The following is a 144,179-nucleotide window of genomic DNA, read 5'->3' as shown; positions in this document are numbered from 1 at the left end:
CATCCAGAAGTCTTCCAGCTGATTGTGAACCGTTGGGAACGGCCACAGGTGGACATGATGGCGTCCCGCCTCACCAAAAAGCTAATAAAAGATATTGCGCCAGGTCAAGGGACCCTCAGGCGATAGCTGTGGACGCTCTAGTGACACCGTGGGTGTACCAGTCAGTTTATGTGTTCCCTCCTCTTCCTCTCGTACCCAAGGTACTGAGAATAATAAGAAGGAGAGGAGTAAGAACTATACTCATTGTTCCGGATTGGCCAAGAAGAGCTTGGTACCCAGAACTTCAAGAAATGATCTCAGAGGACCCTTGGCCTCTGCCGGTTAGACAGGACCTGCTACTGCAAGGGCCCTGTCTGTTCCAAGACTTACCGCGGCTGCGTTTGACGGCATGGCGGTTGAACACCGGATCCTAAAGGAAAAGGGCAGTCCGGAGGAAGTAATTCCTACGCTGATTAAAGCTAGGAAGGATGTGACCGCAAAACATTATCACCGCATATGGTGGAAATATGTTGCTTGGTGTGAGGCCTGGAAGGCCCCAACGGAGGAATTTCAGCTGGGTCGATTTGTGCACTTCCTACAGTCAGGGGTGACTATGGGCCTAAAATTGGGTTCCATTAAGGTCCAGATTTTGGCTCTGTCGATTTTCTTCCAAAAAGAACTGGCTTCACTGCCTGAAGTTCGGACTTTTGTTAAAAGGAGTGCTGCATATTCAGCCCCCTTTTGTGCCTCCAGTGGCACCTTGGGATCTCAGCGTGGTGTTGGATTTCCTAAAGTCGCATTGGTTGAGCCACTTAAAACCGTGGAGCAAAAATATCTCACGCGGAAAGTGGTCATGCTGTTGGCCTTGGCTTCGGCCAGGCGTGTATCGGAATTGGAGGCTTTCTCATGTAAAAGCCCTTATCTGATTTTTCATATGGATAGGGCGGAATTGAGGACTCGTTCCCAATTTCTTCCTAAGGTGGTATCAGCGTTTCATTTGAACCACCCTATTGTGGTGCCTGCTGCTACTCGGGACTTGGAGGATTCCAAGTTGCTGGACGTAGTCAGGGCCCTGAAAATCTATGTTTCCAGGATGGCTAGAGTCAGGAAAACTGACTCGCTATTTATCCTGTATGCACCCAACAAGCTGGGTGCTCCTGCTTCAAAGCAGACTATTGCTCGCTGGATCTATGGAACGATTCAACTTGCACATTCTGCGGCTGGACTGCTGCATCCTAAATCAGTAAAAGCCCATTCCACGAGCAAAGTGGGCTCTTCTTGGGCGGCTGCCCGAGGGGTCTCGGCTTTACAGCTTTGCCGAGCTGCTACTTGGTCGGGTTCAAACACATTTGCAAAATTCTACAAGTTTGATACCCTGGCTGAGGAGGACCTTGAGTTTGCTCATTCGGTGCTGCAGAGTCATCCGCACTCTCCCACCCGTTTGGGAGCTTTGGTATAATCCCCATGGTCCTTACGGAGTTCCCAGCATCCACTAGGATGTCAGAGAAAATAAGAATTTACTCACCGGTAATTCTATTTCTCGTAGTCCGTAGTGGATGCTTGGCGCCCATCCCAAGTGCGGATTGTCTGCAATACTTGTATATAGTTATTGCCTAACTAAAGGGTTATTGTTATGAGCCATCTTTTCGTGAGGCTCAGTTGTTATTCATACTGTTAACTGGGTATAGTATCACGAGTTGTACGGTGTGATTAGTGTGGCTGGTATGAGTCTTACCCGGGATTCCAAATCCTTTCCTTATTGTGTCAGCTCTTCCGGGCACAGTTTCCCTAACTGAGGTCTGGAGGAGGGGCATAGAGGGAGGAGCCAGTGCACACCAGATAGTACCTAATCTTTCTTTTAGAGTGCCCAGTCTCCTGCGGAGCCCGCTATTCCACATGGTCCTTACGGAGTTCCCAGCATCCACTACGGACTACGAGAAATAGAATTACCGGTGAGTAAATTCTTATTATAATCGCTCACTTAGCACAACACCTAGTTTTTTTTTTCTGTATAAACCTTTAACGACCGAGCCAGACTTGCATGTTGTGCTTTATATTTACTTCCTTAAACACTTATTTCAGTTTTAACTATATAGCAACAAAGGTATCCGGTTTCACACAGATCTATAATGACTGCAATAATCTATAATTTAAATTATATGATTCAGATTGGATAGCTATCTTGCAGAACATACACTGATATAAATATACACATAATTATAATAATATTATTATATATATGTATCATTCACTAGCCTTCTTTGTGACTCATTCACCCATTCAGTGCTTCTAATTTGCATATCAAAGCTATTTGCTTTTCACTGCTAAGAAAAAGCAGTTACACAGGTTAATTTGCATTTCAATGGCTATTCTATAGCAAACAGAGAGTTAACTAAATCCTGGAAAAGAAGAAGAAGAAAAAAAGTATTTTTTTATTTTCTTTTTTTTTGTGTGCAATTTCTTACACCAAGCCAAGCATTTATCTCACCATTTACTCTCACTAGGCCCAATGGAAACTATTTGTAATTGACTATGGCATGGGCTAAATAAATGCATTGGTAACTCATAAATGGTGCTTGATGTGACCAAGGAAACTGATTGTTCTGAGCAGACTGAAAATCAGCTATTTAGAAAATGACCTTCCTAAAATGGCCACTGCTCCTCCCCCTTCCACATCCATGAGGTTTACACAAGATGGTGGACAGGCCATGTGGTTAGTCCAAAATGGAGGACAGACCATGCGGCTTCCTTTGTCACAAAGAAATCACACATTATACAAGCACCAGAAGTTATTTTAGGCCTGAGTTAAAAAACTATATCAAGGCTATGCAGCAACTTTTAAATGTACTTTTAAACCTACTTAACAGATAAAAAATCCAATCTGAATCAAACACAATATGACTTATTTGAACTTTGTTTTGCAACAAAAATACATTTTAGCATTTTAAATATTATGAGAAACGCATTGTCCCTTGAAATTTCATATCATTGGCTTACTGATATCACAACAATACACACGGATATGATTTTCTCAGCTTTACGATGCGTCCACCACAAGCTGATTGACCACAGCGTCGCATTTATAATGTACAGTGCATCATTAAGACCATGATATCCCGTAAGAGCCCTCATCTGTAAATGCAAAATTGTTTCCTTAAAAATATTTAAAATGCCCGCTCTAATATATATTGTAAACGCCTGCACCTCTTATTACCATGTGCCATGAATGTGCGCTATACATAGCAAAACACTGCATCCCATAAGAGAAAACAATACACCCACACATTATCTGAGTTCCAAAGCTCATTGATGTATATATTTGTTATTAAAAGGATATGGATTCAATATATTACAATGTACAGTATACACATAATTACATGATTACAATTTATACAGTAAGCAGTTAATACATACAGTTACAGGCCAGCATACAATACCATTATCTTTCTCATATAAATTCGTCTCTCCATATCACTCTCTCTCTGTAAAATCATGCAGGCACTCCATCATCGTCTCGGACAAAAACAGCAACTGCCTCCTGTGTGATCAGCAATGTGTTATCTAGTTTTTTGGGGAGGGGACTTTCTCATTCATGATGAGTCACTAGACTATTTGTTTATGCTCCACAGGTTCAGCCTTGAAGACATCCAAAGGGGCTGGCCTGAGCTTCCTGTCCACTACCTGTTTGGAATATCTATTGTTCTAATAAAAGTGATTTTACCTTTCATACATTTAATCATAACTATTTGTTGCAATGTCCTACAACTTAATAACAAGTATCAAATGAATCTACACATTAATCTGGTTGCTTAAATACCAAATATGACAGGTGTATCTGGCTTCGTTCAAATAATACACATACATGACATTACTTCATTATATAATTTTAAATCATCATGATGTCTGGCGCTTGATATTATTATAATTATGTACTGTATGAAATAAGTGTCGAATCCATCTCTGTGGCATGTCCGTGTAAATGCGTGTGTTACCATATTTTGCTGTGCTCGCTGCGCATATTTGCAAGTATAGCGACTTATATGTGTGTAGAGTTTGTATGTTCTTTCTATGTAATATTTTTGACTTCGACAACTGTGACCCCCTGCTTGCGCAGGAGCACCATTATTTCCGCCATTACCTTGGTGAAAATTCTCGGGGCCGTGGAAAGCCCAAACGGCAACGTCTGAAACTGGTAATGACAATCCTGTACAGCGAATCTCAGGTACGCCTGATGAGGAGGATATATGGGGACATGAAGGTATGCATCCTTTATGTCTAGTGACACCATAAAATCCCCCCCTTCCAGGCTGGAGATCATTGCCCGGAGAGATTCCATCTTGAATCTGAACCTCTTCAAATATAGGTTTAGGGATTTTAGATCCAGAATTGGTCTGACCGAGCCATCCGGCTTCGGGACCACAAATAGGGTTGAATAAAACCCTTTCCCTGTTTCACTAGGGGAACCCTGATAATCACTTGCTGTTGACACAGCTTTTGTATGGCAGCTGAAACTATTTCCTTCTCCGGGGGAGAAGCTGGCAAGGCCGATTTGAAAAATCGGTGTGGAGGCACATCTTCGAACTCCAGCTTGTAGCCTTGGGATACAATTTCGACCACCCAAGGATCCAAATCCGACTGAACCCAGACTTGGCTGAAGAGTCAAAGACGTGCCCCCACCGGTGCGGACTCCCGCAGCGGAGCCCCAGCGTCATGCGGTGGATTTTGTAGAGGCCGGGGAGGATTTTTGTTCCTGGGAACTAACCGTAGCTGGTGTTTTTTTCCCTCTACCTCTGGTGAGGAAGGAAGAGCCACGCCCCTTTCTGAACTTATGAGACCGAAAGGACTGCATCTGGTATTGAGGTGTTTTCTTCTGCTGTGGGGGAACGTAAGGCAAAAAAGAAGACTTACCCGCGGTAGCTGTGGAAACCAGGACCGTGAGGCCCTCCCCAAATAAAACTTCACCCTTGTAAGGCAAATCCTCCATATGTCTCTTTGAGTCAGCATCACCTGTCCATTTACGGGTCCACAGGGCCCTTCTAGCAGAAACTAACATGGCATTGGCTCTTGAACCCAAAAGCCCAATATCTCTCGCAGCCTCTCTCATATATAACGCTGCGTCCCTGATGTGACCTAAGGTCAACAAAATACTATCTTTATCTAGGGTGTCAATGTCAGATGACAAGTTATCAGCCCAAGCTGCAATTGCGCTACCCACCCATGCCGACGCTACTGCAGGTCTGAGCAGGGCTCCCGTAGTCGCATAAATTGATTTTAAGGTAGTTTCCTGCCTGCGATCCGCAGGATCCTTTAGGGCCGCCGTGTCCGGGGACGGTAGTGCCACCTTTTTGGACAAGCGCGTTAAGGCCTTGTCCACCGTGGACGAGGATTCCCACCGTAACCTGTCCTTTGAGGGGAAAGGATACGCCATAATAGTTCTCTTGGGAACTTGTAGTCTCTTGTCTGGAGTTTCCCAAGCCTTTTCAAATAAAGCGTTCATGAGATGGGGGAAACGTTACCTCAGGCTTCTTTTCCTTTAACATGCAGACCCTCGTGTCAGGGACAGGGGGGTCCTCTGTGATATACAAAACATCTTTTATTGCAATAATCATATATTGAATACTCTTGGCCACTCTTGGGTGCAACCTTGCATCATCATAGTCGACACTGGAGTCGGAATCCGTGTCGGTATCAGTGTCTGCTATCTCTTATGTAATAAAGCCACATTAGCATTTAAAACATTCCACATGTCCAACCAATCAGGTGTTGGCTGTGCCGACGGAGACACCACCACCATCTGCTCTGCTTCCTCCCTAGACGCGCCTTCCGCTACAGACATGTCGACACACACGTACTGACACCCCCACACACACTGGGATATATGAATATGGGGACAGACCCACAATAAGGCCCTTTGGAGAGACAGAGAGAGAGTACGCCAGCACACACCCAGCGCCAGTAGATACTGAAACAAAGTCCCAGCCTGTACAGCGCTTTATATATAGAATTAGCACCAAATAAATGTGCCTCCCCTCGTTTTTGCCCCGTTACTTGTTCAGCAGGGGAGAGTCCGGGAGCAGCTTCTCTGCAGCATGCTGTGGAGAAAATGGCGCTGGTTAGTGCTGGAAGATCAAGCTCCGCCCCCTCGACGGCGGGCTTCGGTCCCGCTATTTTTATTATACTGGCAGGGGATTTATTATATACTGCCTCCGCAGTATCTATATACGTGTGCCAGTCTTATGTGAGGTAAAAATTGCTGCCAAGGGCGCCCCCCCTGCGCCCTGCACCCTTGCTGTGCCTGTGTGTGTTGTGGGAGCAATGGCGCGCTGCGCGGTACCTCATGAAGATCTGAAGTCTTCTGCCACCTTTGAAGTCTTCTTGCTTCCTATACTTACCCGGCTTCAATTTTCCGGCTCTGTGAGGAGGACGGCAGCACGGCTCTGGGACGAACAGCAAGGACGACACCTGTGTTCCGACCCTCTGGAGCTAATGGTGTCCAGTAGCCTAAGAAGCAGAGCCCATCAGTCCAGGAATGTGGGTCTGCTTCTCTCCCCTCAGTCCCACGAAGCAGGGAGCCTGTTGCCAACAGTGCTCCCTGAAAATAAAAAACCTAACAAAAGTATTTTCAGAGAAACTCAGTAGAGCTCCCCTGTAGTGCATCCAGTCTCCTCTGGGCACAGGATCTAACTGAGGTCTGGAGGAGGGGCATAGAGGGAGGAGCCAGTTCACACCCATCTAAAGTCTTAGAGTGCCCATGTCTCCTGCAGAGCCCGTCTATACCCCATGGTCCTTACGGAGTCCCCAGCATCCTCTAGGACGTAAGAGAAATACCCAAATAAAAACAAAACACAGACACCGTGAAAGTACAACTTTAATGTATATACATGCACACTTACATACATACTTACCTATGTTGACACGGAGTCCCTTGGTCCTCTTCTCCAGTAGAATCCACGGGGTACCGTAAATAAAATAGATACTTACAAACAATCCTGTGTAGATCGGTCCTCTTCTTTCTAGTTGTAATCCACGTACTTGTTAAAATAAAAAAACGAAATACCCGAACCACGAACTGAAAGGGGTCCCATGTTTACACATGGAACCCCTTTCCCCGACTGGCGGGACCCCCCGTGACACCTGTCAAAGAGGGTCCCGCCAGCCAATCAGGGAGCGCCATGTCATGGCACTCTCCTGATTGGCTGTGCGCTCCTGCCCTGTCAATCAGGAGGAGCGCACTGGTTACAATGTAGCGTAGCGGCAGTCCTTTATAACCAATGGTGGGAACTTTGCGTGTTGCATGTTTAACATTAGTGGTAGACCTGTTGACTGTAGACCTTTTAAGTGTAGATCTAATAATCCACACCATTTCAGACTGCCAGCAATAACCCGGGTTATTGCACATGAGCGCACAGCAATTTGAAAGGGGCCAGTTAAAATAACCCGGGTTGAGTGAACCGGTATTTCAACCCGGGGTAACGAGCAGGGTTGAACACGAGTTCAACCTGGCTCGGGGTGCAGAGTGAAGGGGTAAACCAGGTCAATGCGACCCGACACCCTTTAACTGCATAAGAAGAGACGGGGCTTGGAGATCATCTCATCTCCAAGTGCTGCCTTGGCACGCAATGGTGGTGACATCACCAACCTGGCAATAAGCCGGGTCGGGCCGCCAGTCTAGAAGGGGTCTCAGCCGGGTCGCACCCGAGAAGGACCCATGGGGGTAATTCCAAGTTGATCGCAGCAGGAATTTAGTTAGCAATTGGGCAAAACCATGGGGGTCATTCCGAGTTGTACGCTCGTTATTTTTCTGTCGCAACGGAGCGATTAGTCGCTAATGCGCATGCGCAATGTCCGCAGTGCGACTGCGCCAAGTAAATTTGCTATGCAGTTAGGAATTTTACTCACGGCATTACAAGGTTTTTTCTTTGTTCTGGCAATCGTAATGTGATTGACAGGAAGTGGGTGTTTCTGAGCGGAAACTGGCCGTTTTATGGGTGTGTGTGAAAAAACGCTACCGTTTCTGGGAAAAACGCGGGAGTGGCTGGAGAAACGGGGGAGTGTCTGGGCAAACGCATGGTGTGTTTGTGACGTCAAACCAGGAACGACAAGCACTGAACTGATCGCAGATGCCGAGTAAGTTTGGAGCTACTCAGAAACTGCTAAGTGTCTATTCGCAATATTGCTAATCTTTCGTTCGCAATTTTGATAAGCTAAGATTCACTCCCAGTAGGCGGCGGCTTAGCGTGTGCAAAGCTGCTAAAAGCGGCTTGCGAGCGAACAACTCGGAATGACCACCCATGTGCACTGCAGGGGAGGCAGATTTAACATGTGCAGAGAGAGTTAGATTTGGGTGGGTTATTTTATTTCTGTGCAGGGTAAATACTGGCTGCTTTATTTTTACACTGCAAATTAGATTGCAGATTGAACACACCCCACCCAAGTCTAAGGGGCCCTATACATTTCCCGATGCGCCGCCGAGGTGCCCGACGGCCGATACGGCCGACGAGCGACCCGGCGGCGGGGGGGCAGTGACGGGGGGAGTGAAGTTTCTTCACTCCCCCCGTCACGCGGCTGCATTGAAGTGCAGGCAAATATGGACGAGATCGTCCATATTGGCCTGCATGCACAGCCGACGGGAGACCAGCGATGAACGAGCGCGGGGACGCGCATCGTTCATCGCTGGAGTCTCCACACTGAAAGATATGAACGAGTTCTCGTTCATTTATGAACGAGATCGTTCATATCTTTCAGAAAATCGGCCAGTGTGTAGGGCCTATAACTCTCACTGCACATGTTAAATCTGCCTCCCCTGCAGTGCACATGGTTTTGCCCAATTGCTAACTAAATTCCTGCTGCGATCAACTTGGAATTACCCCCCATGTACAAAATCCCAGGTGTAACCTGGCAATGCAGTCTGAAGGCGTATTAGGTGCATAAGTCATCATCACAGTACTAGACATCCATCACTCTAGACAGGAGGCAGAAAAAGCATCAGTTCTGCAGTTTACAGGTTACAGATCTAATGACTGGAAAGTCACAGTATGTACCTCCTCATCTCCCCTTCTGCTCAAACTCTGCACTTACTGTATTTGTTACTAGTGTGTCTTTCCTTGCCGGCTTCTCTCTGCTGCCAACAGCATCACTGATTCAAGGAATCGCGAGCCTCTTGGAGTTGAGGGGGAAGACCCTAAGGAGAGAGAAGTATCTATAAGTATTGATGTGAACGCTGTCCTCATCTTCATCTTGCATTCTTATGCTCTATAGCAGACTCCTCTCTGCTATTCTGCAAAGTCTATACTGCACCGTGAAGTCAGCGGGCGACACTGCTGGGAGCCAGATTGCCTGTATCTTGGTTTACAGCTGCAACTTTGTGGCAGCTCTCTGTCTGTATCACTACATAAGGAGGCTTTTCCTGAGGCAGACGGTGGGGCTCCCTGCCTAAAGTATTATCGGGGATGTCCTTGGTGGGACAATCCCACAATGTCCACTGAGAATTGCTCCTCAGTGACATAAGGACACACAAGGAAGCTCTGAGGCATAAAAGGGCGCATGAAGGGGCTCAGAGGCATATAATGGACATGAGGAATATAATGGGCATGAGGGGGTCTAAGGCATTAAAGGGGCATGAGGGGACTCTGACGCATATAAGTGGCATGAAGGGGCTATGATGGCAGTAGTGCTCTAGTTTTCATTCAGCCACCACACCTATTTTCAATTTCCCACCCCTAGTTACAACATCCACATTACAGTATGTGCAGACTGACAATACCCCCCCAACACTCCTTGTCTACCTAATCCTTTATTTTGCCTCTGGTTCCACCTCTATCCTTCTCTCTTAGGAGCATATTCATCATGAAAAAATTGTGCAATGAGAATTTTTAGTTTTCTCTCACAATTTTTTCATAATTCATTATGCCTCCATAAGAAAATGATCACTTTTTAAAAACTGGGCTTTTTGTGAAGACAGTTTTTCGCAAAGTGATAATTTTCCCCTCTGGCTGCCAAGGTGCCAGAAAAAAATGCTTTTCCAGAGTTTGATGAATGTCACAATTTCTATATCTCCTGCGGAGTGTAGAAATTGTGACATTTTAAGGATAATGAATATGTCCCCTAGTCTCCTACATCTCCTCCCCTCTCCTCTGCTTCTCTTCTCCTCCTCCTACCCCACTGTCATTCACTTCTGCCCTACCACAGGCCCTGTGCCCCACCATTCAGCCCTGCTCCCTCCCTCCTTTCCCTGTCCCGTCACCTCACCATCAGTATCACATTGTACTCCCTCTGTGCCCAAATCCTGCAGATTCCCTTCCTAGCTCAGGAGCCCTGAAAACTCACCTCTTCAGACAAGCCTATCAAATTCCAAATCCACCCACATAACCTTCAGTGCTTCCCTATCTAATTACATCATCTCTGTACAGTACACATAACCTCACATATTTTGTCTTCTTTACTCGCACACGCTGCTGACCCTTGGCCAACACTGCTGGGTGAACATATCATACAACCCATTAAGAACCTAGCAATCTGGTGGACCATTATACAATAGGTAGCATCTATCCTTGTGTATCAATGCCTATTTCCCTATAGATTGTAAGCTTGCGAGCAGGGCCTTCCTACCTCTATGTCTGTCTGTGTTTTCCCAGTTTTGTTCTATTACTGTTGCCCCAGTTGCAAAGCGCAACGGAATATGCTGTGCTGTATAAACCAGTGGCGTGCGGTGAGGTCAGTGGCTGGTGAGGCACTACAGCCATAATGTCCGCCGGATCCTGCCGATGACCCCTATTGGAGAACCTCAAGTACCAGCATGCGGGGAAATAACGGGTCCGCTGGTACCTGTAGTTCTACAAAAAAAAAATACCCAAATGAAAACACAACACACACACCGTGACAGTAAAAATGTATTATAACACACGTACACACTCACACATACTTACCTACATCCCACGCCGGTCACGTCCACTTGTCCAGTAGAATCCAATAGGGGGACCTGTAAAAATGAGAGAGATTACTTACCTACATCCCACGTCAGTCACGTCCAGTAGAATCCAATACCTGGAAAATAAGTAAGTTACACATAAAATCGAGATGAGAGAGAGAGAGAGAGGGCGGGATGTACTAAAGGGAAAATGCGGTAAAACCCCGGTTTTCGGGGGTTTTACCGCATCTTCATATGTACTAAAACCCCACCGCTGGGTTTACGCCGCCGGGGGTATCGCCATCTTTTGATGGCGATACCCCATAGAAGCCTATGGGCTTCTTACCGCCGCCAACCTGCGCCGCTCACGATGACCTGTCTACCCCCGGACCCCCTCCTCTTTCTCCCCCGCAGCACAGCCTTGTCTTCGCATGGGGGAGAAGGAAGATCACGGGGACTCCCTGCACGTCACCTCCCGGGGCTGGGAGGTGACGGAAGCCGCCACAAACCGCCATGTGTAGATCTGCAGAAATAACTAGATTTCAAGCCAAAAAGTTACACAAGGAAGCTGATGTGCATGTAGTGCAGAAAACAGAGCCATGCAAACCTCCATTCTCAAGAATGAAGCAGTCTAAGCCACAGTCTAATAAGGAAATGTGTAGTACAGGGGTGGCCAACCAGTCAGAGACAAAGAGCCAAGATATCTTGTTAGGTACATCAAAGAGCCGACTTCGAGCTGAAGGCACACTTGCAAAAATGGGGTGTGACCTTGTGCCTGCTAGGCCACGCCCCTGGTATAAAATACATTGAAAAAGCCAGATCTAACATAAAATACAATGAAAAAGCCACTTCTACATCAAATAATTGAAAAGGCCAGATCTGCATAAAACATATTGAAAAGCCAGAATCACATAATACACTTCAGTTTCCCCATGTGTCACTCCAGACAGCTACCCAATGTGTATTTGGCTCCCTCAGTTCTCAGCCTACGTAGTGCTGCTGCATGTCTGGCTGGAGTGCGGCAGTTTACAGATCTCTTGTGGTCACGTGACTTTGAGTGTTGGGAGCCACATTTGAATAAAGAAAGAGCCGCATGTGGCTCAAGAGCCACGCGTTGGCCACCACTGGTGTAGTAGATGTGGAAATGCTCACAATCCTAAAATGTGCCCTGCTTATGGTAAAACCTGCATGAAATGTGGTAGACTTAATCACTTTGCCAAATGCTGTAAAATTAAAAGTAAAACAACCAAAGTGCATGCTGTTAAACAGATGAATTCTTTGTGGATTGCATTGAACTTTGCAGTGCAGATAAGAAAGAATGGATTGTCCCTTTAACTGTGAACGAGATTGTCATTCCCTTTAAGCTTGATACTGGTGCGCAGGTGAATTTAATATAATTTCAAGACTATAAGACTTTTAGAGTAAAACCTAACATTCACCCAGCCAAAGTGAAAGTTACAGGGTACACTGGGGAGGAAATTCCTGTGAAAGGTACATGCTTAGTGACACTGAAATATAATGGACAACAGTTTAAAACATCTCTACTGATTGTGGATAAAAATGTGCAACCGATTCTAGGATTAAGTTCCTGTGAGAAACTAAGCTTGCTAAAGAAAGTGTTTATGGTGACATCACAAGTAGAAGATGACTGCAAATCGATGTTTACAGAATACAGAGACTTGTATGAAGGTTTAGGTTGTTTGCCTGGAGAGCATAAAATAAATATAGACATGCAAGTTTCTTCAGTGATACACCCCTGTAGAAAAGTGCCGTTTGCGCTGAGAGAAAAACTGAAACAAGAGTTAAATCGCATGGAAGCCTTGGGTGTGATACAGAAAGTTGATGAGCCTACTGAATGGGTAAGCTCCTTAGTAATTGTTGAAAAGAAAAATGGACAACTCAGAATTATGAACCACAGGTAGTGGTTCATTCCTATTTTATGTTTATAGTTGTCTTGCAGGCCTGGATTTCCCATTGCTCTGGTTTAAGAAGACTGTTGTTTGCTGCCGGTGGTGAGTCTGTGTAATTGCAGTTAGTTCCCATGTGTTCAGCCTCACCTGTCTGTTAATTGCACCTCTCAGTTGTGCAGCAGGGCAGCTGCACGACATAATTAATTAGGACTCTCTGTTATATTCTGGCTCAATGCAATACACAGACGCTGGTGATAGTTCCAGAGTTCTTGAGTTCTTAGCTAGTCCCTGCCAGTTCCTGAGCTCCTGTCTAGCAGTGTCTGTCTAGCTGCTTCCAGTGTCGGTTTCAGTGTCAGTTCCAGTGTCGGTTCCAGTGTCTGATCCCGTGTCCTGCCGTGAAGCGTTCCTGTCCAGAAGTCCTGTGGCTTTGTCTGTGCCTGGTCGAGTGTCTGGCTTCTTGGTGTCCACCGGTCTGTCGTTTGGGATTCTGCGTGTCCTCCGGTTCTGAGAGTCTGTGTCGGCTGCATTGGGGGTTCCTGTCCGTTTGCCAGTATTTGTACCGGTTCCGTGAGTAGCGGATTTGCCGCGTCCGTCGGCCTAGGCCGCAGTATTCTTTGGTTATATTTTGTTACTGGTGTTTTGCAGAGGGCTCTGCTAATGCTGTCACGGCCGGTATACAACAGTATTGTGTCGGCGTGTGGACAGCATTTCCTTTGTTGTTCTTTTCCTTTGGCGGCGTGCTGCACATATATTTAGTTTTAGGGTTGTTAGTAGCCCCTAGCCTTCTTTTTGCTTTAGTTAGAGGTCCCCTTGTTATTATCCTGTCTCGGTTCACGCCTTGTCTCACTCTAAGACCTGGGGGCATCGGAGTTGGGCAGACCTAATCCGCCCTTCAAATGCGGCTGCCGTGGGCCCAAGAAACCATAGTCACTCAGGCGTGAACTGACCACATGGGTGAAACAATGGAGGTAGGGTGCTAGGGGCTATTTCCACACCACACCTTATTTCAGCGTCACGTTCTGGTGCTCTGGACTCACTACGCAACATCTCCCTTGTTCTGAGCACCAGGAACCTAACAAGAATATGTCTAGACCCCAGAGATTTAAACAAAGCTTTTAAACGAGAACATTTCAAACTACCAGCCAGAGATGAAATCATGTCGCAATTAGCGGGAGCAAAATGGTTCAGTAAATTGGACGCATCTTCAGGATTCTGGCAAATGAAGCTAGATGAGGCCAGCTCAAAGCTTTGTACATTTAATACACCAGAAGGTCGATACTGATTTCTTCGACTACCATATGGAATATTGTCTGCTCCAGAAGTATATCACAAAAAGATACACATGATTTTTGAACATATTCCAGGTGTTGAAACAATGATGGATGACATTATTGTCTGGGGATCTACAAAGGAAGAACATGATTCTAGATTGAGACAAGTAATGGAACTTGTCAAGAAAGTGAATCTAAAGCTAAACAAGGACAAATGTGAATTTGGCGTGAATACACTTACCTTTATGGGCGACGTGGTCTCGGATCAAGGTGTAAAACCAGTCCCAAGGAAAATATCAGTCATAGTGAACATGGAACGTCCTAACAACAAAGACGACGTCAGAAGATTCCTAGGAATGATTACTTACTTAGGAAAGTTTATTTCTCAACTCTCTGAACGAACAGCCTCTCTTAGATGGTTGTTGGACAAAGATAATAAGTGGAAAAAGGTGCAATATACAGCGCTTGGAAAACTGGATATGGAAAAGAACAATTAAATTTTATTTAATAAGTTATGTTGCAACACATTAATTAAAAGTTCATAGATGTACATCAATTAAAAAATATACTGATATATAGGCTTATTGGGCAAGCACAGCACAGCAAAATGGTTTGGTATATTACCATATGAGAAGTTGAGAGATCAATTGGTGTATATACTCCTTGGAACTTGTGCCACAGTCCTGGGGGCAATTTGCAATGCAGGCAGATGTGAGTCCACAAATTTCTTTTAGAAACCGACCTTTTGCTTTGTTCCGAGCGGCAGCTCAGTCCTATTTGTAGCTTGGTCTTCTTTCGTTAGAGTGGATATCTGTCAATTCCCCATTTGAGCAGGTAAATGGACTTCTAGGCTTGTTCCAGGTGTTTGGCAATTGGAGTCTGTATGCCCAACTTCTCCAGACCAACGCGTTTCACTGTAACAACAGCTTTCTCAAGGTATAGATGTTTGCTGTGAAAGTGCCCTTTTTAAAGGCTGTGCTGATTGCCCATTACTGACAGCTGATAATAATTTTAACATCATTAAAAATCATTAAAACAAAACCATATCCAGTTTAAATTGTTTATCATTATAGAAGACAAACGTATATGTGTATGTAAATCGATTTTGATATATATTTATTGAAAGAAATAGGAAAGATACTAAAAAGGTAAATGAAGGAGGGTGCACACTTCCTGTTTCTCGGTCCGATCACGTGATCACTGGGGTCATTTCCTGTAAATGGAACGCATAAATCACCAATCATTGGTGGTCAGTGAGTGGTTTCCTGGTCACATGGCCGGCTACATGCAAACACGGCCCCCTCCACGATGCACGCGTGTCCATGTCCACAGATCCCGATTCGTCCGGCGGTCCGGTCACGTGCTCTGATCACGTGATCCGGCCCCGTGATCGGCACGTGTCCCCGGAAGTGCGTCATTCCCTTAGTCTGATGCCAAATGTAATCACGTGATCGGATCTTTCAGGCATACTTTTGCCCTTAGTGTGTTCAATAGATTTACCTTCCTTTAAATAAATAGTCGATCAATTTCTATCATTATGCTTCGGTATTCTCCATTATGTGTTCTACAACTATACAAATCATTTTTATGAAGAAGTATTATAATTTTTATTTTTTACCAATATAAGTCACATGACAATAGATGGCCATTGGACTTTCTGGTATTCAAAATGATGTAAATATTCTCATATCTAAAGAAACATTATGTTATGCATCTGTTAAGTTATTTTCATAGCAGGGATATTTTAAGGCAATATATCTTAATATATATATACGTGAGAAATTAGACGAAGGACATTTTCATTCAATAATGTCCATTTGTCTGTTTATTTGTACTCACTACTGCCATCTTGTGTTATAATTCCATAGTTACAAATTCAAAAAAGAGAAAAAAGTACAGAGAATAAAAATTATTGATAATAATAATAAATAAATATGAATAAATAAATATGAGGAGGAAGAAAGGGGAAGAAGGTTTATTTATAGATATACTACTCAAAAAAGTTTGGATGTGTAGCACTAAAATTATGTATATCAAAACCTTTTATAATACCACATTTAGCTCTAATGCTTCGTTAAGGCCACTCGGGTATAGGGAATTTAAATGAAATGTCCAAAAGATCTCTTGCCGGCATAATTTTATAAATCTGTCACCCCCCCGATTGGTTGGTGCTATGTGTTCTAATCCGACAAGTCTTAAAGAACTAGGATCTTTTTTATGGTGATGTAAAAAGTGTCTTGATACACTATGTTTTGTTAATCCGTTAGTAATATTTCTGCGATGTTCCATGAATCTGGATTTTAGAGCTCTAGTTGTTCTGCCCACATATTTTAGATTACATCCACATTCTAGCAGATACACCACCCATGTTGTATTGCAATTAATAAAACTAGAAATGTTTATGTGTTTTTCTTTTGATATTGTATTCACCATTTTTGTTCTATTGCATGCGTAAGAACATGTCGTGCACCTATTACCTCCACATTTATAGAAACCATTCGGTTTTGTGGTTAACCAGCTTTTTTTGGACTTTTTATCTATATCAGTTGATACATGTTTTAGTTGGCTAGGAGCTAATATGGTTTTCAACCATATTAGCTCCTAGCCAACTAAAACATGTATCAACTGATATAGATAAATAGAACAAAATGGTGAATACAATATCAAAAGAAAAACACATAAACATTTCTAGTTTTATTAATTGCAATACAACATGGGTGGTGTATCTGCTAGAATGTGGATGTAATCTAAAATATGTGGGCAGAACAACTAGAGCTCTAAAATCCAGATTCATGGAACATCGCAGAAATATTACTAACGGATTAACAAAACATAGTGTATCAAGACACTTTTTACATCACCATAAAAAAGATCCTAGTTCTTTAAGACTTGTCGGATTAGAACACATAGCACCAACCAATCGGGGGGGTGACAGATTTATAAAATTATGCCGGCAAGAGATCTTTTGGACATTTCATTTAAATTCCCTATACCCGAGTGGCCTTAACGAAGCATTAGAGCTAAATGTGGTATTATAAAAGGTTTTGATATACATAATTTTAGTGCTACACATCCAAACTTTTTTGAGTAGTATATCTATAAATAAACCTTCTTCCCCTTTCTTCCTCCTCATATTTATTTATTCATATTTATTTATTATTATTATCAATAATTTTTATTCTCTGTACTTTTTTCTCTTTTTTGAATTTGTAACTATGGAATTATAACACAAGATGGCAGTAGTGAGTACAAATAAACAGACAAATGGACATTATTGAATGAAAATGTCCTTCGTCTAATTTCTCACGTATATATATATTAAGATATATTGCCTTAAAATATCCCTGCTATGAAAATAACTTAACAGATGCATAACATAATGTTTCTTTAGATATGAGAATATTTACATCATTTTGAATACCAGAAAGTCCAATGGCCATCTATTGTCATGTGACTTATATTGGTAAAAAATAAAAATTATAATACTTCTTCATAAAAATGATTTGTATAGTTGTAGAACACATAATGGAGAATACCGAAGCATAATGATAGAAATTGATCGACTATTTATTTAAAGGAAGGTAAATCTATTGAACACACTAAGGGCAAAAGTATGCCTGAAAGATCCGATCACGTGATTACATTTGGCATCAGACTAAGGGAATGACGCACTTCCGGGGACACGTGCCGATCACGGGGCCGGATCACGTGATCAGAGCACGTGACCGGACCGCCGGACGAATCGGGATCTGTGGACATGGACACGCGTGCATCGTGGAGGGGGCCGTGTTTGCATGTAGCCGGCCATGTGACCAGGAAACCACTCACTGACCACCAATGATTGGTGATTTATGCGTTCCATTTACAGGAAATGACCCCAGTGATCACGTGATCGGACCGAGAAACAGGAAGTGTGCACCCTCCTTCATTTACCTTTTTAGTATCTTTCCTATTTCTTTCAATAAATATATATCAAAATCGATTTACATACACATATACGTTTGTCTTCTATAATGATAAACAATTTAAACTGGATATGGTTTTGTTTTAATGATTTTTAATGATGTTAAAATTATTATCAGCTGTCAGTAATGGGCAATCAGCACAGCCTTTAAAAAGGGCACTTTCACAGCAAACATCTATACCTTGAGAAAGCTGTTGTTACAGTGAAACGCGTTGGTCTGGAGAAGTTGGGCATACAGACTCCAATTGCCAAACACCTGGAACAAGCCTAGAAGTCCATTTACCTGCTCAAATGGGGAATTGACAGATATCCACTCTAACGAAAGAAGACCAAGCTACAAATAGGACTGAGCTGCCGCTCGGAACAAAGCAAAAGGTCGGTTTCTAAAAGAAATTTGTGGACTCACATCTGCCTGCATTGCAAATTGCCCCCAGGACTGTGGCACAAGTTCCAAGGAGTATATACACCAATTGATCTCTCAACTTCTCATATGGTAATATACCAAACCATTTTGCTGTGCTGTGCTTGCCCAATAAGCCTATATATCAGTATATTTTTTAATTGATGTACATCTATGAACTTTTAATTAATGTGTTGCAACATAACTTATTAAATAAAATTTAATTGTTCTTTTCCATATCCAGTTTTCCAAGCGCTGTATATTGCACCTTTTTCTGTTATCCTCAGGGGCTAACTACCCCTCCTTTTACAGCTGCTTAACGAGAAGCACCACACCTCATAAGCGCCGAACTTATTACCTTGGTAATTTTCTCTTTTAAAGATAATAAGTGGATGTGGTCACATGAACAAGAAGAAAGTTGGCAAAACTTGAAACATCATTACAGAGCAACCAGTGCTAAAATTCTTTGATCCTGCGAAAAGAATAAGAATTTCAGCAGATGCTTCACAATTTGGCCTAGGCTCAGTGCTGTTACAAGAACATGAGGATACATGGCAACCAGTAATCTATGCATCAAGAGCACTGACAAGTGCTGAAACAAGGTATGCTCAGATAGAAAAAGAACTTCTAGCTATCACATATGCATGTGAGCGATTTCATCAGTTTGTGTATGGTCAAACATTTACAGTGGAAACTGACCACAAGCCATTGATAGCTATCATGACTAAATCATTACATGACTGTCCCATGAGAATTCAACGAATGCTTATCAGACTACAGAAATATGATGTACACTTGCTGTACTGTCCCGGCAAATACATGTACATTGCTGGTACACTTTCTCGTGCTGTGGACAAAAGTGCAGGTTCCAAAAGTCTGATGGATGAAGAGATAGAAGCCTATGTTAATTTGATCGTAGCTTCTCTACCAGTGTCTCTTGCAAGACAAGAACAGATAAGGAAAGAAACTGAGACAGATGAACAATGAAAGTGTTGAAAGATATTCTGAAAGGTTGGTCAGCAGAAAAACATGCGTGCCCGCTGTCTGTCCATCATTATTGGATGTACCGCAGTGACCTTACAGTTGTCGATGGTATTATTTACAAAGGCAATAGGTTTGTCATACCTGCACGACTAAGAAAAACTATGCTGTGCAAGATACATGAAGGCCACTTAGGAGAAGAAAAATGTAAGCGGAGAGCGCGTGAAGTTATGTATTGGCCAAGAATGAACCAAGACATAGCACAGACTACAGCTACATGTGAATTATGTCTTACGTGTAGACCGAAACAACAAGTCGAGCCACTGAGTCCTCACGCAGTGCCAGAGAGACCGTACCAGAAAGTTGGCGCAGATTTGTTTGATTGTAATGGGAAAACGTACATTGTCGTGACTGATTATTACTCTAACTACCCTGAGGTGAAGACACTACATACAACTACTAGTAAAGCCGTAATCAATTGCAAGAAGTCAATCTTTGCAAGGCATGGTGTTCCTATGGAAGTGTTCACTGACAATGGTCCTCAGTTTTCCAGTGCTGAATTTAGACAATTTGCTGATGAGTGGGAATTTGTTCATACTACGTCAAGTCCCCACTATCCACGCTCAGATGGGTTGGTGGAAAGTTCAGTAAAAACTGTAAAGAGTCTCATGAAAAAAAGCTCAAGAAGGTAAAGAAGATTTCTACAAAAGTCTTTTAATCTACCGCAGTACACCTTTACAGAATAGACTTTCTCCTGCACAAATGCTGATGGGAAGGAGGATTAGAGCAAATCTCCCGATACATGATGAACTGCTTAATACACATAACTCAGCGTTGGTCAGACTGAGTAAGGAACGTCAACAGGCGAAACAGAAACTGTTCCATGACAGACGAACAAAACGCTTATCTGATCTAAAATCGGGTGACCAAGTCCGTCTCAGAGATCACGAGAAAGGTATTTGGGTGCAGAAAGGTATTGTGCAAGCACAAGTAGCACCAAGATCTTATACTATACGTACAGAGCATGGAACGGAAGTAAGAAGAAATCGGGTGGATTTAAGATCTCAACCTAACCATAATGAAGACAACATGACTGAAGAATACCCTTCATCTGACACGTATGATGATCCTGATAATGGTGAACAAACCACGATTCTAGAAAGGTCCAACATGGTCGATGAAACACAGACTGTGTATGAAAGACCCAAAAGGGAAATACGCAGACCTGACTCATTGAAACGTGTTAGATGATGTTCTTAATATGACGTTGTTAATTGTTGCATTGAAGCGTACAGGGCTTATCTTTAAAGAAAAGAGGATGTGATGTTAGTGTATTAGAATGCTTAATATTTGTAGACACTCCCTTACTAATCTTCAGTGATGGTCCCTGGGACCAGGGGGATGCTGGGAAGTGGGTGGTCCAGTGTACAGTGTGCCTGGAGTTGGTGAGGGAATAAACAGCACAGCAGTGAACTCACATGTCTGTGTCCTGATGACTGGATTTACAAACGTATGAACAAAACAGTAAGTAGCACCTGGAGAGAGTCTCTCACTGCATGCAGAGGTGGAAGCTGACTGTGGAAGGAGTTGTAGCAGAGCAGGATGGCTGGAGCCTGTAGTTCCATAGAGACACTGGAGCAAGGAAATCACAGAAGACTGGAGCCAGGAGACGCTGTACACTGGATGTGACGCGTTGTTAAAGGCGATGAGACTGAGCCGATGTTCTGGATTTATACCCCCTGGTCAGCAGGCATTGGATGCTTGAATCATGTGTGCAGACACAGCGCAGGATTGGGTCTTTGCAGGTCAGCTGACCGCAAGTGTCATGGCGGCGCCCATGCTGCACAGATGGTGGGAATACACTAGATGGACTTCAGGGGTACACAATGACAATGGGCACTGTGTCCGCGGACAGAGCATTCATACAGCCGCAGACTGGGGCCGTGACCTCCGGAAGCCTGCACATCAGTGTGCTGGTGAGATGCCACTGAACACCGATTCCTGACAGCTATTACTGAAACCTGAATTACCCCCTCTGACACTACTTTTCCTGCTGCTCTCTCTACTGGGGGCCTCACATTCTGACACCACCCACCTCTTCTGACCTGGGATCACCATGGTGGTGTTGGGGTGCTTCTATCCTCCGGGCTTACCAACTCATACCACCAGAACCTTTCCTTACATTATCTACATGTTAGGTCCATGCTATACACCTCTTCCAACCTGTTTATCTTCAAGTAGCTGTCATTTACTGTCCCCCTGGCATTCCCTCCAAATTCTTCTACAACTTTGCTTCATACTCGCCTACAGGTGATGACAATCATACATTACCAGGAAAGTCCAGGAACAGAGCATTTTCTCCCTCATGGAGAGGGTCAGGTAGGCAAGTATGCTTTGCTTCCTGGCTTCCTCACTTCCTCTCTTATGACATTCCCACCATTATCTAGAACACCATGAATGTTATTCATTATTTTATGTGCTTATGTGAGAAGTAAAGCTTTATTCACTGTAGATATTAACCTACTGGTCCATTATTCAGATACCTCAGGTACGGTACATTCATCATTATTGAAATTACACCTACTTCCTAAGTACACAGAGTCTGTATTTCTGATTATTAAATCAGACCACTGACGACATTAACCATCTAAGTAGCTGAGTGCAGCACACATACAGGTTTATAATGTAGGGCACCTCTTCATTTTCACAATGTTATGACATATTCATGAACACATTCATCTGAATGAGCCCTAACACACATTATTATTTAATGCTGGGAAATCCATTGCCCAGAAAGGCCCCCAGCAGTGGCAGAACCTATGATTGGTGGGCCCAGGTGCAAAAATATACTGTAATTTGGGCTCCAAGCCAACCCAAGTTCACATTATGCCACATGGCAGTTGGTGACAGGGAAAGGCAGAGAGTGACAGTGTAAGGCAGGGGGAAACAGAGGATTGACATAGAGAGGCAGAGGGTGATAAAGGAAGGCAAGTGGAGGTAGAGTGTGTCAGTGGGAAGCAAAGTGTGGTAGGGGAAAGCAGTGGTTTACAGGGAGAGGGTGACAGGGGTACAAGCACAATGTTCTGCACTGTGCGGAGAAAAGGGGACATGTAACTTGGTTGGGGCAGGAACACAGTGGCCTCTGCCCAGTCCGGCAGACTCTGACAGTGCCAGTTACACCGGTTGTCTGCTGCCTTTAATTCAGACAACAGTAAATCAGAAAATAATGTACAGTTGTCTCCACTGGCATATCTTTAATGGGTGCAGGATGTGCGCTGCACACGGGGCCCCTGGGGGAGCCTACACACAGCACACCCTGCACCCATTTAATTATACTCACCTCTCCGTTGGCCCAGCGCTGGCTACATAGAGGCAAATATCGCTTGGAAAATGGCCGCCACTGCAATTTTTTGGTGATTCGCGCATATGCAATAGAAATGTCCCCAGGAACGCGACACAGGCACCATGGGGTAAATTTACTAAGATGGGAGTTCTATTTAAGATGGGATGTTGCCCATAGCAACCAATCAGATTCTACTTCTCATTTGTCTACACTCTTCTAGAAGATAATACTTGGAATCTGATTGGTTGCTATGGGCAACTTCCCATCTTAAATAGAACTCCCATCTTAGTAAATTTACCCCCATGTTCCCGACGACATGCACATGTGCAGCAGAGGAGGGGGCCTAATCGGAGACTGCACACAGACCCCCTCCTCGCTTAAAGCGCCTCTGGCTGTCTGTTAAATAGATGCAGTGTGTGGCTGTGATCATCAGCACTTATAAGTCGCGGGACTCCTTTATGAATCAGCACACATAAGGTCACCTTAGTCCTTAGGGGCCCCGGTGCAACACACCTGCTGTACCAAAGGCAATTCCGCTTCTGGACCCCAGTTTATATGACTTGGGAACTGGGTGTAGGAGTGTAAAATGAACATGAACCTTTAGAATGTAAGCTTTCACGAGCAGGGCCCTCTTCCCTCATGTGCTTCTCCTTCTCTTACTTAAACCATCTTCGGCTGAACCAAATCCCGTGGTTTTCTGCCACCCTAATACTTATTTAATTTTCAGTATTGTCTGCTGATGCAGCTATGTTTATGTACCCTGCATTTGCATACCTCCCAACATTTATCTTCTTGAAAGAGGGACCTTTATACGCGGGATAAGGGGGCATGGCCTTTAGAAAAGGGGTGTGGCTTTGTGGCAATGCCGTGACTGCTTGGCACGCCTCCCGTTTTTGTCACTGAGCGGGCATGCCGAGTGCTCTCTGAGCTGCTGGCATGCCCCTCTCCTTCTGTCTCCGGTGAACAGACGCTGTTGACAGAGCCTCCCAACTACTCCCCCCCCCCCACCGCGGGACACTGCTGCCCGTGGGTGGGACAGTCCCAAAAAAACAGTTGGGAGGTATGTACTTGTCCTATATTGTCTTCAACTGTTATACACCTTTTAAACCGCAAATGCCGGATCCCACCTGGGAATTGGAAACGGGTCCTTCCCGGGTGGGATCCGGCATTAGACGCTACTGCTGGCTTCTCCGACCCGGCAATATGCCGGGCAGGTTGCCATAGCGGTGGGGAGCGGAACCAGCAGTGGGGGCATAGGTGGGCAGGGAGATGAGACCATCTCTGCGCCGCCTCTCCCTGTTGTAGTGAACGGGTCTCGGGTCGTATCGACCCAGGAGCCCGTTTACGCTGCCACTGACCTGGTATTCAATCCAGGAATAACACTGCTTTATTCCCGGGTTGAATTACCGGGTCAGAGGACCCAGGATTTCGACTATGGCGCTTTCACACCGCACGCCGACCCGTGTTGATCCGGCAATATGCGGGGTCGATACAGTGTTATTTGTGCAGTGTGAAAGGAGTATAAGTCACTATTTTCCTGTTTTACTTATGTACTCTGTAATTGGGCGCTACAGCTCCCTTGTGGCACCAAATAAATAAAGGATATTAATATATGTGAACTTCTTAGAAATGTATCGATACGTTATTACCAGTACACAGAGTGAAAACACCAAAGACCAGGGCCGTTTCTAGCCCTTGTGGCGCCCCGGGCGAAAAATAGGGGCGTGGTCAGTTATGCCCCCTGTAGAGTTGTGCCCCCATTTGTGCCCCCTGTACAGTAGCGCCGCTTACACAAAAAAAAAAAAAGATTTTACTTACCGGTAAATCTATTTCTCGTAGTCCGTAGTGGATGCTGGGGATTCCGTAAGGACCATGGGGAATAGGTGGGCTCCGCAGGAGACATGGGCACTTTAAGAAAGAATTTGGATTCTGGTGTGCTCTGGCTCCTCCCTCTATGTCCCTCCTCCAGACCTCAGTTAAAGAAACTGTGCCCGGAAGAGCTGACAGTACAAGGAAAGGATTTTGGGAATCCAGGGTAAAACTCATACCAGCCACACCAATCACACCGTATAACTTGTGATAACTTTACCCAGTTAACAGTATGAACAATAACAGAGCATCAGAAAAACCCTGATGCAACTATAACATAACCCTTATTTAAGCAATAACTATATACAAGCATTGCAGAAAAAGTCCGCACTTGGGACGGGCGCCCAGCATCCACTACGGACTACGAGAAATAGATTTACCGGTAAGTAAAATCGTATTTTCTCTAACGTCCTAGTGGATGCTGGGGACTCCGTAAGGACCATAGGGATTATACCAAAGCTCCCAAACGGGCGGTAGAGTGCGGATGACTCTGCAGCACCGATTGAGCAAACGATAGGTCCTCCTCAGCCAGGGTATCAAACTTGTAGAACTTTGCAAACGTATTTGCACCTGACCAAGTAGCAGCTCGGCATAGCTGTAATGCTGAGACCCCTCGTGCAGCCGCCCAATAAGAGCCCACCTTCCTAGTGGAATGGGCTATCACTGATTTTGGCTGCGGCAATCCAGCCACAGAATGAGCCTGCTGAATCGTGTTACAGATCCAGCGGGCAATAGTCTGCTTTGAAGCAGGAGCACCAAGCTTGTTGGATGCATACAGGATAAACAGTGACTCCGTTTTCCTGACTCTAGCCGTTCTGGCTACATAAACTTTTAAAGCCCTGACCACATCAAGTAACTCGGAATCTTCCAAGTCACGAGTAGCCACAGGCACCACAATAGGTTGGTTCATATGAAAGGATGAGACCACTTTTGGCAGAAATTGTGGACGTGTCCTCAATTCCGCTCTATCCATATGGAAAATCAGATATGGGCTTTTATGAGACAAAGCCGCTAATTCTGACACGCGCTTAGCCGAAGCCAAGGCTAATAGCATGACCACCTTCCACGTGAGATATTTCAACTCCACTGTTTTAAGTGGTTCAAACCAGTGTGATTTCAGGAAACTCAACACCACGTTAAGATCCCAAGGTGCCACTGGAGGCACAAAGGGAGGCTGAATATGCAGCACTCCTTTCACAAACGTCTGAACTTCTGGCAGAGAAGCCAACTCCTTTTGAAAGAAAATGGAAAGGGCCGAAATCTGGACCTTAATTGAGCCTAACTTCAGGCCCAAATCCACTCCTGACTGAAGGAAGTGAAGGAAACGGCCCAGCTGAAACTCCTCTGTAGGAGCATTGCTGGCCTCACACCAAGAAACATATTTTCGCCATATCCGGTGATAATGTTTAGCTGTTACGTCCTTCCTAGCCTTTATCAGCGTAGGAATGACCTCCTCCGGAATACCCTTTTCTGCTAGTATCCGGCGTTCAACCGCCATGCCGTCAAACGCAGCCGCAGTAAGTCTTGGAAGAGACAGGGTCCCTGTTGCAACAGGTCCTGTCTTAGAGGAAGAGGCCACGGATCCTCTGTGAGCAATTCTTGCAGATCTGGATACCAAGTCCTTCGTGGCCAATCTGGAACAATGAGAATTGTTCTTACTCCTCTTTTTCTGATTATCCTCAGTACCTTGGGTATGAGAGGAAGAGGAGAAAATACATAGACTGACTGGAACACCCACGGTGTCACCAGGGCGTCTACAGCTACCGCCTGAGGGTCCCTCGACCTGGCGCAATAGCTCTGTAGCTTTTTGTTGAGGCGTGACGCCATCATGTCTATCTGTGGTAGTTCCCACCGACTTGTAATCTGTGTGAAGACTTCTTGATGAAGTCCCCATTCTCCCGGGTGAAGGTCGTGTCTGCTGAGGAAGTCTGCTTCCCAGTTGTCCACTCCCGGGATGAACACTGCTGACAGTGCACTTACGTGATTCTCCGCCCAGTGAAGAATCCTGGTGGCTTCCGCCATCGCCACTCTGCTCCTTGTGCCGCCTTGGCGGTTTACATGAGCCACTGCGGTTATGTTGTCTGACTAAATCAGAACCGGTTGGTCGCGAAGTAGGGACTCCGCTTGACGTAGGGCGTTGTATATGGCCCTTAGTTCCAGGATGTTGATGTGAAGGCAAGTCTCCTGACTTGACCACAGGCCATGGAAATATCTTCCCTGCGTGACTGCCCCCCACCCCCGGAGGCTTGCATCCGTGGTCACCAGGACCCAGTCCTGAATGCCGAATCTGCGGCCCTCCAGAAGGTGAGCACTCTGCAGCCACCACAGGAGAGACACCCTGGACCTGGGGGATAGGGTGATTAACCGATGCATCTGAAGATGTGATCCGGACCACTTGTCCAGGAGATCCCATTGAAAGGTCCTCGCATGGAACCTGCCGAAGAGAATGGCCTCGTATGAGGCCACCATCTTTCCCAGGACTCGTGTGCAGTGATGCACCGACACCTTTTTTGGTTTTAATAGGTCTCTGACCAGTGTCATGAGTTCCTGAGCCTTCTCCATCGGGAGATAAACCCTCTTCTGGTCTGTGTCCAGAATCATGCCCAGGAAGGGCAGACGAGTCATAGGAATCAACTGCGACTTTGGAATATTCAGAATCCAGCCGTGCTGTCCTAACACTTCCAGAGAGCGTGCTACGCTGATCAGTAACTGCTCTCTTGACCTCGCTTTTATGAGGAGATCGTCCAAGTATGGGATAATTGTGACCCCTTGCTTCCGCAGGAGTACCATCATTTCTGCCATCACCTTGGTAAATATTCTCGGTGCCGTGGAGAGACCAAACGGCAACGTCTGAAATTGGTAATGACAATCCTGTACCACAAATCTGAGGTACGCCTGATGAGGTGGATAAATGGGGACATGAAGGTATGCATCCTTTATGTCCAGAGACACCATAAAATCCCCCTCTTCCAAGCTTGCAATGACCGCTCTAAACGATTCCATCTTGAACTTGAACCTTTTCAGGTATATGTTCAGGGATTTTAAATTTAATATGGGTCTGACCGAACTGTCCGGTTTCGGTACCACAACATGGTCAAATAATAACCCTTCCCTTGTTGAAGGAAGGGAACCTTGACCACCACCTGCTGAAGATACAATTTGTGAATTGCAGCTAACACTACTTTCCTCTCTAATGGGGAAGCTGGCAGGGCCGATTTGAAGTATCGGTGAGGGGGCATCTCTTCGAATTCCAGCTTGTATCCCTGAGACACAATCTCTATTGCCCAGGGATCCACCTGGGAGTGAACCCACTCGTGGCTGAAATTTCGGAGACGCGCCCCCACCGGACCTAGCTCCGCCTGTGGAGCCCCAGCGTCATGCGGTGGATTTAGTGGAAGCCGGGGAGGACTTCTGTTCCTGGGAACTAGCTGTGTTGTGCAGCTTCCATCCTCTGCCCCTGCCTCTGGCAAGAAAGGACGCACCTCGGACTTTCTTGCCTTTTTGTGATCGAAAGGACTGCATTTGGTAATACGGTGCTTTCTTAGGTTGTGAGGGAACATATGGCAAAAAAATTGACTTTCCAGCAGTAGCTGTGGAGACCAGGTCCGAGAGACCCTCCCCAAACAGTTCCTCACCCTTGTAAGGTAAAACCTCCATGTGCCTTTTTGAGTCGGCATCGCCTGTCCATTGCCGAGTCCACAGGACCCTTCTGGCAGAAATCGACATTGCATTTATTCTAGAGCCCAGTAGGCTAATGTCTCTTTGAGCATCTCTCATATATAGGACAGCGTCTTTTATATGCCCCAGGGTCATTAATATAGTATCCTTGTCTAAGGTATCAAGTTCCTCAGACAAGGTATCCGTCCATGCTGCTACCGCACTACACACCCAGGCCGACGCAATTGCCGGTCTTAGTAAGGTACCTGAATGTGTATAAATGGACTTCAGGGTACCCTCCTGCTTTCTATCCGCAGCATCTTTTAGGGTGGCCGTATCCTGTGACGGCAGGGCTACCCTCTCGGATAAGCGTGTTAGAGCTTTGTCCACCCTAGGGGAGGATTCCCAGCGTAACCTGTCCGTTGGCGGGAAGGGATACGCCATAAGCATCCTCTTGGAAATCTGCAGTTTTTTATCTGGAGATTCCCAAGCCTTTTCACATAACTCATTTAGCTCATGTGAAGGGGGAAAGGTCACCTCCTGCCTTTTTTCCCCATACATATAAACCCTCTTGTCAGGGACTGGGGTTTCCTCTGTGATGTGCAACACATCCTTCATTGCTATAATCATATAACGGATGGGTTTAGCCAATTTAGGCTGTAACTTTGCATCATCGTAATCGACACTGGAGTCAGAATCCATGTCGATATCTGTGTCAACAATTTGGGATAGTGGGCGCTTCTGAGACCCTGACGGCCTCTGCGACATCGGATCAGGCATGGGTTGAGACCCTGACTGTCCTAAGGTTTCAGCTTTATCCAACCTTTTATGCAAGGAATTAACATTATCATTTAAAACCTTCACATATCCATCCAATCAGGGGTCGGCGCCGTCGGCGGAGACCCCACATTCATTTGCTCCCGCTCTGCTTCCACATTGCCTTCCTCGTCAAACATGTCGACACAAGCGTACCAACACACCACAAACACACAGGGGAAGCTCTTTTTTGAAGACAGTTCCCCCACAAGGCCCTTTGGAGAGATAGAGAGAGAGTATGCCAGCACACACCCCAGCGCTATATGTCCCAGGAATCACACAGTAACTTGGTGTTAACCCAGTAGCTGCTGTATAATAAGAATTTACTCACCGGTAATTCTATTTCTCGTAGTCCGTAGTGGATGCTGGGCACTCCGTAAGGACCATGGGGAATAGCGGGCTCCGAAGGAGGCTGGGCACTCTAGAAAGATCTTAGACTACCTGGTATGCACTGGCTCCTCCCACTATTACCCTCCTCCAAGCCTCAGTTAGGTACTGTGCCCGGACGAGCGTACACAATAAGGAAGGATTTTGAATCCCGGGTAAGACTCATACCAGCCACACCAATCACACCGTACAACTCGTGATATGAAACACAGTTAACAGTATGAAACAATAGAGCCTCTCAACAGATGGCTCAACAATAACCCGATTTAGTTAACAATAACTATGTCCAAGTATTGCAGATAAACCGCACTTGGGATGGGCGCCCAGCATCCACTACGGACTACGAGAAATAGAATTACCGGTGAGTAAATTCTTATTTTCTCTGACGTCCTAGTGGATGCTGGGAACTCCGTAAGGACCATGGGGATTATACCAAAGCTCCCAAACGGGCGGGAAAGTGCGGATGACTCTGCAGCACCGAATGAGAGAACTCCAGGTCCTCCTCAGCCAGGGTATCAAATTTGTAGAATTTTGCAAACGTGTTTGCCCCTGACCAAGTAGCTGCTCGGCAAAGTTGTAAAGCCGAGACCCCTCGGGCAGCCGCCCAAGATGAGCCCACCTTCCTTGTGGAATGGGCATTGACAGATTTTGGCTGTGGCAGGCCTGCCACAGTATGTGCAAGCTGAATTGTACTACAAATCCAACGAGCAATAGTCTGCTTAGAAGCAGGAGCACCCAGCTTGCTAGGTGCATATAGGATAAACAGCGAGTCAGATTTTCTGACTCTAGTCGTTCTGGAAACATATATTTTCAGTGCCCTGACAACGTCTAGCAACTTGGAGTCCTCCAAGTCCCTAGTAGCCGCAGGCACCACAATAGGCTGGTTCAGGTGAAACGCTGACACCACCTTTGGGAGAAACTGGGGACGAGTCCTCAATTCTGCCCTATCCATATGGAAAATCAAATAAGGGCTTTTACAAGACAAAGCCGCCAATTTTGATACTCGCCTGGCAGAAGCCAAGGCCAATAACATAACCACCTTCCACGTGAGATATTTCAGATCCACGGTTTTTAGTGGTTCAAACCAATGTGATTTTAAGAAACTCAACACCACGTTGAGATCCCAAGGTGCCACAGGAGGCACAAACGGGGGCTGACTATGCAGCACTCCTTTTATAAATGTCTGAACTTCAGGTACTGAAGCTAGTTCTTTTTGAAAGAAAATCGACAGAGCCGAGATCTGTACCTTAATGGAACCCAATTTAAGGCCCATAGTCACTCCTGCTTGCAGGAAATGCAGAAATCGACCTAGTTGAAATTCCTCTGTTGGGGCCCTTTCGGCCTCACACCATGCAACATATTTTCGCCATATGCGGTGATAATGAGTTGCTGTAACCTCTTTCCTGGCTTTAGTAAGCGTAGGAATGACTTCCTCCGGAATGCCCTTTTCCTTCAGGATCCGGCGTTCAACCGCCATGCCGTCAAACGCAGCCGCGGTAAGTCTTGGAACAGACAGGGCCCCTGCTGCCGCAGGTCCTGTCTGAGTGGCAGAGGCCATGGGTCCTCTGATATAAATTCTTGAAGTTCTGGGTACCAAGCTCTTCTTGGCCATCCACGAGTATCGTTCTTACTCCTCGCCTTCTTATTATTCTCAGTACCTTTGGTATGAGAGGCAGAGGGGAGAACACATAAACCGACTGGTACACCCACGGTGTTACCAGAGCGTCCATAGCTATCGCCTGAGGGTCCCTTGACCCGGTGCAATATCTTTTATAGCTTTTTGTTGAGACGGGACGCCATCATGTCCACCTGTGGCCTTTCCCAATGGTGTACAATCCTATTGGAAGACTTCTGGAGGAAGTCCCCATTCTCCCGGGTGGAGGTCGTGTCTGTTGAGAAGATCTGCTTCCCAGTTGTCCACTCCGGGAATGAACACTGCTGACAGTGCTAACACATGATTTTCCGCCTATCGGAGAATCCTTGTGGCTTCTGCCATCGCCATCCTGCTTTTTGTGCCGCCCTGTTGGTTTACATGGGCGCTTGCCGTGATGTTGTCTGATTGGATCAGTACCGGCTGGTTTTGAAGCAGAGGCCTTGCCGGCCTCAGGGCATTGTAAATGGCCCTCAGGTCCAGAATATTTATGTGTAGGGAAATAACCTGACTTGACCAAAGTCCCTGGAAATCTCTACCCTGTGTGACTGCCTCCCAGCCTCAAAGGCTGGATTCCATGGTCACTAGAACCTAGTCCTGTATGCCGAACCTGCGGCCCTCTTGAAGATGGGCACTCTGCAGCCACCACAGTAGAGATACCCTGGTCCTTGGAGACAGGGTTATCAGCCTATGCATCGGAAGATGCGATCCGGACCACTTGTCCAACAGGTCCCTCTGAAAAGTTCTTGTATGGAACCTGCCTAATGGGATTGCTTCGTAGGAAGCTACCATTTTTCCCAGGACTCGCGTGCAATGATGCACCGCTACCTATTTTGGCTTCAGGAGGTCTCTGACTAGAGATGACAACTCCTTGGCTTTCTCCTCCGGGAGAAACACTATTTCTGGTTTATGTCCAGAACCATCCCCAGGAACAGTAGACGTGTCATAGGAACCAGCTGTGACTTTGGACTGTTTAGAATCCAACCATGCTGTTGTAGCACTTTCCAAAATAGTGCTACCCCGACTACCAACTGCTCCTTGGACCTCGCCCTTATAACGAGATTGTCCAAGTACGGGATAATTACAACTCCCTTTTTTCGAAGGAGTATCATCATTTCGGCCATTACCTTGATAAAACACCCTCGGTGCCATGTACAGTCCAAACGGCAGTGTCTGGACTTGGTAATGGTAATCCTGTACCACAAATCTGAGGTACTCCTGGCGAGGATGGTAAATGGGGACATGCAGGTAAGCATCCTTGATGTCCCGGGATATCCTGTAATCCCCCTCGTCCAGGCTTGCAATAACCGCCCTGAGCGATTCCATCTTGAACTTGAATTTTTTTATGTATGTGTTCAAGGATTTTAAATATAAAATGGGTCACACCGAACCATGCGGTTTCGGTACCCCAACCCGTGTGGAATAGTAACCCCGTCCTTGTTGAAGTAGGGGCACCTTGAGTATTACCTGCTGGGAATACCGCTTATTAATTGCCTCTAGCACAGCCTCCCTGCCTGAGGGAGTTGTCAGCAAGGCATATTTTAGGAAACGGCTGGGGGGAGACATCTCGAATTCCAGCTTGCACCCCTGAAATACTACTTGAAAGAAACAGGGATCCACCTGTGAGCGAGCCCACTAATTGCTGAAATTTTTGAGACGGCCCCCCACCGTACCTGGCTACACCTGTGGAGCACCCGCGTCATGGTGTGGACTCACAGGAGGCGGGGGAAGAATCTTGATTCTGGGAACAGGCTGACTGGTGCAGCTTTTTCCCTCTACCCTTGTCTCTGTACAGAAAGGAAGCGCCATTTGACCCGCTTGCTTTTCTGAAGCCGAAAGGACTGTACCTTTGTCTGTGAGGAAACCTGAGGTAAAATTATTTCTTCCCAGCAGTTGCTGTGGATACGAGGTCCCAGAGACCATCCCCAAATAATTCCTCACCCTTATATGGCTCTCTATGCGCTTTTTAAGTCAGCATCACCTGTCCAGTGACAGGTCTCTAATACCCTCCTGACAGAATGGACATTACATTTATTTTGGATGCCAGCCGGCAAAATATCCCTCTGTGCATCCCCCATATATAAGACGACGTCTTTAATATGTTTTTATGTTTGCCAACTAGTATCCCTGTTTGACAGGGTCACCGACCACGCTGCAGCAGCACTATCTGCAGGTCTCAGTCTAGTACCTGAGTGTGTAAATACAGACTTCAGGATAGCCTCCTGTTTTTTATCAACAGGTACCTATTAAAGTGGCCGTATCCTAAGACGGCAGTGCCACCTTTTTTGACAAACGTGTGAGCGCCTTATCCACCCTAGGGGATATCTCCCAGCGTAACTTATCCACCTGGCGGGAAAGGGTACGCCATCAGTAACTTTATATAAATTACCAGTTTCTTAACGGGGGAACCCACGCTTTTCACACACTTCATTTATTCATCTGATGGGGGAACAAAACACTGCCTGTTTTTTCTCCCCAAACCTAAAACCCATTTTTAGAGGTGCTTGGGTTAAAGTCAGAATGTATAACACATTTTTTTTTTATTGCCGGGATCAAGTCACGGATGTTCCTAGTGGATTGTGTATATGTCTCCACCTTGTCGACACTGGAGTCAGACTCCGTGTCGACATCTGTGTCTGCCATCTGAGAGAGCGGGCGTTTTTGAGCCCCTGATGGCCTTTGAGACGCCTGGGCAGGCGCGGGCTGCGAAGCCGGCTGTCCCACAGCTGTTACGTCATCCACCCTTTTATGTAAGGAGTTGACACTGTCGGTTAATACCTTTCACCTATCCATCCACTCTGGTGTCGGCCCCACAGGGGGCGACATCACATATATCGGCCTCTGCTCCGTCACCATATAAGCCTCCTCATTCAACATGTCGACACAGCCGTACCGACACACCGCAGACACACAGGGAATGCTCTAAACGAGGACAGGACCCACAAAAGCCCTTTGGGGGGACAGAGTGAGAGTATGCCAGCACACACCAGAGCGCTATATAATGCAGGGACTAACTGAGTTATGTCCCCTATAGCTGCTGTTTTTATATATAATGTATACTGCGCCTAAATTTAGTGCCCCCCCTCTCTTTATTAACCCTTTGTAGACTGCAGGGGAGAGCTAGGGAGCTTCCTTCCAGCGGAGCTGTGAGGGAAAATGGCGCCAGTGTGCTGAGGAGATAGGCTCCGCCCCTTTTTCGCGGCCTATTCTCCCGTTTTTTATGGAATTCTGGCAGGGGTATTTACCTCATATATAGCCCCTGGGGCTATATATTGAGGTATTTTAGCCAGCCAAGGTGTTTTTATTGCTGCCTCAGGGCGCCCCCCCCAGCGCCCTGCACCCTCAGTGACCGGAGTGTGAAGTGTGTGAGAGGAGCAATGGCGCACAGCTGCAGTGCTGTGCGCTACCTTGGTGAAGACAGAGTCTTCATGCCGCCGATTTTCCGGACCATCTTCTTGCTTCTGGCTCTGTAAGGGGGACGGCGGCGCGGCTCCGGGACCGAACATCAAGGCTGGGCCTGCGGTCGATCCCTCTGGAGCTAATGGTGTCCAGTAGCCTAAGAAGCCCAATCCGGCTGCAAGCAGGCGAGTTCGCTTCTTCTCCCCTTAGTCCCTCGCTGCAGTGAGCCTGTTGCCAGCAGGTCTCACTGAAAATAAAAAAATCTAAGACTATTACTTTCTAAGAGCTCAGGAGAGCCCCTAGTGTGCATCCAACCTCGGCCGGGCACGAAATCTAACTGAGGCTTGGAGGAGGGTCATAGTGGGAGGAGCCAGTGCACACCAGGTAGTCTAAGATCTTTCTAGAGTGCCCAGCCTCCTTCGGAGCCCGCTATTCCCCATGGTCCTTACGGAGTTCCCAGCATCCACTAGGACGTCAGAGAAATTATGTTTTTGCGCCAAATGTATCTGCCCCAACTCTCTTTTTACCCTCTTCCACCGTGAATCTGCAGGGGAGAGCCTGGGGAGCTTCCTCTCAGCGGAGCTGTGGAGAGAAAATGGCGCTGGTGAGTGCTGAGGAAGAAGCCCCGCCCCCTCAGCGGCAGGCTTCTGTCCCGCGTTTCTGTACACTATTATGGCAGGGGCTCATACATATATACAGTGCCCAACTGTATATATGAGTAACTTTTGCCAAGAGGTCCTAATTGCTGCCCAGGGCGCCCCCCCCTGCGCCCTGCACCCTACAGTGACCGGAGTATGTGGGTGTAGTGTGGGAGCAATGGCGCACAGCTGCAGTGCTGTGCGCTACCTCAGTGAAGACTGGAGTCTTCTGCCGCCGATTTCTAAGTCTTCTTGCTTCTATCACCCGGCTTCTGTCTTCCGGCTCTGCGAGGGGGACGGCGGCGCGGCTCCGGGATCGGACGACAAAGGGTGAGATCCTGTGTACGATCCCTCTGGAGCTAATGGTGTCCAGTAGCCTAAGAAGCAGGACCTATCTTCAGAGAGTAGGGCTGCTTCTCTCCCCTCAGTCCCACGATGCAGGGAGCCTGTTGCCAGCAGATCTCCCTGAAAATAAAAAACCTAACAAAATACTTTCTTATAGCAAGCTCAGGAGAGCTCACTAAATAGCACCCAGCTCGTCCGGGCACAGATTCAAACTGAGGTCTGGAGGAGGGACACAGAGGGAGGAGCCAGAGCACACCAGAATCCAAATTCTTTCTTAAAGTGCCCATGTCTCCTGCGGAGCCCGTCTATTCCCCATGGTCCTTACGGAGTCCCCAGCATCCACTAGGACGTTAGAGAAAAAAGAATACTTACTATCCCCGCTCCTGATTCCTGACCGCTGAAGACCTCCGCCGGCGCGGCTCCTCTCTTCGGATCTATGGGTGAGACGTCATGACGTCTCTCCCATAGCACAGCATAGATAGACACTAGAGGTCAATTATGACCCCTAGCGTCTGTGCCAGTCCCACAATGCTGTGCGGTGCACGATGACGTCATTGCGCACCGCACACCAAAGGTCCTCTCCACGAAGGGAAACTAGACGGGTAGCGTCTAGTTCCCTTCACAGCAGGGGACACAGCGCGGGGCACTGCCAAACAGTAGCTGATCTTGCCATGGTGCGGCGCCCTACGGATGGTGCCGGCGCCCTTAGGATGGCGTCGGCGCCCTCCGGAAGGTGGCACCCCGGGCAAAAGTCATGCTTGCCTGTGGCAAGATCCGCTACTGCCAAAGACTACAGTATAGCTCACTGCAGCGTACTTATAATAGCTATAGGTTACAGGGAAACAGCAGCATACCTCCCAACACGACCCTCTCCATGAGGGACAAAATGCTCTGCTCCTGGACTTTTCTCTTAATTTGTGATTGCTGGCTCCTGTGTTGAACAGGGTAATGGATAAGAAATGTGTTTCAGCACAGGTGATGGCAATCATAAATCATGAGGGAAATCCAGGAGCAGAGTATTCTGTCCCTCCTGGAGAGGGTCCTGTTGGGAGGTATGCATGGTAGTTATTTTTATTAAAGCACCTGTGGGCGTCTGGGCTCTCAGCAAATCCCAGCAGCTGTCTCATTGTCCGACTTTACTATGACGACTGACTGAGAGCTTCTCTACTACTGGCTGGTTTTCTCGGGCCGGTTGGTAATGTCGCGCTGCGTAGTAGGAGCCGGAGGAGCAGGACACAGTCGGGGGCGGCACCGAGTGAGCTTGGTGAGGCCGGGCCGGGGTCACTGTGCGGCGGTGTCCGTGCCCGCCTGAGCCGCGGCCTGTCCGCTGTGTTACTGTGTCTGCCCCCTGTCACTCCACGGCTTGTGCACAGCTCGCAGCTATCCATACTACGCTACACATCGTCAGGGTGTTTAATAGTAGCTCTGTCTCCGCGCAGGAGTTGCAGCGTGCTGTGTGACTGCATAGACGGTACTTGCTGGCCGTAGACCAAAATTACATTTTATATGTATACATACAGTATATACTGCCTGGAGCATTTGTAACGCATAACTCACAACATGACCCTCTCCAGGAGGGACAGAATGCTCTGCTCCTGGACTTCCCTGTTAATGTATGATTGCCATCACCTGTGCTGACACACCTTTCTTATCCAGTAACCTGTTTAGCACAGGTGAGGGCAATCCTACATTAAGAGAGAAGTCCAGAAGCAGAGAATTCTGTCCCTCCTGGAGAGGGTCATGTTGGGAGGTATGGTAACATAAAGTAGGAGATTACACTGCAGAACATGGGACCCCCTGGGGTACAGCTACTACCCACGTGGGAATATTATTATGCAAGAAAAAGGTGATAACCTGAGGCACTAGGTATACTCTTTGTGTATGAAATGCTGCAGCATGAATTAATATAAAAATATGCTTTATTATTAAATAGTAAAGGTAATAGACGAAGATAGTATATCAGAGACAATGAAGATGCTGGGAAAATAATTAGATCATATAAATGCAGAGCTCCAGGAAATAGGCAAACAGAACATAAATATGCTTGTATAGCCAGTTATAGGTGATGTGAAAAGTCCAAGCCGGACTTTGAAGATTTGGGGCCAGTGTTGGTAGTATTGTAAGCAGGGTATCTCTGGAAATTCACTGCCAATCGGACGCCCAAATGTAGTTCGCCAGACTTAAGATGAATGTTTTCTCCACAAAACCCAAATACTCTCTTACAATATCATCATCGGCACCAAATCTTCAAGCAGGGTATGGTCAGGCTTGGACTTTATACATGACCTATACAAGCATATTTATATGTTATGCTTTCCTATTTGCTGGAGATCTGCTTTGTTCGTTTCTGCCATTCATATGAGCTAATTATTTTCCCGACCTTTTGTCATTGTTTCCTGATATACTATCTTCACCTATTACCTTTTAGTACTTTGGGGGGTATTGAGAGAGATAAAATATCAGCCAATCAGCTTCTGCCTTACATTTTACAGGCTGTGTTTGAATGGGATGCGTTTAATTTGCTGCCTGTTTGGATCCCGGCAGTTAGAATACCAACACCGGAATCCCGACAGCCAACAATGTCACCAGCCAGAATCCCGACTCACCAGGACTGTTCCCACTCGTGGGTGTCCACGACACCCATAGAGAGGGAGTATATCCTGTGGTGAGCCCGCAGCGTAGCCTGCAAGGAGACTCTTAGCGCTTGCCCTGCTGTTGGCATTCTGGAGGGTAGGATGCCGATGTCGGGATATTGACAGCCGGCATCCTGTCCACCTGTAAATCATACTGCAGCCGTTTGAAAAATGACAGGATGGTACTTTATCTCTCACAATTTTATCTCTCCAAGCTTTGATAAATATCTCTCTTAATAATAAAATGTAAAAATGTTTGTTAATTTATACTGCAGCATTTCATACACAGAATATATTTAGAGCCTCAGGTTATTACCTTTTCTCATACGTCCTAGAGGATGCTGGGGTCACCATTAGAACCATGGGGTATAGACGGGATCCGCAGGAGACATGGGCACTTTAAGTATTTCAAAGGGTGTGAACTGGCTCCTCCCTCTATGCCCCTCCTCCAGACTCCAGTTTTAGAATTGTGCCCAGTGAGACTGGACGCACTACAGGGGAGCTCTACTGAGTTTCTCTGAAAAAGACTTATGTTAGGTTTTTTATTTTCAGGGAGGCTGCTGGCAACAGTCTCCCTGCTTCGTGGGACTTAGGGGAGAGAAGTATGACCAGCTTCTAGTGAGTTCAATGGCTCTGCTTCTGGCTGACAGGACACCATTAGCTCCTGAGGGTGCTGATCGCTGGGTACGCCTAGATGCTCACTCCCACAGCCTGCCGTCACCCCCTTACAGAGCCAGAAGTCAGAAGACAGGTGAGTAGCAGAAGAAAAGAAGACTTCTTCTTCAGTGACAGCATTCTGAGGTACTGCGCAGCGAACGGAACGCTGCGCGCCATGCTCCCGCACACACAGCAGTGCAGGGTGCAGGGCTCGGGGGGGCGCCCTGGGCAGCAAAAATCCTCAATTTCCACTGGCAAGAGGGGACATTAGTGTCAAGGCACTGTCCTAACCCCCACCAGTATAATTATTTATTAAAATAAGCGGGACAGAAGCGCACCATTAAGGGGGCGGAGCTTATTGCTCACAGCTCACTCTCAGCTCGGCTCCATTTCCTCTCCACAGGGCTGCAGAGACGCTGGTCCTTCCTCACACTGCTGACAAGTATCGGTGCAAAACGGGGAGGGGAGGGGGGGGGTACAGAATAATTTGGTGCAAAATATTTGATATTTAAAGCGCTACAGGTCTGGGGCGTTTTTTAGTGTTTGGCGCTGGGTTGTGAGCTGGCAAATCCCCTCTGTGTCTCTCTGACAGACTTTACTGTGGGTCTGTCCCCTATATGCCCGGTGTGTCTGTGGGTGTTTGGTACACGTGTGTCGACATGTCTGAGGCTGAGTGCTCTTCCCAGGAGGAGGCTGTATTAGGGACACAAACGGCTGTGGGGGTGACCCTGTCGGCACCGCTGACTCCTGATTGGGTAAATGTTTTGAATGCTAATGTGGCTCTTATTAGTGAGATTAGATAAGTCTGAGTCTCAGACCCAGGCATGGAAGAAATCTGTGGAGGATGTGTTATTACAAGTCCAGGACCCCTCGGGGTCACAAAAACGTACTTTTGCCCAGTTGGCAGACACTGGTACCGACACGGACACTGATTCCAGTGTCGACTATAGTGATTCCAGATTAGATCCAAAATTGGCAAAGAGCATTCCGTACATGATTGTGGCGGTTAAAGATGTATTACATATCACTGAGGACCCTGCTGTTCCTGATAAAAGGGTCTGTATGTATAAAGAAAAGAAACCTGAGATAACGTTCCCTCCCTCTCATGAACTGAACACTCTATTTGAAAAAGTCTGGGAAAGCCCTGACAGAAAGTTTCAGATTCCCAAAAGGATTCCGGTGGCTTATCCGTTTCCCTCTGAGGATAGGGAAAAGTGTGAGTCACCCCCCATTGTAGACAAGGGCCTATCACATTTGTCTAAAAAGGTGGCTCTCCCGTCACCTGGCACGACAGCCCTTAAGGAACCTGCGGATTGTAAGCAAGAAACTACGTTAAAATCCATTTATGCGACCACAGGTACGCTACTCAGACTTGTCATTGCATCTGCGTGGGTGAGTAGTGCTATTGAAAAGTGGGCAGATAACTTGTCATCTGATATAGATACCCTAGATAGGGATACCATCCTCTTGACGCTGGGTTATATCAAGGACACTGCAGCGTACCTAAAGGAAACTGCGAGAGATATTGGCCTTTTGGGATCAAAAGCCAATGCCATGGCAGTCTCAGCTAGGCGAGCATTGTGGATTCACCAATGGAATGCTGATGCTGACTCCAAGAAAAATATGGAATCTCTACCATATAAAGGTGGTGACTTGTTTGGTGATGGCCTCGCTGATTTGGTATCTACGGCTACCGTGGGTAAGTCATCCTTTTTGCCTTATGCTCCTCAACAACAAAAGAAAACACACCACTATCAAATGCAGTCCTTTCGGCCCAATAAATACAGAAAGGGGCGAGGTTCTTCCTTCCTTGCTACTAGACGAAGGGGAAGAGGTAAAAGATCACCAGCCTTGTCGGGTTCCCAGGAGCAGAAGTCCTCTCCGGCTTCTGCCAACTCCACCGCATGACGCTGGGGCTCCTCTGCGGGAGTCCGCACCGGTGGGGGCACGTCTCAAACTCTTCAGTCAGTTCTGGTATCGTTCGGACCTGGACCCATGGGTTTTACAAATAGTATCCCAAGGGTACAAACTGGAGTTTCAAGACGTTCGCCGATTTTTCAAATCGGCCTTACCAGCTTCTCTTCCGGACAGCGAGGTAGTATGCGACGCAATACAGAAGTTGTGTCAAAATCAGGTCATTGTCATGGTTCCCCCGTCACAACAGGGAGAAGGCTTTTATTCAAGCCTGTTTGTGGTCCCGAAGCCGGACGGCTCGGTCAGACCGATCCTAAACCTAAAATCCCTCAATTTCTACCTAAAAAAATTCAAATTCAAGATGGAGTCTCTCTGAGCAGTGATCTCCAGTCTGGAGGAAGGGGAGTTTATGGTGTCGGTGGACATAAAGGATGCCTACTTACATATTCCCATTTATCCTCCGCATCAGGCTTACCTGAGGTTTGCAATTCAGGATTGTCATTACCAATTTCAGACGTTGCCGTTTGGTCTGTCCGCGGCTCCGAGGATTTTCACCAAAGTGATGGCGGAAATGATGGTTCTCCTTCGCAAGCAAGGAGTCACGATTATCCCGTACTTGGACGATCTCCTGATAAAGGCGAGATCCAGGGACCAGTTGGTGCAAAACATTGCACTCTCCCTGACAGTTCTTCAACAACATGGTTGGCTCTTAAACTTGCCAAAATCACAGTTGATTCCGACGATGCGGTTGTCGTTTTTGGGAATGATACTGGACACAGAACTACAAAAAGTTTTTCTACCAGTGGAAAAGGCTCTGGAACTTCAGAGTCTGGTCAAACAAATTCTGAAACCAGCAAGAGTGTCAATCCATCAATGCATTTGGTTGCTGGGGAAGATGGTTGCGGCCAACGAGGCTATTCAGTTTGGCAGATTCCATGCCAGAGTGTTTCAGTGGGACCTGTTGGACAAGTGGTCCGGATCCCACCTGCACATGCACCGAAGGATAATCCTGTCTTCCAAGACCAGAATCTCACTCCTGTGGTGGCTGCACATCTCTCACCTCCTAGAGGGGTGCAGATTTGGGATCCAGGACTGGATCCTAGTAACCACGGATCCAAGTCTCCGAGGCTGGGGAGCAGTCACACAGGGGGAAAACTTCCAAGGAAGATGGTCAAGCCAGGAAACTTGTCTTCACATAAACATTCTAGAGTTAAGGGCCATTTACAACGGCCTTCTACAAGCGGAACATCTTCTTCGCAATCTGCCCGTACTGATACAGTCGGACAATGTAACAGCAGTAGCGTAAATAAACCGCCAGGGCGGAACAAAAAAGCAGAGCGGCAATGGCAGAAGCCACAAAGGTTCTCCGCTGGGCGGAAAAGCATACAAGCGCTCTGTCAGCGATCTTCATTCCAGGAGTGGACAACTGGGAAGCAGACTTCCTCAGCAGACACGATCTCCAGGAGAGTGGGGCCTCCATCAAGAGGTCTTCACAGAAGTGACAAGTCATTGGGGAATTCCTCAAATAGACATGATGGCATCTCGTCTCAACAAGAAGTTTCAGAGATATTGTTCCAGGTCGAGGAACCCTCAAGCAATAGCAGTGGATGCACTGGTGACACCATGGGTGTTTCAGTCGGTGTATGTATTCCCTCCACTTCCTCTCATTCCAAAAGTTCTAAAGATCATAAGAAGAACAAAGATTCAAGTGATCCTCATTGTCCAAGACTGGCCAAGGAGGGCTTGGTATCCAGATCTTCAGGAATTACTCATAGGAGATCCCTGGCCTCTTCCTCTACGTGAGGACCTGTTACAGCAGGGGCCGTGCGTGTATTAAGACTTACCATGGCTACGTTTGACGGCATGGCGGTTGAACGCCAAATCCTAGCCCGAAAGGGTATTCCCAGTGAAGTCATTCCCACACTTATTCAGGCCAGGAAAGGAGTAAGGTCTAAATATTGCCACCGTATTTGGAGAAAATATGTTTCTTGGTGTGAATCCAAGAAGGCTCCTATGGAAGAATTTCAGCTAGGACGTTTTCTCCATTTTCTACAAGCAGGTGTGGATGCGGGCCTAAAGTTGGGCTCAATTAAGGTACAGATTTCAGCCTTATCGGTTTTCTTTCAAAAACAATTGTCCTCCCTTCCAGAAGTTCATACTTTCGTATTGCCTCTTGAAGAAGCCGCCTGAGGTGCGGAGAAACGCGTTGAGGGTACAGAAGTAAGGGCCACACTTGACCATTAAGTGTCCCACGGAGCACGACATCCATCACTTTCAGCCGTTTGTTACAAGTTACCGGTGAATGATCCAGCCTGTGATTCAATCACTCCACTCTAACTCTCCTTGCATTTGGAACATTGTTACCTCCTGCCCGGCCGGGCGTCGCTCAGCAAGCTGGAGGATCTGTATGGTGATCTAATACAGGCAACTGGTGCTGCACAGAAAGAAGTGGCTTTCATCTGAATATACCGCTGACGGATGTCTCACCCATGCACAGGGTGATAACAAGCGGTTTCTTAACCATTTATCCCGTACAGCAAGAGATCATTACGTCTCAGTGAGTAACATTAATCGGCTGGTTTATTTTGCTCCAAGGAAACACTATTTAAATCTGGACACCTTTATGGTCACAAACGCTAATTACATCAGTTTACAGGACTTCCTTTTCATTTAAACTGTCTGATATGGAATTAATGTGAGAGATTAACCCTATCTTACAGAGACGGGTTCTCCTGCATATTAGTGTCCCTTTCACTTATTTATACACTTTATGTGTGAACTATAAGGTATAATACCTCAGTTATATGCTCTGTGTAGTGTTGTGTCTTTTAATCAGTTTGTTATTGGTTTTATGTTAATAAATTGTGTTTTTATCAACATCACTGGTACCGTGCGCCTACTTGGTGATTTTGTTTTAGTTCTTTCGTGAAAGGTGTGTTGCACATCCTACCTCCAGTTGTGCCCCCAGTGGCACCATGGGATCTTAACGTGGTGTTGCAGTTCCTTCAATCACATTGGTTTGAACCTTTACAGAAGGTGGGGTTGAAATTCCTCACTTGGAAAGTGGTCATCCTGTTGGCCTTGGCATCCGCAAGGCGGGTGTCTGAGTTAACGGCCTTGTCTCACAAGAGCCCTTATTTGATCTTCCATGAAGATAGAGCAGAGTTGAGGACTCGTCAGCACTTTCTGCCGAAGGTGGTTTCATCTTTCCACATGAACCAACCTATTGTGGTGCCAGTGGCTACTGATGCCTTAATTGAGTCAAAGTCTCTGGATGTGGTCAGAGCTTTGAAAATTTATGTCGCCAGAACGGCTCAGGTTAGGAAAACGGAGGCTCTGTTTGTCCTGTATGCTCCCAACAAGATTGGGGCTCCTGCTTCCAAGCAGACCATTGCACACTGGATCTGTAATACAATTCAGCATGCTCATTTCACGGCTGGATTGCCGTTACCGAAATCGGTGAAGGCCCATTCTACTAGAAAGGTGGGCTCGTCCTGGGCGGCTGCCCGGGGGGTCTCGGCATTGCAACTTTGCCGAGCAGCTACTTGGTCGGGTTCAAACACTTTTACAAAGTTTTACAAGTTTGATACCCTGGCCGATGATGACCTCAAGTTTGGTCAATCGGTGCTGCAGTCATCCGCACTCTCCCGCCCGTTCTAGAGCTTTGGTATAACCCCATGGTTCTAATGGTGACCCCAGCATCCTCTAGGACGTATGAGAAAATGGGATTTTAATACCTACCGGTAAATCCTTTTCTCTTAGTCCGTAGAGGATGCTGGGCACCCGTCCCAGTGCGTACTGTATCTGCAGTTATTAGTTGTGGTTACACACATGTTGTGTTACGTTTATAGTCAGCCTGTTGCTGAAATTGTTCATGCGGTTGGCTTGTGTTCTGTTGAATGCCACATTGTGCGGCATACATGAGGTGTGAGCTGGTATGAATCTCACCTTAGTTTAACAATAAATCCTTTCCTCGAAATTTCCGTCTCCCTGGGCACAGTTCCAATAACTGGAGTCTGGAGTAGGGGCATAGAGGGAGGAGCCAGTTCACACCCTTTGAAAGTCTTTAAAGTGCGCATGTCTCCTGCGGATCCCGTCTATACTCCATGGTTCTAATGGTGACCCCAGCATCCTCTACGGACTAAGAGAAAAGGATTTACTGGTAGGTATTAAAATCCCATTTTTATTGCTAATTATACTTCTTGAGGTTAGGAATACCTTGGTGTTTTACCTTGGCCAGCTATGGTATCTAGGTACGCTTCAAAAGCCCCATTATCTCATCTGACATATTTATTGGGTGAGTGAAGCAAGACTATGAGGGTACACGTTTTAATGTTCTGAACAAGTTTAATGATGTTCTGAAGCAGTTTAGTTATGCTAAGCCAGGGGGTCCCATGTTCTGAACTTGAACCCACATTGTCAGTATAAGTGAATGGATAAAGGTTAGCTGGAAAAGATACTTGTATGCTGACGTGAGGACGTTAATGGGAAATGTAAGTTATGAATTAAATATAATATATATTACACTTGTGAATTAATCAGGCACTTGCCTTTTGGTTTATACGTATATATGTGGTTAGTCACATGCATGTTATTTATGCAAATGTGATATAGACTCAGGACAGGATCGCCAAGTGCTGAAGTGCGTAGGGTGCATCACCATGTGCAGTGCCAATCATCAGCCGAGTGGAAAATAGCAAAGTCAAAATAAGAAACAATTGGACCCTGAACAGGTGTAGACGATAGCCTCAATAACATCATAAAAACTAAAAATGAAAATGACAGTAAGAAAATAATCAGGAGTGCTAACATTACCAATAAATGGTGTTTTTAAACATACAAAAAATATTTAAATAAAATGAAAATAAAAAACCAGGATGATAATAACTACAGGTGTCCAGAACAAGTTTAACACAGAATCATTAATAAATCAGTAATAGAACAAGCAGTCCTATAAAACAGATTATTGGTTAGCCACCCAAAATCCAATATGAGGTAGTATTCAGGAAATAATTGTTCAACTTCCAGCCTGCAATGTTATCCAGTTAGGACATATAGTTAATATTAATCCGGACACATTGGTTGTGGATTACTATTAGTAACTATACTTACTAATTGAATAATATTGCTGGCTGGAAAGGGGGCAATTACTTCCTGAATACTAACTCATTTTGGATTTTGGTTTGCTTACCAATCATCTGTTTTAATATCCCGTTGTTCAGGATACCGACGCCGGGATCCCGACCGCCCAGAATGCCAGCAGCAGCGCTTGGGCTATTCCCACTGGTGGGTGTGCATGACACCCATAGAGTGGGAATATAACCTGTGGCAAGCGCAGCGAGCCCGCAAGGGGCTTTCTAGCGCTTGCCCCGCTGCCGGCATTCTGGCAGCCCGGATCCCAGTTTCTGTATTCTGATCCCGGCCGCTAGAATTCCATCCCAAATCCTTTTGAGGGACTGTTTCTGAAAGCATTGATCAATTTACCACCAAGACAAAATTGCATGCAAAATATTTTCCAGTAACTCTTATTGGTTGTCACATCTATACCTATGTATGTGTATGTTATCACTATTGTATTTTCTCATACGTCCTAGAGGATGCTAGGGTCACTTCAAGAACCATGGGGTATAGACGGAATCCACAGGAGACATGGGCACTTTAAGACTTTCAAATGGTGTGACCTGGCTCCTCCCTCTATGCCCCTCCTCCAGACTCCAGTTTAGAATTGTGCCCAGGCAGACTGGATGCACTCTGAGGAGCTCTACTGAGTTTCTCGGAAAAAGACTTATGTTAGGTTTTTTATTTTCAGGGAGACTGCTGGCAACAGATTATTGGTTAGCCACCCAACCAATGGGTGGCTAACCAATAATCGTGGGACTTAGGGGAGAGAAGTCAGACCCACTTCTAGTGAGTTTAAAGGCTCTGCTTCTTTGGCTACAGGACACCATTAGCTCCTGAGGGTTTGGAACACTAGGTACGCCTAGGGGTTCATTCCCAGAGCCCACCGTCATCCCCCTTGCAGAGCCAGAAGTCAGAAGACAGGTGAATAGAAGAAGAAAAGAAGGCTTCAGTGACCGCTTCTGAGGTACTGCACAGCGATCGCGCTGCGCGCCATGCTCCCACACACAGCGGCACCCGGGGCAGCATAAAATCCTCATATGTGACTGGTAAACAAGGCTATGAGTGCCTATGCACTAAATCCTGACCCCCGCCAGTATAAAGATAATAAAAAATAGCGGGGCTGAAGCGCACCATTAAGGGGGCGGGGCTTAGCCCTCACAGCTCTCATCAGCGCCATTTTCTCTTGTAGAGACGCTGGTCCGTCCTCACACTACTGTACAACATAACAGAGTAAAAAACGAGGGAGGGGGGGGGGGGAGCACAGTTGATTTGATGCAATATAAGTTAAAATAAGGTCTGAGGCATTATATAAAGGTTTCAGAATCGGAATTGAGCGCTGGGTTGTGAGCTGGCAAACTCCATCTGTGTCTTCCTGAAAGACTTTACTGTGGGTCTGTCCCCTATATGCCCGGGGTGTCGGTTGGTGTTTGGTACACGTGTGTCGGCATGTCTGAGGCTGAGTGCTCGTCCCACAAACGGCTGTGGGAGTGACCCTGTCGACACCACCGGCTCTTGATGCTACTTGGTACATGTGTGTCGACACGTCGGTGGCTGAATGTTTTCCCTAAGAGAAAACGATATTAGGGACACAGACGGGTGTGGGTGGCCATGTAGGCACCACCATTATCTGACTGGGTAGAAAATTTGCATATATGTGTGTGTGTGTGTGTGTGTGTGTGTGTATGTGTATATATATATATATATATATATATATATATATATATAAAGGTTGCATAACTCTGTGTCCCAAGACCCCTCGGGGGGTTTCTACTCCCTGATATCGACACGGATACTGTTTCCTATGTCGACCATAATTTTTCCTGATTAGATCCGCAAAAAAAAAGAAGAGCATTCAGTACATGAGTAGTGCACAGTAAAGACGTCACTGAGGACTCTCGCTGTTCCTGACTGAAGGGTCTATGTGTGGATATATATATATATATATATATAAGTTATAATGAAAGCTGAGGTATCGTTCCTCCTCATGTGCAGAGAGCTGTGTGTGTGAAAGTCTGGGTCAGCCATGACAAGATGGTTTCAAATTCTAATAAGGATTCTGATTGTTTATTCTTTTCCCGCCGCGGACAGAATAAAGTGGGAGTCATCCCCTGTTCTGCAAAGGGGCCCTGTCACAAATCCAGCGGATCGTATGCAGGAAAATGCGTTATTTTCTAGTTATGTGTTCACGCGTACGTTAGTTAGACCTGCCATTACATGCGCATGGGGGAGTAGTAGTATGCCAAAATGGTTGGGTGCCTTGTCATCCGATATAGATACCCTGGAGAGAGATGGGATACTCCTTACATTGGGTCATATCAAATACTGCAGCGTACTTTCGTGCAACTGCAAGGGATATAGGACTATTGGGTTCTCAGGCCAATTGCATGGCGGTCTCGGTTAGGAGGGCGTTGTGGATTCACCAATGCAATGCTGATGCGGACTCCGAGAAGAAATGGAGTCTCGGCCCTATGAAGGTGAAGCCTGGTTTGGTGACGGCCTAGTTAATTTGATCTCGACAGCTGCCGCTGGTAAGTCTACCTTCTTGCCCTATGTTCCCTCACAGCGGATGATGACGCATCATTGTCGGATGCAGTCATTTCGGCCCAATAGATACTGATTCCCCTTTCTTTGCAGGTAGAGGAAGGAGAAAAGGGAAGAGGTCCGGAACCTCTTCAAGATCACAGGAGCAGACATCATCCTCTGTTCTGCCACATCCACCACATGACACTGGTGGGGCCACGTCTAAAAACTCTTCAGTCAGTCCTGGAACGGACCTGGACCCGTGGGTTTTGCGAATAGTGTCCCAAGGGTACATACTGAAATTTCCAGACGTTTTCCCTCACCGATTTTTCAAATTACCGATTCTCCTCCGGACGGGGAGGTAGTATGCGACACAAGACAAAGGTGGTATCAGGATCAGGTCATTGACCTGTTTTTCCCCCGTCACAAGAGGGAGAAGGTTTTTATTCAAGCCACTTCGTGGTCCCGAAACCAGACGGCTCGGTCAGACCAATACTAAATCTGAAATCCCTCATTTTCTACTTAAAGAAATTCAAATCCAAGATGGAATCTCTCAAGGCAGTGATCTCCAATCTGGAAAAAGGAGTTTTTTCCATGGTCTCAGTAGACATAAAGAACCTCCGCATTAGGCTTGCCTGAGGTTTGCAATTCAGGGGTGTCATTACCAATTTCAGATGTTGCCGTTGGTCTTTCCACGGCTCCAAGGGTGATGGTGGTAATGATGATTCTCCGTCGCTAGTAAGGAGTCACAGTTTTCCCGTACTGGGACGGTCCCCTGATAACGGCGAGTTCTAGGAATCAGTTGGTGAAAAACTTTGCACTCTCCCTGAAACAGGGTTAGCTCCTGAACTTGTCAGAATCACTGTTGGTCCCATCGACGCGGTTGTCTGTTTTGGGAATAATACTAGACACAGAACTACAAAGAGTTTTTTTCTTCCAGTGAAAAAGGCTCTGGAGATCCAGAGTCTGGTCAAACAAATTCCGAGACCAGCAAGAGTGTCATTTCATCAATACATTCAGTTGCTGGAAAAGATGGTTGCGGCCTACGAGGCCACTCAATTTGTCAGGTTCCATGCCAGGGCGTTCCAGAGGGACCTGTTGGACAAGTAGTCCGGTTCCCACCTACACATACACCGGAGGATAATCCTATCTTCCAAGACCAGAATCTCACTCCTGTGGAGGGTGCGCAGTTCTCACCTCATAGAGGGGCGCAGGTTCGGTATCCAGGACTGGATCCTAGTGACCACGGATGCAAGCCTCCAAGGTGGGGGGGCAGTCACTCAGGGGGAAAATTTCCAAGGAAGATGGTCAAGTTAGGAAACTTGTCCCCATATAAACGGTCTAGAGTTAAGGTCCGTTTACAATGATTTTATACAACGAAATGCAGAACAGCAATGGAAGAAGCCACAAGGATTTTCCACTGAGCGGAAAAAACATACAAGCGCTTTGTCAGCGATGTTCGTTCCAGGAGTGGACGACTGGGAAGCAGACTTCCTCAGCTGGCGATCTCCATCCAGGAGAGGGGAGACCTCCTCCAAGTAGCCTTCGAAGGGGTGACATGGCGTTGGGATTTCCTCAAGTAGGAATGATGGCATCTCGTCTCAACAAGAGGCTTCAGAGTTCCAGGTCAAGGAACAGTGAAGGCACTGGTGACACCGTGGGTGTTTTCAGTTGGTATATGTATTCCCTACGTTTTCTCTCGTTCCAAACGTTCTGGGTTCATAAAAAGGAAATTTGGGCGAGCCTCATGGTCCCAGACTGGCCAAGGAGAGCTTGGTATCCAGATCTCAGGAATTGCTCATAGGAGATCCCTGGCCTCAGAGCCGGATTAAGGGGGGGGGGGGGGGCCCGGGGGTATGTATCCCGGGACCCCTTTTTTAAAAGGCCCCCCCGCGCCCCCGCCGCCTAGCACAGATCGGATCTTTGATCCGCTCTGCGGTGCTGTGCTCTGGGCAGCGGCTCCCCACTGCACTGCCAGACGCTTGTGTGGCCGCGCAAAAAACAAGCAGGGCAGGCAGCTGGGGGATGGCTGTCCCGGCTCTCCTGCTCCCGTCTGCACTCACAAAACACTGGCGCGGTGCCGCACGCCTTTTAGACGCCACGTAGAGGGAGCTGATCTACAGGGACTACAGGCAGGGCAGCTGAGCGACGGCTCAGATGCCCAATCATCTGTGAAGCAGCAGCCTGCGGCTCAGCCATTGGCTGGGCGCGCAGGCTGCTGGGAACAAGGAAGACAGCCTCTGGAGTGAGGATTTGTAGTGTGGAGCCAGCGCCCAGCGGAGTGTGCTGCTTGTAGGAACAAAGAGAGAGGAACTATCGCTCTTTTATGTGTGACAGCAGCCTGCCAGCAAAGTAAAAAAAAGTAAGGCTGGCTGCACTTCAAGTTTAGGCTCTGGGTTATTTATTATATATATATATATATATATATATATACACTTATTATTTATAGTGTGTGTGTGTGTGTGTGTGTGTGTATATATATATATATATATACACACTGTGTGTGTGTGTGTGTATATATATTTCTCTAACGTCCTAGTGGATGCTGGGGACTCCGAAAGGACCATAGGGATTAGCGGCTCCGCAGGAGACTGGGCACAAAGTAAAAGCTTTAGGACTAGCTGGTGTGCACTGGCTCCTCCCCCTATGACCCTCCTCCAAGCCTCAGTTAAGATTTTGTGCACGAACGATAAGGGTGCAATCTAGGTGGCTCTCCTGAGCTGCTTAGAGTAAAAGTTTAAATAGGTTTTTTATTTTCAGTGAGACCTGCTGGCAACAGGCTCACTGCATCGAGGGACTAAGGGGAGAAGAAGCGAACTCACCTGCGTGCAGAGTGGATTGGGCTTCTTAGGCTACTGGACATTAGCTCCAGAGGGACGATCACAGGCCCAGCCATGGATGGGTCCCGGAGCCGCGCCGCCGGCCCCCTTACAGATGCTGAAGCAAGAAGAGGTCCATAAATCGGCGGCAGAAGACTTTCCTGTCTTCATAAGGTAGCGCACAGCACTGCAGCTGTGCGCCATTGCTCTCAGCACACTTCACACTTCGGTCACTGAGGGTGCAGGGCGCTGGGGGGGGGGCGCCCTGGGAAGCAATGAATTTACCTTATTTGGCAAAAAATACATCACATATAGCTCCTGGGCTATATGGATGTATTTAACCCCTGCCAGTTTTCCAGAAAAAAGCGGGAGAAGAGCCCGCCGTGAAGGGGGCGGGGCCTATCTCCTCAGCACACAGCGCCATTTTTCCCACACAGCTCCGCTGGTAGGAAGGCTCCCAGAATCTCCCCTGCATCCTGCAACTACAGAAACAGGGTAAAAAAGAGAGGGGGGCACTTATTTGGCAAAATAACAGATATAAGCAGCTATAAGGGATAGACACTTATTGTAAGGTTGTCCCTATACATATATAGCGCTCTGGTGTGTGCTGGCAAACTCTCCCTCTGTCTCCCCAAGGGGCTAAGTGGGTCCTGTCCTCTATCAGAGCATTCCCTGTGTGTGTGCTGGGTGTCGGTACGTGTGTGTCGACATGTATGAGGAGGAAAATGATGTGGAGGCGGAGCAATTGCCTATAATGGTGATGTCACCCCCTAGGGAGTCGACACCTGAATGGATGGCCGTAATTAAGGAATTACGTGACAGTGTCGGCACGTTACAGAAAACTGTTGACGACATGAGACAGCCGGCAGCTCAGTTAGTGCCTGTCCAGGCGTCTCAAACACCGTCAGGGGCTATTAAACGCCCGTTACCTCAGTGGGTCGACACGGACCCAGACACAGACACTGACTCCAGTGTCGACGGTGAAGAAACAAACGTATTTTCCAGTAGGGCCACACATTACATGATCACGGCAATGAAGGAGGTTTTGCACATCTCTGATACTGCAAGTACCACAAAAAGGGGTATTATGTGGGGTGTGAAAAAACTACCCGTAGTTTTTCCTGAATCAGATGAATTGAATGAAGTGTGTGATGAAGCGTGGGTTACCCCCGACAAAAAACTGCTAATTTCTAAAAAATTATTGGCACTATATCCCTTCCCACCAGAGGTTAGGGCTCGTTGGGAAACACCCCCTAGGGTGGATAAGGCGCTCACACGCTTATCAAAACAAGTGGCGTTACCGTCTCCAGAAACGGCCGCCCTTAAGGAACCAGCAGATAGGAGGCTGGAAAATATCCTTAAAAGTATATACACACATACTGGTGTTATACTGCGACCAGCAATCGCCTCAGCCTGGATGTGCAGTGCTGGGGTGGCTTGGTCGGATTCCCTGACTGAAAATATTGATACCCTGGACAGGGACAATATATTATTGACTATAGAGCATTTAAAGGATGCATTCCTATATATGCGAGATGCACAGAGAGACATTTGCACTCTGGCATCAAGAGTAAGTGCGATGTCCATTTCTGCCAGAAGAGGATTATGGACGCGACAGTGGTCAGGGGATGCGGATTCCAAACGGCATATGGAAGTATTGCCGTATAAAGGGGAGGAGTTATTTGGGGGCGGCCTATCGGACCTGGTGGCCACGGCAACGGCTGGGAAATCCACCTTTTTACCCCAAGTCACCTCGCAGCAGAAAAAGATACCGTCTTTTCAGGCTCAGTCCTTTCGTCCCCATAAGGGCAAGCGGGCAAAAGGCCACTCATATCTGCCCCGGGGCAGAGGAAGGGGAAAAAGACTGCAACAGACAGCTTCTTCCCACGACCAGAAGCCCTCCCCCGCTTCTGCCAAGTCCTCAGCATGACGCTGGGGCCTTACAAGCGGACTCAGGCACGGTGGGGGCCCGTCTCAAGAGTTTCAGCGCGCAGTGGGCTCACTCGCAAGTGTACCCCTGGATCCTGCAGGTAGTATCTCAGGGGTACAAATTGGAATTCGAGACGTCTCCCCCTCGCCGGTTCCTGAAGTCTGCTTTACCAACGTCTACCCCCGACAGGGAGGCGGTATTGGAAGCCATTCACAAGCTGTATTCCCAGCAAGTGATAATCAAGGTACCCCTCCTATAACAGGGAAAGGGGTATTACTCCACGCTGTTTGTGGTACCGAAGCCGGACGGCTCGGTGAGACCCATTTTAAATCTGAAAGCCTTGAACACTTACATAAAAAGGTTCAAGTTCAAGATGGAGTCACTCAGAGCAGTGATAGCGAACCTGGAAGAAGGGGACTACATGGTGTCTCTGGACATCAAGGATGCTTACCTCCATGTCCCAATTTGCCCTTCTCACCAAGGGTACCTCAGGTTTGTGGTACAGAACTGTCACTATCAGTTTCAGACGCTGCTGTTTGGATTGTCCACGGCACCCCGGGTCTTTACCAAGGTAATGGCCGAAATGATGATTCTTCTTCGAAGAAAAGGCGTCTTAATTATCCCTTACTTGGACGATCTCCTGATAAGGGCACGGTCCAGAGAACAGTTAGAGGTCGGAGTAGCACTATCTCAAATAGTACTACGACAGCACGGATGGATTCTAAATATTCCAAAATCGCAGCTGATTCCGACGACACGTCTGCTGTTCCTAGGGATGATTCTGGACACAGTACAGAAAAAGGTGTTTCTCCCGGAAGAGAAAGCCAGGGAGTTATCCGACCTAGTCAGGAAACTCCTAAGACCAGGCCAGGTGTCAGTGCATCAGTGCACAAGGGTCCTGGGAAAGATGGTGGCTTCTTACGAAGCGATTCCATTCGGCAGATTCCACGCAAGAACTTTTCAGTTGGATCTGCTAGACAAATGGTCCGGATCGCATCTTCAAATGCATCAGCGGATAACCCTGTCTCCAAGGACAAGGGTGTCTCTCCTGTGGTGGTTACAGAGTGCTCATCTCCTAGAGGGCCGCAGATTCGGCATTCAGGATTGGGTCCTGGTGACCACGGATGCCAGCCTGAGAGGCTGGGGAGCAGTCACACAGGGAAAAAATTTCCAGGGCTTGTGGTCAAGCATGGAAACGTCACTTCACATAAATATCCTGGAACTAAGGGCCATTTACAATGCCCTAAGTCAGGCAAGGCCTCTGCTTCAGGGTCAGCCAGTATTGATCCAGTCGGACAACATCACGGCAGTCGCCCACGTAAACAGACAGGGCGGCACAAGAAGCAGGAGGGCAATGACGGAAGTGGCAAGGATTCTTCGCTGGGCGGAAAATCATGTGATAGCACTGTCAGCAGTGTTCATTCCGGGAGTGGACAACTGGGAAGCAGACTTCCTCAGCAGACACGATCTTCACCCGGGGGAGTGGGGACTTCACCCAGAAGTCTTCCACATGATTGTAAACCGTTGGGAAAAACCAAAGGTGGACATGATGGCGTCTCGCCTCAACAAAAAACTGGACAGATATTGCTCCAGGTCAAGGGACCCTCAGGCAATAGCTGTGGACGCTCTGGTAACACCGTGGGTGTACCGGTCAGTGTATGTGTTCCCTCCTCTTCCTCTCATACCAAAAGTACTGAGAATCATAAGAAGGAGAGGAGTAAAGACTATACTCGTGGCTCCGGATTGGCCAAGAAGGACTTGGTACCCGGAAATTCAAGAGATGCTCACGGAAGACCCGTGGCCTCTACCTCTAAGACAGGACCTGCTCCAGCAGGGACCATGTCTGTTCCAAGACTTACTGCGGCTGCGTTTGACGGCATGGCGGTTGAACGCCGGATCCTGAAGGAAAAAGGCATTCCGGATGAAGTCATCCCTACCCTGATCAAAGCCAGGAAGGATGTAACCGTACAACATTATCACCGTATTTGGCGTAAATATGTTGCGTGGTGCGAGGCCAGGAAGGCCCCTACGGAGGAATTTCAACTGGGTCGATTCCTGCATTTCCTGCAAACAGGACTGTCTATGGGCCTCAAATTAGGGTCCATTAAGGTTCAAATTTCGGCCCTGTCGATATTCTTCCAAAAAGAACTAGCTTCTGTTCCTGAAGTTCAGACGTTTGTCAAGGGAGTACTGCATATACAGCCTCCTTTTGTGCCTCCAGTGGCACCTTGGGATCTCAATGTAGTGTTGGGATTCCTAAAATCACATTGGTTTGAACCACTCACCACTGTGGACTTGAAATATCTCACATGGAAAGTGGTAATGCTGTTAGCCCTGGCTTCAGCCAGGCGTGTATCAGAATTGGCGGCTTTATCCTATAAAAGCCCTTACCTAATTTTTCATACGGACAGGGCAGAATTGAGGACTCGTCCTCAATTTCTCCCTAAGGTGGTTTCAGCATTTCACTTAAACCTACCTATTGTGGTGCCTGCGGCTACTAGGGACTTGGAGGATTCCAAGTTGCTGGACGTAGTCAGGGCCCTGAAAATATATGTTTCCAGGACGGCTGGAGTCAGAAAATCTGACTCGCTGTTTATCCTGTATGCACCCAACAAGCTTGGTGCTCCTGCTTCTAAGCAGACGATTGCTCGTTAGATTTGTAGTACAATTCAGCTTGCACATTCTGTGGCAGGCCTGCCACAGCCAAAATCTGTAAAAGCCCATTCCACACGGAAAGTGGGCTCATCTTGGGCGGCTGCCCGAGGGGTCTCGGCTTTACAACTTTGCCGAGCAGCTACTTGGTCAGGGGCAAACACGTTTGCTAAATTCTACAAATTTGATACCCTGGCTGAGGAGGACCTGGAGTTCTCTCATTCGGTGCTGCAGAGTCATCCGCACTCTCCCGCCCGTTTGGGAGCTTTGGTATAATCCCCATGGTCCTTTCGGAGTCCCCAGCATCCACTAGGACGTTAGAGAAAATAAGAATTTACTTACCGATAATTCTATTTCTCATAGTCCGTAGTGGATGCTGGGCGCCCATCCCAAGTGCGGATTGTCTGCATTACTTGTACATAGTTATTGTTACAAAAATCGGGTTATTGTTGTTGTGAGCCATCTTTTCAGAGGCTCCTTCTGTTATCATGCTGTTAACTGGGTTCAGATCACAAGTTGTACGGTGTGATTGGTGTGGCTGGTATGAGTCTTACCCGGGATTCAAAATCCTTCCTTATTGTGTACGCTCGTCCGGGCACAGTATCCTAACTGAGGCTTGGAGGAGGGTCATAGGGGGAGGAGCCAGTGCACACCAGCTAGTCCTAAAGCTTTTACTTTGTGCCCAGTCTCCTGCGGAGCCGCTAATCCCTATGGTCCTTTCGGAGTCCCCAGCATCCACTACGGACTATGAGAAATAGAATTATCGGTAAGTAAATTCTTATATATATATATATATATATATATATATATATATATATATATATATATATATATGTATTGCATATAGAAGCAGCACTCCTGAAGCTCAAATACCTGTCCCAGTGCTTTTCCCTAGGAGCCCTCTTCGGAGATCCAGATATACATCAATCATATGTAGGCGGCACCCGGTATAAACACTCTCAAAAGTGCAGGTAAGTTATCAACGTTTCAAAGCTCTAATACTGCCTCTTCGTCAGTATCCTGGCGAAGAGGCAGTATTAAGGCTTCGAAACGTTGATAACTTACCTGCGCTTTTGAGAGTGTTTATACCGGGTGCCGCCTACACATGATTGATGTATGTGTATATATATATATATATATATATATATATATATATATATATATACAAATGAATGCAGCAGCACTCCCAACCAAACGATACTCACTGGCCGGTGCCCTCCTAAACCCGTATGGCAGCGGGTCATCAATAGCGTATTGTCGGCGGCACTCCGGTGTCATAAACAAGACAAAAGCAGGTTTGCAAGAACTAACAACGTTTCGAAGTTTATTTACTCCGTCTTCAGGTTATATATACATTCAACAACACATACCTTTTATCCCCTCCCAGTGTGCAAAGAGACCCGGCGTGGACCTGGCGTTTCTGACGCCCACTAGTGACGTCATCCCGCCGTCCTACCTGCCCGGGGCATAATTAAAAAACAGGTGTGACAGTGCTACCAAACGAAAAAACAGAAAAATGCACATATAAAACATACACAGAAATTTTAAAAAACAGATTGCAATACACAAATGAAGCATAGACACAGATAAAGTAAGCATGTAACATATATTGGCAACATGATAACACATGTTGTCACTGGTTACTGTAGTCTTACACTAATAATCCATCGACTTACAGAACCACAGCTTTATTCATAAAAAACAGTGTAATCCTAGGTTCTCATTCAACCCCCTAGGTGCCAAAGTTTGGAGCTCATATATCCACTTAGATTCACGTTGCAATAACTGCAATGATCTATTTCCACCTCGAATGTTTGATGGTATATGGTCAATGATGATATATTTTAAACAGGCTACACTGTGCCGTGCCACAGCAAAATGCCGTGCCACTGGTTGGTCACTAGTACCATTCAGTATAGCCTTTCTGATTGCCATTTTGTGATTAGCCATCCTTTCCCTTAGTGTGCAGATGACCCGCTGCCATACGGGTTTAGGAGGGCACCGGCCAGTGAGTATCGTTTGGTTGGGAGTGCTGCTGCATTCATTTGTATACATGGACAAGCGTGCTAGCAGGTAGCTGCATGTCCAGAGCTTAAGCACCCACGCTGCTGTATATTCATCTCCTCCTTCAGTGTGTTGAATTCAGTGGTCAGCTGAGAATGGCTGAACCAAGTGTGTCGGCAGGCACAGATTTAGTGGAGCATGTGAACTTATCACTCCTTACACAAGGAACCACCCTCACCTTCTCTGAGGCAGAAGCTGAAGTTATTCTGCGTGACCGTGGGCTGAAAGATGACACTGATCTACAATCTGCAGATATGCTGTACCGTGAATGGCTTAAATTAAAGCAAAAAGAAGTTGATTACTTATATCACGGTATAACGTTGAGTGACTACTACAAAGAAAAACGCATACCACGTGGTTTTAGAATACGGAATGCCCCCACGATTGGGCGATATAATACTGCATTCTGTAAACGATGGATAGCAATCCTCAATAAATGCAGTTTTGATCTTCTTCTGCTTCTCGTGATTGAGGAATCTACCCGCGAGCTAACAGTTGCCAGAGATAAGATTTCTGCGTTTGAACAGAAACATAAGAATACTATTACCAGTGACACACGCTGTAATTGGCTGGAGAAGTTAGAAAACCAAATTACAGCCTACAGAAAAGACCTTATTCAGTTTAAACGAAACAAACTTGCCAAGGTTAATGCCGATTACGAGCAAAATCGGGTATACCTTTGGGCCTGTGGCACACGCAATGACAGACCACGGTATTTTCGACCACGGAATTACAAACAGCTGTGGCAGTCGGATTCATCAGCGGATAAAAACACTAACAGTGACTCTGACATTACTTCGGACGCCACCACATCATCTTCACGGTCCCCTTTAGGGGTACGAAGTCGTACCACAGGTGCCGACAAAGGCGGTGGACGCGCAGAGGTGGCCAGTGGAAAAGGTCGAGGCCGTGGCAGAGTGGGTCGTCCTCCACTGTACCGCAAGAAATAGTATTTAATCTGTCGACACATAACTTCACTCCCACGGAGCTACAGGTACTTAGAAAGGGACTTTCGTTTGTACCGACAGTCAAGTTTGATCCGTTTAAGTGGGAAATTGAGAAGTACAAGCTTAATCGGCAGTTGAAATTACATGAACATTTCTATGGTACTAAACAGACTTCAACCTCAGTTGAGGTGGACTCATTACCTCCTAAATTAGCCAAATTACAAAAACGCAGTAAGTTTGATCCTGTTTCTAACAATGCCACCATTAAGACTTACAGTCGGTTATTGAATAATGATGTGGCTGGTGTAATCAATTCTAATTTTGATTTAAAGTGTTATAATAACTTAAGCAAGGTTGAATTTGAAGCTCTTAGAGATCTATCATCCTATTCTGATATCATAATACGCCCCGCCGACAAAGGTGGGGGTATTGTGATACAGGATTTGGATGTATATAAAAATGAATTATGTCGTCAATTGAGTGATGCATCTGTATACAGGGTGTTGAAGGGGGATCCCACACATATTTTTGCTCAAAGTTTGCACGACAAATTACAAAGTGCTGTAGATCTTGGTATTATTTCAAAATCATTGATGCAAGCTTTAATTGTTGAATATCCTAAGGTCCCCTTGTTATATTCACTTCCCAAGATACACAAGCGATTGGATAAACCGCCGGGTCGCCCAATCATTTCTGCCCGGAATGGGCTGTTTCAGAATGTTGCCACCTATCTTGATTCTTTGCTGCAACCTTGCATAGTAGATAGGGAGAGATATTTACTAGACACCACCTCGTTTATTAGGCATTTAAAAAATCTTGGTGAGATTCCATGTGAAAGTATGCTGTGCAGCATTGATATTGCCAGTCTATATACAGTGATCCCTAATGAGGCTGGATTACAAGCTGTACGTAAATTAATATTGGGTAATCCTCTATATGATGGACCTGATGTGGACTTTGTTATAGATCTATTAGCCATGACTCTCACACACAATTATTTTCTATTCGATGGCAGATTTTATCTGCAAACATCTGGGTGTGCGATGGGGTCCCCGGTGGCCCCGTCATATGCAAATTCTTACATGTTCATGGTTGAGCAAGAAATCTTTTTCGATAGGGTTAATGTGTCTGAACACATCATCTTATATTTACGTTACATCGATGACGTCTTTGTCATCTGGACGGGATCTGAGGATCAATTAAGTGATGTTATCAATGTACACAATCGTTCTGAACATCCCATTAAATTCACGTGTGAGATGAGCAGGGAAAGTGTTAAGTTTCTTGATGTATTGGTAAAATGTAATAACGGCATCATTTCGACAGATCTGTACTATAAAAATACTGATCGCAATACATTACTTCACTTTTCCAGTTTCCACCCCCTTCCATCAAAATATGGATTACCGTACTCCCAGTTCTTACGAGCTGTGAGAATCTGTAGTGATAAAAACGATGCCACTGTTCAGATTGATGACATGATTACGAAATTCAGACAAAGGGGCTACCCTCTTGAGAAACTATTATTGGCCAAACAGAAAGCACTTGAGATGGATAGATCAGTACTGTTGTCCCAGAAACAAAAGAAAAGTGTTAGTTTTCGATTGCCTTGGGTGAATCACTTTAACAGCAAAAGTGGGGTAATCTCTAAAACTGCCAAATCACTATGGCCCATGATTCAATCTGATCAAGATTTGAATCTGTCAGAGACATCTATCATGCCGACATACACAAGAGGTAAAAACCTGCGTGATTGGTTGGTTAAAACTGACATCACGGGGTTATCCTCTACACAAAGCGAACAGAATATGTTCCTAGCTTTACGCAAGGGGTGTTTCAGGTGTCTAAATTGCACCACATGTAGATCACTATTGACGGGGAGTACATTTAATCACCCCTTTAGTGGCAAGAAATATACCATCAATTTCAGAGTGACGTGCACGACAAAATATATTATTTACCTGATTAGTTGCCCCTGCGGACTTCATTATGTCGGCAAAACTGACTGCACACTAAGGGAAAGGATGGCTAATCACAAAATGGCAATCAGAAAGGCTATACTGAATGGTACTAGTGACCAACCAGTGGCACGGCATTTTGCTGTGGCACGGCACAGTGTAGCCTGTTTAAAATATATCATCATTGACCATATACCATCAAACATTCGAGGTGGAAATAGATCATTGCAGTTATTGCAACGTGAATCTAAGTGGATATATGAGCTCCAAACTTTGGCACCTAGGGGGTTGAATGAGAACCTAGGATTACACTGTTTTTTATGAATAAAGCTGTGGTTCTGTAAGTCGATGGATTATTAGTGTAAGACTACAGTAACCAGTGACAACATGTGTTATCATGTTGCCAATATATGTTACATGCTTACTTTATCTGTGTCTATGCTTCATTTGTGTATTGCAATCTGTTTTTTAAAATTTCTGTGTATGTTTTATATGTGCATTTTTCTGTTTTTTCGTTTGGTAGCACTGTCACACCTGTTTTTTAATTATGCCCCGGGCAGGTAGGACGGCGGGATGACGTCACTAGTGGGCGTCAGAAACGCCAGGTCCACGCCGGGTCTCTTTGCACACTGGGAGGGGATAAAAGGTATGTGTTGTTGAATGTATATATAACCTGAAGACGGAGTAAATAAACTTCGAAACGTTGTTAGTTCTTGCAAACCTGCTTTTGTCTTGTTTATGACACCGGAGTGCCGCCGACAATACGCTATATATATATATATATATATATATATATACACATACATACACATACATACACATACATGTTGACAGCCTCTAGATGAGAGTGCCGGACAACAAGAAATTTTATATGTATTTTATATATACAGTGTATATATATATAATATATATACTGTACATGCATAGATTGCAATGGCAGTGGCACTCATGGTCATGCAAGAAACGTAATGTTAAATGCTTCCAATTTTCGTTTATTAAATTTAGCATTTTGCATTACATTTCATGCATAACCATGAGTGCCGACGCCATTGCAATCTATTTTATTTTTATTTTAGATCTTAGGGCCCCCCTGTCTTAAGTACCCTGGGCCCCCCGAAGCCTTAATCCAGCTCTGCCTGGCCTTTTTCCTTTGCGCGAGGACCTGTTGCGGCAGGGGCCATGCGTGTATTAGGACTTACCGTGGCTACGTTTGACGACATGGCGGTTGAACACCAGATCTTAGTCCGTAAGGGTATTCCCACGGACGTAGTTCCCACACTTATTCGGATTAGAAAAGGGGTAACGTCTAAACATTACTACCGGTTTTGGAGAAAATACGTTTCTTGGTGTGAATCCAATAAGACTCCTACGGCAGAGTTTTCAGTAATTAAAATCGGCCTTATCGGTTTTCTTTTAGAATCAATTGGACTCCCTTTCAGAAGTTCAGACTGTCGGGAAGGGAGAGTTGCACATCCAACCTCCTTTTGTGCCCCCTGTGGAACCAGGGGATCTTAATGGGGTGTTCCAGTTCCTTCAATCACATTGGTTTGAACCTTTACGTAAGGCGGAGTGAAATTCCTCACTTGTAAAGTGGTCGTCAGGTTGGCCTTGGCATACGCAAGGCGAGTGTCTGAGTTTTGTGGTGCCGGTGGCTACGGACGCCTTCGTTGAATCGAAGTCTCTGCATGTGGTCAGAGTTTTGAAAATTTATGTCGCCAGGACGACTCTGTTTAGGAACACAGGCTCTGTTTGTCCTGTTTGCTCCCAGCAAGATTGGATGTCCTGCTTCCAAGCAGACCGTTGCGCGTTGGATCTGTGGTACGATTCAGCATGTTCATCTTATGGCAGGATTGCTGTTACCGAAATAGGTGAAGGCCCATTCTACTAGAATGGTGGGCTCGTACGGGGCGGTTGACCGGGAAGTCTCGGCATTGCAACTTTGCCAAGCAGCTATTTAGCGAATAATTGGGCTAAGTTTTACACTTTTAATGCCTTGGCCGAGGTTGACCTCACGTTTGGTCATTCGGTACTGCAGAGTCGTCCGCACTCTCCCGTCCATTCTAGAGCTTTGGTATAACCCCATGGTTCTTGAAGTGACCCCAGCATCCTCTAGAACAGTGGTTCTCAAACTCGGTCCTCAGGACCCCACACAGTGCATGTTTTGCAGGTAACCCAGCAGGTGCACAGGTGTATTAATTAATCACTGACACATTTTAAAAGGTCCACAGGTGGAGTTAATTATGTCACTAGTGATTCTGCGAGGAGACCTGCAAAACATGCACCGTGTGGGGTCCTGAGGACCGAGTTTGAGAACCTGTGCTCTAGAACGTATGAGAAAATAAGATTTTAATACCTACCGGTAAATCCTTTTCTCTTAGTCCATAGAGGATGCTGGGCGCCCGTCCCAGTGCGTACTGTATCTGCAGATATTGGTTGTGGTTACACACAGGTTGTGTTACGTTTTTTGTCAGCATATTGCTGAAAATTCTTCATGCCGTTGGCTTGTGTTCTGTTGAATGCCACGTTCTGCGGCATGCTTGAGGTGTGAGCTGGTAAGATGCTCACCGTGGTTTAACAATAAATCCTTTCCTCGAAATGTCCGTCTCCCTGGGCACAGTTCCTTAAACTGGAGTCTGGAGGAGGGGCATAGAGGGAGGAGCCAGGTCACACCATTTGAAAGTCTTAAAGTGCCCATGTCTCCTACGGATCCCGTCTATACCCCATGGTTCTTGAAGTGACCCCAGCATCCTCTACGGACTAAGAGAAAAGGATTTACCGGTAGGTATTAAAATCCTATTATTAACATTCTTAATGAAATTGCCATATGTTACTCTGTATTTTTCAGGTAATTTCGTCTAGCAGCTATGTCAGTATGTGATGATCTTTTACTATGCAACTTTCCTAAGTGCCGGGTAAAGTTGTCTGGCCGTGCCTGGGTCACTGCTTGCTCACATATTTTTTGTGACCAGCATGGAAGTGGAGACTTCAGCCGATCTCCTGCTGTTTGCCCAGCCTGTAATAGCACACTCTCCAGTAAGCTGGATGTTGTGCGTACTGAGCTGAGCCCTTCAGAAGAACATAAAGCTATGATGCTGGCTGGTCTACGCCCTGAGATTATTCTAGATATCTGCTCTCGTGCATTGACATTCTGGACCTATCAGGTAAGGAGCAAACTAGGTGTAGAGCAGATGGCCCAACTCATATCAGCAATTAAATTAGATCAGGATCAAATTTAGGGAAAAACAAACCATTTTTGTTTGAAAGTACAAGTTAAACGGTGAATCTTTACCAAGATGCAGATTTGTTAGCCTATGTTCACCACGGCTGACTTTTTGTGCATGAGGAAATTAAGTTTACAACGTTTCTTACTCAAAAATTGTTGATTAGCCTTTCTGTTTTGTGATTAACTGTGTCAGCTGGCTATATTCAGGTAGAGCAAGTCACAAATAGTAAGCACTAGGACAGTGTTGTCAACTGCACCGTGGAGATAGTAGTCAACAACTTGCACTTTGGCGGTAATTCAGACCTGATTGCTAGGCTGCGTTTTCTCACAGCCTGCGATCAGGTCCGAACTGCGCATGCGTATGCACCGCAATGCGCAGGCGCGTCGCACGGGTACAAAGCGGATCGCTGCTCAGCGATGGGTTTGTGCGACGGATCCATTTGCACTGCCGGGCGCAAGGAGATGGACAGTAAGAAGGCGTTTGTGGGTGGCAACTGACCGTTTTCAGGGAGGGGTTGGAAAAACGCAGGCATGTCCATGCGTTTGCAGGGAGGGCTCCTAACGTCAATTCCGGTCCCGGACAGGCTGAAGTGATCGCAGCGGCTGAGTAAGTCCTGGGCTGCGCAGAGACTACACAAAATCTGTTTGTACAGCTCTGCTACACATGCGATCGCACACTTGCACAGCTAAAATACACTACCCCTGTAGGCGGCGACTATGTTCACAACCCCCCCCCCCCCCACACACCCACACACACACACTATTTGAATAGTTATTAGTGCTATGCAGTGCTTTAAAAAGATTTTCAGCACTATCACTTTTTCACACTTAAAAATCTCACAGCCTGTTGTTATTATTTTTTAGAATAAGAACTTTTATTTGTCATAGATTCATTTTCACAAAGAAAACCCTGAAATATCATAATGCACCACTTTAGCTTTGTCAGACCACATAACTTTCTACTACCTTTCATGGGTCTTATGCATACTTCCCAACTTTCGGATAGCTCTAAGAGGGACTCCTCACGCGCCGACGCCGAAAAGGGGCGTGGCCTATCATGAAGGGGCGTGGTCTCGCGGGGATGCCATTATCGCGGGCCACGCCTCCAAATTTCGTCACAGTGGGGCATGGCCAGCGCTCTGTGAGCTGCTGGCCGTGCCCCCAGTCCCTCTGCCTCACTGGAATAGACGCTGTGCGCATGCTGCTTTGCTCTGAGCAGAGCAGCGAGTGATAGGGAGCCTCCCAACTGCCCCCCCCCCCCCCCACCACCGCGGGACACTGTGGCCCGCGGGAGGGACAGCGGGACAGACCCAAAAACATACCTCCCAACTGTCCCGATTTTCGCGGGACAGTCCCGCTGTCCCACCCGCGGGCCACAGTGTCCCGCGGTGAGGGGGGGTCAGTTGGAAGGCTCTGTCAATCGCTGCTCTGCTTAGCAGAGCAGCAGTGAATAGACGCTGTGCGCATGCGCACAGCGTCTATTCAGTGGAGTCAGAGGGAGAGGGAGCATGCCAGCTGCTCACAGAGCGCTGGGCATGCCCCCTCAGTGACGAAAACGGGGCGTGGCTCGCGATCACGGGTCCTCCCGCGAAGCCATGCCCCCTTTTCCATAGGCCACGCCCCCTTCTCAGGAGCGCGCGCGGCTTTGCCGCGCTCCACAAGAACAGAAAGTTGGGAGGTATGCCAAAAAACAGGACTGTCCCGCGAAAATCGGGACAGTTGGGAGGTATGGTCTTATGTGTCCAACAAACCTCCCCACATACAGTACACATTAGCCGATACGTGCCTATCAGACCTCCCCAAATTCTCATAAGATGTCCACCACTAGCTGTCACACCTCCGCAGCATGACTGTTATAATAGTAATAATAATAATTTTATTTATATAGCGCTGTTTCTCCAACAGGACTCAAGGCGACTGTTACACCTTCAACACTTCTATAGATTTTGGCAGGGCAGTCCCACTTGTTGGGCACTGCCCCTCCATTCCACCAGCGACTTTCAGTATTCTGTGGGGTTGGGGGCACACTCTCACCGCTGCTCTGAGTATCAGTAGAATAGATGTCAGGTAAATCCATCTAAACAGTGCTGATAGATCCACGCTACCCCCCCTTACCCAGGTTAATGTTGATTTTGATGCCATGACTGGTGACCATGTTCCTTTATGATTGCTCACCAGGTCATTCCCCTATTTCAGGTATAATATCCCGTCTTCTGGCTTTCGAAAGTTGGGGCAGAGCTATTTTATGTAGTGTAAAGGATTACTGTCTGGCTATCGCACATATTGTCAGATAATTATGTCTTAGGGCCCACATTCTTGAAGAGACTTCCCTCTTTCAAACAAGGGCAAGCCTTAGAGTGTTGGACGAAGGATAGGGGAGTTTGTGCCCATCCCATCCCCTGATCCTGCTTATTTCTCTGACGTCCTAGTGGATGCTGGGAACTCCGTAAGGACCATGGGGAATAGCGGCTCCGCAGGAGACTGGGCACAAAAAGTAAAAGCTTTAGACTAGCTGGTGTGCACTGGCTCCTCCCCCTATGACCCTCCTCCAAGCCTCAGTTAGATTTTTGTGCCCGAACGAGAAGGGTGCAAGCTAGGTGGCTCTCCTGAGCTGCTTAGAAGTAAAAGTTTAAATAGGTTTTTTATTTTCAGTGAGTCCTGCTGGCAACAGGCTCACTGCATCGTGGGACTAAGGGGAGAAGAAGCGAACTCACCTGACTGCAGAGTGGATTGGGCTTCTTGGCTACTGGACATTAGCTCCAGAGGGACGATCACAGGTTCAGCCTGGATGGGTCCCGGAGCCGCGCCGCCGGCCCCCTTACAGAGCCAGAAGAGCGAAGAGGTCCGGAGAAAGCGGCGGCAGAAGACGTTCCTGTCTTCAAATAAGGTAGCGCACAGCACTGCAGCTGTGCGCCATTGCTCTCAGCACACTTCACACTCCGGTCACTGAGGGTGCTGGGCGCTGGGGGGGGGCGCCCTGAGACGCAATAAAAACGATATAAAAACCTTATATGGCTAAAAAAAATGCATCACATATAGCTCCTGGGCTATATGGATGCATTTATCCCCTGCCAGTTTCCTGAAAAAAGCGGGAGAAAAGGCCGCCGTGAAGGGGGCGGAGCCTTTCTCCTCAGCACACAAGCGCCATTTTCTTTCACAGCTCCGCTGGAAGGACGGCTCCCTGACTCTCCCCTGCAGACTACACTACAGAAACAGGGTAAAACAAGAGAGGGGGGGCACTATTGGCAGCTAATATATAATACAGCAGCTATAAAGGGAGTAACACTTATATAAGGTTATCCCTGTATATATATATAGCGCTCTGGTGTGTGCTGGCAAACTCTCCCTCTGTCTCCCCAAAGGGCTAGTGGGGTCCTGTCCTCTATCAGAGCATTCCCTGTGTGTGTGCTGGGTGTCGGTACGATTGTGTCGACATGTATGAGGAGGAAAATGATGTGGAAGCAGAGCAATTGCCTGTGTTAGTGATGTCACCCCCTAGGGAGTCGACACCTGACTGGATGGTAGTAATTAAAGAATTACGTGACAATGTCAGCACTTTGCAAAAAACTGTTGACGACATGAGACAGCCGACAAATCAATTAGTGCCTGTTCAGGCGTCTCAGACACCGTCAGGGGCGCTAAAACGCCCGTTACCTCAGATGGTCGACACAGACCCTGACACGGATACTGAATCCAGTGTCGACGGTGACGAGACAAACGTAATGTCCAGTAGGGCCACACGTTACATGATCACGGCAATGAAGGAGGCATTGAACATTTCTGACACTACAAGTACCACAAAAAAGGGTATTATGTGGGGTGTGAAAAAACTACCAGTAGTTTTTCCTGAGTCAGATGAATTAAATGAGGTGTGTGATAAAGCGTGGGTTTCCCCCGATAAAAAACTGCTGATTTCTAATAAATTATTGGCACTATACCCTTTCCCGCCAGAGGTTAGGGCACGTTGGGAAACACCCCCTAGGGTAGATAAGGCGCTCACACGCTTATCAAAACAAGTGGCGTTACCGTCTCCTGATACGGCCGCTCTCAAGGAACCAGCTGATAGAAGGCTGGAAAATATCTTAAAAGGTATATACACACATACCGGTGTTATACTGCGACCAGCGATCGCCTCAGCCTGGATGTGCAGCGCTGGAGTGGCTTGGTCGGATTCCCTGACTGAAAATATTGATACCCTGGATAGGGACAGTATATTATTAACTATAGAGCATTTAAAGGATGCATTACTATATATGCGAGATGCACAGAGGGATATTTGCACCCTGGCATCTAGAGTAAGTGCGATGTCCATTTCTGCCAGAAGAACGTTATGGACGCGACAGTGGTCAGGTGATGCGGATTCCAAACGACATATGGAAGTATTGCCGTATAAAGGGGAGGAGTTATTTGGGGTCGGTCTATCGGACCTGGTGGCCACGGCAACGGCTGGAAAATCCACCTTTTTACCCCAGGTCACCTCTCAGCAGAAAAAGACACCGTCTTTTCAAACCCAGTCCTTTCGTCCCTATAAGGGCAAGAGGGAAAAAGGCCGCTCATTCCTGCCCCGGGGCAGAGGAAGGGGAAAAAGACTGCACCATGCAGCCTCTTCCCAGGAGCAGAAGCCCTCCCCCGCTTCTGCCAAGTCCTCAGCATGACGCTGGGGCTCTGCAAGCAGACTCGGGCACGGTGGGGGGCCGTCTCAAGAATTTCAGCGCGCAGTGGGCTCACTCGCAAGTGGACCCCTGGATCCTGCAGGTAGTATCACAGGGGTACAAATTGGAATTCGAGACGTCTCCCCCTCGCCGGTTCCTGAAGTCTGCTCTACCAACGTCTCCCTCCGACAGGGAGGCAGTATTGGAAGCTATTCACAAGCTGTATTCCCAGCAGGTATTAATCAAGGTACCCCTCCTACAACAGGGAAAGGGGTATTATTCCACGCTGTTTGTGGTACCGAAGCCGGACGGCTCGGTGAGACCAATTTTAAATCTAAAATCTTTGAACACTTACATAAAAAGGTTCAAATTCAAGATGGAGTCACTCAGAGCAGTGATAGCGAACCTGGAAGAAGGGGACTATATGGTATCTCTAGACATCAAGGATGCTTATCTCCATGTCCCAATCTACCCTTCTCACCAAGGGTACCTCAGGTTTGTGATACAAAACTGTCATTATCAGTTTCAGACGCTGCCGTTTGGATTGTCCACGGCACCACGGGTCTTTACCAAGGTAATGGCCGAAATGATGATTCTTCTTCGAAGAAAAGGCGTATTAATTATCCCTTACTTGGACGATCTCCTGATAAGGGCAAGGTCCAGGGAACAGTTAGAGGTCGGAGTAGCACTATCTCAGGTAGTGCTACGTCAGCACGGGTGGATTCTAAATATCCCAAAATCACAGCTGATTCCAACAACACGTCTACTGTTCCTAGGGATGATTCTGGACACAGTCCAGAAAAAGGTGTTTCTCCCGGAGGAGTAGGCCAGGGAGTTATCCGAGCTAGTCAGGAACCTCCTAAAACCAGGACAAGTGTCAGTGCATCAGTGCACGAGAGTCCTGGGAAAAATGGTGGCTTCTTACGAAGCGATTCCATTCGGAAGATTCCATGCAAGAACTTTTCAGTGGGATCTGCTGGACAAATGGTCCGGATCGCATCTTCAGATGCATCAGCGGATAACCCTATCTCCAAGGACAAGGGTATCTCTCCTGTGGTGGTTACAGAAGGCTCATCTTCTAGAGGGCCGCAGATTCGGCATTCAGGATTGGATGCTGGTAACCACGGATGCCAGCCTGAGAGGCTGGGGAGCAGTCACACAGGGAAGAAATTTCCAGGGCTTGTGGTCAAGCATGGAAACGTCTCTTCACATAAATATCCTAGAGCTAAGGGCCATTTACAATGCCCTAAGTCAAGCAAGGCCTCTGCTTCAGGGTCAACCGGTATTGATCCAGTCGGACAACATCACGGCTGTCGCCCACGTAAACAGACAGGGCGGCACAAGAAGCAGGAGGGCAATGGCAGAAGCTGCAAGGATTCTCCGCTGGGCGGAAAATCATGTGATAGCACTGTCAGCAGTGTTCATTCCGGGAGTGGACAACTGGGAAGCAGACTTCCTCAGCAGACACGACCTCCACCCGGGGGAGTGGGGACTTCATCCAGAAGTCTTCCAAGTGATTGTAAACCATTGGGAAAAACCAAAGGTGGACATGATGGCGTCCCGTCTCAACAAGAAACTGGACAGAGCTCCGGATTGGCCAAGAAGAACTTGGTACCCGGAGCTGCAAGAGATGCTCACGGAGGACCCGTGGCCTCTACCTCTAAGGAAGGACCTGCTCCAGCAGGGACCTTGTCTGTTCCAAGACTTACCGCGGCTGCGTTTGACGGCATGGCGGTTGAACGCCGGATCCTGAAGGAAAAAGGCATTCCAGATGAAGTCATCCCTACCCTGATCAAGGCCAGGAAGGATGTAACTGCAAAACATTATCATCGCATTTGGCGAAAATATGTTGCGTGGTGTGAGGCCAAGAAGGCCCCTACGGAGGAATTTCAACTGGGTCGTTTCCTACATTTCCTGCAAGCAGGATTGTCTATGGGCCTAAAATTAGGATCCATTAAGGTTCAAATTTCGGCCCTGTCGATCTTCTTCCAAAAAGAACTGGCTTCAGTCCCTGAAGTTCAGACGTTTGTCAAAGGGGTACTGCATATACAGCCTCCTTTTGTGCCTCCAGTGGCACCTTGGGATCTCAATGTAGTTTTAGGGTTCCTAAAATCACATTGGTTTGAACCACTTGCCACAGTGGATTTGAAATATCTCACATGGAAAGTGGTAATGCTGTTGGCCCTGGCTTCAGCCAGGCGCGTATCAGAATTGGCGGCTTTATCTTATAAAAGCCCTTACCTGATATTTCATTCGGATAGGGCGGAATTGAGGACTCGTCCTCAATTTCTCCCTAAGGTGGTTTCAGCGTTTCACATGAATCAACCTATTGTGGTACCTGTGGCTACTAGGGACTTGGAGGACTCCAAGTTGCTGGACGTAGTCAGGGCCCTGAAAATATATGTTTCCAGGACGGCTGGAGTCAGAAAATCTGACTCGCTGTTTATACTGTATGCACCCAACAAGCTGGGTGCTCCTGCTTCTAAGCAGACGATTGCTCGTTGGATTTGTAGTACAATTCAACTTGCACATTCTGTGGCAGGCCTGCCACAGCCAAAATCTGTTAAAGCCCATTCCACAAGGAAGGTGGGCTCATCTTGGGCGGCTGCCCGAGGGGTCTCGGCTTTACAACTTTGCCGAGCAGCTACTTGGTCAGGGGCAAACACGTTTGCTAAATTCTACAAATTTGATACCCTGGCTGAGGAGGACCTGGAGTTCTCTCATTCGGTGCTGCAGAGTCATCCGCACTCTCCCGCCCGTTTGGGAGCTTTGGTATAATCCCCATGGTCCTTACGGAGTTCCCAGCATCCACTAGGACGTCAGAGAAAATAAGAATTTACTTACCGATCATTCTATTTCTCGTAGTCCGTAGTGGATGCTGGGCGCCCATCCCAAGTGCGGATTGTCTGCAATACTTGTATATAGTTATTGTTACAAACAAATCGGGTTGTTTATTGTTGGAAGCCATCTTTTCAGAGGCTCCTACGGTTATCATACTGTTAACTGGGTTCAGATCACGAGTTGTACGGTGTGATTGGTGTGGCTGGTATGAGTCTTACCCGGGATTCAAGATCCTTCCTTATTATGTACGCTCGTCCGGGCACAGTATCTTAACTGAGGCTTGGAGGAGGGTCATAGGGGGAGGAGCCAGTGCACACCAGCTAGTCTAAAGCTTTTACTTTTTGTGCCCAGTCTCCTGCGGAGCCGCTATTCCCCATGGTCCTTACGGAGTTCCCAGCATCCACTACGGACTACGAGAAATAGAATTATCGGTAAGTAAATTCTTATTTTTTCTGTAGTGCAGCGGCTGAGTGCCAGCAATCATTATTCAACCGCCACCTCCTAGTCTCAACACAGCAATAAGTACTCATAAATGGTACTTCTCCTTGGCACTTTTAAGGTATACTGTATGTGCAGGACAAGTCCCACTCATACTTAGCACTGAAGAAGATAAAAATATAAAGCTGCTCCCACCTCCATTACATTGGAGTAACGTATCAAAGGTTTACTCTGTTTGTTTTAAAGGCTCAACGTTGATGTTACCATTAACATCAATGTTACCATTAATGCCACCATTGACACATGTCCATTGATGGTAGTTAAACGTTGACTACAAAACATACATTTTCTCATACGTCCTAGAGGATGCTGGGGTCCACTTCATGACCATGGGGTATAGACGGTTCCGCAGGAGCCATGGGCACTCAAGACTTTTCAATAGGTGTGAACTGGCTCCTCCCTCTATGCCCCTCCTCCAGACCTCAGTTTTAGAAATGTGCCCAGGCAGACTGGATGCACTCCAGGGGAGCTCTGCTGAGCTTCTCTGAAAAGACTTATGTTAGGTTTTTATTTTCAGGGAGAACTGCTGGCAACAGTCTCCCTGCTTCGTAGGACTGAGGGGGCAGAAGTAGGAACCAACTTCCTGAAGAGTTTCATGGCTCTGCTTCTGGCTGACAGGACACCATTAGCTCCTGAAGGGTACTGAACGCTAGCCGTGTCTAGATGCTCACTCCCACAGCACGCCGTCACCCCCCTCACAGAGCCAGAAGTCAGAAGACAGGTGAGTAGAAGAAGACAGATCTTCTATCAAGTAAAGTGACGGCTGAGGTACCGCGCGGCTGGCGGGAGCGCAGCGCGCCATTGCTGCCCACACACACAGGCACTAGAGGGCGGGGGGGGGGGGCCTGGGCAGCAAAAAATACCTCTATAAACTGGCAAAAAGGGGGCATAAGATGCCCAGACACAGCCCTACCCCCGCCAGTATAAATATTATGCAAAGTCTCTGAGGTAAAAACGCGCCATTGTGGGGGTGGAGCTTCTTCCTCAGGCAGCCAGCACACTGCTCAGCAGCATTTTCTCTTTCCTCAGGCTGCAGAGACATTGCTGGACCTCCTTCACTTCTGACTACAAGTATCAGGGTGCAAAACAGGGGGGGGGGGGCACAAGCGAATTTGGTGCTTTACAAGTGTGTTTTACTGTGTAAAAAGCGCTGCATGTCAGTGGGCATTCTGTGTTCACAGGCATTAGATACTGGCGCTGGGGTTGTGAACTGGCTGTTCCTAAACTGTGTCCCTCTGACAGATTTTACTGTGGGTCTGTCCCCTATAAGTCCCAGTGTGTCTGTGTGTGTGTTGTACACGTGTGTAAGACTTGTCAGAGGCAGGGAGTTCCTCCCCAGAGAAAACCATTTTAGGGACACAGAAGTGTAATGTGGTGGTGCTGCTGGCACACCAAGAGCCTGCATGGGAGAAAGAAATACGTGATAGTATGCATCATATCAATAGGAGATTAGTTAAGTCTGAATCTCATGCTGAATGCTGGAGAAAATCTGTGGAAGTTGTGATTTTTCAGGGTTCTGTTCTTCCATCCGCAGGCGACCCCTCTGGGTCACATAAGAGACCATTTGCGAATATTGTGAATACTGATACCGACACGGACACTGATTCCTGTGTCGACCATAGTGACTCCAGGGAAAAAAGATCATAAATTTGCAAAAAATATACAATATATGATTGTAGCTATAAGGGAAGTTCTGGAAGTCACGGAAGCCACTCCGGTACCTCAGGAGAAGGCTTATTTCTATAAAGAAAATAAATCTAAGGTCACTTTCCCTCCTTCCCACGAGCTTAATACTCTCTTTGAAGGGATGTGGGTGAATCCCGAAAAGAAATTTCGTATTCCCAAGAGAATTCAAATAGCTTATCCTTTCCAGGTAGAGGACAGGAAAAAATGGGAGTCACCCCCTGTGTTACAGACAGTGCACTGTCCAGGTTGACAAAGAAGGTAATTCTCCCTGCACCTAGCACGGCTTCACTAAAGGAGCCGGCTGACCGGAAAATGGAAACTACATTGAAATCCATTTATGTTGCCAATGGTACACTGCTCAGGCCCACAATTGCTTGCACATGGGTGAGTCGCGCTATTGAAAAATGATCAGACAGCGTGTCATCAGAAATTGACACGATTGATAAAGATGAGATACTCCTTAAGTTAGGGAATATCAAAGACGCTGCCGCATACATGCTAGAAGCGATGAAAGATATTGGACTCTTGAGTTCACAAGCAGCTACCATGGCAGTATCGGCTCGGAGGGCGTTGTAGATTCGCCAGTGGAACGCGGATGCAGATTCCAAAAGAAATATGGAGGCTCTCCCATATAAAGGTGAGGCCTTATTTGGCGATGGACTGGATGCGTTAGTCTCGGCGGATACCGCAGGTAAGTCAATATTTTTGCCCTCTGCGCCTGCACCGGCAAAAAGGACATATTACTCTCACATGCAGTCCTATCGGCCCAATAAATACAAGAAAGCAAGAGTTTCCCCCTTCTTTGCAGGTAGGGGAAGGGGAAAGGGAAAGAAGTCCGCAGCGGCTTCAGGTTCCCAGGAGCAGAAGTCTACCCCTACTTCTGCCAAATCTACAGCATGACGCTGGGGCTCCCTTGCGGGAGGCCGCTTGGGTGGGGGCACGTCTCAAACTGTTCAGCCAAGGTTGGGTTCAGTCTGGCCTGGACCCTTGGGTTTTGCAGATAGTATCCCAGGGGTACAAGCTGGAGTTTCAAGACGTTCCCCCATGCCGATTTTTCAAATCGACCTTGCCAGCTTCTCTTCCAGAACGAGAGGCAGTAACAGCGGCAATTAAAAAATTATGTCAGGGTCAGGTCGTAGTCCTGGTACCTTTGTCACAACAAGGGGAGGGATTTTATTCCAGCCTCTTTGTAGTTCCGAAGCCGGAAGGCTCAGCCAGACTGATCCTAAACCTAAAAAATCTGAATCTCTACTTGAAACGGTTCAAGTTCAAGATGGAATCACTCAGGGCAGTGATTTCCAGTCTGGAGGAGGGGGATTACATGGTGTCAGTAGACATAAAGGATGCTTACCTGCATGTTCCCATTTATCCTCTTCACCAGGCTTATCTGAGATTCGCGGTTCAGGATTGCCATTACCAGTTCCAGACGTTGCCTTTTGGTCTCTCCACGGCGCCGAGAGTATTCACCAAGGTGATGGCGGAGATGATGGTCCTCCTTCGTCAAAAAGGAGTCAATATAATTCCTTATCTGGACGATCTCCTGATAAAGGCGAGATCCAGGGAGCAGTTGCTGCAGAACATCACGCTCTCCCTGTCCATACTCCAACAACACGGTTGGATCATAAATTTTCCAAAGTCACAGTTGGAACCGACGACAAGATTGTCTTTTCTCGGGATGATTCTGGACACAGAAGTTCAGAGAGTATTTCTTCTGGTGGAAAAGGCTCTGGAAATCCAGAAAATGGTAAAACAGATATTGAAACCATCAAGTGTGTTGATCCATCAGTGCATTCGGTTGTTGGGGAAGATGGTGGCGGCCTACGAGGCCATACAGTTTGGCAGGTTCCATGCCAGAGTATTCCAGTGGGACCTGTTGGACAAGTGGTCGGGATCCCACCTACACATGCACCGGAAGATAATCCTGTCGTCAAAAGCCAGGATTTCGCTCCTGTGGTGGCTACACAGCTCACACCTACTAGAGGGACGCAGGTTCGGGATTCAGGACTGGGTCCTGGTAACCACGGATGCAAGTCTCCGAGGCTGGGGAGCTGTCACTCAGAGGGAAAGCTTCCAAGGGAAATGGTCAAGTCAGGAAACCTGCCTTCACATAAACGTGCTGGAATTGAGAGCCATTTACAACGGCCTTTAAAAAGCGGTACATCTTCTTCAAGATCATCCCATGCAGATCCAGTCGGACAATGTAACAGCAGTCGCGTACATAAACAGGCAGGGCAGAACGAAAAGCAGAGCGGCGATGGCAGAGGCGACAAAGATCCTCCTCTGGGCAGAAAGACAAGTAACGGCTCTGTCTGCAATTTTCATTCCGGGAGTAGACAACTGGGAAGCAGACTTCCTCAGCAAACACGATCTCCATTCGCAGAGGTAACAAGTCTTTGGGGAGTTCCTCAAGTAGACATGATGGCATCTCGTTGCAACAAGAAGCTTCAGAAATATTGTTGCAGGTCGAGAGACCCTCAAGCAATAGCAGTGGATGCGCTAGTGACCCAGTGGGTATTTCGGTCAGTGTATGTCTTCCCTCCACTTCCGCTGATCCCAAAAGTTCTCAGAATCATAAGAATAACAAGGGTTTGAGCAATCTTCATTGCCCCAGACTGGCCAAGGAGGGCTTGGTAGCCAGATCTTCAGTAGTTGCTCATAAAAGATCCTCGGCCTCTTCCTCTTCGAGAACCTGCTGCAGCAGGGGCCATGCGTGTATCAAGACTTACCGCGGCTACGTTTGACGGCATGGCTGTTGAGCGCCGGATCCTAGCCCGAAAGGGTATTCCAAAGGAAGTCATTCCCACACTTATTCAGGCCAGGAAAGGAGTAACGTCGAAACATTACCACCGTATTTGGAGAAAATATGTGTCTTGGTGTGAATCCAAGAAGGCTCCTACGGAAGAGTTTCAGTTGGGACGTTTTCTCCATTTTCTGCAGGCTGGTGTGGAGGCGGACCTTCGATTGGGGTCAATCAAGGTCCAGATTTCGGCCTTGTCAATTTTCTTCCAAAAACAATTGGCCGCTCTTCCAGAGGTTCAGACCTTCGTGAAAGGGGTTCTGCACATCCTGCCTCCATTTGTGCCTCCAGTGGCACCATGGGACCTTAATGAGATGTTGCAGTTCCTTCAATTGGATTGGTTTGAGCCTCTACAAGGGATAGAGTTGAAGTTTCTCACTTAGAAAGTGGTGATGCTTTTGGCATTGGCATCCGCAAGGCGGGTCTCTGAATTGGGGGCCTTGTCTCACAAGAGCCCTTACCTGGTCTTTTATGAGGATAAGGCAGAGTTGAGAACTCACCAACATTTTCTTCCAAAGGTGGTTTCATCTTTTCACATAAACCAACCTATTGTGGTGCCAGTAGTTACTGACACGTTCACTGAGTCAAAGTCTCTAGATGTGGTTAGAGCTTTGAAGGTTTATGTCACTAGAAAAGCTAGGATACGGAAAATAGAGGCTCTGTTTGTCCTGTATGCTCCCAACAAGATTGGGTGTCCTGCTTCCAAGCAGACTATTGCGCGCTGGATCAGAGGTACGATTCAGCATGCACATTCTACGGCTGGATTGCCGTTACGTACGTCGGTGAAGGCCCATTCTACTAGGAAGGTGGGCTCCTCCTGGGCGGCTGCCCGGGGGGTCTCGGCATTACAACTTTGCCGAGCAGCTACTTGGTCAGGGTCAAACACGTTTGCTAAGTTCTACAAGTTTGACACCTTGGCCGATGAAGACCTCAAGTTCGGTCAATCGGTGCTGCAGGGTCATCCGCACTCTCCCGCCCGTACTGGAGCTTTGGTATAAACCCCTTGGTCATGAAGTGGACCCCTGCATCCTCTAGGACGTATGAGAAAACAGGATTTTAATACCTACCGGTAAATCCTTTTCTCCTAGTCCGTAGAGAATGCTGGGCGCCCGTCCCAGTGCATACTTTACCTGCAGTTTTGTTTATTAGTTACACATGTTGTGTTTTATTAGTTTCAGCATGTTTGCTGTAATTGGTTCATGCCTGTTGGCGTGTGTTATGTTGAATGCCATGTTGTGCGGCATGGCTGAGGTGTGAGCTGGTATGTATCTCACCATTAGTATTAAAGTAAATCCTTTCCTCGAAATGTCCGTCTCCCTGGGCACAGTTCCTATAACTGAGGTCTGGAGGAGGGGCATAGAGGGAGGAGCCATTTCACACCCATTGAAAAGTCTTAAGAGTGCCCATGGCTTCTGCGGAACCGTCTATACCCCATGGTCATGAAGTGGACTCCAGCATCCTCTATGGACTAGGAGAAAAGGATTTTCTTGCACTGCAGAAATGTACTTATCCCTCTGGTCCTTCAAGCTCTGCAAATGGATGTAACCAGCGCACAAAGTCTAGGCTGATGGTGGCAAAATTGGAGGTGTCCCCCTGAAAATGCCACTACCAGCTTTGACATACTGGGCTGGCTACATCATGAACTGTGTAGTACGGGACTGAATTCCCTAGGGAAATGAGACCCCTGGGCAGGGCCACCATCAAGGAGCTTCTGAGGGTACTTTTGTCCCGGGCCCAGACAGAAATGGGGCCCGGATGGCAGCGTTATAGATAGCGCCGGGCCGCCAGTGTATCAGATAGCTCACCAGCAAGCAGCAGCCATAATGTAACTAGAGACAGCGCCAGCAGCATTACGATCGTGGCACCGGCCGTGAATCAATTGGAGCTTCCAGTCAGCCAGCCAATCAGGAGCTGGAGGCTCGTGGACTGGCAGCCAATCAAGAGCCGCTGCTTGCCGTTGCGCTAGTACAACACTGGCGGCCCAGCGCTTTCTACACCGCTGCCACTGGCCCCCAAATCTGTGGATTAAGATGATCAGTGGCACACTCCCCGATCACTCCTGTCTCCAAGCCGCCGGCACCTGTCACAGGCACTGCAACATCGTCCGCTCTGTGTGGCTGCAGAGCCTTGATGCTGATTAGTGAATGGCTCTGTCCATCCACCAATCACAGTGGTGGGATGTTTCAACACATTGATTGGTGGATGGCTGGAGCTGTCCACCAATCAGAAAGCATGAAGCCCTGTGTCCCTGCAGCCATTACATTTGGTTATGGCAGGGCTTGTTGTGGCCTGAAGTTCACCAAGAAAACCCCCTCCCCCACAAAATGTATTTTGACTATGATTAGTATGTAACAAAATTTTTTGTCCTTGGGTAATTCCAAGTTGATCGCAGCAGGATTATTTATAGCAATTGGGCAAAACAATGTGCACTGCAGGGGAGGCAGATATAACATGTGCAGAAAGAGTTAGATTTGGGTGGGTTATTTTTATTTCTGTGCAGGGTAAATACTGGCTGCTTTATTTTTACACTGCAAATTAGATTGCAGATTGAACACACCACACCCAAATCTAACTCTCTCTGCACATGTTATATCTGCCTCCCCTGCAGTGCACATGGTTTTGCCCAGAGCCGGCCCTAACCAATATGATGCCCTAGGCAAGATTTTGGCTGGTTCCCCCTAGCACCACCGCTGGTTCCGCATCTGACCTTGCACCTCTTTCCCAGCACCCCTTACCCATAGCAGTCCTTATTTTGGTGTTTGTACCCCCTATATTTTAAATAGGAACAGCTCGCACATTTGGTGCACAGCCCTAAAAGGGGTGTGTTTTTGCTGGCAAAGGGCATGGCCACACAATAGTAACCCCAATTACGCCACACAGTACTGCAACTTAATCACATTTGTTCATGCGATAGTGTCCATAATTCATATTACATCCCACAGTAGTATCACTTTACCTTATAAACGTTACTCCTCACAGTAGAGCCCCTTATTCACATTACACCACACCCTATTGTTCTTTATTCACATTAGACGACACAGTAGTGCCCTTTCTATACGCAACACCACATAGTAGAGCACCTTATACACATAATGCCACACATTAGTAATGCATTTATACACATAATTCCACACAGTAATGCCCCTTACACATGAGACACCTTATTAATGTCCTTATAAACATAATGCGCCTTACACATTATGACAACCTTTATTAATGCCCTTTTACACATAATGACACACATAGTGCCCCTTAAACATATGTTGCACATTATTAATGCATTTTCTCTGACGTCCTAAGTGCATGCTGGGGACTCCGTCAGGACCATGGGAATAGCGGCTCAGCAGGAGACAGGGCACAAAACTAAAGCTTTAGGATCAGGTGGTGTGTACTGGCTCCTCCCCCTATGACCCTCCTCCAAGCCTCAGTTAGGTTTTTGTGCCCGTCCGAGCAGGGTGCAATCTAGGTGGCTCTCTTAAGGAGCTGCTTAGAAAAAGTTTTTAGGTTTATTATTTTCAGTGAGTCCTGCTGGCAACAGGCTCACTGCATCGAGGGACTTAGGGGAGAGAAGTTCAACTCACCTGCGTGCAGGATGGATTGGCTTCTTAGGCTACTGGACACCATTAGCTCCAGAGGGAGTCGGAACACAGGTCTCACCCTGGGGTTCGTCCCGGAGCCGCGCCGCCGCCCCCCCTTGCAGATGCTGAAGATTGAAGGTCCAGAAACCGGCGGCAGAAGGCTCTTCAGTCTTCTTGAAGGTAGCGCACAGCACTGCAGCTGTGCGCCATTGTTTGTCACACACTTCTCACCAACGGTCACGGAGGGTGCAGGGCGCTGCTGGGGGCGCCCTGGGCAGCAATGTAAATACCTTTTATGGCTAAAAAATACATCACATATAGCCCTTGAGGCTATATGGATGTATTTAACCCCTGCCAGATATTACAAACTACGGGAGAAAAGCCCGCCGGAATAGGGGGCGGGGCTTATTCTCCTCAGCACACAGCGCCATTTTCCTGCTCAGCTCCGCTGTGAGGAAGGCTCCCAGGACTCTCCCCTGCACTGCACTACAGAAACAGGGTAAAACAGAGAGGGGGGGCACTTTTTATGGCGATATTTTATATATTTAAGCTGCTATAAGGATACAACACTTATATAAGGTTGTTCCCATATATATTATAGCGCTTGGGTGTGTGCTGGCAAACTCTCCCTCTGTCTCCCCAAAGGGCTAGTGGGGTCCTGTCTTCGATAAGAGCATTCCCTGTGTGTCTGCTGTGTGTCGGTACGTGTGTGTCGACATGTATGAGGACGATGTTGGTGTGGAGGCAGAGCAATTGCCGGTAATGGTGATGTCACCCCCCAGGGAGTCGACACCGGAATGGATGGCTTTGTTTATGGAATTACGTGATAATGTCAGCACATTACAAAAATCAGTTGACGACATGAGACGGCCGGAAAACCAGTTGGTACCTGCCCAGGCGTCTCAGACACCGTCAGGGGCTGTAAAACGCCCTTTACCTCAGTCGGTCGACACAGACCCAGACACGGACACTGAATCTAGTGTCGACGGTGAAGAAACAAACGTATTTTCAAGTAGAGCCACACGTTATATGATCACGGCAATGAAGGAGGCTTTGCATATCTCTGATACTGCAAGTACCACAAAAAGGGGTATTATGTGGGGGGTGAAAAAACTACCAGTAGTTTTTCCTGAATCAGAGGAATTGAATGATGTATGTGATGAAGCGTGGGTTAACCCAGATAGAAAAGTGCTAATTTCAAAAAAGTTATTGGCATTATACCCTTTCCCGCCAGAGGTTAGGGCGCGCTGGGAAACACCCCCTAGGGTGGATAAGGCGCTCACACGCTTATCAAAACAAGTGGCGTTACCGTCTCCTGATACGGCCGCCCTCAAGGATCCAGCTGATAGGAGGCTGGAAACTACCCTAAAGAGTATATACACACATACTGGTGTTATACTGCGACCAGCCATCGCCTCAGCCTGGATGTGCAGTGCTGGGGTGGTCTGGTCGGATTCCCTGACTAAAAATATTGATACCCTGGATAGGGACAGTATTTTATTGACTATAGAGCAATTAAAGGATGCTTTTCTTTATATGCGAGATGCTCAGAGGGATATTTGCACTCTGGCATCGAGAGTAAGTGCGATGTCCATATCTGCCAGAAGAAGTTTATGGACGCGACAGTGGTCAGGTGATGCGGATTCCAAACGACATATGGAAGTATTGCCGTATAAAGGGGAGGAATTATTTGGCGTAGGTCTATCGGATCTGGTGGCCACGGCAACTGCCGGAAAATCCACCTTTTTACCTCAGACCCCCTCCCAACAGAAAAAGACACCGTCTTTTCAGCCGCAGTCCTTTCGGTCCTATAAGAACAAGAGGGCAAAAGGACAGTCATATCTGCCCCGGGGCAGAGGAAGGGGTAAGAGAGGGCAGCAAGCAGCCCCTGCCCAGGAACAGAAGCCCTCCCAGGGTTCTGCAAAGCCCTCAGCATGACGCTGGGGCTGTACAAGCGGACTCAGGAGCGGTGGGGGGTCGACTCAGGAATTTCAGCGCACAGTGGGCTTGCTCACAGGTGGACTCTTGGATCCTGCAGGTAGTATCTCAGGGTTACAGGTTGGAATTCGAGAAGTCTCCCCCTCGCCGGTTCCTAAAGTCTGCTTTGCCAACGTCTCCCTCAGACAGGGCGACGGTATTGGAAGCCATTCACAAGCTGTTTTCTCCGCAGGTGATAGTCATGGTACCCCTCCTACAACAGGGAAAGGGGTATTACTCCACGCTATTTGTGGTACTGAAGCCGGGACGGCTCGGTAAGACCTATTCTAAATCTGAAATCTTTGAACCTGTACATACAAAAATTCAAGTTCAAGATGGAATCACTCAGAGCAGTGATAGCGAATCTGGAAGAAGGGGACTTTATGGTGTCCCTGGACATAAAGGATGCTTACCTGCATGTCCCAATTTGCCCTTCACATCAAGGGTACCTCAGGTTCGTGGTGCAAAACTGTCATTATCAGTTTCAGACGCTGCCGTTTGGATTGTCCACGGCACCTCGGGTCTTTACCAAGGTAATGGCCGAAATGATGATTCTTCTGCGAAGAAGAGGCGTATTAATTATCCCTTACTTGGACGATCTCCTGATAAGGGCAAGGTCCAGAGAACAGCTGGAGGACGGAGTAGCACTAACCCAAGTAGTGCTGCAACAACACGGGTGGATTCTGAATTTTCCAAAATCTCAGTTGACCCCGACAACACGTCTGCTGTTCCTGGGAATGATTCTGGACACGGTTCAGAAAAAGGTGTTTCTTCCGGAGGAGAAAGCCAAGGAGTTATCCGAACTTGTCAGGAACCTCCTAAAACCAGGAAAAGTGTCTGTGCATCAATGCACAAGAGTCCTGGAAAAGATGGTGGCTTCTTACGAAGCAATTCCATTCGGCAGATTCCACGCACGAACTTTTCAGTGGGATCTGCTGGACAAATGGTCCGGATCGCATCTGCAGATGCATCAGCGGATAACCTTATCGCCACGGACAAGGGTGTCTCTTCTGTGGTGGTTGCAGAGTGCTCATCTGTTAGAGGGCCGCAGATTCGGCATACAGGACTGGGTCCTGGTGACCACGGATGCCAGTCTGAGAGGCTGGGGAGCGGTCACACAGGGAAGAAACTTCCAGGGAGTATGGTCAAGCCTGGAGATGTCTCTTCATATAAATATACTGGAGCTAAAAGCAATTTACAATGCTCTAAGCCTGGCAAAACCCCTGCTTCAGGGTCAGCCGGTGTTGATCCAGTCGGACAACATCACGGCAGTCGCCCACGTAAACAGACAGGGCGGCACAAGAAGCAGGAGAGCAATGGCAGAAGCTGCAAGGATTCTTCGCTGGGCGGAAGATCATGTGATAGCACTGTCAGCAGTGTTCATTCCGGGAGTAGACAACTGGGAAGCAGACTTCCTCAGCAGACACGATCTACACCCGGGAGAGTGGGGACTTCATCCAGAAGTCTTCCACATGATTGTGAACCGTTGGGAAAAACCAAAGGTGGATATGATGGCGTCTCGCCTCAACAAAAAACTGGACAGGTATTGCGCCAGGTCAAGAGACCCTCAGGCAATAGCTGTGGACGCTCTGGTAACACCGTGGGTGTACCAGTCAGTGTATGTGTTTCCTCCTCTGCCTCTCATACCCAAAGTACTGAGAATTATACGGCAAAGGGGAATAAGAACGATACTCGTGGCTCCGGATTGGCCAAGAAGAACTTGGTACCCGGAACTTCAGGAGATGCTCACGGAAAATCCGTGGCCTCTACCTCTAAGACGGGACCTGATTCAGCAGGGACCGTGTCTATTCCAAGACTTACCGCGGCTGCGTTTGACGGCATGGCGGTTGAACGCCGAATTCTAAAGGAAAAAGGCATTCCAGAAGAGGTCATTCCTACACTGGTTAAAGCCAGGAAGGAGGTGACTGCACAACATTATCACCGCATTTGGAGAAAATATGTTGCGTGGTGTGAGGCCAGGAAGGCCCCCACGGAGGAATTTCAACTGGGTCGATTCCTACATTTCCTGCAAACAGGATTGTCTATGGGCCTCAAATTGGGGTCCATTAAGGTTCAAATTTCGGCCCTGTCGATTTTCTTCCAGAAAGAATTGGCTTCAGTTCCTGAAGTCCAGACTTTTGTAAAAGGAGTACTACATATACAGCCCCCGGTTGTGCCCCCAGTGGCTCCGTGGGACCTGAATGTAGTTTTGGATTTTCTCAAATCCCATTGGTTTGAGCCACTCAAATCGGTGGATTTGAAATATCTTACATGGAAAGTAACCATGCTACTGGCCCTGGCTTCAGCCAGGAGAGTATCAGAATTGGCGGCTTTATCGTATAAGAGCCCATATCTGATTTTCCATTCGGACAGGGCAGAACTGTGGACGCGTCCTCAGTTTCTGCCTAAGGTGGTGTCAGCGTTTCACCTGAACCAGCCTATTGTGGTGCCTGCGGCTACTAGCGATTTGGAAGATTCCAAGTTGCTGGACGTTGTCAGGGCATTGAAAATATACATTTCAAGGACGGCTGGAGTCAGAAAATCTGACTCGCTCTTTATACTGTATGCACCCAACAAGCTGGGTGCTCCTGCTTCTAAGCAGACGATTGCTCGTTGGATTTGTAGCACAATTCAACTTGCACATTCTGTGGCAGGCCTGCCACAGCCTAAATCTGTCAAGGCCCATTCCACAAGGAAGGTGGGCTCATCCTGGGCGGCTGCCCGAGGGGTCTCGGCATTACAACTCTGCCGAGCAGCTACGTGGTCGGGGGAGAACACGTTTGTAAAATTCTACAAATTTGATACCCTGGCTAAAGAGGACCTGGAGTTCTCTCATTCGGTGCTGCAGAGTCATCCGCACTCTCCCGCCCGTTTGGGAGCTTTGGTATAATCCCCATGGTCCTGACGGAGTCCCCAGCATCCACTTAGGACGTCAGAGAAAATAAGAATTTACTTACCGATAAATCTATTTCTCGTAGTCCGTAGTGGATGCTGGGCGCCCATCCCAAGTGCGGATTGTCTGCAATACTTGTACATAGTTATTGTTACAAAAAAATCGGGTTGTTATTTGTTGTGAGCCGTCTGTTCAGAGGCTCCTACGTTTGTCATACTGTTAACTGGGTTTAGATCACAAGTTATACGGTGTGATTGGTGTGGCTGGTATGAGTCTTACCCGGGATTCAATATCCTTCCTTATTGTGTACGCTCGTCCGGGCACAGTATCCTAACTGAGGCTTGGAGGAGGGTCATAGGGGGAGGAGCCAGTACACACCACCTGATCCTAAAGCTTTAGTTTTGTGCCCTGTCTCCTGCGGAGCTGCTATTCCCATGGTCCTGACGGAGTCCCCAGCATCCACTACGGACTACGAGAAATAGATTTATCGGTAAGTAAAATCTTATTTTTACATGACACACATAATGCCCCTGTCGAAGTCAAAAATATTACATAGAGAGAACATACAGACTCCACACATTATAAGTCGCTATTCTTGCAAATACGCACAGCAAGCACAGCAATATATGGTAACATACGCATTTACACGGACATACCACAGAGATAGATTCGACACATATTTCATACAGCACATAATTATAATAATATCAAGCGCCAGACATCATAATGATTTAAAATTATAAAATGGAGTAACATCATGTATGTGTATTATTGGAGCAGAGCAAGATAGACATGTCGTATTTGGTATTAAAGCAACCAGATTAATGTGTAGATTCATTTGATACTTGTTATTAAGTTGTAGGACATTGCAACAAGTAGTTATGATTAAATGTATGAAAGCTAAAGTCACTCTTATTAGAACAATGGACAGGTGGTGGACAGGAAACTCAGGCCAGCCCTTTTGATGTCTTCAAGGCTGAACTTTGTTAGCATATGAACAGACCAGTGACTCATCATGAATGAGAAAGTTCCCTCCCTTAGACTAGATGTGTGCACTCCCCCAAACTAGATAGCACATTGCTGATCAGACACACAGGAGTTAGTTGCTGTTTTGTCCCAGATGATGGTGGAGATGTTGCCAGACCAGTTCCTGTATTTATTTGCTGAGAGAGAGAGATATATTAAGAGGAGGATGCATTGAGGGAATGGTATTGTATGCTGGTCTGTAACTGTATGTATTTGATTTAGTTTGTATTAACTGCTTACTGTATAAATTGTAACCATGTAACTATATGTATACTGTACATTGTGATATATTGAATACAGTACATATCCTTTTAATAACAAATATATACATCAATGAGCTTTGGAACTCAGACAATGTGTGGGTGTATTCTTTTCTCTTAAGGGATGTAGTGTTTTGAGATGTACAGTGCACTTTTATCGTATATGGTAATAAGATGCGCCTGGCATCTGCAGTATATATTAGAGCGGGCATTATAAATATTTGTTAGAAAGCAATTTGGTATTTACACCCCTTACACATATTCTGAACACTACTGCACAACCAATCCACTCACATGCACACATCCCTCACACTGCCACTAACACTGTGACCTCTGCCTCTGCTTGGATACAGATGTGTCCTCATAAATCTTGCCTCAATGCTAACGTCGGGCACCTTTTTTAATGAAAATGCATCTTATTTGCATTGCTATGTGGCTAGGATGCACAAGCAGCTTTTGCTGATTAAACTGATATGCAGCATGCCTATATATTGTGTGAGACTGTGGCTGTATCTGCATATTAAATGCTACACACAGAGTATAGTCATGCCACATATCATTTTAATCAGCAGAAGCTGCTGATGCCCCTAGGCATATCAAATGCCCTAGGCAATTGCCTAGTTTGCCTATGCCTATGGCCGGCTCTGGTTTTGCCCAATTGCTAACAAAAATCCTGCTGCGATCAACTTGGAATTACCCCTAATAAGCGCTGTTTCTTAATTGCTTATGTCTCAAAAGTACAGAAAATTGTATTTTCTCTGACGTCCTAAGTGGATGCTGGGGACTCCGTCAGGACCATGGGGATTAGCGGCTCCGCAGGAGACAGGGCACAAAAGTAAAAGCTTTAGGATCAGGTGGTGTGCACTGGCTCCTCCCCCTATGACCCTCCTCCAAGCCTCAGTTAGATTTTTGTGCCCGGCCGAGAAGGGTGCAATCTAGGTGGCTCTCCTAAAGAGCTGCTTAGAGTAAAAGCTCCTGTGGTGGTTACAGAGTGCTCATCTTCTAGAGGGCCGCAGATTCGGCATTCAGGATTGGATGCTGGTGACCACGGAGGCCAGCCTGAGAGGCTGGGGAGCAGTCACACAGGGAAAAAAATTTCCAGGGAGTGTGATCAAGTCTGGAGATTTTTCTCCACATAAATATACTGGAGCTAAAGGCAATTTACAATGCTCTAAGCTTAGCAAGACCTCTGCTTCAAGGTCAGCCGGTATTGATCCAGTGGGACAACATCACGGCAGTCGCCCACGTAAACAGACAGGGCGGCACAAGAAGCAGGAGGGCAATGGCAGAAACTGCAAGGATTTTTCGCTGGGCGGAAAATCATGTGATAGCACTGTCAGCAGTGTTCATTCCGGGAGTGGACAACTGGGAAGCAGACTTCCTCAGCAGGCACAACCTCCACCCGGGAGAGTGGGGACTTCATCGGGAAGTCTTCCACATGATTGTGAACCGTTGGAAAAGACCAAAGGTGGACATGATGGCGTCCCGCCTGAACAAAAAACTGGACAAGTATTGCGCCAGGTCAAAAGACCCTCAGGCAATAGCTGTGGACGTTCTGGTAACACCGTGGGTGTACCAGTCGGTGTATGTCTTCCCTCCTCTGCTTCTCATACCCAAGGTATTGAGAATTATAAGACGTAGAGGAGTAAGAACTATACTCGTGGCTCCGGATTGGCCAAGAAGGACTTGGTACCCGGAACTTCAAGAGATGCTCACAGAGGACTCATGGCCTCTGCCGCTAAGAAGGGACTTGCTTCAGCAAGTACCATGTCTGTTCCAAGACTTACCGCGGCTGCGTTTGACGGCATGGCGGTTGAACGCCGGATCCTAAGGGAAAAAGGCATTCCGGAAGAGGTCATTCCTACCCTGGTCAAAGCCAGGAAGGAGGTGACCGCACAACATTATCACCACATGTGGCGAAAATATGTTGCGTGGTGTGAGGCCAGGAAGGCCCCATGAAGAAATTTCAACTCGGTCGTTTCCTGCATTTCCTGCAAACAGGAGTGTCTATGGGCCTCAAATTGGGGTCCATTAAGGTTCAAATTTCGGCCCTGTCGATTTTCTTCCAGAAAGAATTGGCTTCAGTTCCTGAAGTCCAGAAGTTTGTCAAGGGAGTACTGCATATACAACCCCCTTTTTGTGCCTCCAGTGGCACTGTGGGATCTCAACGTAGTTCTGGGATTCCTAAAATCACATTGGTTTAAACCGCTCAAATCTGTGGATTTGAAATATCTCACAGGGAAAGTGACCATGCTGTTGGCCCTGGCCTCGGCCAGGCGAGTGTCAGAATTGGCGGCGTTTGTCTCAAAAAGCCCATATCTGATTGTCCATTTGGACAGGGCAGAGCTGCGGACTCATCCCCAGTTTCTCCCTAAGGTGGTGTCAGTGTTTCACCCGAACCAGCTTATTGTGGTACCTGCGGCTACTAGGGACTTGGAGGACTCCAAGTTGCTAGATGTTGTCAGGGCCCTGAAAATATAGTTTCCAGGACGGCTGGAGTCAGGAAGACTGACTTGCTGTTATCCTGTATGCACCCAACAAACTGGGTGCTCTTGCTTCTAAGCAGACGATTGCTAGTTGGATGTGTAGTACAATTCAGCTTGCACATTCTGTGGCAGGCCTGCCACAGCCAAAATATGTAAATGCCCATTCCACAAGGAAGGTGGGCTCATCTTGGGCGGCTGCCCGAGGGGTCTCGGCTTTACAACTTTGCCGAGCTGATACTTGGTCAGGGGCACACCCTGACTGAGGAGGACCTGGAGTTCTCTCATTCGGTGCTGCAGAGTCATCCGCACTCTCCCGCCCGTTTGGGAGCTTTGGTATAATCCCCATGGTCCTGACGGAGTCCCCAGCATCCACTTAGGACGTCAGAGAAAATAAGAATTTACTTACCGATAATTCTATTTCTCGTAGTCCGTAGTGGATGCTGGGCGCCCATCCCAAGTGCGGATTGTCTGCAATACTTGTACATAGTTATTGTTACAAAAATCGGGTTATTATTGTTGTGAGCCATCTTTTCAGAGGCTCCGCTGTTATCATGCTGTTAACTGGGTTCAGATCACAGGTTGTACAGTGTGATTGGTGTGGCTGGTATGAGTCTTACCCGGGATTCAAAATCCTTCCTTATTGTGTACGCTCGTCCGGGCACAGTATCCTAACTGAGGCTTGGAGGAGGGTCATAGGGGGAGGAGCCAGTGCACACCACCTGATCCTAAAGCTTTTACTTTTGTGCCCTGTCTCCTGCGGAGCCGCTAATCCCCATGGTCCTGACGGAGTCCCCAGCATCCACTACGGACTACGAGAAATAGAATTATCGGTAAGTAAATTCTTATTTATTCCACTCAAACTTTGCTTTTATGACTAGAAGATCTTATACTTTGAAATGTACATAATACAAAACCCTGTGCACTGTAGGGGAGGGGCTGCAGATATAACATGTGCAGAGAGTAGAGATGTGCGCGGTCACTTTTCGTGTTTTGGTTCTAATTCCATTTTCGTGTTTTGGTTTGGTTTTGACAAAACCACCCTTTCGTGTTTTGGTTTTGGATCTGGATGAGTTTTGAAATAAAAACAGCTAAAATCACAGAATTTGGGGGTAATTTTGCTCCTACGGTATTATTAACCTCAATAACAATCATTTCCACTCATTTCCAGTCTATTCTGAACACCTCACAATATTGTTTTTAGGCCTAAAAGTTGCACCGACTAAGCTAAGCGACACAAGTGTGCGGCAGAAACACCTGGCTGTCACGATCCAGGTGTCTGGTCGTCATTTTCTACCAGTTAGGTGTCTCCTGAGATTGGCTCAGCGTGCCAGGCCCGGGTCATAACTATGTCTTGTTTTACATTTCATTTTTATGTTACCTGCAGTGCCGGCTCAGCGGCCTTCTTAGTGTTTTCACTTAGCTGGGTATGGCGCTTTTCAGCCCGTTGCGGCCGTCACCACCGCCCCCGCGATCTTTCCGCTTGGAGTCTAAGTGAGGCGTCCTCTGTGAGCCGCGGCCGCTGCTGTCATCTCTGTGGCCGCTGTGCATGTGAGCGTGGAGTCCTCTGTTGCCGCGGACTCCGCCGCCATTGTTGTTTGGCACATGGTTCTTTCTCCTTCAAAGCCTAGTCATGGGTGCAGCCATGTTGGAAAGTCACATGTCATTCTTCCTACCAATCTGCAGTGTTGCTGGTGCCTGTGTCAAGCTATCAGCCAATGTCTGTTCGCCAGTGGGTGTAAATATCCTGTCTCAACACCCAGGAAGTTGTCAGTGCTTAAATTGTCTTCCAGTCTACTGCTTCACTAGAGTATCTCCTGTGATAACTCCCTGCAGTGCAGCCAGCTTCTTCAGTGTTAACTCTCTGCGGTGCAGACTGCCTCTCCTGTGATAACTCTCTGCTGTGCAGCCTGTCTTTCCTATTGCACTCTGTGTCGGCAGAGTATACAGTTTGGCTAACAGTAGCTATTCTTCAGTGGAACTCTGTTCATATGGTTCTCAGTGTCCCACATTATAGCTAAGAGCAATTCCTGCGATCTCTAGCATCATTCCTACATTTCTTCAACGTTCTCAAGCATCACTAAAGACCCACAATCAAGTTCTGGTCTCAAACCAGTTGAAGTCCAGAGACTTTCTTCACGTTTATTGTTTTGTTGTACCTTTGATTACTTTTATTTAATAAAACCCTTAAAGTCAACCTTAGTTGTCGTGGTCACGCCTTCGGGCATTGGTGCTGCAGATCCTGCACATGTCTAGGAGTCCCATTATACCTCCTAAGTTCCAGTATCCATGAGCCCCTACAACTGAGGCTTCCCGCTACCAACACCAGCCCTCAGTTGTGACACTGGCCCATCTAGGAGTGGCACTGCAGTTGCAGACAAGATGGCACTATTCAAAAACTTGTTCCTAAACAGCACATGATGCAAAGAAGAAAAAGAGGTGCAATTAGGTAGCTGGATGGCCAAGCTAAGCGACACTAGTGTGCGGCACAAACACCTGGCCCATCTAGGAGTGGAACTGCAGTTACAGACAGGATGGCAGATTTAAAAAATAGGCCCCAAACAGCACATGATGCAAAGAAGAAAAAGAGGTGCAATGAGGTAGCTGGATGGCCAAGCTAAGCGACACAAGTGTGCGGCACAAACACCTGGCCCATCTAGGAGTGGCGCTGCAGTTACAGACAGGATGGCACTTAAATAAACTAGTCCCCAAACAGCATATGATGCAAAGAAGAAAAAGAAGTGCAAGATGGAATTGTCCTTGGGCCCTCCCACCCACCCTTATGTTGTATAGACAGGACATGCACACTTTAACAACCCAATCATTTCAGCAACAGAGTCTGCCACACGACTGTGGCTGAAATGACTGGTTTGCTTGGGCCCCCACCAAAAAAGAAGCAATCAATCTCTCGTTGCACAAACTGGCTCTACAGAGGCAAGATGTGCACCTCATCATCATCCTCCAATTCCTCACCCCTTTTACCGTGTACATCCTCGTCACTGAGTATTAATTCGTCCCCACTGGAATCACAGGTCCCTGTGTACTTTCTGGAGGCAATTGCTGGTAAAGGTCTTCCCGGAGGACTTTATAATTCATTTTGATGAACATCATCATCTCCACATTTAGTGGAAGTAACCTCCTACGCCGATCGCTGACAAGGTTACCGGCTGCACTAAACACTCTTTCGGAGTACACACTGGGGGGGGGGGGGGGGCAACTTAGGTAAAATAAAGCCAGTTTGTGCAATGGCCTCCAAATTGCCTCTTTTTCCTGCCAGTATACGTACGGACTGTCTGACATGCCTACTTGGATGCTGTCACTCATATAATCCTCCACCATTCTTTTAATGGTGACAGAATCATATGCAGTGACAGTAGACATGTCAGTAATCGTTGGTAGGTCCTTCAGTCCGGACCAGATGTCAGCTTTCGCTCCTGACTGCCCTGCATCACCGCCAGCGGGTGGGCTAGGAAATCTTATCATTTTCCCTGCAGCCCCAGTGGCGGGAGAAATTGAAGGAGGAGCTGTTGATGGGTCACGTTCCACTTGAGTTGACAATTTACTAACCAGCAGGTCTTTGCACCTCTGCACACTTGTGTCTGCTGGAAAGAGAGATACAACGTAGGCTTTAAACCTAGGATTGAGCACGGTGGCCAAAATGTAGTGCTCTGATTTCAACAGATTGACCACCCTTAAATCCTGGCAAAGCAAATGAAGGGCTCCATCCACAAGTCCCACATACTTTGCGGAATCGCTCCGTCTTAGCTCCTCCTTAAATTTATCCAGCTGCTTCTGCAAAAGCCTGATGAGGGGAATGACCTGACTCAAGCTGGCAGTGTCTGAACTGACTTCACGTGTGGCAAGTTCGAAGGGTTGGAGAACCTTACACAAGACGGAAATAATTCTCCACTGCGCTTGAGTCAGGTGCATTACCCCTCCTTTGACTATATCGTAGGTGGATGTATAGGCTTGAATGGCCTTTTGCTGCTCCTCCATCCTCTGAAGCATATAAAGTGTTGAATTCCACCTCGTTACCACCTCTTGCTTCATTTGATGGCGGGGCAGGTTCAGGAGTGTTTGGTGGCGCTCCAGTCTTCGGCACGCAGTGGCAGAATGCCGAAAGTGGCCCGAAATTTTTCAAGCCACCGACAGCATCTCCTGCACACCCCTCTCATTTTAAAAAAAATTCTGCACCACCAAATTAATTGTATGTGCAAAACATGGGACATGCTGGAATTTGCCCAGATGTAATGCACGCACAATATTGGTGGCGTTGTCCGATATCACAAATCCCCAGCAGGAGAGTCCAATTGAGGTAAGCCATTCTGCGATGATGTTCCTCAGTTTCCGTAAGAGGTTGTCAGCTGTGTGCCTCTTATGGAAAGCGGTGATACATAGCGTAGCCTGCCTAGGAACGAGTTGGCGTTTGCAAGATGCTGCTACTGGTGCCGCTGCGGGAGGCCATACATCTACCCAGTGGGCTGTTACAGTCATATAGTCCTTAATCTGCCCTGTTCCACTTGTCCACATGTCCGTGGCTAAGTGGACACTGGATACAACCGCATTTTTTAGGACACTGGTGACTCTTTTTCTGACGTCTGTGTACATTCTCGGTATCGCCTGCCTAGAGAAGTGGAACCTAGATGGGATTTGATACCGGGGACACACTATCTCCATCAAATCTTTAAGTGACTCTGAACTAATGGTGGATACCGGACGCACCTCTAACACCAACATAGCTGTCAAGGCCTCAGTTATCCGATTTGCAAAAGGATGACTGCTGTCATATTTCATCTTCCTCACAAAGGACTGTTGGACAGTCAATTGCTTACTGGAAGTAGTACAAGTGGTCTTCCGACTTCCCCTCTGGGATGACGATCGACTCCCAGCAGCAACAACAGCAGCGGCAGCAACAGCAGGCGTAACGCTCAAGGATACTACGGAGGAATCCCGGTTAGGAGAGGACTCCTCAGTCTTGACAGTGACATGGCCTGCAGCACTACGGACGTTGCTGACTGAGGAGAAAGTTGACGTTGAGGGAGTTGGTGGTGTGGCTTGCAGGAGCTTGGGTACAGGAGGAAGAAGGGATTTAGGTGTCAGTGGACTGCTTATGCTCTTACCCAAAGTTTCTGAACTTGACACCTACTTCCGATGAATGCGCAGCAGGTTACGTATAAGGGAGGATGCTCCTAGGTGGTTAACATCCTTACCCCTACTTATTACAGATTGACAGAGGCAACAGATGGCTTGACACCTGTTGTCCGGATTTGTGGAGAAATAATTCCACACCGAATAGGTGGCTTTTTTGGTAGTTTGCCCAGGCATCACAATGGGCTTCTTTGTCCCAAGGACAACAGGTGTCTCCCCCGGTGCCTGACTTAAACAAACCACATCACCATCAGAATCCTCATCGTCAACTTCCTCCTCAGCGCCAGCAACATCCATATCCTCATCCTGGTGTACAACAGTGACATCTTCAATTTGAATATCAGGAACTGGACTGTGGGTGCTCCTTCCAGCACTTGCAGGGGGCGTGCCAATGGTGGAAGGAGCCACCTCTTCCCGTCCAGTGTTGGGAAGGTCAGGCATCGCAACCGCTGACACACTTGGACTCTCCTTGGGGATTTGTGATACCATCTCAGAGTGCACAGTTCTTTTCTGTGCTCTTTCCAGCTTAACTCTTTTCATTTTTCTAGCGGGAGGATGAGTGCTTTCATCGTCATGTGAAGCTGAACCACTAGCCATGAACATAGGCCAGAGCCTCAGCCGTTCCTTGCCACTCCATGTCGTAAATGGCATATTGGCAAGTTTACGTTTCTCCTCAGACGATTTAAATTTCTTTTTTTGGGTCTTTTTACTGAACTTTGTCTTTTTGGATTTTACACGCCCTCTACTACCACATTGGGCATCGGCCTTGGCAGACGACGACGGCATTTCATCGTCTATGTCATGGATAGTGGCAGCAGCTTCAGCACTAGGAGGAAGTGGTTCTTCTTGATCTTTCCCTAGTTTCTCCTCAAAATTTTTGTTCTCCATTATTGTTTGGGAGTTATATGAGACAATATGCGTCACAAGAATGACTGGAATTACTGATGACACAGGACACTACCACTGGTCTGATACAGCCCAACAGGTTGTTATAATTGATATACTGCAGCAGTGGATATATATAGCAGCAGCGTATATAGTCACTGGAATTACTGATGACACAGGACACTACCACTGGTCTGATGCAGCCCAACAGGTTGTTATAATTGTTATACTGCAGCAGGGGATATATAGCAGCAGCGTATAGCGTCACTGGAATTACGGATGACACAGAACACTACCACTGGCCTGCACAACACAGCACCACTTTATACAGCTACACTGGATATATGGCAGCAGAGAACACCAACACTGTGAATGGCTGGACTGATACAGCACAATACACTGAGTGACTACACTGGACTGGACTGAGCAGCACAACACTTGCCACCCCACTTTCGCGCCCCAACACACAGACACTGAACACACTGAGGACACGTCCTCTCACTCTCCGAGACTGGAGTGAAAATGGCCGCGACGTGCGGCTCCTTATATGGAATCCAAATCCCGCGAGAATCCGACAGTGGGATGATGACGTTTTGCAGAGTTCGGGTTTCCGAGTCAAGAGGGAAAATCTGAGCCGGGCTCGGATCCGGACTCAGAAGGCAACGTCCGGTAGGGTTCGGTTCTCTGAGAACCGAACCCGCTCATCTCTAGCAGAGAGAGTTAGATTTGGGTGGGGTGTGTTCAAACTGAAATCTAAATTGCAGTGTACAAATAAAGCAGCCAGTATTTACCCTGCACAGAAACAATATAACCCACCCAAAGCTAACTCTCTCTGCAAATGTTATATCTGCCCCCCTGCAGTGCACATTGTTTTGCCCAACTGCTAAGAAACTTGCTGTTGCAATCAACTCTGAATTACCCCCAATGAGCGTACAGTATCCCGGCGCTCAGCAAAAATATGACATTTGCCTCAGTGACCTATACGATTCCTAACATGCCAGCTAGATTGTAGACAGTACATAGGCAGAAAGATGGTCGTCACTCAAGGTTTTGAAGTGAAAGTACATTGTGAACAAAGTTACAAATTTCAGTGACTTTGTTTACAATATACTCTTTCACTTTAAAAGTTCTTGAGAGTTGTCCCTTTTCTCTGTATATGTATAAAGATGCAATTCACCCCAGCCCACCTAGTGGCCACCTGCATCTCCCCTCCGAGAGGTGGTGGTGGTGGGATTTGCAGGTTAGGGGGCATTAGACTGAGCTTTGCCTAGGGTGCAGAGAGACCTTGCACCTGCCCTAAAAGTATGTGGTCTAATCCCTGCCTTGCCCACTTAATTAGAAATATGCAGGAGGATGGCCTGTGCTCCTGGCAGTATGGGAAATTTAAAGGTCATTCCTGTAGACTAGAGTGATCAAGTAAATAGCTACCATTTATCTGCTTAAGCCTTAGGGCTGTAACGCACACTCCGGTTTTTCCCGAATGGCAAAAAGCCGGACAAACTTTGTCCGGCTTTTTGCCATGCGGGAGAAACCGGCAGAGTCTGTCACACAGGGCGGCTTTGAGACTTGTGTGATGCTGTGCGCATGCGCAGCATCAGACACGGCTTGAGAAAAAACCGTTGTGTGTGTGAAAGCTCCCCTTCACACACAAGTTTACTGGCTGCAAAGACGGCCCGGCAGCCGGACCTTCCAGTGGTGAGAGCCGGCTGCAACCCGGCAGCCGTGCCGGGACCGTGCCGTGTGTAAGGACACATTGCGCTGCATGTGTCTTTACATCACGGCAGCGGTTTAAAGCGGGCCGGGTGTTTGCCGGCCGGCGCCAGCCGCCTCGTGTGTTTCGGCCCTTAGGCTAATACTTTATTCCTCTGGGACAGTTTATAAGTGATTGCAGAAAATGCATTGAATACATTGTTGGACTATTCAGACAGGTCAAATAAGGTTAAATGTCATCAGAAGCATGCGTGAAGACATGTTTCTCTGACGTCCTAGTGGATGCTGGGAACTCCGTAAAGACCATGGGGAATAGACTGGCTCCGAAGGAGACTGGGCACTCTAAAAGAAAGATTAGGTACTATCTGGTGTGCACTGGCTCCTCCCTCTATGCCCCTCCTCCAGACCTCAGTTAGAATCTGTGCCCGGCCAGAGCTGGGTGCTCCTAGTGGGCTCTCCTGAGCTTGCTAGAAAGAAAGTATTTGTTAGGTTTTTTATTTTCAGTGAGATCTGCTGGCAACAGACTCACTGCTACGAGGGACTGAGGGGAGAGAAGCAAACCTACCTGCTTGCAGCTAGCTTGTGCTTCTAAGGCTACTGGACACCATTAGCTCCAGAGGGATCGAACACAGGGCCCGACCTCGATCGTCCGTTCCCGGAGCCGCGCCGCCGTCCCCCTTGCAGAGCCAGAAGACAGAAGAAGCGACGAAATCGGCGGCTGAAGACTCCTGTCTTCATTAAGGTAGCGCACAGCACTGCAGTTGTGCGCCATTGCTCCCACAGCACACCACACACTCCGGTCACTGTTGGGTGCAGGGCGCTGGGGGGGGGGGGGCGAGGGGGCCCTGGGCAGCAATTAGATTACCTTTTGGCACAAAATGCACATAATACAGTTTATAAAACTGTATATGTGCAAAAACCCCCGCCATTAATATTATAAAAAATGCGGGAGAAGCCCGCCGCTGAGGGGGCGGGGCCTTCTTCCTCAGCACACCAGCGCCATTTTCTCTTCACAGCTCCGCTGGAAGGATGCTCCCCAGGCTCTCCCCTACAGTATCCATTACAACAAGGGTAAAAAAGAGAGGGGGGGGCACATAAATTTAGGCGCAATTGTGATAATAAGCAGCTATTGGGAAAAATCACTCTTTTTAGTGTAAATCCCTGTGTTATATAGAGCTGTGGTGTGTGCTGGCATACTCTCTCTCTGTCTCCCCAAAGGACTTTGTGTTGGGTCCTGTCCTCAGTCAGAGCATTCCCTGTGTGTGTGCGGTGTGTCGGTACGGCTGTGTCGACATGTTTGATGAGGAGGGTTACGTGGAGGCGGAGCAGGAGCCGATATGTGTGGTGTCGCCCCCGACGGGGCCGACACCGGAGTGGATGGATATGTGGAAGGTATTAACCGACAGTGTCAACTCCTTACATAAAAGGTTTGATGACGCAGCAGCCTTGGGACAGCAGGGATCTCAGCCCGCGCCTGCCCAGGCGTCTCAGAGGCCATCAGGGGCTCATAAACGCCCGCTAGCTCAGATGGCAGACACAGATGTCGACACGGAGTCCGACTCCAGTGTAGATGAGGATGAGACAAATGTACAGTCCACAAGGGCCATCCGATGCATGATTACTGCAATGAAAAATGTATTGCACATTTCTGACATTAACCCGGTTACCACCAAAAAGGGTATTATGTTTGGGGAGAAAAAGCAACCAGTGACTTTTCCCCCATCTGATGAGTTAAATGAATTGTGTGAAGAAGCGTGGTGTTCCCCTGATAAGAAACTAGTGATTTCTAAGAGGTTACTGATGGCGTACCCTTTCCCGGCAACGGATAGGCTACGTTGGGAAACATCCCCTAGGGTGGACAAGGCGCTCACACGCTTATCAAAAAAGGTGGCACTGCCGTCTCGGGATACGGCCGCCCTAAAGGAGCCTGCAGATAGAAAGCAGGAGGCTATGCTGAAGTCTGTGTATACACACTCAGGTACTATACTGAGACCTGCTATTGCTTTAGCATGGATGTGTAGTGCTGCAGCAGCATGGTCTGATACCCTGTCAGACAATATTGATACCCTCGACAGGGATACTATTTTGCTAACCATAGAGCATATAAAGGACGTCGTCTTATATATGAGGGATGCACAGAGGGACATTTGCCGGCTGGCATCTAGAATTAATGCAATGTCCATTTCTGCCAGGAGAGTATTATGGACTCGGCAGTGGACAGGTGATGCTGATTCTAAAAGGCACATGGAGGTTTTGCCTTATAAGGGTGAGGAATTGTTTGGGGACGGTCTCTCGGACCTCGTATCCACAGCAACAGCTGGGAAGTCGACTTTTTTACCTCAGGTCCCCTCACAGCCGAAGAAAGCACCGTATTATCAAGTACAGTCCTTTCGGCCTCAGAAAGGCAAGCGGGTCAGAGGAAAAAAGCTGCATCAGGCAGCCAGTTCCCAGGAACAAAAATCCTCCCCTGCCTCCACTAAGTCCACCGCATGACGCTGGGGCTCCACAGGTGGAGCCAAATGCGGGGGGGGGGGGGGGCGCGTCTCCGGAACTTCAGCAACCAGTGGGTTCGCTCACAGGTGGATCTCTGGGTTGTACAAGTTGTATCTCAGGGGTACAAGCTGGAGTTCGAGGCGACTCCCCGAGGGCCAGGGTGTCTCTGCTGTGGTGGCTGCAGAGTGCTCATCTTCTCGAGGGCCGCAGATTCGGCATACAGGACTGGGTCCTGGTGACCACGGATGCAAGCCTCCGAGGATGGGGGGCAGTCACTCAGGGAAGGAACTTCCAAGGACAGTGGTCAAGTCAGGAGACTTCCCTACACATAAATATACTGGAACTAAGGGCCATTTACAACGCCCTGAGTCAAGCAGAGCCCCTGCTTCAAAACCAACTGGTGCTGATTCAATCAGACATCACGGCGGTCGCCCATGTAAACCGCCAGGGCGGCACAAGAAGCAGGATGGCGATGGCAGAAGCCACAAGGATTCTTCGATGGGCGGAAAATCACGTCCTAGCACTGTCACCAGTGTTCATTCCGGGAGTGGACAACTGGGAAGCAGACTTCCTCAGCAGGCACGACCTCCACCCGGGAGAGTGGGGACTTCATCCAGAAGTCTTCACGCTGATTGTAAATCGTTGGGAATGGCCACAGGTGGACATGATGGCGTCCCGCCTCAACAAAAAGCTAAAAAGATATTGCGCCAGGTCAAGGGACCCTCAGGCGATAGCTGTGGACGCCCTAGTGACACCGTGGGTGCACCAGTCGGTTTATGTGTTCCCTCCTCTTCCTCTCATACCCAAGGTACTGAGGATAATAAGAAAGAGAGGAGTAAGAACTATACTCATCGTTCCGGATTGGCCAAGAAGAACTTGGTACCCAGGACTACAAGAAATGATCTCAGAGGACCCATGGCCTCTGCCTCTCCGACAGGACCTGCTACAGCAGGGGCCCTGTCTGTTCCAAGACTTACCGCGGCTGCGTTTGACGGCATGGCGGTTGAACGCCGGATCCTAACGGAAAAGGGCATTCCAGATGAAGTGATTCCTACGCTGATAAAAGCTAGGAAGGATGTGACAGCAAAACATTATCACCGCATATGGCGGAAATATGTTGCTTGGTGTGAGGCCAGGAAGGCCCCAACAGAGAAATTCCAGCTGGGTCGATTTCTGTACTTCCTACAGTCAGGGGTGACTATGGGCCTAAAATTGGGGTCCATAAAGGTCCAGATTTCGGCCCTATTTTCTTTCAAAAAGGACTGGCTTCTCTGCCTGAAGTTCAGACGTTTGTTAAGGGAGTGCTGCATATTCAGCCCCCTTTTGTGCCTCCAGTGGCACCTTGGGATCTCAACGTTGTGTTGGATTTCCTGAAATCACATTGGTTTGAGCCACTTAAGACCGTGGAGTTAAAGTATCTCACGTGGAAGGTGGTCATGCTGTTGGCCTTGGCCTCGGCTAGGCGTGTGTCAGAATTGGCGGCTTTGTCATGTAAAAGCCCATATCTGATTTTCCATATGGATAGGGCAGAATTGAGGACTCGTCCCCAATTTCTCCCAAAGGTGGTATCAGCGTTTCATTTGAACCAACCTATTGTGGTGCCTGCGGCTACTCGGGACTTGGAGGATTCCAAGTTGCTGGACGTAGTCCGGGCCCTGAAAATTTATGTTTCCAGGACGGCTAGAGTCCGAAAAACTAACTCGCTGTTTATCCTGCATGCACCCAACAAGCTGGGTGCTCCTGCTTCAAAGCAGACTATTGCTCGCTGGATCTGTAGCACGATTCAGCTGGCTCATTCTGCGGCTGGACTGCCGCATCCTAAATCAGTAAAGGCCCATTCCACAAAGAAGGTGGGCTCTTCTTGGGCGGCTGCCCGAGGGGTCTCGGCTTTACAGCTTTGCCGAGCTGCTACTTGGTCGGGTTCAAACACATTTGCAAAATTCTACAAGTTTGATACCCTGGCTGAGGAGGACCTTGAGTTTGCTCATTCGGTGCTGCAGAGTCATCCGCACTCTCCCGCCCGTTTGGGAGCTTTGGTATAATCCCCATGGTCCTTACGGAGTTCCCAGCATCCACTAGGACGTCAGAGAAAATAAGAATTTACTCACCGGTAATTCTATTTCTCGTAGTCCGTAGTGGATGCTGGGCGCCTGTCCCAAGTGCGGACTCTCTGCAATACATGTGTATAGTTATTGCTTAACTTAAGGGTTATTGTTATGAGCCATCTTTTGAATGAGGCTCAGTTTTTTGTTCATACTGTTAACTGGGTATAGTTATCACGAGTTGTACGGTGTGATTGGTGTGGCTGGTATGAGTCTTACCCTGGATTCCAAATCCTTTCCTTGTAATGTCAGCTCTTCCGGGCACAGTTTCCTTAACTGAGGTCGGGAGGAGGGGCATAGAGGGAGGAGCCAGTGCACACCATATAGTACCTAATCTTTCTTTTAGAGTGCCCAGTCTCCTTCGGAGCCCGTCTATTCCCCATGGTCCTTACGGAGTTCCCAGCATCCACTACGGACTACGAGAAATAGAATTACCGGTGAGTAAATTCTTATTTTTTGAGGGCACTTTTTAATCCAAAGTCCTTGTAATGTGAAAAAAAAAGTTTTCAGGTCACTGTGCCTTTACGATAAAAAGTGATAAAACGATGCCCATTGGATCTCTCTACAGTTATAACTTGTATTCAGGCAGTTTAAATGCATCATAAATGAACGTATGGTTACATTGTTAGTGTAGGAAAATCTTAACATTGGTTGCAGTAATATTCTTTTTATTTGTTTGTATTGAAGTACACTAATTGTGAACATCCATATTATTGGTACAACGTAAGTGAATGTTGCTGCATTTCTAACTAGGTATACCAGGAGCGTTTGTACCAGGAGTACACCTACAGCAAAGCAGAAGGCCATCTGAAGCAGGTGGAAAAACTGTATGCACACCAAGTACAAAGCAAGGACTCAGAGTTAGTCGCCATGAAAGAGGAGGTGAACTCTTTGAAGAAAGTCCTAGAGGAATACAAGAGAAAATACAGTGAACTCTCAGAGAAACTGATGGAACGAAACCGGCAGTATCATAAGCTGCAGGGAATGTATGACGGGTTGAGACTTCGCAATATTGCTATGGCCAACCGAGAGACAAATGGAGAGCGAGCTCCGCATGATCAGTTTGGGGCCTTTGGAATCTCTATGGGTAAGCACAGATAGAAAGAAACATCAAATGGATAGAACATTTGGTTTAGCATTTATAAACTATTTTCCATGACCTTATAAAAACGACTCATTTTTACAATGTTATGGCCGTAGCATGTATATTGCCTTGTAGGTGAAGATATAGGGGGTAATTCAGACCTGTTTTTTCGCACATCTACGGTCCAATTCTTAGACATGCTGGGGGAAGCCCAGCACAGGGCAAGTCCGCCCCGCATGCCGGATCCAGCCCCCCACAGACATGTGAAAGCATCGCACGGCGGTGATGCTGTAGCATGTTACGAGTAGCCCTCTGTCTATGCAGCCTAGCTGTGAAGGCAGTCGGCTACCGCCATGTTTCGGGTTGCCTCTGAAGCCGCCGTGGCCCATTCCACAAACGGCTGGACACACCTGCGTTGTCCGGTACTCGCCCCCCCAAATGCGAGTCGATGGCCCTTTAACGCCGCCCTGACACCCCCTCCCTCCCCGCGTATGCCTCTGTCAATTAGGCAGAGGTGACCGCACAAGTGAGATGCCGTCGCATCTCACTGTGCTAGCATGCGCAGTGCGGCTGCTGCGCGTGCGCTCACTTCACTGGGCTTCGGCCTGCGAACGCTGCCGCAGCAGTGTCCAGGTCTGAATCAGCCCCATAGCCCCTTACTTTACATTTTCTTAATTTCTCATACGTCCTAGAGCATGCTGGGGTCCATTTCATGACCATAGGGTATAGACGGTTCCGCAGGAGGCATGGGCACTTTAAGACTTTTCAAGGGTGTGAACTGGCTCCTCCCTCTATGCCCCTCCTCCAGACCTCATTTTTAGAAATGTGCCCAGGCAGACTGGATGCACTCCAGAGGAGCTCTACTGAGTTTCTCTGAAAAGACTTCTGTTAGTTTTTTTATTTTCAGGGAGAACTGCTGGCAACAGTCTCCCTGCTTCGTGGGACTGAGGGGGCAGAAGTAGGAACCAACTTCCTAAAGAGTTTCATGGCTCTGCTTCTGGCTGACAGGACACCATTAGCTCCTGAAGGGAACTGAACGCTAGCTGTGCCTAGATGCTCACTCCCACAACACGCCGTCACCCCCATCACAGAGCCAGAAGTCAGAAGACAGGTGAGTGTTAGAAGACAAATCTTTAATCAAGAAAGTGACGGCTAAAGGTACCGCGCGGCTTGCGGGAGCGCAGCGCGCCATGTTGTCCACACATACACAGGCACTGCAGGGCGCAGGGGGGGGTGCCCTGGCCAGCATGAAACCTATGGAAACTGGCATTGAAGAGTGGAGCTTCCTCCTCAGTCAGCCAGCACACTGCTCAGCGCCATTTTCTCTCTCTCTTCAGGCTGCAGAGACAACACTGGTCCTCCGACACTACTGAACAAGTATCAAGGTGGAAAATAGGGGGGGCCACAGTGAATTTGGTGCTATATAATTGTGTGATTAGAATTATAAAAGCGCTGCATGTCAGTGGGCATTTTGTGTTCACAGACATTGTGTTACTGGCACTGGGTTGTGAACTGGCAAATCCTATCTGTGTCCCTCTGACAGATTTTACTGTGGGTCTGTCCCCTATAAGTCCCGGAGTGTCTGTGGTGTGGTTGTGCACGTGTGTGACATGTCTATGGCAGGGAATCTCTTCCTCTGTGGGAGACATGTTAGAGACACAGAGGTGTAATATGACACCAAGAGCCTGACTGGGTGAAAGGTTACATAATAATGTGAATCACTACTGAATCTCATACAGAAAACTGAATATAATCTGTTGAAGATGTGATTTTTAATAGTTCTGCCTTTCATCCACAGGGACCTCTCTGGGTCACATACAAATTTGCAAAAGTAGTACAAACTGATACCGACACGGACTCTGATTCCTGTGTCGACACTAGTGATTCCAGGGGAATAGGTACTAAGTTAGCAAAAAGCATTCAAAACATGTTTTAGCTATAAAGGAGGTGTTAGAATTTACGAAGCTCCCTCTTTTACCACAAGGAGAGGGTTTACTTTAGTAAAGAAGTAATGTAATTTCTGCTGCTGGGTACACTGGGCTTCACAAGGAAAGACATAGGGGTGTAGAGTAGGATCTTGATCCGAGGCACCAACAGGCTCAAAAGCTTTGACTGTTCCCAGAATAAATAGCGCTGCCTCCTCTATAACCCCGCCTCCCTGCACAAGAGCTCAGTTTTGTAGTTGGTGCCGCAGATAGCAGGCACATAACAGTGGGGCTGCTCTGGGCAGCCCTAAAAAGTGCTTTTTGAGAGAAGCCGCTTGGCAATGAAGGAAGTCTCACGGATTCTACATTGGGTGGAACGCCATCTACCGGCCATATCGGCAATATTCAGTCCAGGAGTCCTGAATTAGGAAGCTGACTTTCTCAGTCGTCAGGACGTACATGCTGGAGAGTAGGGCCTCCATCCATAAGTGTTTCAACTCCTAGTGGAAAAGTGGGGCCTTCCAGACGTAGATCTGATGGCGTCTCGACACAATCACAGACAAGGGATCCTCAAGCAGCATTCATGGATGCGCTTGCGGTGCCGTGGAGGTTTCGGCTGCCGTACGTGTTCCCTCCGGTGTCGCTCCTGCCCAGGGTAATTCGGAAGTTCAAGCAAGAAAGAGGAATTCTGCTTCTTATAGCTCCAGCGTGGCCCAGACGGCACTGGTTCGCAGACCTGCAGGGCCAATCGTCAGAGCGTCCAATTCTACTTCCACAACCCCCAGACCTCCTCATTCAGGGCCCCTGTGTCTACCTGGACCTAGCCCGGCTGTCTTTGACGGCGTGGCTCTTGAAGCTTCCGTCTTGAGGGCTAAAGGGTTTTCTGAGGCAGTCATTCAAACTATGTTGCGGGCCTGGAAACCGGCTTCTGCTCGGATTTACTATAGGGTCTGGCATTCTTACTTTGTTTGGTGCGCATCTAACCATTATGACGCTTCCAAGTTTAGTATAGCCAAGCTGTTGGCCTTTCTTTAGCAGGGCCTGGACTTAGGCCTGCGTCTGGCCTCCCTCAAGGTTCAAATTTCTGCCTTGTCGATGTGGTTTCAGAGAAAGATTGCAACCTTACCTGATGTGCATACCTTCACTCAGGGTGTGTTGCGTATCCAACCTCCCTATGTCCCGCCTGTGGCTCCTTGGGACTTGTCGGTGGTTTTGGAGGCGTTACAAGAGTCTCCGTTTGAACCTCTTGGTTCAGCTGATCTTAAGTGGCTTTCCCTTAAGGTGGTGTTTCTGCTGGCTATTGCTTCAGCTAGAAGAGTGTTGGATTTGGGTGCCTTGTCTTGTAGTTCCCCATATCTGATATTTCACCGTGACCGGGTGGTTCTTAGGACTCGTCCCGGATATTTACCTAAGGTGGTTTCTTCGTTCCACCTTAACCAGGAGATTGTGGTTCCGGCACTTGTTTCTCCTGATCTGTCTCCCAAAGAGCGGTCTTTGGATGTGGTACGGGCTCTCCGTATCTATGTGAAGAGAACTGCTTCTATTAGGAAATCTGATTCTCTCTTTGTGCTGTTTGGATTTCACAAACGGGGCTGGCCTGCTCACAAGCAAAATTTGGCCAGATGGATTAGAATGGTGATTGCACATGCTTATGTGAGGGCTGGTCTATCAGCTCCTGCTCACATTATGGCCCATTCTACTCGGTCTGATGGACCTTCTTGGGCGGCCCGCCGTGGTGCGACCCTTGAACAATTGTGCAAGGCGGCTACGTGGTCCTCTGTGAACACGTTCATAAGGTTCTATGCCTTCGATACTGCCGCTTCCCAGGATGCTTCCTTTGGACGCCGGGTTCTTGTGCCCGCTACAGTGCGTCCCCTCCCATAAGGAGCTGCTTTAGGACATCCCCTATGTCTTTCCTTGTGGAGCCCAGTGTACCCCGCAGCAGAAAACGAGTTTTATGGAACTTACCTTTGTTAAAACTCTTTCTGCGAGGTACACTGGGCTCCACAAGGAGCCCACCCTGACGCACTTAGCTTCTTTGGGTTGGTATGGCATTAGCCGCTGACACTTCTCCTGTCGTGAGAGTGTGGTGTATGTGGCTACTAACCGTTGTTGTCTCTTTTCCTGCTACTGCATTGGGCTGGTTAACTAAAAACTGAGCTCCTGTGCAGGGAGGCGGGGTTATAGAGGAGGCGGCGCTTTGCATTCTGGGAACAGTCAAAGCTTTTGAGCCTGTTGGTGCCTCGGATCAAGATCCTACTCTACACCCCTATGTCTTTCCTTGTGGAGCCCAGTGTACCTCGCAGAAAGAGTTTTAACAAAGGTAAGTTCTTACCATAAAACTCGTTTTTCCCTCCACCTCAGGAGTTGAACAGTTTCTTGGAGGGAGTCTGATTTAACCTGAAAAGAAATTTCAGATTCCCAAAAGGAATTCAGGCAGCTTACCTTTTTCCAAAAGGTGGGAGTCACCCCGCATTTTATACAGGGCCCTGTCATAAATGAGAAAAGGTGTTTCTCCCTGCACCTGGAATGGCTTCACTTAAGGAGCCGACAGACCGCAAGTGAGTGAGGTGATCTATTGATGTGGCCAATGGGACACTACTCAGGCCTACCATTGTCTGTGCGTGGGTGAGTAGTGCTATTGAAAAGTGGTCAGAAAACTTCTCATTAGACATTGACACAATAGATGGAGACGAGATACTCCTAACGTTAGGTCATATCAAAGACGCTGCTGCGTACGTACTAGAAACCATTAAATATATTGGTCTCTTGGGATCAAGAACCGCTACCATGGCAGTATCGGCTCGGAGATGGTTGTGGATTCGCCAGTGGAATGCTGATGCAGATTCCAAAAGAAATATGGAGGCCTTGTTTGGTGATGGGCTGGATGCTTAGTCTCGGCGGCTACCGCAGGTAAGTCGACATTCTTGCCTTCTGCTCCTGCACCAGCAAAAAAGACACATCACTCTCATATGCAGTCCTTTCGGCCCAACAAATACAAAAAGGCCAAAGGTTCCCCCTTCTTTGCAGGTAGGGGAAGGGGAAAAGGAAAGAAGTCTGCAGCATCTCCAGGATCCCAGGAGCAGAAGTCAACCCCTACTCCTGCCAAATCTACAGCATGACGCTGGGGCTCCCTTGCGGGAGTCCGCTCGGGTGGGAGCACTTCTGAACCTTTTCAGCCAAATCTGGCCTGGACCCATGGGTCTTACAAATAGTGTCCCATGGGTACATACTACAGTTTCAAGACATCCCCCCATGCCGATTTTTCAAATCGACCTTGCCAGCTTCTCTTCCAGGAAGAGAGGCATTAACAACGGCAATTCAAAAATTATGTCAGGATCAGGTCATTGTCCTGGTACCCTTGTCACAGCAAGGAGAAGGTTTTTATTCAAGCCTCTTTGTAGTTCCGAAGCCGGACGGTGAGACCGATTTTAAACCTGAAAAATCTGAATCTCTACCTGAAAAGGTTCAAGTTCAAGATGGAATCCCTGAGGGTAGTAATTTCCAGTCTGGAGGAGGGGGACTTCGTGGTGTCAGTAGACATAAAGGATGCTTACTTGCATGTTCCCATTTATCCTCCTCACCAAGCTTATCTGAGATTCGCAGTACAGGATTGCCATTACCAGTTCCAGACGTTGCCGTTCGGACTCTCCACGGCACCGAGGGTATTCACCAAGGTGATGGCGGAGATGATGGTCCTCCTTCGTCAAATAGGAGTCAATATAATTCCTTATCTGGACGATCTCCTGATAAAAGCGAGATCCAGGGAACAGTTGGTGCAGAACATCGCACTCTGCCAGTCAATACTCCAACAACACGGTTGGATCATGAATTTTCCAAAGTCGCAGTTGGAACCGACGACAAGATTGTCCTTTTTAGGGATGATTCTGGACACAGCAGTACGAATAGTATTTCTTCCAGTGGGAAAGGCTCTGGAAATCCAGAAAATGGTCAAACAAATATTGAAACCAACAAGCGTGTCGATCCATCAATGCATTCGGTTGTTGGGGAAAATGGTAGCGGCCTACAAGGCCATACAGTTTGGCCGATTTCATGCCAGAGTATTCCAGTGGGACCTGTTGGACAAGTGGTCCGGATCCCACCTACACATGCACCGGAAAATAATCCTGTCCCCCAAAGCCAGGATTTCGCTCCTGTGGTGGCTACACAGTTCTCACCTACTAGAGGGACGCAGGTTTGGGATTTACGACTGGGTCCTAATAACCACGGATGCAAGTCTCTGAGGCTGGGGAGCTGTCACACAGGGGGAAATCTTCCAAGGAAAATGGTCAAGTCAGGAAGCCTGCCTTCACATAAACGTTCTGGAATTGAGAGCCATTTACAACGGCCTTCTACAAGCGGTACATCTTCTTCAAGATCATCCCGTGCAGATCCAGTCGGACAGTGTAACTGCAGTCGCGTACATAAACAGGCAAGGCGGAACGAAAAGCAGAGCGGCAATGGCAGAGGTGACAAGGATTCTCCTCTGGGCAGAAAGACATGTAAGAGCTCTGTCAGCAATTTTCATTCCGGGAGTGGACAGCCGGGAAGCAGACTTCCTCAGCAGACACGATCTCCATTCAGGAGAGTGGGGTCTCCACCAAGAAGTCTTCGCAGAGGTGACAAGTCTTTGGGGAGTTCCTCAAGTAGACATGATGGCATCTCGTCTAAACAAGAAGCTTCAGAGATATTGTTCCAGGTCGAGAGACCCTCAAGCAATAGCAGTGGATGCACTGGTGACCCAGTGGGTGTTTCGGTCGGTATATGTTTTCCCTCCATTTCCACTGATTCCAAAAGTTCTCAAAATAATAAGAAGAACAAGAGTTTGAGCAATCGTCATTGCCCCAGACTGGCCAAGGAGGGCTTGGTATCCAGATCTTCAGGAGTTGCTCATAGAAGATCCTCGGCCTCTTCCTCCTCGAGAGGACCTACTACAGCAGGGGCTGTGTGTTTATCAAGACTTACCGCGGCTACGTTTGACGGCATGGCTGTTGAGAGTCAGATCCTAGCCCAAAAGGGTATTCCTAAGGAAGTCATCCCTACGCTTATTCAGGCCAGGAAAGGAGTAACGTCTAAACATTACCACCGTATTTGGAGAAAATGTGTCTTGGTGTGAATCCAAGAAGGCTCCTACGGAAGAGTTTGAGTTGGGACGTTTTCTCCATTTTCTGCAGGCTGGTGTGGAGGCGGGCCTACGATTGGGGTCAATCAAGGTCCAGATTTCGGCCTTATCAGTTTTCTTTCAAAAACAATTGGCTTCTCTTCCAGAAGTTCAGACCTTCGTGACAGGGGTTTTGCACATCCAGCCTCCATTTGTGCCTCCAGTGGCACCATGGGACCTTAATGTGATGTTGCAGTTCCTTCAATTGAGTTGGTTTGAACCTCTACAGGAGATAGAGTTGAAGTTTCTCACTTGGAAAGTGGTGATGCTTTTAGCCTTGGTATCCGCAAGGCAGGTGTCTAAGTTGGGGGCCTTGTCTCACAAGAGCCCTTACCTGATCTTCCATGAAGATGGGGCTGATGAGAACTCGCCAACATCTTCTTCCGAAGGTGGTTTCATCTTTCCACATAAACCAACCTATTGTGGTGCCAGTGGCTTCTGACACGTTCACTGAGTCAAAGTCTCTAGATGTGGTTAGGGCTTTGAAGATTTATGTCGCTAGAACAACTCGGATACGGAAAACAGAGGCTCTGTTTGTCCTATATGCTCCCAACAAGATTGGGTGTCCTGCTTCCAAGCAGACCATTGCGCGCTGGATCAGAGGTACGATTCAGCACGCTCATTCTTCGGCTGGTTTGCCGTTACCGAAGTCGTTGAAGGCCCATTCTACTAGGAAGGTGGGCTCGTCCTGGGCGGCTGCCCGGGGGGTCTCGGCATTACAACTTTGCCGAGCAGCTACTTGGTCAGGGTCAAACACTTTTGCTAAATTTTATAAGTTTGACACTTTGGCCGATGAGGACCTCAAGTTTGGTCAATCAGTGCTGCAGGGTCATCCGCACTCTCCCGCCCGTACTGGAGCTTTGGTATAAACCCCATGGTCATGAAATGGACCCCAGCATCCTCTAGGACGTATGAGAAAACAGGATTTTAATACCTACCGGTAAATCCTTTTCTCCTAGTCCGTAGAGGATGCTGGGCGCCCGACCCAGTGCGTACTTTACCTGCAGTTTTGTTCAGTTCGTTACACAAGTTGTGTTACATTTGTTTTCAGCATGTTGCTGTAAATGGTTCATGCCTGTTGGCGTGTGTTATGTTGAATGCAATGTTGTGCGGCATGGTTGAGGTGTGAGCTGGTATGATTCTCACCGTTAGTATAAATGTAAATCCTTTTCTCGAAATGTCCGTCTCCCTGGGCACAGTTACTGTAACTGAGGTCTGGAGGAGGGGCATAGAGGGAGGAGCCAGTTCACACCCTTGAAAAGTCTTAAAGTGCCCATGGCTCCTGTGGAACCGTCTATACCCCATGGTCATGAAATGGACCCCAGCATCCTCTACGGACTAGGAGAAAAGGATTTACCGGTAGGTTTTAAAATCCTGTTTTTCTACTCTGCATGCTGTACCAGCCTTCACTTCTATCCTGCTTGATAGATTACTGCCCACAATTAAAAGTTAGTTTAGGGTTTAGCTGGATTCTGCTTACCTCAGTGGCTGTACTGTTCGCATGCTGCACTTCTCTACTCATAACACTCATTTCTCTGACGTCCTAGTGGATGCTGGGAACTCCGTAAGGACCATGGGGAATAGCGGGCTCCGAAGGAGGCTGGGCACTCTAGAAAGATCTTAGACTACCTGGTGTGCACTGGCTCCTCCCACTATGACCCTCCTCCAAGCCTCAGTTAGATTTCGTGCCCGGCCGAGGTTGGATGCACACTAGGGGCTCTCCTGAGCTCTTAGAAAGTAATAGTCTTAGATTTTTTTATTTTCAGTGAGACCTGCTGGCAACAGGCTCACTGCAGCGAGGGACTAAGGGGAGAAGAAGCGAACTCGCCTGCTTGCAGCCCGATTGGGCTTCTTAGGCTACTGGACACCATTAGCTCCAGAGGGATCGACCGCAGGCCCAGCCTTGATGTTCGGTCCCGGAGCCGCGCCGCCGTCCCCCTTACAGAGCCAGAAGCAAGAAGATGGTCCGGAAAATCGGCGGCATGAAGACTCTGTCTTCACCAAGGTAGCGCACAGCACTGCAGCTGTGCGCCATTGCTCCTCTCACACACTTCACATTCCGGTCACTGAGGGTGCAGGGCGCTGGGGGGGGCGCCCTGAGGCAGCAATAAAAACACCTTGGCTGGCTAAAATACCTCAATATATAGCCCCAGGGGCTATATATGAGGTAAATACCCCTGCCAGAATTCCATAAAAAACGGGAGAATAGGCCGCGAAAAAGGGGCGGAGCCTATCTCCTCAGCACACTGGCGCCATTTTCCCTCACAGCTCCGCTGGAAGGAAGCTCCCTAGCTCTCCCCTGCAGTCTACAAAGGGTTAATAAAGAGAGGGGGGGCACTAAATTTAGGCGCAGTATACATTATATATAAAAACAGCAGCTATAGGGGACATAACTCAGTTAGTCCCTGCATTATATAGCGCTCTGGTGTGTGCTGGCATACTCTCACTCTGTCCCCCCAAAGGGCTTTTGTGGGTCCTGTCCTCGTTTAGAGCATTCCCTGTGTGTCTGCGGTGTGTCGGTACGGCTGTGTCGACATGTTGAATGAGGAGGCTTATATGGTGACGGAGCAGAGGCCGATATATGTGATGTCGCCCCCTGTGGGGCCGACACCAGAGTGGATGGATAGGTGAAAGGTATTAACCGACAGTGTCAACTCCTTACATAAAAGGGTGGATGACGTAACAGCTGTGGGACAGCCGGCTTCGCAGCCCGCGCCTGCCCAGGCGTCTCAAAGGCCATCAGGGGCTCAAAAACGCCCGCTCTCTCAGATGGCAGACACAGATGTCGACACGGAGTCTGACTCCAGTGTCGACAAGGTGGAGACATATACACAATCCACTAGGAACATCCGTGACTTGATCCCGGCAATAAAAAAAAAAAAAAAATGTGTTATACATTTCTGACTTTAACCCAAGCACCTCTAAAAATGGGTTTTAGGTTTGGGGAGAAAAAACAGACCGTGTTTTGTTCCCCCATCAGATGAATAAATGAAGTGTGTGAAAAGCGTGGGTTCCCCCGTTAAGAAACTGGTAATTTATATAAAGTTACTGATGGCGTACCCTTTCCCGCCAGGTGGATAAGTTACGCTGGGAGATATCCCCTAGGGTGGATAAGGCGCTCACACATTTGTCAAAAAAGGTGGCACTGCCGTCTTAGGATACGGCCACTTTAATAGGTACCTGTTGATAAAAAACAGGAGGCTATCCTGAAGTCTGTATTTACACACTCAGGTACTAGACTGAGACCTGCAGATAGTGCTGCTGCAGCGTGGTCGGTGACCCTGTCAAACAGGGATACTAGTTGGCAAACATAAAAACATATTAAAGACGTCGTCTTATATATGGGGGATGCACAGAGGGATATTTTGCCGGCTGGCATCCAAAATAAATGTAATGTCCATTCTGTCAGGAGGGTATTAGAGACCTGTCACTGGACAGATGATGCTGACTTAAAAAGCGCATAGAGAGCCTTATAAGGGTGAGGAATTATTTGGGGATGGTCTCTGGGACCTCGTATCCACAGCAACTGCTGGGAAGAAATAATTTTACCTCAGGTTTCCTCACAGACAAAGGTACAGTCCTTTCGGCTTCAGAAAAGCAAGCGGGTCAAATGGCGCTTCCTTTCTGTACAGAGACAAGGGTAGAGGGAAAAAGCTGCACCAGTCAGCCTGTTCCCAGAATCAAGATTCTTCCCCCGCCTCCTGTGAGTCCACACCATGACGCGGGTGCTCCACAGGTGTAGCCAGGTACGGTGGGGGGCCGTCTCAAAAATTTCAGCAATTAGTGGGCTCGCTCACAGGTGGATCCCTGTTTCTTTCAAGTAGTATTTCAGGGGTACAAGCTGGAATTCGAGATGTCTCCCCCCAGCCGTTTCCTAAAATATGCCTTGCTGACAACTCCCTCAGGCAGGGAGGCTGTGCTAGAGGCAATTAATAAGCGGTATTCCCAGCAGGTAATACTCAAGGTGCCCCTACTTCAACAAGGACGGGGTTACTATTCCACACGGGTTGGGGTACCGAAACCGCATGGTTCGGTGTGACCCATTTTATATTTAAAATCCTTGAACACATACATAAAAAAATTCAAGTTCAAGATGGAATCGCTCAGGGCGGTTATTGCAAGCCTGGACGAGGGGGATTACAGGATATCCCGGGACATCAAGGATGCTTACCTGCATGTCCCCATTTACCATCCTCGCCAGGAGTACCTCAGATTTGTGGTACAGGATTACCATTACCAAGTCCAGACACTGCCGTTTGGACTGTACATGGCACCGAGGGTGTTTTATCAAGGTAATGGCCGAAATGATGATACTCCTTCGGAAAAAGTGAGTTGTAATTATCCCGTACTTGGACAATCTCGTTATAAGGGCGAGGTCCAAGGAGCAGTTGGTAGTCGGGGTAGCACTATTTTGGAAAGTGCTACAACAGCATGGTTGGATTCTAAACAGTCCAAAGTCACAGCTGGTTCCTATGACACGTCTACTGTTCCTGGGGATGGTTCTGGACATAAACCAGAAATAGTGTTTCTCCCGGAGGAGAAAGCCAAGGAGTTGTCATCTCTAGTCAGAGACCTCCTGAAGCCAAAATAGGTAGCGGTGCATCATTGCATGCGAGTCCTGGGAAAAATGGTAGCTTCCTACGAAGCAATCCCATTAGGCAGGTTCCATACAAGAACTTTTCAGAGGGACCTGTTGGACAAGTGGTCCGGATCGCATCTTCCGATGCATAGGCTGATAACCCTGTCTCCAAGGACCAGGATATCTCTACTGTGGTGGCTGCAGAGTGCCCATCTTCAAGAGGGCCGCAGGTTCGGCATACAGGACTAGGTTCTAGTGACCATGGATTCCAGCCTTTGAGGCTGGGAGGCAGTCACACAGGGAAGAAATTTCCAGGGACTTTGGTCAAGTCAGGTTATTTCCCTACACATAAATATTCTGGACCTGAGGGCCATTTACAATGCCCTGAGGCCGGCAAGGCCTCTGCTTCAAAACCAGCCGGTACTGATCCAATCAGACAACATCACGGCAGGCGCCCATGTAAACCAACAGGGCGGCACAAGAAGCAGGATGGCGATGGCAGAAGCCACAAGGATTCTCCGATAGGCGGAAAATCATGTGTTAGCACTGTCAGCAGTGTTTATTCCCGGAGTGGACAACTGGGAAGCAGATCTTCTCAACAGACACGACCTCCACCCGGGAGAATGGGGACTTCCTCCAGAAGTCTTCCAATAGGATTGTACACCATTGGGAAAGGCCACAGGTGGACATGATGGCGTCCCGCCTCAACAAAAAGCTATAAAAGATATTGCACCGGGTCAAGGGACCTTCAGGCGATAGCTATGGACGCTCTGGTAACACCGTGGGTGTACCAGTCGGTTTATGTGTTCTCCCCTCTGCCTCTCATACCAAAGGTACTGAGAATAATAAGAAGGCGAGGAGTAAGAACGATACTCGTGGATGGCCAAGAAGAGCTTGGTACCCAGAACTTCAAGAATTTATATCAGAGGACCCATGGCCTCTGCCACTCAGACAGGACCTGCGGCAGCAGGGGCCCTGTCTGTTCCAAGACTTACCGCGGCTGCGTTTGACGGCATGGCGGTTGAACGCCGGATCCTGAAGGAAAATGGCATTCCGGAGGAAGTCATTCCTACGCTTACTAAAGCCAGGAAAGAGGTTACAGCAACTCATTATCACCGCATATGGCGAAAATATGTTGCATGGTGTGAGGCCGAAAGGGCCCCAACAGAGGAATTTCAACTAGGTCGATTTCTGCATTTCCTGCAAGCAGGAGTGACTATGGGCCTTAAATTGGGTTCCATTAAGGTACAGATCTCGGCTCTGTCGATTTTCTTTCAAAAAGAACTAGCTTCAGTACCTGAAGTTCAGACATTTATAAAAGGAGTGCTGCATAGTCAGCCCCCGTTTGTGCCTCCTGTGGCACCTTGGGATCTCAACGTGGTGTTGAGTTTCTTAAAATCACATTGGTTTGAACCACTAAAAACCGTGGATCTGAAATATCTCACGTGGAAGGTGGTTATGTTATTGGCCTTGGCTTCTGCCAGGCGAGTATCAAAATTGGCGGCTTTGTCTTGTAAAAGCCCTTATTTGATTTTCCATATGGATAGGGCAGAATTGAGGACTCGTCCCCAGTTTCTCCCAAAGGTGGTGTCAGCGTTTCACCTGAACCAGCCTATTGTGGTGCCTGCGGCTACTAGGGACTTGGAGGACTCCAAGTTGCTAGACGTTGTCAGGGCACTGAAAATATATGTTTCCAGAACGGCTAGAGTCAGAAAATCTGACTCGCTGTTTATCCTATATGCACCTAACAAGCTGGGTGCTCCTGCTTCTAAGCAGACTATTGCTCGTTGGATTTGTAGTACAATTCAGCTTGCACATACTGTGGCAGGCCTGCCACAGCCAAAATCTGTCAATGCCCATTCCACAAGGAAGGTGGGCTCATCTTGGGCGGCTGCCCGAGGGGTCTCGGCTTTACAACTTTGCAGAGCAGCTACTTGGTCAGGGGCAAACACGTTTGCAAAATTCTACAAATTTGATACCCTGGCTGAGGAGGACCTGGAGTTCTCTCATTCGGTGCTGCAGAGTCATCCGCACTTTCCCGCCCGTTTGGGAGCTTTGGTATAATCCCCATGGTCCTTACGGAGTTCCCAGCATCCACTAGGACGTCAGAGAAAATAAGAATTTACTCACCGGTAATTCTATTTCTCGTAGTCCGTAGTGGATGCTGGGCGCCCATCCCAAGTGCGGTTTATCTGCAATACTTGGACATAGTTATTGTTAACTAAATCGGGTTATTGTTGAGCCATCTGTTGAGAGGCTCTATTGTTTCATACTGTTAACTGTGTTTCATATCACGAGTTGTACGGTGTGATTGGTGTGGCTGGTATGAGTCTTACCCGGGATTCAAAATCCTTCCTTATTGTGTACGCTCGTCCGGGCACGGTACCTAACTGAGGCTTGGAGGAGGGTCATAGTGGGAGGAGCCAGTGCACACCAGGTAGTCTAAGATATTTCTAGAGTGCCCAGCCTCCTTCGGAGCCCGCTATTCCCCATGGTCCTTACGGAGTTCCCAGCATCCACTACGGACTACGAGAAATAGAATTACCGGTGAGTAAATTCTTATTTTTTTGCATGAAAAGGAAGTGTACAATGAAACATGGACAACATCGCTCCCCCTGCTTCATACAGTCTGAGCGTTAAGTTTAAAGAAGTTCAGCATACCAACAAGAAAGCTGGTGAACGGCACATAAAAGGCAACTGGAGCCCAGTTACTGTAGTCAAACAATGGCCGTGTTCACTGTCAAATTGCGGACATCATCAGCATTTTCCGCTAGTCTTGATCACTGTTCCTTTTGATCTTGATCAGGTTTAATCAGCAATCTAAAAGAACCAAATTCGCAAATGTCACTGTTATTTTTATGAGTGTATCATACAGGTGAGTATCCCTTATCCAAAATGCTTGGGACCAGAAGTATTTTGGATATCGGATATTACCGTATTTTGGAATAATTGCATACCATAATGAGATATCATGGTGATGGGACCTAAGTCTAAGCACAGAATGCATTTATGTTTCATATACACCTTATACACACAGCCTGAAGGTAATTTTAGCCAATATTTTTAATAATATTTTGTATTAAACAAAGTTGTGTACATTAAGCCATCAGAAAACAAAGGTTTCACTATCTCACTCTCGCTCAAAACATTTCGGAATATTCTGCATTTCGGAAAATTTGGATATGGGATACTCAACCTGTACTACATAACAAGGCATGTAAGCACATGAAAATGTATATGTACTTTTCATGCTTTAAAATATAAATATCGAAAATGTTAATCATTAAAATTTCAGAACACTTGTAAAATGTATTTTATTTTATTATGTTTTAGAGCTTAACTGAACAAACCTATGTAGGGACAAGCAAATTTCCTATTGGGCTGCTTGGTTATGGGGTTGCTTAAAGCCTTATTCTGCTTTAAATAATTTTTTTCTGCAGCGGGGTACACTGGGATTCCACAGGGAATAACATTGGGGTGTAGAGTTGGATCTTGTTCCGAGGCACCAAAGGCTAAAAGCTTTGACTGTTCCCAGGATGCACCGCACCGCCTCCTCTATAACCCCGCCTCTGTGCACAGGTGCTCAGTTTTAAAGTTGTTGCCTGCAGTTCAGGTCACTAACAGGGGGGCTGCACTAGGCAGCCCTGAAAAGAGCTTTTATTAAGACTTCAAGGGCCGCAGTACTACTTATGTCCTTCGGACATGCTGTGCTGTGGCTCCATCACCTCCCTCCTGCGGCACTGTATACTCCCGCGACCTAGTTCCAGGGTACTTACAGCGGGGACGCATCAGTTCATTGGCACACCGCCGCTGCTGCTCTCCAGGGTCACGTGGCAGAAAAACATCAGGGAGGAGGTAAGAGGGTCCCCAAGGTGGGACCCGCCACGTAAATCGCGATCCGGCGCGATCCTTGGGAGATGGATCGCCTTGCTGGCGTGGACACTGTTTCATACAGGGACCCCACCATATCCACCAGGGCAAGGAGTACAGGTCGGTTTTACTAAAAAACGTTTGTCACAGGCTCCATAGTACCCGGTGGTGAAGTCCAGCAGAGGGGATAATGCGCTGACCAGTAGCCCCTCCCCCAGCTCCGGGCGCCATCTCCTGCAGGTGTTTCCGCCCTGGAGCTGCTTTCACTTTCTCCGTCACTCCCTGAAGAGATCTGGCGCCATATTCTTAGCTGGGCTGCTCTCAACGGGATTGCTGGGTTCTGTCTCCTCTGTAAAGCCGCCTGTCGCAGTACCGTGCTATTACAGACACTTAAGTATTCTACATGTCATTTCAGTCAGTGTTAGTTAAGAACAAGTGTGCTTACTTCAGAATAGGTTGTCCAAATATTCTGTGATATATATATATATAATAAACAGCAATGGACTGTGGCACTCCAAAACTTGAAAAGATTTACTGGTTCACATCAGAAAACATGCCTATAGCAGCCAACGTTTCGGTGCCGCAAGCACCGTTGTCAAGGCAGGCATAACAAAATAAGAAAATGGTGATATACACAGACACAGAAAAACATCTCACCTAAATAGGAGGGGGTCATCTTGCCGCGGGAGAGCCGGGTTCGGCGGGCGCCTCCGTCTGCAGCTGCTGGCGAAGCGTCACTTCCGGTGACGTCAGCCAGCTTCCGTCCCGGTTACCTAGGCAACCTCAATACAGCAACGCTGTCAGGTTGCCATGGTGCCGGCGCTTTGCCGCTGAGTAATCTCCCCGGCCCTCCACGGGGCAAACTGTGTGGGGATACAAGCATCACATTTGGGAAAAACAAATTAGGAAAAAAGAGAACTAGCAAATGACAAATAACGATTAGTGAATGCCGACGAATTGTAACATATTACATTGCCCACTGAAACTAACAGGGCTCAATGGGGTAATCCTGAACACAGGTGAAAACCATATGTGCTAAATCGCGGGTCTGAGAGGGCAAACTACTAGCAATCATGGCCCAAGACATGATTTATAGAGGCGATGAGGAGCAGATATACAGAGGACAAGAGAGAAATAAGAACAGAATATTAGAAAAGTGAAGACATAAGAAGGGAGGGAAAATAGTGGGAGCTGCTGAAAAAGAAAACGAAAGAAAGAGAAACTGAACTGGAGAAATAGAAAAGCACAAAGATAGAATAGTGAAAGAGAAAAATAGTGGAAGAGAAAAAGAAAAATAAGTGAAAGATAAGGAAGAAAAGAGGGAAAAAAAGAAGGGACGAGAAGATAAGGGGAGAAGCTAGAGGGTGAAAGCAAGAGAAAGGTGGAGCGCAAGAGAAGGAAACGACAGAAGAAAGAAAGAGGAGGAAAAGAAGAGGAAGAGAAAAAGAAAAAATAGACAAGAAAGAAAGGGGAAAAGGAAAGAAGAGGAAGAAAGAATAAAGAAAGAAAGAAGAGACAAGTACAAGAGCAAGAAGAAGAAGAAGCACCAAGAAATGATAAATGCTAAAAATGTCTAAATATAACAGAATGCGCTATGAGTCCGTCCCTGTGTTGATGCCCATAATATGTGTATAAACCACAGGTAGAGACAATAGCGAGTGTCCTGTAGATGACTAACAGGGGTACAGACACGTAGCCTGTGCCTGGTAGGGTCTTTAAGTCAGTGTTCAGCGTTCTCCAAACACGGTCCAGTTGAAGCGTTCATTCATGCCACACGGAAAAACTGTATTGAGGGTGTGTATCCACCTGCTTTCACATCTGAGTAATTTTCCATCACGGTCTCCACCTCGTAACGCCACTGGGATGTGATCAATGAGAATGTGTTTGAATTGAGCTAAGGTATGGCCCGCCTGTAAAAAATGTCGTGCCACGGGTTGTTCTGCCACCTTAGTTTTAAGGGCTTTGTTGATTGAAAAGCGGTGCAGCGCCATGCGTTCGCGAACAGTGCAAGTGGTTTTCCCCACATAAATTACATGGGCATATGATGATGTATATAACGTGAGTTGACAAACAGGATAAAGCATAGCTTATGGAAAAGACAAGAGCAGAAATTGTGGGTGTTTGAATGCACTGCCCGTGATCATATGAGAACACGTGGTGCAACGAGGACACCTATAACATCCAGCCGGTCTGGTGAGGAAATGGGATTCCCCTTGTGTTTTCTTGAATCCTGTGATGTCAGTGTGTACGACCATGTCTCGTATGTTTATACCCCTGGTGTAACAAGCCATGGGGCGTTTTTGTTTGAAGCACTGAAGATCTTTATCCGATGCCACTATCGGCCACAGCGCACGGCTGGCTCTTTGCACCACTTGGCTTGACATAGTAAAGGCCATTTTCCACGGTATAGTTTCTTCTCTATGACGTTCCTTCGGCTGAAGTAATTGGTCTCGACCAGTGGACAAAACTTCCTGTTTCTGTTGTTTCAACAAGTTGAGATTGTAGCCCCGTGCCACAAACTTATCTATGATGTTATCAATGCCTGTAGCTGCGGTGGCAGGATTGTCCGCAATTCTTGCCACCCTCATCATTTGGGATTTAGGTAGCCCACGTTTGAGAGATTTGGGGTGATGGCTTGATGCCAACAGGAGTGTATTTCTGTCCGTGGGTTTAGAGTACACTTCTGTGTGTAACCTATCCAGGCCAATTGAGACCAAAACATCCAAGTAGTGAAATGAGGTGTAACTGTACTGGTGAGTGACTTTAATGGTGGAGTTCCGGTTATTGATCCCCTCAATCATATTTATTAGCAGCTCCTCACTGCCTGTCCAAAGGATGAACAGGTCATCAATGTAACGCATATAGCATCGGATGTGCTGTGCATAGTCCGCGTTGGTAAAGAACATTTCTGTTTCTTCCTGGAGCATGAAAATGTTCGCGTAGCTGGGTGCCACGTTGCTACCCATGGCGCAACCGGACAGCTGCCGATAGAACTGGCCATTATAGATAAAGTAGTTCCTGGACAGTGTAAGTTCCAGTAGCTTCATAAACAACTCAATGTCCAAGTCAATGATGGATTGGGACTCGTAGAACCACCTGACTGCCGCCAACCCTTTTGAATGAGGGATGGAGGTGTACAGACTGTTGATGTCCAGTGTACACAGAATGCTGCCTTGTGGGATCTCTTTAATACTTGCTAATCGTTTTAGAAAACAGGTTGTGTCCTTGATTAGTGTTGCTTGTTTAATTACATGCGGTTGGAGAATGCAATCAAGATATAAAGAGATTGGGCTGTACAATGAATCTCTAGCCGAGATTATGGGTCGACCCGGTGGATGGGTTGCATTCTTATGAATTTTGGGGACACTGTACAGGATAGGACTTACTGGAAAGGGTTGTTGAAGAGCTTTAAAGATTTTCTTATCCAGTAATCCTTGTGTTGACGCTTCCTGTAGGATCTCCTGTAATTCTGATTGATACTGTGTTGTGGGGTCCCCCGGTAGTTTTTGATAGACCTCCTCATCGGCAATTTGACGTTCAATTTCAGCCATGTAGTCTTCTAAATTCTGTATAACTATGGCGCCCCCCTTGTCGGCGGGGCGCACTATGATATCCCGATATGATGACAGCTGTTGTAAGGCTGAATGTTCCTGGCGGCTGAGGTTGTAATGTTGCGTGGGTTGTGCTTGGACATATTTATTCACAGAATCATCCATCATGCGCGTAAATGTTTTAATGGAGTTGTTGGAGGACACTGGATCAAAAGTAGAGGTGCTTCTTTTTGACAGAAATCGCTGATTGGGGGTATTCTGTGTAAGGGAGGCGGAGTTCTGAAAAAATTCTTGCAATCTGAGCTTACGGGAAAATTGATGTAACTCGACTTTCCAATTCAAATTGCGGTGTATGTTGGTTGGGACGAAGGACAAGCCTTTGTTTAATACACTCTCCTCGGCTGGAGTTAACATTCTAGAGGATAAATTATAAATTAATTTTTCTTGGCCTTGCTTTTCTGAGACTTGTCTTCTCTTTTGCCTCGCGTTTTGACCCCCGCGACGGGTGGCTTTGCACTTGTTCTGGAATGTTGTAAAGTAGGAGCTGCGGGGCCTAAAGGGGCCGATGGTCCTTCCAGAGGGTCGTCAGAATCTCGGATCACAAACTCGCTGTCACTGTTGGATGTGGGGAGCTCGCGTCCCCTTTGTTCTCTGCGTCTGCGCCAGCTTTGCCTGGAGTATGTGCCGGTATTACGGGTTTGTCGATTTTCCCCACCCATTAACCAATGGTACACTCTGTTAGAATCATAGTCGTTCTGCACTGTTTCAAACTTTTTTGTTTTGAATCTTGTCAAGTCGTTCTGATACAATTCAATCCTTTGTTTGATCGACGAATAGCAATCATTGCTAGAGTCTCTCGTCAGAATGGTCGCATGTTCAGTTTCTAACTTGAAAATTTTCTCCCGTGCTGCCACAAGTTCTCTTTCAGATTCCTGGATGACTAAAAGCATCAAATCCAGACTGCATTTGTTTACAATCCCTATCCATTTCTGGCAGAAGTCTGAATTGAAGCGGCCAATTGTGGGTGCATTGCGTACACGAAAGCCCCGGGGTATCATTTGTTGTCTGTAGTACTTTGTTAAAGAAATACCATGCATGAGATAGTCAATTTCACGTTTCTTTAACTTGATTAATTGTTCACAGACCTCCTCCATTGTTTGCTGCGTGTCTTTATTTGGCCACTCATCCTTAAACAGAATATCCTCCACCTCCTCATCTGTAAAAGTGTGTATAAACCCCTTGGTGATCGGCATGCCTTTGCAGCCCAAGGGAAATTTGTTGCTGGCCACATTGCTGGAGTTTGCAATCTCAGCACTAGTGGAATCCATTTTGTGATGCTATACACGTAATGACTCCAAAGTACGGCTGTGTATGGCACAGCCTGTGTAAAACTTGCTGGTGGTGCTCGGTTCCGTGATGGAGCTAGCAGCTCCAAGGATACACATTCGAAGTAGAACCGTTACTCGTAGCTAAACTGCATCTGGTGGGTGCCTTCAGTGGAATATGAACAATAAACAGCAATGGACTGTGGCACTCCAAAACTTGAAAAGATGATTTACTGGTTCACATCAGAAAACATGCCTATATCAGCCAACGTTTCGGTGCCGCAAGCACCGTTGTCAAGGCAGGCATAACAAAATAAGAAAATGGTGATATACACAGACACACAAAAACATCTTACCTAAATAGGAGGGGGTCATCTCGCCGCGGGAGAGCCGGGTCCGGCGGGCGCCTCTGTCTGCAGCTGCTGGCGGAGCGTCACTTCCGGTGACGTCAGCCGGCTTCCGTCCCGGTTACCTAGGCAACCTCAATACAGCAACGCTGTCAGGTTGCCATGGTGCCGGCGCTTTGCCGCTGAGTAATCTCCCTGGCCCTCCACGGGGCAAACTGTGTGGGGATACAAGCATCACATTAGGGAAAAACAAATTAGGAAAAAAGAGAACTAGCAAATGACAAATAACGATTAGTGAATGTGACAAATAACGATTAGTGAATGCCCACGAATTGTAACATATTACATTGCCCACTGAAACTAACAGGGCTCAATGGGGTAATCCTGAACACAGGTGAAAACCATCTGTGCTAAATCGCGGGTCTGAGAGGGCAAACTACTAGCAATCATGGCCCAAGACATGATTTATAGAGGCGATGAGGAGCAGATATACAGAGGACAAGAGAGAAATAAGAACAGAATATTAGAAAAGTGAAGACATAAGAAGGGAGGAAAAATAGTGGGAGCTGCTGAAAAAGAAAACGAAAGAAAGAGAAACTGAACTGGAGAAATAGAAAAGCACAAAGATAGAATAGTGAAAGAGAAAAATAGTGGAAGAGAAAAAGAAAAATAAGTGAAAGATAAGGAAGAAAAGAGGGATAAAAAGGAGGGACGAAAAGATAAGGGGAGAAGCTAGAGGGTGAAAGCAAGAGAAAGGTGGAGCACAAGAGCAAGAGAAGGAAACGACAGAAGAAAGAGAGGAGGAAAAGAAGAGGAAGAGAAAAAGAAAAAATAGACAAGAAAGAAAGGGGAAAAGGAAAGAAGAGGAAGAAAGAATAAAGAAAGAAAGAAGAGACAAGAACAAGAGCAAGAAGAAGAAGAAGCACCAAGAAATGATAAATGCTAAAAATGTCTAAATATAACAGAATGCGCTATGAGTCCGTCCCTGTGTTGATGCCCATAATATGTGTATAAACCACAGGTAGAGACAATAGCGAGTGTCCTGTAGATGACTAACAGGGGTACAGACACGTAGCCTGTGCCTGGTAGGGTCTTTAAGTCAGTGTTCAGCGTTCTCCAAACACGGTCCAGTTGAAGCGTTCATTCATGCCACACGGAAAAACTGTATTGAGGGTGTGTATCCACCTGCTTTCACATTTGAGTAATTTTCCATAACGGTCTCCACCTCTTAACGCCACTGGGATGTGATCAATGAGAATGTGTTTGAATTGAGCTAAGGTATGGCCCGCCTGTAAAAAATGTCGTGCCACGGGTTGTTCTGCCACCTTAGTTTTAATTTGGGGTGATGGCTTGATGCCAACAGGAGTGTATTTCTGTCCATGGGTTTAGAGTACACTTCTGTGTGTAACCTATCCAGGCCAATTGAGACCAAAACATCCGAGTAGTGAATTGAGGTGTAACTGTACTGGTGAGTGACTTTAATGGTGGAGTTCCGGTTATTGATCCCCTCAATCATATTTATTAGCAGCTCCTCACTGCCTGTCCAAAGGATGAACAGGTCATCAATGTAACGCATATAGCATCGTATGTGCTGTGCATAGTCCGCGTTGGTAAAGAACATTTCTGTTTCTTCCTGGAGCATGAAAATGTTCGCGTAGCTGGGTGCCACGTTGCTACCCATGGCGCAACCGGACAGCTGCCGATAGAACTGGCCATTATAGATAAAGTAGTTCCTGGACAGTGTAAGTTCCAGTAGCTTCATAAACACCTCAATGTCCAAGTCAATGATGGATTGGGACTCGTAGAACCGCCTGACAGCCGCCAACCCTTTTGAATGAGGGATGGAGGTGTACAGACTGTTGATGTCTTTTTTCGTTCTTTCTTTCGTTTTCTTTTTCAGCAGCTCCCACTATTTTCCCTCCCTTCTTATGTCTTCACTTTTCTAATATTCTGTTCTTATTTCTCTCTTGTCCTCTGTATATCTGCTTCTCATCGCCTCTATAAATCATGTCTTGGGCCATGATTGCTAGTAGTTTGCCCTCTCAGACCCGCGATTTAGCACAGATGGTTTTCACCTGTGTTCAGGATTACCCCATTGAGCCCTGTTAGTTTCAGTGGGCAATGTAATATGTTACAATTCGTGGGCATTCACTAATCGTTATTTGTCATTTGCTAGTTCTCTTTTTTCCTAATTTGTTTTTCCCTAATGTGATGCTTGTATCCCCACACAGTTTGCCCCGTGGAGGGCCGGGGAGATTACTCAGCGGGAAAGCGCCGGCACCATGGCAACCTGACAGCGTTGCTGTATTGAGGTTGCCTAGGTAACCGGGACGGAAGCTGGCTGATGTCACCGGAAGTGACGCTCCGCCAGCAGCTGCAGACGGAGGCACCCGCCGGACCCGGCTCTCCAGCGGCAAGATGACCCCCTCCTATTTAGGTAATATGTTTTTGTGTGTCTGTGTATATCACCATTTTCTTATTTTGTTATGCCTGCCTTGACAACGGTGCTTGCGGCACCGAAACGTTGGCTGCTATAGGCATGTTTTCTGATGTGAACCAGTAAATCATCTTTTCAAGTTTTGGAGTGCCACAGTCCATTGCTGTTTATTGTTCATATTCCACAGAAGGCACCCACCAGATGCAGTTTAGCTACGAGTGACGGTTCTACTTCGAATGTGTGTATATATATATATATATATGTATGGACCCTGATGCACTTATCCTCTTCAGGGCACAGAATATAGTAATAGCAAGGGTGTGATACACTAAATGAAAAATCACACAGCAGCTACAGGCACACTTCACTCACAAGTACAATGCAGATATAAGGTACAAAACAATAATCCTGCACTGGACCAGCAAATTTACATATAACAATAGATATGTATATGCAGAGAGATATAACAATGCACAGTAGATACTGGATGGATGTATGTATATATATATATATATATATATATATATATATATATAAAGTTATCTCTGTGGAGCGCACTTATTTGTTCTAGTATAATTCTATCTAATTAGATGCAATTTTAATATAATTATACTTGGTTGCTGATGAAGAGAGGATGACCTTATAAACACCTTTTCCTTCAAGAACATTTATTATTTCTAAAAATGATTTAAAAGTCTCATCTCATTAAAAAAGTTGATAAACATTTTCACAATGTATTATTGTTAATTATAAATACAATATTGGATTTCAACTTTTCCCAACAATAAAGCATGTATTTTCACCCAACGCGTTTCGTCTTATAAAGACTTCTTCAGGGGTGTGTTCCTAAGGTATAATCCAATGGTAAAAAGAAAAAAGGAACATTAAGAAAGAGAAGAAATATGCACAGAACGTAACAAACATTTGTATCCCAATTTGCTGACATCATACACATTTATTACATTTATCTGTTTGATAAGATATTTCAAAAACTGTATGTCAATATCCATAAAGGCTTGTAACATAAAGTCAAAGAATGATTGTCTAATGAATGACTCCACAGTAAATGAGATAATATAGTATAATATCACTTACTTATAATGGATAATTATTTAATTTAAAACTGCTGTTTTTTCATAAAAATATGATCCATATTAAACCTATTTAAAAAAAAATAAAAAAATGTAAGGTTGTGATAATTGTGTTGGTGACATCGTTTTATCATTTTTTAGAGGTTTTGTTCAATTATACTTACTGAAAGTTAATTTTTAAAGATAACAAGCTTCCATAATTTTAACAGTGTTTGTGGAGCCTTCTTAGTTGAAACCGCCTAAAATATATAAATATATACTTTAAACGTATTTATTTATATATTACAAATAGTCATAAATGAAGTGAAATATAGATACTCACCTGAAAATTTGTATTATTCTTGTGAATAATCTAACAGACTTTTTATTTGTAATCTTCCTATTGAAAGACAAACCTACATTATTGTTGGTCTAAATTAAACCATAATAAAGTAAACTAGGGAAGTTTTGTTTACTGCAACTTACCCACAATTTTTTCATATATCAATAAAGTAAGGATCCCAAAGTGAATTGAGTATTATTAGGCCTCTCTTAATTCCCTAAAAAAATAAGAGATTACTAAAGATTTTAAATTGGACCATCTTGAAACAAAGTTTAAAAGTAGCCCTTCTAGCTTACCAGCAGCTCTCATATGTGTCCGCATACACAGAGATCCCAAAGTGGAATGAAAGCTAAGTTCAAAAGCCTCCCTATTTAAGTCCCTTAGCTGATTACATCACTTCCCATGTTTGCGTTTATAAAATGTATATGAATATTTATGTTTGTTCGGAAAGTAATCATGTCTATATATTTCTCAGTTTACATAGCGATGTGACGCTTGCAGCCGCATCGCTATGGAAACCTATACAGCTCCGTCGATGTGGGCCGGCGAACGTCACTTCCGGCGTGACGTCACAGTCGGGACCGGAAGTGGGACGACAAACGCCGAGACACACGATGAGAGGCAGTAAACGTGACCTGGGGACCTGTAAGTTTATGTATTTAAGCACTGTTTGTTTTGCACAGAGTGTTATGTGTGTCCAGATGACGGGGGGCAGTACCCCGAAACGTTGAAGATTAAAGCACCTTGATTATTCACTGAGTTGGTAGTCCAGGAGTGACTCTATTATTTGGAGAATATGACTGAGGTTGGCAGGCCTCTAGAGAGCACCCTGGCAGGTTATTGATATTTTTCTGTGGAGTACCGGCTGTTCGAGTTGGGTATATATATATATATATATATATATATATATATATATATATATATTGCTACACAGCGTACACAGCTCTGTGTATTTTACTGTGTATTTCAGTCACCCCATACCGTTTTGATTCTGTTTGTATCCTACCTTTCATAGCGCATAAACCAGGGGGTTATCTACGTTATTATTTCTCTTACGTCCTAGAGGATGCTGGGGACTCCAAAAAGACCATGGGGTATAGACGGGATCCGCAGGAGACATGGGCACACTATAAGACTTTGAATGGGTGTGAACTGGCTCCTCCCTCTATGCCCCTCCTCCAGACCTCAGTTAGATTCTGTGCCCAGAGAGACTGGACACACACTAGGGGAGCTCTCCTGAGTTTCTCTAAAAAGACTTTCTGTTAGGTTTTTTTATTTTCAGGGAGACCTGCTGGCTACAGGCTCCCTGCTTCGTGGGAGTGAGGGGAGAGAAGCAGACCTACTTCTTCTGAGTTCAAAGGCTCTGCTTCTTAGGCTACTGGACACCATTAGCTCCAGAGGGTTCGATCACTTGGTGCGCCTAGCTGCTTGTTCCCGGAGCCGCGCCGTCAACCCCCTCACATAGCCAGAAGAAAGAAGCCGGGTGAGTATAAAGAAGATCAGAAGACTTCAGTGACGGGAAAAGACTTCAGTAATGAGGCCATGCTCCCACACACACTTCGGGCGCCACTTGCAGGGTAAACTCCCTCTGTTTTTCTCTAACAGGCTTTCCTGTAAGTCTGTTGTCAGAATCCGTTTGGATCTCCCATTGTGAGAACATATTAGCAGGGACTGATGTTCACGGTATAATAGCAAGTTTATTAAAGCAGTGTACAACTGTAAAAAATAAATATAAACCAGGAATAACTAGAGAACACAAAAAGAAAGGGAAAACTGAGGGGACATGGGATGCCAGGAGACTGTGAATACACGGGATGCCAGGAGACTGTGAGTACATGAAAATGGTGTAGACTGTGGAAATACTAGAGCTACTGTGGACTGTGAAGGCACTTTGCAATAGGATTGTTCAGTAGTGGATATTGCACCATAGCAGGAACACAAGATAGCACTGTGGTAGAGTATGTACTGTAGCAAGGTAACAGGATTTCACTGTAGCTGGATCACAGGATAGCACTGGTAGAGTATGCACTGTAGCAGGATAACAGGATTGTACTGTAGCAGGATGACAGGATTGCACTGTGGTAGAGTATGCACGTACCAGGATAACAGGATTGCACTGTAGCTGGATCACAGGATAGCACTGGTAGAGTATGCACTGTAGCAGGATGACAGGATTGCACTGTGGTAGAGTATGCACGTACCAGGATCACAGGATTGCACTGTAGTTGGATCACAGGATAGCACTGGTAGAGTATGCACTGTAGCAGGATGACAGGATTGCACTGTGGTAGAGTATGCACATACCAGGATAACAGGATTGCACTGTAGCTGAATCACAGGATAGCACTGGTAGAGTATGCACTGTAGCAGGATGACAGGATTGCACTGTAGCTGGATCACAGGATAGCACTGGTAGAGTATGCACTGTAGCAGGATGACAGGATTGCACTGTAGCTGGATCACAGGATAGCACTGGTAGAGTACGCACTGTAGCAGGATGACAGGATAGCACTGGTAGAACCTGGCAGTTCTATGGACGATTTAGCAGCAGAGACCAGCATAACCAGGACCAGGAGCTGAAACAACCTTGACACGATGAACTGGCAACAAGGAGCCTGTGTGGCTGGCCTAAGTAGTGAGTTCAGGTGCTGCTCACAGCTGTGGTAACAGCTAATAATCAAGCTGCAGATACAGAGCAGAGTGCTGAGCACCAGAGCAGAGAGCGCCACCCCAGGGATGGAGGAAAAACTGCATGGATTGTGACATCTGTCCCCTATAGCCAGTGTGTTTGTGCGTGTCGGTATGTGTGTGTCGACATGTCTGAGGCTGAGTGCTCCTCCCCGGAGGAAGTTGCAGTGGGGGCAGATAAGGCACTGGGAGTGACTCTGTCGGCACCACCGACTGCTGATTGGGTGGATATGTTGAGTACATTGAACGCAAATGTGGCGTTATTGACTAAAAGGCTGGATAAATCTGATTCTCAGACACAAACGTGGAGAAAATCCATGGAGGACGCCTTGTCTCAGGTACAGGCCGCCTCAGGGTCACAAAAGCGTTCATTTACTCAGATGGCGGATACTGATACCGACACGGACTCTGATTCCAGTGTCGACTATAGTGAGGCCAGTTTAAATCCAAAACTGGTTAAGAGTATTCAGTACATGATTGTGGCAATTAAAGACGTTTTACATATTTCAGAAGTACCTACTGTTCCTGACACAAGGGTTTGTTTGTATAAGGGTAAAAAGCCTGGGGTGACGTTTCCCCCCTCTCATGAGCTGAACACTCTTTCTGAAAAAGCTTGGGAATCTCCTGACAAAAGTTGGCAGATTCCCAAGAGAATTCTAATGGCATATCCTTTCCCCTCTGATGACAGGGAAAAGTGGGAGTCATCTCCCAATGTGGACAAGGCTCTATCACGACTGTCCAAGAAGGTGGCGCTTCGGTCTCCTGACACTGCTGCCCTAAAGGACCCTGCGGATCGTAAGCAGAAAACGACCTTAAAATCCATTTATGTCACTACGGGTGCGCTGCTCAGACCGGCCGTGGCGTCGACATGGATGAGTAGTACTATTGGCAAGTGGGCAGATAATTTGGCATCGGACATGGATACCCTAGATAAGGATAGCATTCTTTTGACTCTCGGTTATATCAGGGACGCTGCAGCTTACCTAAAGGATGCGGCAAGGGATATTGGTCTCTTGGGATCAAGGGCCAATGCCATGGCAGTTTCTGCCAGTACAGCGCTGTGGATTCATCAATGGAATGCTGATGCCGACTCTAAGAAGGCTATGGAAGCTCTGCCTTATAAAGGTAGGGTCTTGTTTGGTGACGGCCTCGCTGACCTGGTGTCTACAGCTACAGTGGGTAAGTCATCCTTTCTTCCTTATGTTCCTGCACAACAGAAAAAGACGCCGCATTATCAGATGCAGTCCTTTCGGCCTAATAAATACAAAAAAGGGAGAGGGTCGTCCTTCCTTGTCTCTAAAGGTAGAAGACGGGGGAAAAAGGTCTCCTGCTGTGCCAAGCTCCCAGGAGCAAAAGTCCTCCCCAGCTTCTGCCAAGTCCACCGCATGACGCTGGGGCTCCTCTACGGGAGTCAGTACCGGTGGGGGCGCGTTTCCGACTCTTCAGTCAGGTCTGGTTTCACTCGGGCATGGATCGTTGGGTGTTAGACATAGTGTCCCAAGGCTACAAGCTGGAGTTTCAGGAGGTGCCCCACCATCGATTTTTCAAATCAGCCTTGCCAGTTTCTATCCCAGAAAGGGAAGTAGTGCATGCTGCGATACAAAAGCTGTGTCAACAGTGTGTCACGGTACCCCCGTCTCAACGGGGAGAAGAGTTTTATTCGAGCCTATTTGTCGTACCAAAGCCGGATGGCTCGGTCAGACCGATCCTGGACCTAAAATCCCTCAATCTGTATTTGAAAACTTTCACGTTCAAGATGGAATCTCTTTGGGTGGTAAGTCTGGAAGGGGGGGATTTTATGGCGTCAGTCGACATAACAGATGCCTACTTACATGTCCCAATATATCCTCCACATCAGCTTTTCCTGAGGTTTGCGGTTCAGGATTGTCATTACCAATTTCAGACGTTGCCGTTTGGTCTTTCCACGGCCCCGTGGATCTTCACCAAAGTAATGGCAAAAATGATGGTGCTCCTACGCAAGCAGGGTGTCACAATTATCCCGTACTTGGACGATCTCCTGATAAAGGCAAGATCAAAGGAGCAGTTGCTAAGAAGCTTGGCACTCTCCCTGACAGTGCTGCAACAACATAGTTGGATTCTAAATTTGCCAAAGTCACAGTTGATTCCGACAACTCGGCTGTCTTTCTTGAGCATGATCCTGGACACGGAACTGCAGAGAGTGTTTCTACCTGCGGAAAAAGCTCTGGAAATCCGGACCATGGTCAAGGAGATTCTGAAACCGGCAAGGGTGCCGATCCATCAATGCAGTCGGGTGCTGGGGAAGATGGTTGCAGCTTACGAAGCCATTCCATTTGGCAGGTTCCGGGTGTTTCAGTGGGACCTGTTGGACAAGTGGTCCGGGTCTCACCTGCACATGCACCGGAAAATAAGTCTATCTTCCAGGACCAGAATATCTCTCCTGTGGTGGCTTCAAAGTTCTCACCTCCTAGAGTTCGGGATCCAGGATTGGGTCTTGGTGACCACGGATGCAAGTCTCCGAGGTTGGGGAGCAGTCACACAGGGACAAAATTTCCAGAGAAAATGGTCAAGCCAGGAAGCTTGTCTGCACATAAATGGTCTGGAATTAAGAGCCATCTACAACGGCCTTCTGCAAGCGGAACACTTTCTTCGAGGTCTACCTGTCCTGATTCAGTCGGACAACGTTACAGCGGTGGCGTACATAAACCGCCAGGGCGGAACAAAGAGCACAGCGGCAATGGCGGAGGCCACAAAAGTTCTCCACTGGGCAGAAAAACATGTAAGCCCTCTGTCAGCGGTCTTCCTTCCGGGCGTGGACAACTGGGAAGCAGATTTTCTCAGCAGACACGATCTCCATCCAGGAGAGTGGGGTCTTCATCAAGAGGTTTTTGCAGAAGTGACAAGTCATTGGGTAATTCCTCAACTAGACATGATGGCGTCTCGCCTCAACAAGAAGCTTCAGAGATATTGTTCCAGGTCAAGGGACCCTCTAGCCCAGGCTTGTCCAACCCGCGGCCCGCGGGCCGCATGCGGCCCAAGTCGGCTAGTAATGCGGCCCAGGAGCAGCGCTGCAGCAGAGGTTTTTTTTTTTTTCCGAGTACGGACACCACATGTGAGGCTGAGCCGGCCCCAGCAGGCTGTCAGCACATCCTGATTGGATTGCTGCTGCTGGGACCAGCACCAGCTCACGCCCTCTCCGCTGTCAGTCACAATGTAGCCCTCCTCCGCTGCATAGCGGCACACGTGACTGAGCAGCGCGAGAGTAGAGGAGCCCAGCGGAGAAGTTGGTTGTACAAGAACACGTGGAGCGGCGGACGGAGACGGAGGCAGCGCTGCAGGAGCGGTAAGTATGTGTCTGTGCGTGTGTGTGTTTTTTTTTTACAGCTACAAGGGGCACAGTACAAGGGCGCAGCTACAAGGGGCACAGTACAAGGGGGCAGCTACAGGGCCACAACTACAAGGGGGCAGCTACAAGGGGCACAGTACAAGGGGGCAGCTACAGGGCCACAACTACAAGGGGCACAGTACAAGGGGGCAGCTACAAGGGGCACAGTACAAGGGGGCAGCTACAGGGCCACAACTACAAGGGGCACAACTACAAGGGGCACAGTACGAGGGGCATAGCTACAGGGGCACAACTACAAGGGGCGCAGCTATAGTGGCACAGCTACAAGGGGCGCAGCTACAGGGGCACAACTACAAGAGATGCAGCTACAGGGGCACAGCTACAAGGGGCACAGTACAAGGGGCGCAGCTACAGGGGCACAACTACAAGGGGCACAGTACAAGGGGGCAGCTACAGGGCCACAACTACAAGGGGCACAGTACAAGGGGGCAGCTACAAGGGGCACAGTACAAGGGGGCAGCTACAGGGCCACAACTACAAGGGGCACAGTACAAGGGGCACAGCTACAGGGGCACAATTACAAGGGGCGCAGCTACAGGGGCACAACTACAAGGGACGCAGCTACAGGGGCACAGCTACAAGGGGCACAGTACAAGGGGCGCAGATACAGGGGCACAACTACAAGGGGCACAGTACAAGGGGGCAGCTACAAGGGGCACAGTACAAGGGGGCAGCTACAGGGGCACAACTACAAGGGGCGCAGCTACAGGGGCACAACTACAAGGGGCGCCGCTACAGGGGCACAGCTACAGGGGCACAGTACAAGGTGGCAGCTACAAGGGGCACAGTACAAGGGGGCAGCTACAGGGCCACAACTACAAGGGGCACAACTACAAGGGGCACAGTACGAGGGGCATAGCTACAGGGGCACAACTACAAGGGGCGCAGCTATAGTGGCACAGCTACAAGGGGCGCAGCTACAGGGGCACAACTACAAGAGATGCAGCTACAGGGGCACAGCTACAAGGGGCACAGTACAAGGGGCGCAGCTACAGGGGCACAACTACAAGGGGCACAGTACAAGGGGGCAGCTACAGGGCCACAACTACAAGGGGCACAGTACAAGGGGGCAGCTACAAGGGGCACAGTACAAGGGGGCAGCTACAGGGCCACAACTACAAGGGGCACAGTACAAGGGGCACAGCTACAGGGGCACAATTACAAGGGGCGCAGCTACAGGGGCACAACTACAAGGGACGCAGCTACAGGGGCACAGCTACAAGGGGCACAGTACAAGGGGCGCAGATACAGGGGCACAACTACAAGGGGCACAGTACAAGGGGCACAGTACAAGGGGGCAGCTACAGGGGCACAACTACAAGGGGCACAGTACAAGGGGGCAGCTACAAGGGGCACAGTACAAGGGGGCAGCTACAGGGGCACAACTACAAGGGGCGCAGCTACAGGGGCACAACTACAAGGGGCGCCGCTACAGGGGCACAGCTACAGGGGCACAGTACAAGGTGGCAGCTACAAGGGGCACAGTACAAGGGGGCAGCTACAGGGGCACAACTACAAGGGGCACAGTACAAGGGGCGCAGCTACAGGGGCACAACTACAAGGGGCGCAGCTATAGTGGCACAGCTACAAGGGGGCAGCTACAGGGGCACAACTACAAGGGGGCAGCTACAAGGGGCACAGTACAAGGGGGCAGCTACAGGGGCACAACTACAAGGGACGCAGCTACAGGGGCACAGCTACAAGGGGCACAGTACAAGGGGGCAGCTACAGGGGCACAACTACAAGGGGCGCAGCTACAGGGGCACAACTACAAGGGGCGCAGCTACAGGGGCACAGCTACAGGGGCACAGTACAAGGTGGCAGCTACAAGGGGCACAGTACAAGGGCGCAGCTACAGGGGCACAACTACAAGGGGCACAGTACAAGGGGCGCAGCTACAGGGGCACAACTACAAGGGGCGCAGCTATAGTGGCACAGCTACAAGGGGGCAGCTACAGGGGCACAACTACAAGGGGCGCAGCTATAGTGGCACAGCTACAAGGGGCGCAGCTACAAGGGCACAACTACAAGGGACGCAGCTACAGGGGCACAGCTACAAGTAAGTTTAATATGTTAACTGTGTTTTCTATGGTTTTTTTGGACGATCAGGTATCGTTACTGTTATTTTATTTTATGTGCGGCCCAAACCAAATTTTCATCTTCTAATGTGGCCCAGGGAAGGTGAAAGGTTGGACACCCCTGCTCTAGCCAGTGCAGTGGACGCCCTGGTGACTCCGTGGGTGTTTCAGTCGGTATATGTGTTCCCTCCACTTCCACTCATTCCAAAAGTGATACGGATCATAAGAAGAACAAGGGTTCAGGCGGTACTCATTGCTCCAGATTGGCCACGGAGGGCCTGGTATCCGGATCTTCAGGAATTGCTCATAGAAGATCCCAGGCCTCTTCCTCTCAGAGAGGATCTGTTACTGCAGGGGCCATGCATCTTCCAGGACTTACCGCGGTTGCGTTTGACAGCGTGGAAGTTGAACACCAAATCCTAGCTCGAAAGGGTATTCCCGGGAAAGTCATCCCCACTCTCCTTAAGGCTAGAAAGGAGGTCACGGCGAAGCATTATTGCCGTATTTGGAGAAAGTATGTGTCTTGGTGTGAAGCCAAGAAGGCTCCAACGGAGGAGTTTCAGCTGGGTCATTTCCTCCATTTTTTGCAGGCAGGTGTAGATGCAGGCCTGAAATTAGGTTCCATTAAAGTGCAGATTTCAGCTTTATCTATTTTCTTTCAGAAAGAATTGCCCACCCTTCCAGAAGTTCAGACTTTCGTGAAGGGAGTACTGCACATCCATCCTCTGTTGCAATTTCTTATGTCTCACTGGTTTGAACCTTTACGAAAAGTTGAGTTGAAATTTCTCACTTGGAAAGTGGTCATGCTTTTAGCCTTGGCGTCCGCGGCTTTGTCTCACAAGAGCCCCTATTTGATTTTCCATGAGGATAGAGCGGAATTGAGAACGCGTCAACAATTTCTGCCGAAGGTGGTTTCTTCGTTTCACATAAACCAGCCTATTGTGGTACCTGTGGCTACGGATACCTTGGCTGTTTCAAAATCTCTTGATGTAGTCAGAGCTTTGAAAATTTATGTCGCCAGAACGGCTCAAATTAGGAAATCAGAGGCTCTGTTTGTCCTATATGCTCCCAACAAAATTGGGGCTCCTGCGTCCAAGCAGACTATTGCCCGCTGGATCTGTAATACTATTCGGCATGCTCATTCTACGGCTGGATTGCCGTTGCCGAAGTCAGTGAAAGCCCATTCTACTAGGAAGGTGGGCTCATCTTGGGCGGCTGCCCGAGGAGTCTCGGTGCTTCAACTTTGCCGAGCAGCTACGTGGTCGGGTTCAAACACTTTTGCTAAGTTCTACAAGTTTGATACCCTGGCTGATGAGGACCTCATGTTTGCTCAATCGGTGCTGCAGAGTCGTCCGCACTCTCCCGCCCGGTCTGGAGCTTTGGTATAGACCCCATGGTCCTTTTGGAGTCCCCAGCATCCTCTAGGACGTAAGAGAAAATAGGATTTTAATACCTTCTCCTAGTCCGTAAAGGATGCTGGGCGTCCATTCCTGTGCGGACTGTTTTTGCAGTAGTATTCATAGTTATTGCTTCGGTTACACGGAGGTTGTGTATCGGTTATGTTCAGCTTGTTGCTGTTTTTAGTTCATGCTGTTGACTGGTATTGCTTAAAAGCCATGTTGTACGGTGTGTTGTCTTGTGAGCTGGTATGTATCTCACCCTTGGTTAACAAAAATCCTTTTCCTCGAAATGTCCGTCTCCCTGGGCACAGTTCCTATAACTGAGGTCTGGAGGAGGGGCATAGAGGGAGGAGCCAGTTCACACCCATTCAAAGTCTTATAGTGTGCCCATGTCTCCTGTGGATCCCATCTATACTCCATGGTCCTTTTGGAGTCCCCAGTATCCTCTACGGACTAGGAGAATAGGATTTACCGGTAGGTATTAAAATCCTATTTTTGTCTTTCTATATTGTACGATTGTGTCCCACGGCTACATTCCTCATAATGTCTGCCATGCAGGGCGGGAATTCCGTGGACGCTCCTGCCTCAGGCAGTGCTGTTCCCACGGATTTACCAGGGGGGGAAACTGCAACTGGGGACATGGGTGCTAGGTCCCATACCTCTCCCAGTCAGTCTGCTAAGACTGCGTGCCTTTTGCTCCGAAGGCCAAGAGTACTACTTTTCGTTCCTTTTGGACCTCAGGTAAATCAAAGGGCCAGGTGTACTCGAGACAGCCTTGTATTACCAAGACCAGTAAGCCCAAATCTAAACAATCCTGGGCTGCCCGTCAGCCTGCTTCCAAACAGGACAAGCCTGCAGCATGATGGGGCGGGCCTCCCCTGGAGGACCCCAGGGTGGGTGGCTGACTCCTGCAGTTCACCCAGGTCTGGTTAAAGACCACTTCAGACACGTGGGTGCAGGAAGTTGTCTCTCATGGGTACGCGGTCTCGTTCAGGAGACGTCCCCCTCGCCAGTTCTGCACAATTGTCATCCCCTCGGATCCGTTGAAGGCGCAAGTTCTACACCTGGTTGTGCATTCCCTCCTGGAGACAGGAGTGGTGGTGCCGGTGCCTACCTCTCAGAGAGGCAGAGGTAACTGTTTCTAGTACCGAAACCCAATGGGTCTTTCCAGCCTATTCTCAACCTAAAGTCACCAAACAAGTTTGTGAGAGTTTCCAAGTTCCGTATGGAAACACTGCGCTCAATTGTACTGGCCATGGAACCTGGGGACTACATGGTATCTCTGGATATACAGGATGCTTACCTGCATATTCCTATTGCCATTTCACATCAGTAATATCTGCGGTTTGCTATTGGCAACCTCCATTATCAATTCAGGGCTCTGCCGTTTGGACTGACCACTGCACCTCGGATATTTACCAAGGTCATGATCGTGATGACAGCTCATCTCCGTCAACAGGGAATCAGGATCCTGCCGTATCTGGACAACCTGCTGATCCTGGCAAACTCCCAAGATGTCCTCCTGAGTCATCTCTAGCTGACGGATCCAATTTCTACAAGCCCATGGATGGCTGATCAATTGGAAAAAGTCCTTCCTGGTCCCTGCTCGGCGCATGTGCACCTGGGGGCTCTACTGGATACGCACAGCCAGAGGCTGTTTCTTTCTCCAGAGAAGGTCCTAAAAATTCAGGACAGGATCAGATACTTCCTCTCTTGCCCAAGAGTGTCCATACACTCAGCAATGCAAGTACTAGGCCTGATGGTGTCTGCCTTCGACATGGTGGAGTATGCTCAATTCCATTCTCGCTCTCTCCAGCGGTTAATCCTGTCAAAGTGGGACGGTCTGCCTCATCGGATCAGGTCTCAAATGATATCCCTGACTCCGGAGGTCCGCTTGTCTTTAGCCTGGTGGCTCCAGGATCAACAGTCGAGCAGGGGCCGTCCCTTCCGGATTCCCCACTGGGTCCTCTTGACTACGGATGCCAGTCTGAGGGGCTGGTACGAGGTGTTCAAGCAACACTCTCTCCAGGGTCGCTGGACCGAGGAGTCTCTCCTCCCCAACAACATTCTGGAACTGCGGGCAGTGTTCAATGCATTGACACTGGCCCTACCTCTGATTAGGAACAGGCCTGTTCAAGTACAATCAGACAACGCAACCATGGTGGCTTACGTAAATCATCAAGGCGGCACTCAAAGCCGCGCAGCAATGATGGAAGTGTCAAGAATTCTTCATTGGCAGAACACCATCTGCCAGCAATATCGGCAGTGTTCATTCCGGGTGTCCTCAACTGGGAAGCGGATTTCCTCAGTCATCAGGACGTACACACAGGAGAATGGAGCCTTCATCCAGAGGACTTTCAACTCCTAGTGGACAAGTGGGGCCTACCAGATATAGACCTGATGGCGTCTCGACACAATCACAAGGTTCTGGTCTTCGGATCAAGGACAAGGGATCCACAAGGAGTGTTCGTGGATGCACTGGCAATTCCATGGGACTTTCGGCAATTCCATGGGACTTTCAGCTGCCGTACGTGTTCCCTCAGGTGTCACTCCTGCCCAGGGTTCTAAGGAAGTTCAAGCAAGAAGGAGGAGTCCTACTTCTGGTCACTCCAGCATGGCCCAGATGGCATTGGTTCTCAGACCTGCAGGGTCTATCGATGGAGCGTCCTCTACTTCTTCCTCAATGCCCAGACCTCCTCGTTCAGGGCCCTTGTGTGGCCAGACTGGCTTTGACGGAGTGGCTCTTGAAGCATCACACCTGAGGGCCAAAGGATTCTCTGAGGCGGTCATATGGTGAAGGCCCGAAAACCTACTTCGGCTCGGATTTACTACAGGGTCTGGAATTCTTCACCTGGTGTGCTGCTAAAAACTACGATGTCTACAAGTTCAGAACTTCATGGCTTCTGGCTTTTCGGCAACAAGGCCTGGACTTAGGCCTTCGTCTGGCCTCCCTCAAGCTTCATATATCTGCCTTGTCGGTGTGATTTCAGAGAAAGATTGCATCTATTCCTGACGTTCATACCTTCACTCAGCATGTTTTGCGGATACAACCTCCCTATGTCCCTCCGGTGGCTCCATGGGATCTGTCTGTTGTCCTTAATGCCCTGCAAGAGTCTCCCTTTGAACTTCTTGATTCTGTGGACCTGAAATGGCTTACGCTTAAGGTCCTGTTCCTGCTGGCTATTGCCTCTGCTAGGAGGGTGTCGGACTTAGGCGCCTTGTCCTGTCGTCCGCCCTTCCTGATATTTCATTGTGACCGGGCTGTTCTCTGAACTCGCCCTGGTTATCTGCCTAAGGTGGTGTCATCTTTCCACCTTAACCAAGAGGTTGTGGTTCTGGCCTTTATCTCTTCTGGTTTGTCCTTCAAAGAGCGGTCTTTGGATGTGGTACGGGCTCTCCGTATATATGTGGAGAGGACTGCCTCCATCAGGAGGTCTGATTCCCTCTTCGTACTGTTTGGTTTTCACAAATGTGGCTGGCCTGCAAACAAGCAAACCTTGACCAGATGGATTAGAATGGTGATTGCACAAGCTTATGCGCAGGCTGGTCTCCCAGCTCCTGCTGCTATCAAGGCCCATTCTACTCGGTCTGTTGGGCCTTCTTGGGCGGCCCACTGTGGCGCGTCCTCTGAACAATTGTGCAAGGCGGCTTCGTGGTCCTCTGTGAACACGTTCATCAGGTTCTATGCCTTTGATACTTTCGCCTCCTAGGATGCTTCCTTTGAACGCCGGGTTCTTGTACCCGCTACAGTGCATCCCCTCCCATGAGGAACTGCTTTAGGACATCCCTAATGTTATTCCTTGTGGAATCCCAGTGTACCCTGCTGCAGAAAAGGAGATTTATGGTAAAACTTACCATGGTTAAATCTCTTTCTGTGAGGTACACTGGATTCCACAGGGCGCCCACCCTGACGCACTTAGATTCTTTGGGTTTGTATGGCATTAGCCGCTGGTCCCTTCTCCTGTCATGAGAATGTGGTTCTATGTGTCTAACATCTACCGTCTGTTATACCTGTTACTGCATTGGACTGTTTAACAAAACTGAGCTCCAGTGCACGGAGGCGGAGTTATAGAGGAGGCGGTGCATCCTGGGAATAGTCAAAGCTTTTAGCCTGTTGGTGTCTCGGATCAAGATCCAACTCTACACCCCGATGTTATTCCCTGTGGAATCCAGTGTACCTCGTAGAAAGAGATTTAACCATGGTAAGTTTTACCATAAATCTCCTTTTTCATTCTTGAAGTAACCTGACCTGTTGCTAATAGGGACCAGCCTTGGATTATTAGTGCCTGGCCTGATCCTGGTTTTCTTCCTGTTGGCTGGATCCTCCTTGGCCATCCTTCTACAAGCACTACTCGGATTATCCCTGGGCTACTCTGTCCCTCAGCTTTTTGCTCCCTGTAATGAGTTGAAAACTCCCTCTTTCCTTACTGTATTGCCTGATTTTATTATTTAAATTAAAGATCTGAAGTAAGCCAAGCCTGAGCTTATCCTTCCCTTTATCTCATTTCAATGTTTTGACTCTTGGAAAGGAGATCTTATTCAGAACTACTCCACAAGACTAAGCACATTGGTGCACCTTCTTCATACTTAACAAAGAATGTCCTCACCCTACTCAACACCTCCCTTTGGCATGTCCAATCGTATGGTCCCCTTCAGATGCCTCCAACTTGCTCTGCAAACCTATACACTTTGGATGACATCTAGGTGCATTTGTACAAATCTAGGTTCATGGCTGGAACAAAGAGGATTTTAAACTGCACAGCAGACATTTTGCGCTTTGTAGGTTACCACCACAGAGTATTCCCTCTTTAGATCGCCTCCATTAAAGGCTACCCTTCCTTAAAAGAGATAGACTCTACACAACAATACTTTGAAGTTACTTCTCTTACATGTCACCCTGTTTATGCTGCAAGTCTTACTATAATAATTGTTTGGCTAATGGAGATCACTGTATTTTAATAATAAGAGTTTGCAATGAAATGTGTCAGTATATAGAAAAATGACAAACCCATATCCCCAAATCTTTTCATGTAATCCCAGACAGTCTTGATGATTTTGAGATCAGGGCTCTGTGGGGGCCATATCATCACTTCCAGGACTCCTTGTTTTTCTTTTAGAAGAACAAGGGGTCCTGAAAGTGATGCTATGGACCCCACAGAGCCCTGATCTCAACATCCTCAGCATTTTTTCCACACCTGCCTTAAACTTTTGCACAGTACTGTATGTAAAGATTTTTATTTTATTTCAGTATACTGTATGATATATGTAGAGATCTATAGCATTAATGACATATACTTATTTATATTTTAGGAAACAAGTTCCCAGCTGCTAGAACACCCCCTCTAAGATCAAATGATGGCAATTTGTATGCACAAACATTCTTCTGCACGTCCCCCTTTGATGATGCTGGAAACACCACCAATGCATCCCCTCGAAATAAAACAGACCAGCAGAACTTGCCTTTAAGGGGTTTCAAAGTTAACAGGATGTAAACTGCTGCAAAGTTTTGGAATTAACACATTTTCAATACCAGCTTGGAGCATATAAACATATATATATATATATATATATACCAGCTGAGTACAGTAACTAGTGCCATTAACTATTCAGATAACTAGACAGAATGGGCATAGATCTGTTCATTAAAGTGTATCATCTACAACACTGATGTAGGTGAACCCTCAGTGAATATGAGGGCCCTGACTAGTTTAGACCCTTGAACTACTGGTTAATAATTATCCTCATGTCACTGTTGAACCATTTATAAACAGCCATTGTGGAAAAGTCATCTCTCCTATTAGTCACTTATAAATTGCTGGCAAATATTACCTGTTAGCTCCATCACCCAATCAACCATCTCTGTACCTATTGACCATTACACATTGTAAGGGAATTTGAAAGGGAAACTCTGTGAAGACACTTGGACATCTTTGTAGCGATAGGCAAGTCAGAAGGCCTAAATAAGGTTCTGTTTAGGCTCCAGAAGGTTGTATTGGTTTACAACAAAAAACTAGGAACATGTTTGAACTACTGTTGAAGAATGTACTTGTAGTATACTTCTATTGGGGAAACTAGGTAAAGATAGTTTTGTGTATGGTAATGGGGTTGTCTTATATTTCTGAAAGTAAACTTTGGAAGAATTATTTTGTCCTGTTTTTCTATAGATTAAAAATAAAATAAAAAATATTGTTACTTCCATATGCTTCCAAAAAATCTCAGTATGTTCCACACAACATAGCATTTGCTTGGATATAGCAAAAATGAAACATTTATTTTTTTGTGATGACCTTGGCTGGTTACTGAGACACAAAATGCCTGCTATTATTCAGAGGGTAAAGGACAATTGTCCCAAACAAAGCACATTTTTGTATTGGATGAACAACGATAATGGAGTGTTCAATCTTCACTTAATCACTTGCCTGGCGTGGTCGCATTATTTCTAAAAAAACAAACAAACAAGGTCCCCTGTCACCTTAAATAAATAACCAGGGTCCACAGTTGCCTTCAGGAAGCTGGACCTCTTTTGGTGAGTCCTCGAATGAGTTTTGGGATGATGCCAAGGAAAACAAGCATGTATATAAAATACCAATCGCCCTTTTCTCAGCCAAAACAGAAGGATCCCTGGGACAGTGGGTACCTACTTACCGGGTTGGGTGTAATGTCATCACCGGTATGTACACTGTAGACCTACAGTGCATCCGGAAAGTATTCACAGCGCTTCACTTTTTCCACATTTTGTTGTGTTACAGCCTTGTTTCAAAATGGAATAAATTCATTTTTCCCCTCAAAATTCTACACACAATACCCCATAATGACAACATGAAAAAAGTTTTTTTGTGAATTTTGCAAATTTATTAAAAATGAAAAACTAAGAAGTCACATGTACATAAGTATTCATAGCCTTCGCCATGACACTCAAAATTGAGCTCATGTGCATCCTGTTTCCACTGATCATCCTTGAGATGTTCCTACAGCTTAATTGGAGACCACCTGTGGTAAATTATGTGGATTGGACATGATTTGAAAAGGCACACACCTGTCTATATAAGGTCCCACACTTGACAGTGCATGTCTGAGCACAAACCAAGCATGAAGTGAAAAGAATTGTCTGTAGACCTCCGAGACAGGATTGTCTCAAGGCACAAATCTGGGGAAGGGTACAGAAAAATATCTGCTGCTTTGAAGGTCCCAATGAGCACAGTGACCTCCATCATTTATAAATGAAAGAAGTTCGGAACCACCAGGACTCTTCCTAGAGCTGGCCGGCCGTCTAAACTGAGCGATCAGGGGAGAATGGCCCTAGTCAAGGAGGTGACCAAGAACCCGATGGTCACTCTGTCAGAGCTACAGCATTCCTCTGTGGAGAGAGGAGAACCATCTCTGCAGCAATCCATCAATCAGGCCTGTATGGTAGACTGGCCAGACGGAAGCCACTCCTTAGTAAAAAGCACATGGCAGCCCGCCTGGAGTTTGCACAAAATGCACCTGAAGAACTCTCAGACCATGAGAAACAAAATTCTCTGGTCTGATGATTGAACTCTTTGGCAGCGTCATGTTTGGAGGAAACCATGCACCGCTCATCACCTGGACATTACCATCCCTAGAGTGAAGCATGGTGGTGGCAACATCATGCTGTGGGGATGTTTTTCAGTGGCAGGAACTGGGAATCTAGTCAGGATAGAAGGAAAGTTGAATGCAGCAACGTACAAAGACATCCTGGATGAAAACCTGCTCCACAGCGCTCTTGTCCTCATACTGGGGCGACACTTCATCTTTCAGCAGGACAAGGACCCTAAGCATGCAGCCAAGATATCAAAGGAGTGGCTTCAGGACAACTCTGTGAATGTCCTTGAGTGGCCCAGACTTGCATCCGATTGGACATCTATGGAGAGATCTGAAAATGGCTGTGCACCGATGCTTCCCCAACCTGATGGAGCTTGAGAGGTGCTGCAA

General features: G+C 47.3%; 1 protein-coding gene across 2 annotated transcripts; it reads left to right on the top strand.

Annotated features, from left to right (window-relative positions):
- Nucleotides 1-36,674: 36,674 nt before the first annotated feature.
- On the top strand, nt 36,675-142,422 carry CCNB1IP1 (cyclin B1 interacting protein 1). Of its 2 annotated transcripts, none has more exons than XM_063913923.1 (4): nt 36,675-36,987; nt 63,577-63,892; nt 101,737-102,070; nt 141,537-142,422. In XM_063913923.1, the coding sequence occupies exons 2-4, from the start codon at nt 63,596-63,598 to the stop codon at nt 141,716-141,718; spliced, it is 813 nt and encodes a 270-aa protein (XP_063769993.1). In that variant the 5' UTR covers nt 36,675-36,987; nt 63,577-63,595; the 3' UTR covers nt 141,719-142,422. The 2 variants fall into 2 exon arrangements, with proteins under 2 accessions (XP_063769993.1, XP_063770002.1); XM_063913932.1 differs by lacking the exon at nt 36,675-36,987 and adding an exon at nt 37,221-37,266.
- The last annotated feature ends 1,757 nt before the right edge of the window (nt 142,423-144,179 follow it).

Source organism: Pseudophryne corroboree, chromosome 1 (genome assembly GCF_028390025.1).
Source record: "Pseudophryne corroboree isolate aPseCor3 chromosome 1, aPseCor3.hap2, whole genome shotgun sequence".
Classification (NCBI taxonomy): Eukaryota; Metazoa; Chordata; class Amphibia; order Anura; family Myobatrachidae; genus Pseudophryne; species Pseudophryne corroboree.
This window is presented reverse-complemented; position numbering and strand designations above follow the sequence as displayed.

Coding starts and splice junctions, on each gene's coding strand:
- CCNB1IP1 (XM_063913923.1), top strand. CDS start 63,596: ATGTCAGTATGTGATGATCTTTTACTATGCAACTTTCCTAAGTGCCGG. Junction 63,893..101,736: donor TGACATTCTGGACCTATCAG/GTAAGGAGCAAA, acceptor ATTTCTAACTAG/GTATACCAGGAGCGTTTGTA. Junction 102,071..141,536: donor GGCCTTTGGAATCTCTATGG/GTAAGCACAGAT, acceptor TTTATATTTTAG/GAAACAAGTTCCCAGCTGCT.